The sequence below is a fragment of the Larimichthys crocea genome, chromosome XXI (genome assembly GCF_000972845.2).
Source record: "Larimichthys crocea isolate SSNF chromosome XXI, L_crocea_2.0, whole genome shotgun sequence".
Classification (NCBI taxonomy): domain Eukaryota; kingdom Metazoa; phylum Chordata; class Actinopteri; family Sciaenidae; genus Larimichthys; species Larimichthys crocea.
This window is the reverse complement of record NC_040031.1, coordinates 8,399,621-8,523,875: the sequence shown is the minus strand read 5'-3', so window position 1 is coordinate 8,523,875 and position 124,255 is coordinate 8,399,621. Positions and strand designations below refer to the sequence as shown.

Sequence of the window (124,255 nt, the reverse complement as noted above, 5' to 3'; positions counted from 1 at the left end):
TTTTGATTTTAAAAAAAGAAAAAAAACGAAAAAAGAAAATCGTTGAATGTTCTATATCAGTACTCAATGACCCACACATGTGTGATCAAACTCTTAGACTGGGGAAACATTACTCATATTTGCATTCTGGCTGGTGGAACTTAACCAGGTGTAAATGAGCTACAACATGCAAAAATAAGAAAAAACAGGAGCAACGAGACACGTTAGAAGATGGAAGAAAAGCTTTATTCTCTGAAGAAAAAACTTCATATGGATGGTCTGATGGTTCTCATGTTACTGCTGACAGGAGATCCTGGAGGAAGTTTCTACCATGGCCCAGTGAGGAGGCTCCATTCAGATCTTTTTTTTTTCGGGGTGCTTTTATTTCACTGTAAAAGGAGCTTCAGTTTGTCAGGGTTGTCAAAATTTGTGGCTGGGCTCTGTGGAGATGTTGCAGCAGGGCTCCTTCTTGACTAAGAACCCTGTCGTGCAGTGATTACTGGGTCTTCAACCGGACAATGCTCGCTTACAACACCGCCTGACAAAGGACTTCTGCCAGGCTTAGCTTAGGCTTTTTGGACCTTCCTGTTGTCCCCCTGATCTAAATCCCATGAGGACGTTTGGGAGGATGGCAGGGAAGTTACAAAAAACAGAGTCAGTGCCAGCCCTGGAGCCTTCCCGAAGCCCATCTTCACCACAGGGGCAATGTTTACCCAACCTCTGGAAAAAAACTCGCATCAAGCATGCCTAAATTAATTTTTGGAAATGATGAAGAATGGTGGGGCACTCTGGAGTATTATGAAGTCCATTTTTGACACTTTAGATCTCTTTGGTTATTTTGGGCTGTGCCTTTTGATCAGCCATGATAACAGCCTGTTGTTTAAATGCAGTTTTCAATAAAACTGATGATTCTTTTTTGTTTTGTTCTGAAGCGCAAAAGCAAATATTAGTATTTTTCAACCCGGTCTTAAGATTGATCAGATTTACACTGATTACGAAGAATAAATAAACTCATTCTTACTCTTAGAGTTGTTATCAGACAAATGGACTGAATGTGTGGTAACTGCAGGAACCTTGTCAGATGTTCGGTTTACACTTCTACAAAATTCACTAAACTTCAACAATCAAAATATAGTAGTTCCAAACATCTGGGAATCAGGACCCCAGCCTGAAACTATTAGAATAAGGACAATGATTGATTAGCTGAAGGTTTATGGATAGGATCAGTAAAAGCTGTCTGTCAGTGAGAGTAAAATGTAACCATTTTTCAGTCACTTTTGCATGTTGTATCCAGAAAAACTGAAACGAGGACCGAAAGTTTTACTTTGTGTAAGTTTATACCTGTGTTGGAAATAGTCCTGGTCTTGGTATTATACTTTAGATATGCTACATAATTCAAACACCACAATAAACGGACCAACGTTTTGAACACATGACGGACAATCTGCATGCTTGCTGAAGCAATAGATGCTCCTGTAACCTGACAGAGTGACTTTAGTAATGAAAAAAAAAGGATCAAAGCTGATATACTATGCATAAATGTAGGAAGACACTGACCAAGGCATTCATTCCTTACATGAAAAACTACAAGCACAAAATCAACTTGGCAGTGAATTCCTTAAAGTAAGCAGAGTTTCAGAATATCCCGTAATAATGAGATGAAATGCCTACAATTTAGATTTTATTTCAGTTTGTTCTCATTCATGACTTTTAAACTGAAGACTGCCTGCGTTCATAGCGCCGATCCTGTTCCAGCAAACATGGAGCGTCTCAGTCTTCTTGAGCAGACTGCAGCGTGAGGTTTAAACGCCGGCTCATCCAGATGAAGCAGAGACGAGAGATTTCAAAATAGTTTATTAGACAAAAACACAATTTAAAAAAAATGTTTGAGCTCATTGACAAAGCCCTCTTTAGTGCATGCAATGACTTGTTTCAGTCTTTCAGTGATGGCCTGTATTCTTCCTCTGTGGTTTGCTTTAAAGCCCCCCTGTATTCGTCCGGCCATAAAATCAATGCACCATTTGAAATGCTAAGCCTGTCCGTCACAACATTCATGCCACCGGTCTATTCCTCCAAGTGGTGTTTAATCAATGCAATGTCTGGTGCTGTTGATTATAGATGATCAACATTATTCTCATTTTATCACAACTGTGAAGTGCAGGCTGGTAATTCATGCAGTTGTAAACGCTTAAAAGAGAGTCAAACGGAGTCATGAGAAATTTGTGACGTCATTAAAATACACTGGGCTGATTTAACCCCCCAAATTTTTCATCTGAAGTGGAGTCTTCAGAACGACTGTCATCTCCATCTATCACATTGATTCACTTACAAAGAAGTGCGACCCCTCATGCGTCATACTCTGCCTGACCTTGGACCCTGTGTCTCTCCTGCAATCCCTCCTTTACTGTCACCAACCACACGATTTCCCAAATGCTCCTCCTCGACCAAAGCCTGATAGCTTAATGGCCTTGTTACTCTCATTGTAAAGAATAATAACAAATATAACTCCATAAAAAAATATTCCTGATTAGCCTTTCTGCTGTTTCCACCAATCCCCAACTCTGGTTTGGTCATATTAATCAGCATCAGTTCAGCTTGGTTCAGTGTGGAGAATATTCTGATTGATTTCATGACGGCAAAGGTAAAGCAGAGAAAATATTGTAAATATGTTTCAGCGGTAAAAAGATATGTTGTTGGCTCTCCCAGTAGGAGTACTTGCTTTCACTTCTGTGTCGGCCCTCCTGAGGGAGCGTTCCTGTCAAAACACGCCTACACATCTACACAGCAATGAGCTGTTTTGAACCACGTTTCTGGAATAGTTTTACAAATGAATTCTTTTTCACTCAGATCTTTGTGGATACTCAACTTTAATATTCAATACCTGCATTTGTACTACTTGAAGCACCATTGCGGAAACTTTAACTCACTCATCTGTCAGACACTGTTTAGAAGATGCTTTGGTAACACTTTATTTGAAGGGGTGTTCATCAGAGACTGACAATGACATTGTCATAACTATGACATGACACTTGAATGAAACATTAATGAATGTCAATGATGCTGTCATTAAGTGTCATGCTGGTTTCTTATGTCATCATTTACTGTCAACTTGACATTGTTGGGGGTCTTTGTTCATGACAACTTGACATTTACCTAAGATGGACATAGGCTGACCATGTCTTTGTCATGACAACTTGACATTAACCAAGAGCACTTAGTCAGTAAATATCTTTGTGATGACAACTTGACATTAAAGCAAAACCACATAGCTGAGAAGTGTCTTTGTCATGACAACTTGACATTAACAGCATGACTGCAGGTGCAATGTATCCCTAACCCTGTAATGTATCCCTGCTAAAGCTGCTGCTGCGACCCAAATCCGGATAAGCGGGAGAAGACGAAGTGTTGCACTTTAATGTCAAAATGAGAAATAATAAGCTCCAAACAACTTCAGAATGAGTTTGAGTGATTTTATTGACACCACCCAACAAGAGGTCCAACAGGACATTAACATAAAAACGTGGTGAAATAAAATAAACTAATAAATAATAATAATAAAATAATAATAATAATAAAACAACAAATAAAAAATTTGCCTGGCCTCTTCCTTCTTGATTTTCATTCCTCCCTCCACTCCTCCAGTTTTCCCGCCGACAGTGGCACAGTACGAGATTCCTTTGATGCGGTGTGGCAGTCTCCAGTCTTTTTAGTTGGCCACACCTGCTGCAGGTGTACTGCGCCGACTGCCGACGGGCCTTTGACTTAGGTTCCCCTGCCGCTACAGCCTCGGCCGCCTTTCTCTTCCTGAAGGCTGTTGTTCTGGGCAGGGGCGAGTGGAGGAGGAAGCAGAGGAGAGCTGAGGTCCCGGGCTGGTCCACAGTGTGGCCTGGAGGAGGGGGCGGCAGTCCTTGCCCTGAGGGCCCAGGCTGCTCCTCTGGGACCTGGAAATTAAAGGACCCTTGTCCCACCTGAACACAGGACAGCCCTTTTGCCGGAGGCAGAGGGTGCGCAGACACGGCTGGAGCAGAGATGAGGCCTGTCCCCTGCTCCAGCACAGCCCTCCACGTCTCCTTCTGCCTCCGGCAGAACCTGAAGGACAAACACAGACAGTTTTTAGTCTCTTGAATTCAGATTACACAACAAACTGAATGTGTTTGCGTGAAACTCACCACTGGGACAGGGTCCTTTGGTTTAGCTCAAAGAGCTGGATGTCCGTCTGAGCCATCAACCTCGGGCTGGCCAGCACTGCCTCTCTAATAGCCACGTTCCGAGAGATGAGGGACCACCGAGTCCTTGTGGTCCCCCGAACCGCCTGGCCACGAGTGGAGATGACAGAGCTGTGCAGATGGCCTCCACAGGCGGCTGGTGCTGCGGCCAGCTTGCCGGCCAAAGGTCAGTCCGAGCGGCAGCTGACAGACAGACGGGGAAGAGGACGGCGTTAATGCAGGGGAGATATTTGCTGGAGGAAATAACGAGATCTGAGAGGAGTTCTACCGTTGGAGACTCTCGTTTCCAGGACAGGAGGTGTTCTTCTCCTTTGCTGCTTTGAACTGCCCCCTGTGCCAGCCTCCCCTGGAGCAGGATGAGTCCGGAGGGCGGGGATGCCGGACCGGATGCGCTCAGGCATGGGTGCGTCAGCTGGATCACCTGACGGGCTGCGCTGTGTTGTTGGCGATGGGGCGTCAGGCTCTAAGATGGTGGGGTCCTCCTCATCCAGCCCCCTCGATGACATGCGAACCTCGTCGTAGAGGAACTCCCCCGATGAGTTCCCCTCTAACCCCACCACACACACACACACACACACCAAAAACAGGAAGCAAAGATCTTGCTCCAACATCCAAACTGTGAGAAAATTGGTTTTGACAAAGTGAAAAGTGTTTTCACCTCACGTACCCGTGTACTCTGAAGGCCAAGCACCCGTCGGCTCTTCTGGTTAAGGACGTGCTTGTGGTGGCGTCTCTGTCCCTCAGCTGCCGCCGCGTGGTCCTCGTTCCACTTCACCAGTCCATTGACCAGGAATTACTGGAAGTACTTCCTGAGGACGCAGGAAGCAGTGTGGGATGAAAAAGTTCAATTGACATCAAGTGGGAATATGAAGCTTAAGAATATACTACAATATATGCCTCTGGGATGGAGAGTGAGGCAAACTAAAGGAAACTACAGATTAGACCTGTTTACAGGTGCATATTATTATTCATATCATCCACTACCTTAGCAATATTTGACTTTTGTACTTGTTTTGTACACTTGCCCGTTTGTTTGTTTTGTCTATTGTATAGTTGGAATGACTCTGTCTGTTCGTGCTATTGGTAACATTTCTGCTGCTGTGAATTCCCTGGGGTGAATAAAGTACTTATCTCCTACAACCACAAGTGTAACTTGATTACTTTTTTATTTAGGCTGGACTGACCTAGAAATCAGGCTTAGGGCCACCAACTTCTTGACCTTTTCAAATTTGAAGTCCCCAAAGCCAACAACGCCGTCCCTCCTGACCGGCTGGAGGGCCTCACCCGCGACTCCTCGAAGGCACGGTGGAACCCGCCGCCTCCGCAAAGTCGGGTACGCTGAGGAGTAGCGGGGTGAAGGGTCTGTAAGTTCACACAAAGAGAGGTTAAAACTTTCACACGAATTGGATTGAAGTGGATGAATCAGACTCAAGTACTCCACCTGTTGGCCACCAGTGGGGACTGAGACCCCGTCCTCTCTCGCTCCTTCTGGTGGGAGGGACCAGATGACGCTGTAGCCCACGTCGTTCTCCAGGAGCCAGTGGAAGGTCTTCCCTAGGTCGCGCCTGAACTGGACCTTCCACCGGCTCAGGATGAGGGTAGCGTTACTGGTGTCGCATGTATGTAGGGATGACATCACCACTGACTGTTGGTAGTTTATTTCTACTCACTTTTTGTTAGTTGATAGTAGTTTTCAATCTATAAAGTAACAGAGGAGACAGCCATAATTAGAGAACAGTGAATCATCAAACTTCATCGTCATGTTATTGCAGATTTCTAACATACATGACAACTTCATAAGGTCACATGAAGTCGTATGAACCACAGAGTTCAATAAACATTAAAAATCAACGTTATCACAACGCAGTGATAAATAGTTTATATCATCAAATCCACACAGTCAGTTTACAGGTTAGTTCATTTTAAGACCTTCTTTCAGTGGACAGGTGAGTTTGTTTTGTGTTTCCTGTTTTATTTTGTAGTCCTGCCTCTGTTTTCCCGCCTGTTCTTGATGATGACGCTGATTTGTTTCCTGATTCTTGTTTAGTTTCTTTGTCTGAAGGTGTCCGTTTCCCGCCTTACAACAGGGGTCACCAGTTAACACGGTCACACCTTAAACCGAAACACCGGGACGTACTCGTCACGTTATTAGTCCTGATATCAGCCTCCCGGAGCTCAATAAAACACTTTAAACAGCATAAAGTGAATATAATAAGCAGCTGTGAGGGATGGCGTGGGAGAGGAGCAACACGGTTCTCTGCTAGCGGGGGGAGGGAGTCTTTGCTGCCGGGATGAAGACAGGTAGCCAGGGGGGTTCGTGGTTGCCTCCTGGAGCTGGAGCAGGGTTCGAGGGGCGCACAGCGCCCTCCTGACCGCCAGCCAGCTCCTGTCCCGGCGTCCAGCGAAGCCGTTGCCCCGTTGGGAGTTGTTCAGGAACTTGCCAATTATTATAAAATTGTTCTCTTTGTGTACATCCTCTCTGTCCGTGTGTTTGCCAGAGGTTCTGACACATGATGCTTCATAGCCGAGTGTACAATCTTTCACAAATGCCGTGAAAACACACCGTGAACTCCCCTGACTGTGCCAGACATAAATTAGTTTTAAAACGTGTTTTCCACAATATTTAATCATATTTAATTAATATTTTGACTCCCAGACCGCTCGGTAAATTCAACTTCGCATCAACGAACTGCGGAGAGGAGGACGGAAATTGGAACAATCCGCTCTCTATTGGCTGAAAAAACGGCCCAAAAGTTGGATTCTCGAATTGGAACAATGGAGCCTTCTCATTGGCTGAAAGTTGGAACAATGGAGCCTTTCATTGGCTGAAGTTGGAACATTTGAACAAACTGCCGGACCATGTTGTCCATTCTCTCTGACGAGGGGGGGGGGGGGGATTCTGCGGTGCAAAATCCGCGGTTCGATCCCCGGTCGCGACAAAACCAGAGACGGTTAGAACATGATGTGAGTTATGTCACATGTGCGTAATATGAACATAACATGTACACATGTTTAGAAAAGACGACAATCAGACTGAACAAAGAGAGTTGTTACGGTCCCTCGGCATTTATGACAAATAGGCTGGAGCTCGACTGGTGCACAAACTTTTATTTCAACTAAACTAAACCACCGAAAAATTCAATTACATAACTGACAATATTAAAACATACACAACATAACTTGATACACACTCCCGCTCCTTGTCCTTATTCATACAGTTTACATTTCATTCATAAAAACAATTAATTGTGGCCATCAACACAAACAAACATTTACTCACTTTGTCCAAGGGCGTAAACTCTGATCCCACAACACGTATCAGTCCACAAACATCTCTTCTGCCAGTGGCATGTCCTTTATTTATCTCCCAACCCTGGCAGCTACTCTGGTAAAGTTTGAATGCGTGTGACGACACTCATAACCCCTATACCGCTTCCGGAGCGCCAGGTAAACAGCATCGAATCACACCAGATACAAGAACCCCCTCTGGTCACTAACAAGGTGATGTCTGAAGATGATTTCAGCCTGCAGCTTCTTCTGACTGTGTGTTCATCATAGAAGAGGAAGTTTCACCTGTCAGGGAGTCTGGGCTGCTCACAGGTTCTGGTCCCCGACAACCGTCGGAACTTATTTGATTTATTTTCAGATGAAAAATGAGAAGAAAAAACAACAACTTTGATTCAACTTCTATAATGAACCAACCCCCCAAAACAACGTTTAGAGAACGTCCCTCAACGAATAGGACCCCGAACCACTACAGAACCTCCTCGGTGTAGTTCACCACGTCCTGATGAATGGGGGGTACAGTTGGAGCTGGATCGGCTGGGCTCAGCAATCCGAATTGGGCTTTTACTTTGAAGGATCTTAAAAGGAACTCTCGCTTGTCTTAATGTTATCGCTTTACTTTGAAGGCCAAGTCTCGGCCCGATCGTGTTCCGACTTTCTACCCGCACTGCCTGTATTTCAAAATAGAGCGTGAAGCGCCGTTGGACTTAACTCAAACAGAATCTGACGAAACGTTTTATTACGTGGATACAATATTCACGAGCGCAGCTTCATGAAGATGACATGATTTTAGATATAAACAGAAAAGACGAATTTGAAGGCTAAACTATTAAATATAATGCGTCTGTCAGTAAAGCACAGCACAGGGCAAAGAGATGGATGAATGTGCTGCATTGAATATCTGCTCTTGTGCTTATGTTGTGGCGTTAATATGTATCTTTGTGTGAGGCTTTTGTGCAGACTGCAGCAACACATTTCCTCGCAAGGACAATAAATAATTAGAATAACGAAGTATCTGAATCTTTTATGTATTATTTCACCGTCACACAACAACACGAGTCTTCCGATCCGCACTGGACGACAGTAAAAAGCCTAAAAAGTCTCGATGTGACACACATGAGATCCAGCTGTGACTCTGACACTGCTGCTGGCGCCGCCGGGCTGCAGTAGCGCGCTGGGCCTGAGGTGTCGCTGTTGGGTGGAAATATGAAAATAATCATAACAAATCATATTTTTATGGAAAAAACTTAAAGATAAAAAGATAAAGAAGGAACGCTTCACGAATTTGCGTGTCATCCTTGCGCGGGGCATGTAATCTTCTTCGATCGTTCCAATTTTATATATGTGCTACCGGAGTAACACAACAGAGCAATATTTCTGAATTCTATATATAGGTGATGGTACCGGGGACAATCCTCAGTCAGGGTGATGGCAGAAATCAGCCACTTCTGAGGGCTCTAGAGTGGGCTGTGTGACTTGTCCTGCTATCTTGAGTGGCTGCTATGTGGAGGGCTTGAGCTATGAGCCTAGACTGAGCCATAATAACCAGAAATGACATATTTGATGGTTATTTTACTCGCAGAGGGCGAGCACAGAGGGCTTCTGGGTAATCACATTACGTCACACACACAGTCAGGATTGGTGGGTGGAAGGCGGAAGAACAATAGGTTCAGTCACAGCTCCTCCTCCTGCATTCCTACCCCCACTGCTGCCGGAAAGAGAGAAGGGTGGGGGTAGGAAAGCAGAGAGAGAGAAGGGTGGGGGTAGGAAGGCAGAGAGAGAGAAGGGTGGGGGTAGGAAGGCAGAGAGAGAGAAGGGTGGGGGTAGGAAGGCAGACAGAGAGCTCCGCGGCTCTGCACGGAAACCTGTGAACACACACAACATACAACAACGTACGTGTGTTTAGGAGAGGGAACACTGTGTGTTGTGTGTGTGTGTGAATTTCTCACTGCTGTCACCGTCCTGTCCTGACGTGGACACCAACAACAGGACCTCCAAAGCCAAACAGGGATTTCACCTCCACAGTGTCAGGACACGAGAGACAGAAAGGAGGTGCTCTTATTGCTTAAAAACAGGATTTCAGGGTGAAGATATGTGCATATATTCTATAACATAACACAGACAGGATTGTTTTTCATTCAAATCATTCAGCTCTTCCTTATTTCCACGTTTCTTTTGGCTCTGGTTGTTTCCTCTTTGCTCTCTACTTCCTGCTGTTGGTTGGGAAATCATCACCTGCAGGTCATGCTGGTTAATGTCAAGTTGTCATGACAAAGACACTTCTCAGCTATGTGGTTTTGCTTAATGTCAAGTTGTCATGACAAAGATATTTACTGACTAAGTGCTCTTGGTTAATGTCAAGTTGTCATGACAAAGACATGGTCAGCCTATGTCATCTTGGTAAATGTCAAGTTGTCATAACAAAGACACCCCAAACAATGTCAAGTTGACAGTAAAAGATGACATAAGAAACCGCATGACACTTAATGACAGCAGTCATTGACATTCATTAATGTTCATGACAAGTGTCATGTCATAGTTATGACAATGTCATGTCAGTCTTATGAACACCCCTTCAAATAAAGTGTTACCAAAGCATCTTCTAAACAGTGTCTGACAGATGAGTGATTTAAAGTTTCCGCTAATGTGGCTTCAAGTAGTACAAATGCAGGTATGATATTAAAGTTGAGTATCCACAAAGATCTGAGTGAAAAGAATCATTTGTAACTATCCGAGAACCTGGTTCAAAAACAGCTCATTGCTGTGTAGATGTGTAGGCGTGGTTTTGACAGACAGCTCCCTCAGGAGGGCCGACACAGAAGTGAAGCAATGTACTCCTACTGGGAGAGCACAACATATCTTTTACCGACTGAAAAACATATTTACAATATTTTCTCTGCTTTACTTTGCCGTCATAAATCAATCAGAATATTCTCACACCTGAACCAAGCTGAACTGATGATTAATATTGACCAAACCAGAGTTGGGGATTGGTGGAACAGCAGAAAGGCTAATCAGGATATTTTTTATGAGTTATATTTTGTTATTATTCTTTACAATGAGTAAACAAGGCCATTAAGCTATCAGGCTTTGGTCGAGGAGGAGCATTTGGGAATCGTGTGATGGTGACAGTAAAGAGGGATTGCAGGAGAGACACAGGGGTCAAAGGTCAGGAGGAGTATGACTCAGTGAGGGGTCGCACTTCTTGTAAGTGAATCAATGCTATAGATTGGAATGATGCAGTCGTTCTGAAGACTCCCACTCAGATGAAATTTGGGGGGTTAAATATGCAGTGTATTTTAATGACGTCACAAATTTCTCATGACTCCGTTTGACTCTCTTGTTAATCAGTTCACACTGGATGAATTACAGCCTGCACTTCACTAGTTGTGATAAATGAGAATAATGTTGATGAATCATATATCACAGCACCAGACATTGCATTGATTTAACACCACTTGGAGGAAATTAGGACAGGTGCATGAATGTGTGACAGACAGGCATTAGCATTTCAAATGGAGCATTGATTTTTCTGGCCGGACGAATACAGGGTGGCTTTTAAAGCAAACCACAGAGGAAGAATACAGGCCATCACTGAAAGACTGAAACAATGTCATTGCATCTTTCACTAAGAGGGTGTTTGTAACTGAGCTCAAACATATTTTTTTACATTGTGTTTTCGTCTAATACTATTTTGAAATCTCTCGTCTCTGCTTCCATCTGGATGAGCCGTCGTTTAAACCTCACGCTGACAGTCTGCTCAAGAGACTTGAGACGCTCCATTTTTGCTGGAAAAGGATCGTAGCTATGGAAACGCAGTCAGTCTTCAGTTTAAAATTCATGAATGAGACAAACTGAAATAAAATCTAAAATTGTAAATTCATCTCATTATTACGGGATATTCTGAAACTCTGCTTCTTTACACAGGATTCACTGCAGTTGATTTTTGCTTGTAGTTTTATATTAGGATGAATGCCTTGGTCAGTTCTTCCTACATTTATGCATATTATATCAGCTTTGATCACTTTTTTTTTCATTTACTAAAGTCACTCTGTCAGGTTACAGAGCAGTTCTATTGTCTTCAGCAAGCATGCAGATTGTCTTCATGTGTTCAAAACGTTGTCCGTTATTGTTTGTGTTGAATTATGTAGCATATCTAAAGTATAATACCAAGACCAGGACTTATTTCCAACACATGTATAAACTTACACAAAGTAAAAACTTTCTGTCTCTTTTCAGTTTTCTGGATACAAACATGCAAAAGTGACTGAAAATGTTACATTTTACTCTCACTGACAGACATGCTTTTACTGATCCTATCCATAAACCTTCATCTTAATCAATCATTTCTGCTTCATTCTAATAGTTCAGGCTGGTGTCTCTTTTTGGAACCTACTATATTTTGATGTTGACAGTTTATTGAATTTTGTAGAAAGTGTAAACCTAACATCTGACAAGGTTCCTGCAGTTACCACACATTCAGTCATTTGTCTGAATAACAACTCTAAGAGTATGAATGAGTTTTATTCTTCATAATCAGTGTACACTCCTGATCAAAATCTTAAGACCGGGTGAAAAATAACTAATATTTGCATTTTGCGCTTCAGAACAAAAAACAAAAAAGAATCATCAGTTTATTGAAAACTGCATTTAAACTCAAACAGGCTGTTTATCAGCTGATCAAAAGGCCACAGCCCAAAATAACCAAAAATAGATCTAAAAGTGTCAAAAATGGACTCAGTAATACTCAGATGCCCCACCATTCTTCATCATTTCAAAAATTAATTTAGGCATGCTTGATGCGAGTTTTTCCAGAAGGTTGGTGAGAACATTGCCCCATGTGGTGAAGATGGCTTCGGGAAGGGCATCCATGGTCTGGAACTGACGTCTGTTTTTGTAAACTTCCCTTGCCATCCCTCCCCAAACGTCCTCAGTGGGATTTAGATCAGGGGGACAAGCAGGATGGTCCAAAAGAGCCTAACGCTAAGCCTGGGAGAAGTCCTTTGTCAGGCGGGTGTTGTAAGCTGAAGCATTGTCCTGTTGAAAGACCAGTAATCACTGCACAGACAAGGGTTCTTAGTCAAGAAGGATCCCTGCTGCAACATCTCCACAGAGCCAGCCACATTTTGACACCCCTGCACAAACTGAAGCTCCATTTTTACATTGAAAGAAAAAGCACCCCAGATCATGATGGAGCCTCCTCCACTGTGCCATGTAGAAAACTTCTCCAGTGGGATCTCCTGGTCATGCCAGTAACATTGGAGACCATCAGGACCATCCAGATGAAGTTTTTTTTCTTCAGAGAATAAAGCTTTCTTCCATCTTCTACTTGTCTCTTGCTCTTGTTTCTTATTTTTGCATTTTGTAGCTCTATTTACAACCTGGTTAAGTTCCACCAGCCAGAATGCGAATATTAGTAATTTTTCACCCAGTCTTAAGATTTTGATCACACATGTGTGGGTCATTGAGTACTGATAATAGAACATTCAACAGATTTCTTTTTTCTTTTTTTTTTTCTTTTTTTAAAATCAGAAATGTATTATCATCATTACTGTATGTGGAGGACGTCACCTTCAGGTTCTTTAAATCATTTCATACATCAGGTTACCCAGGTTACACTGCTGCAGAGGTCAGCAACATTCATGAGTGTGTTCAGCACACCTTAGTTTTTACTTTTCAGTTACCAACCAGCTGGAATTATGAACATCAACATTTCAAAGTCAATCAAAAAAAAAAAGTTTCATTTTGATCACTCTGGGACTGTTATACAGAGGTCAAAGGATTTACAGGTAACAAAGAAACCTAAAAAACAGTTCAGTGACTGTTGAGTCGGAAGTGTTTCACTCACACACGTCTGTTTGCACTGCTGCACCAGAGTCTGTATGGAGCCCCACTCAGTTCCCCTCTGCTATGAGCAAACCATGAAAATCAAACACATAAAAAAGTGGGCCCTAACAGAGCAGTTACTGTTACTGCTCCTCTAAACATTTTAGGACTTGAACTCTCCACATGACACAGCTGCACATGAAGTCTCAATGTAACAGTTCTGACAATGTTACAAACCTCTTAAAACCACAAACCAACAATCTTATGGCAGTCATATGAGGTAAAAAGAAAATTAATAAATAATATAACAAGTGAAGGGTTTTAGGGCTAGAAACAAGAACATGTCAACAGCAAGTAAAGTGAGCAAAGTAGTGAAACCTGGTTCTGTGGAGGCAGCATGTTGAGGGGCTACGGCTGCAGGATATGTCGTGCATGTTGTTGTATGTTGTAGTATGTAGTATGTTGGTCCTCCTAAAATGTTGAAAGTTGTGTTGTAATGTTTGCTAGCTAACTGTATGTGAAAATGAGGAAAAATACCTTGTATCATTGTTCAAATATAGGACATCATTCTGCAGTCAGCAGAGCACCATAGAGACCAGAGCACGTCATTCACCTACTGCAAAGAGAATCGCCTAATCACAATCAAACAAACAGTATCTTTCTTTAGCTTCTAATTCAGAAGTTCAACATCTACTGAGTACTGAGCTGGATCAGATTTGACAGGTCGCTGTTTGCATATGAGGCCCGCCCAACCACAGGCCTGAAGTGTAGATGCAAATATGTTCTCAGCTAAGGAACACTGTGCACAACAGCAGCAGCATCGTTGTGAATTCACACAAAAAATTAGGTGGATTTAAATTCTGTTTAAACATTGTTTTGTAAATGTGACACTGTGAGCCAACAGAGGACAGCTGTATTACAGTTTGGTATATGTCATGAGAGAGCTGATGTTTCTGTGTTCTTGTGATCGCAGTGCAAGGTGTCAGATGTCAGTGAAGCTCCATGCAGATATACATGATGCAGCCAACCACCACAGACTGGGGGCTGCTGCTCGCACAGGGAGCAGAAGAAATCATCAACAAGTGAAACGGACAGACGTCCACTCAAATCACAGCTGATATTATGCTCTGTGACAAAGATTCTGTCACACTCTGTCTGTAATGAACTCCTGAAAGCAGAAATTCAAAGTGTTTCAAAGTCACAGCAAACACGAGGAGAGAGGAGAGTTATGAGCTCCAGGGTTTACGTGGAATGTCCTCGAGGAGAAACTCATAGTCCGGAAGCGGCATCAAGGGTGCTTAAGACTTCTTACGTGATGTCCTTTTGTCTGGGTGGCCTGTGAATGTTTCTCACCACACACTTCACCATCCACTCAATGCCCTCGTTCACTCCATCCCTGCATCAGAGCAAAGAAGGGAGTCATTCAGAAGCATCTGAAATTCATTCAGACAAAGTACATGAAAAGGATCATGGTTCAAGATCGCAGAGCATTTTAACAGTAAAGTCTCTAGTCTCACCACAGCGTGGTGCAGTGGTGGAATTTTATTTTTGTTTTATTTATTATTTTTTAAATGGCGCTAACTTGATGAGCATATACTTCATCTATGTTTATCTTAGTTTGAATTTATGGAATATGCAAACATTCTGTTGTCTACAGGGCCTCCTGATAGTTGAGAAGAATAGAGAAGATTCCTAACATTCTGGCGACACCTGAAGTTGCTCAACATCCATCCATTTTCATTACAAAGGTTTATGATGTATCTTTAATTTTGTCAGCCTGACTGTCCATCTTGTAATTTTATTTTTTTAGCTTCTACTTTTGAAATCAAACACTGTAAGCTTGGCAAGTGTTCCTCAGAGAGTTATTGTAGTGGATTATATTTGACAGGGCGCTGTGCGCGCTCAGTGTACCACAGCAGCAGTCTTACCCTGTGAGCGCAGTACAAGGCTGGACTAAACAGTCTCTCTTGCCGATCTTCGGGGCAGAGTCACTGAAAGCTGTTTTAATGTCCGGCACAGACAAACAGTTCTGAGAAGAAAGAAGACACAAAAGATGAGTGAAGGCTGCGACAGCAGAGACAAACACTGTCCAAACCACAAGACAGAAGACTCAGGCCAAGCCCTGAAGTGATGCTAGAGCGATTCAATCCACTGCTGAATCAATCAAAGTTGAAAAGGTCATACAGTACCGGTACATCCTGCTTGTTGGCCAGCACGAGGAGAGGGACGCCTTCTAACGCCTCACTGCTGATCATTTTCTCTGGAGGACACAAGTTCAGTTATTGACTCAACAACAAGCAAACAAGTTTTTTTCTATTGACTCAAACACTTCTGATGAAGGCTATTCACCGTCACTGCATTCTGTGTTACTGACATTTTTCTGATAACACACAATAAAACCTCTCATGTTAAGAGGATCTGTCTCAAAAACATAACAACAGACAGGTTTTTGTGTCTCCTTAATACTGAACATTGTGAATTCCCATCTTATTCTTCTGATGATGGAAGTAATAGTTGAAGATCCACAGTCCTTGTTTTTGTGAAGTCTATCTGAAGCTAAAATAAGTTGATCAAATCATTTTAAACACACACACACACACACACACACACACACACACACACACACGGAGTATGTCACTTACCAAAGGCCTCCTTCGATTCTGACAGCCGCTCTTCATCAGTTGAATCTATCACATAGATGACTCCATGGGACTCAGCATAGTACTAAATAGAAACATGAAGAGTACAAACAGACATGAGAGCAGACTGGACTGCAGCACAGCTCACTGACTACAAGTTTATTTGGAGAATAAAGTTCAACAACAAAGATGTGATAGCATGAACAAAAAAAAAGTCAGAATATTGGGAGAAAAAGGTTCTATTAAGAACCAAGAGACATATATTATGACTGGACAGGGTCTATTCAGTTATAATATCCAGACAACAAACATCCAGAGACCAGAAGAGGCCCTGTGCTGTTGTCTGTGTGTGATATTGGGAAGAAACCATATGAGGATTCATGTTCATGAAACGCTCAGCATGCCAAGGCCACTTCACAGGGAGTATTTTTGACATCTGACACCCGGCTGTCTCGGGATTGTGCGTCATTATTAAGATGCACCAATCGTGTACACACACACACAAAGAATGGGGTGGGGGGGCATTGTGTCTGTGTTTACGCCTGTGTTACACATCACATCTATTTTGCCATGGAATTTAACTGGACATTCTATTTTGTGTGTATGCGCGGTCTTCTTCATGGCAGTGAGGCAGAGCTCTTAACAAAGCAAATCATGATGCTCACAGACTGCTGTTTACATCACACAAAGCTGCTGTTGATAGATTCTGAAATGAGAGCCTGCTTCAGTCACTCTGCAGAAACAGTGCAGTGCAGTTATGTCCTCATATTATGGCTCTTTCTATTTTAATCTCTATTTCATGAAGTGTGTGTGAGTATGAAGAAGACGTTTGCTGATGTTTGACTCACTTTGTCCCACAGAGACTGGAGCTCCTCCTGACCTCCCAGATCCCAGAACATGAGACGAGCTTTGCCCACGTCGATCGTACCAACTGTGAAGAAAAGTGAGAGACCAAGAAGAAATATTAGAGGGAAGCGGGATAATCAAGCTTTTACAACAAGTATTTCAGATGAAGCAATCTAATCCATGCTCAATTAGACATTTACAATGTGTTCACATCAGCATGACACCCAGCACAGTCACTGTTTGGAGTGACGAGCCCAGCAATCTTCATAACAAACTAGAGAGAAGACACACTGGAACATCCACTTACTGTTCAGGCCAACTGTGGTTGTGATTTTTGATAAATTCATTCCCTTATAGTTCTTACTGAACTTTGTTTTGGTTTGTTCCAGAAAGGTCTGCAGAGAAAGACGACAGTGAAATTAACAGACAAGTCAACACTGGACACACATGTCACTGATTCATGACATGACATGGCACGCACACACACACACACACACACACTAACACACAAACACACAGTCAAAAACAAAACACTGACAACTCTGAACTGGATTATTAAGTTTCACTCAGTGCTGGAGGACATGTCAGTTTTACTCATCTAATGTACAGAGTACAGTTCTAGTTTTTTGTGTAATAACAATGAGATATGGTAATAAAAAATAGAATCAGTTGCTTCAGCTTCAGATATTCAAACTGAATAAGTTAGTTACTGCAGCTTCATCATTAAGACACTGCTTTCATGTGTTACTCCATCCACAAGGCACACATGTTGTCTGACTACATGTTACTGCTTACTATTATCACTCACAGGACTGTATGTCTTGTAGTGGGAGTGAATGTGTGCCACAGCACACTGACGTCACACTGCGCTCAGGTGAGCCGCATGTGTTCAAGCAATTACGTGACAGGTGCTGGGAGCGGCCAATTTGATGGTATACGGAGATGGAGGCAGCCAACAAACGTTGTCTGCCGGTTTTATGGAGTGTTAATGAGTCAGTTACACTTCCAGGGTACGCTCCGGGCACCGCGAACTTCACGTTCCGCGGAAAGACGAGCAACTACACCCAAACGGTGACTGCTCAGACCGGACTTTGTGACCGGCGGCTCACCGGCCTGCAGCACTTCAACTCATGAGATACCGAGAACGAGCCAATCAACAACACCGTCCACCGAGTTAACCCGGGTGTGATCAATTCTGGTTAATGACGTTGTAGGACTTCATTTACCGTTTTCCCAGCGTTGTCCAGTCCCAGGATGAGTACGCAGTACTCGTCCTTCTGGAACATGTACTTATATAATCCAGATAATAAAGTATACATGTTGGAGAGAATGTAAACAACACGAGTATCTGCTAACTAGTCTGTCCACAATTAGCTCGATAACATAGCTTAGCCCACATATGTGGTCAAATTGAGCGACACGCGCCTCTGTGGCTTCATTATAATCAACATAAACAAGTATTTAGTGAACACGCGTGAAACATCGACAGAAACACGAGAACAGATGAGAAACGTCGTCGTTTGTAGCTTTATTCTTCCTCCGACTGCAGCTCGACAACACAGCGGTGACGCTACGTGGAGCCTACACAGGAAGTGCATTTGTAGGAATTGTGGGAAATTAAGTCTACAGTGTCTTGGAGACCTTTCTGTCAACAGGGTCATACGTTGAAATAAAACTCAATTGCCCAGAAAGCATTTCGGCGTTCCTGTTCGAGTCACAGCGCAGTCACGTTAAAGGAAAAATCCACCCTGAAACAGACAGACTTTAAAGTGACGTCATGAGCTGATCATTACATTCCACGATTCTCTCCTCTGAACCAAATGTATGGATTTGTGTCTTTGTGTAAGTAAGTCAGCAGTTTGTTTTAACTGTATATGCACACCCTGTGTTTAAACATGTTTATTTTATTTTAATCATATCTTTGTACATGTCACTGGGGATTTGACATGACTATAAACTGAAGGTACTACAGGCAAACCATCCATCCATCCGTCCATTATCTAAACTGCTTATCTTCATCAGGGCCAGTCAAAGTGTGTATATTGATAATTTATTTGTGTTTTTCAAATCATCATCATAAATATCGGCTGGTAGCTGCACTACATTGGTGAACACTGATCAAGCTGGTAAAGATTGTTATGGGAAAGTAATATGTCAGCCAAGTGGAACCATTACCAGCAAAAGACATAGCTAAATAGCATAAAAAAGCTATTCCAGTGAATCAAGTGAAAACAGTATAAACAACACATGATAATATTTGAGAGGAAATTATTTTATTTCACTATTTCAAGTGTGAGAAAAGTGGAACAAAAAAAGCAGGTGCACAGCCACTACCACATCCCAGGTTCAAAATGTTCATATGGCAAACATATTAGTAACAAGTTACCTATTTCCACATCCAGCAGAGGTGAAGCAACATTAGCACTCACTAAAGGCTCCATGATAAGTCCAGCATTCACTCTCTTTTTAGTGTCCTCCAACTCCTGACAAACATCCATTATGCCAACCATCATGCTAACTCGGCCATTTGGTGCTGCACAATATTGTACAGTGTTTATCAGAACTTTTTAGCTGAAGCTGCAGTGGTTAAGAAGAGCGATGAGACTGAGCCACCCAGGCAGCGTACTGTAAAATCAAAATAATGAGCTAAAAGAGGCAAAAAGTGCAGCAGAGCTGCAGAATCATGTGATCCTGCATGGTTCACAAGGCCAGCTCTCACATTATACATAAGCATTTGATTCAATGTTACTAACGAGTATATCGATCAATGAAGGTTTAATGATCCACTTTATTGCTAATGTCTCTTTAACCTCCTGACTGTCATACACTTTGGTTGATATCATCCCACAAGTGATGTGCACAGCTCCACTGTTCAACGTCACAGCTAATTATGAAAAAATACAACCTGACATTTAGACCTTAAAAAGTTAAAGTGAACAGAAAGCACTGATACTACGTCATGTAGTTTTGTTGTTTTTATTTTCTTAATTTAGTTTTTTATAGAAATGAAGTGCCTTGTGTTTAAACAGTGTTACCTAATTATGATTTACTGAGTGACAGACATATTTAACTTTAAAGATTATCAGCTTAGAGTCTGACACAAATTCTGACAATGCATAGCAGCTACAATAAACATGAGTCTAAACTCTGGGTTATATATGAAAATACATACTTGACTCACTCAAAATGCATCTTATTTGTCTCAGAGGACCTGCTTGACAGCTTTATAAGGTCTTTCGTAGTAAACCAGGAGCTTACTAACTGTAAACTTAATGCATAAAAAGCAAAATCACCTGTTACTCCACACACTTGCTATGGCAAAGCTGACTATAATCAAATTCTTTGATGATATAGCTGTTGCTGCACTGCTGTGGCCTGCTCCCAGAGTGTGGCACTTTGTGATGTATGTCTTCCTCTGTGAGCATCTGTAGAATGTCATTGGATTGTCTGATTTTACATACAACCCATCAACTCTGTGCATGCAGAATCTACTGTCAGGATACACAACGGTGATGTTCTGCAAGCAGCCGTTGTCTGTCTTTGTTGTGGCGGGGGTGCTGTCTGTGGTGACTTGCTCCTGTGTGGGTTGTGTGTTTTCAGAAGGAGAGGTTGTGGGGAATACAGCAGGAGTTGTTTCCTGTGTTGGCCAGTCTGTAAAAAAAAAAAAAATAAATAAACAGCACAGAAATAAATCTAATGTTTAACACAGACGAATATATTTTAACAATTTACAGTTTATGTATTATGGGATAACTCTGATGACATCATCAGAGGTACCATAACTCAGTGTGAACTTTAACAGAAGGCCTGCTTTACAACCAAGGAGGAAAAGTCTAAGTTTTTTTTTTTTTTTTTTAGCTTGGCCTACAGTATAGTATTGACTCCAAGTCTGAATATCTGCATTTCTCCGCTCTCTTGTCAGACCCGGAGCTTTTAAATTATTAAAATAAACAATTTTTATGAGGAAAATCAATCACTTTTTCTGGCTTTCAGTCACAGATGTATCAAACCACGTGACAATGCACAGACAATGATTTTCTACAGTGACACATTTAAAATGTATATGAATAACGTCAGAAATCAACATATTTCTGTGTATCTGTGAACTGAATGAATGTCCCTGGAGCACAGACAGTGTGTGGTACAGCAGCTTTACCTTCACTGAGTTTACGTTTTAGATGTGATATCAGCGGATATTTGCCCTGTGCACAGAACTGTCCAGAGAAGTCATCCATATCCAGTGTCCACACAGCAGCTCCTCCCAGCTGCCTGCTCTTCAGATAGTCCACCTGGAAGACAATTACAGTAAAAATTACAGAGAGAGAGACTTGAAATATCTGTGTTTTCCATAATAAAGCCATATACTGTACCTTAGCATCAAAGCTCCTCTGGTTATCAAAGCCGGCCCACTGATTGCTCTTGACTGCGAAGGGAACTTTCTGATCCTCGAGCCACTGAACTGTGGTGCCTTTCAAGAAGGAGCAGGTCTGTTAAAGAAACACTTGTTATGTTCCTGCTGATGGAGCCAGAGTAGTACTAGTAGCACTTGCAGGAGCAGTCATAGGGCCCATCAAGATGTTAAAAGATAGAGATAGAGTCAAGTCATGCTGTCATTTTCAGAATAGGTGCTTTAAAAAAGTTCATGTCAGAAGTGGTCTCACATAATACCTTCTTGAAACCCAGAAGTAAGTATAGGTATACTCATACACTTATGTCACTTAATTTCTGTTGCTAGACTTCAGGGAGTAAAAATCTTTATGAAATCAACACAGAAGAGGTGCATATTTTGTAATAATACTGACCTACAGACTACAGGGTGAAACAGCTATAGAATTATTCATTTTCAGCGAAGTATTATTTCTCTTTACTCCATCAATTAATACAAAATTTGACAACTTTGGTTTGCTGAACACTAATTAATGAGTCACATCAGAGGGGATTTAGATGGTGCACTCCATTGTGAACTACTCCACTGGATGTGAAACTGGATATAAAGATATAAAATCCAAATTTGTGCAGTGAGTAGGAAGTCTGATTAGAGCTAACCAGACCAAGCAGGCAGCACTCTCTTCTCCTTAATAATAACAATACTTTTTAAAAAATATATAAAATGAATACTAGTCACTGAGATCATCACACAATGTAGCAATTTCTATATCAAACACTTTAAACTCATTTAGCTAGCTCATATAGCTAGGTATTCTAGGTACGCCTTGTTACCTCATAGTAAGACCAGACACCAATCTGCTGGGTGTAGGGCCCAGGAACGGCAGGGCCACTGATTGGGGCCCCTAGGCCTGTCGCCGGGGTGGAGAGCGTAAAGGAACGAGCATTAATGGGACAACCAAGCAACAACTTCCCTGCTGGGGCTCCACGCTCCATCCAGTACCGCATTACATAATCCTGACAGGACAGAGAGGGAGGAGTTGTTAATCAAGTGAACAACTTCTATCAATACCATAATAATGCCATTGACAGGCGACCAAAGGAAACACACCATTAACTGAATAAAATGATGATTTTTCTGGGTTTGAACATGGTTGGGAACATTTGGGATAATGTAAGTATACAACTCGACAAAATAAATGAGACTGGCAGTGGTGGATTCACTCATTATGTTCTACCAGAAAAACAGTGCATGTAGAGTATTATGCAGCCTGTATGCACACACCTGGGTGCACTGGCACACACACACACAGACAACATTTACCATAGACAGCAATGTTACAGCAATGTCCCCTGAAAGCTGGTAACAGCTCTTAGTTTTCTAAACTAACATGCAACATGCAAGCAGTACTACTGAGACAAAATCCCAACAAATCAAACCGCTGGGCAATACTTGACCAAATTAAGCCATACAAATACAATAAACACAACAGCAGCACATGGCAGCAATAATGCAACCAGAGCACAATCATAATTATATTAAGTATTATTTTGAAAACCAAAAAAAAAATACTAAAAGGCTGTTCATTAACAGTTCAGATCAAGATATGATTACTCATAGAAATGTGGTCCATGTTCAAAAATTTCATTATGATATGAAAAGTGACACTTGTAATGAAAAATCTATTGATTCATCAACCAGCCCCTCAGCTCTACATAGCTGTCATCCATCCATCCATTCATTATCTGTAACCACTTATCCTCATCAGGGTCACCGTGGGGCTGGAGCCTATCCCAGCTGACTGAAGTCCCCAGTTCATTATCCAAAAATAAATAAACATATGACTTGTACATGAAAAGTACCACTTAGAAATGGGTATTTACTATGTTTGCTTTGTTGTCAGTGTAGAGTGAACTGTGGTGGGCTGTCACTTGACCACCATGGAGGTCAAAAGTCTTCACACTGATGAAGTCCAGGTACCTAAACACACACAATTCACACCCATAGAACACAGAAAAGGGTGTCATTTAATCATGTGACCATGTAATGTTAAAAGTATTTAAACTGGAGCTGACATAAATGCAAAGTCTTACTCTGATATTTTAGAGATTTCATATCCTGTATCAATAATATCTGCTTGTGCAGCCACGGCTGCAGAGATCATCAGTTGTGTGTTACTTCCTCCTTCACTCTCTGCTTCATAGGCCTCTGAAAGCTCCTGGAAATCAATAGAAAGCCATTTAAACTTTAGTCAGTGGTCCAAAATGTACCTCGGAATAACAAATCACATTAGACCTTTTATTCCTGCAAACAAGTTTCGATTTTCTCCCATTTCCAGGCAGCCATTGGTATCCAGTTCAGCCCAATACTCAACTTGCAGGGACTTGTAACTTCTAATAACTCATCACACTGAACATCTTATCTGATGTACAGTAACTGTTAAATGTGTTATAACTTCAAGTGACTGAAATGTTTGCACTGTATTAACATACAACAGTAATGTGTGTGTGTGTGTGTGTGTGTGTGTGTGTGCGCCTGTGTCTCAATACTAATAGCAGAAATTATGCTCATTGTTACTCAGCAAGTTTCAGGTTTCTGCAAATTAATTTTCATATTTCACTGATATGAATAGAAGCCATGGTTGCCAGAATAAATAAATGAAAGAGAGAAAAAAGAAGCATGGTTTACATCTAGAGAGGTCATATAAGTGATTCAGCATAAATGTAATTAAAAAAAGCTTCAACACTGGTAAGTACAATAACATTAAATGTTTAGGTCTGTCCGATGTAAAGTGAAAATAATAAAGCACCACCTCTCCCCATCCAGAATATTACCTTCTCAGTGCATCACTTTAGAAGCCTAATTATGAGATTGGATTGACAGAATGAAAGGAAGACACCAAACATAATGTGTGTTGCTGTTTGATGGTGTCACACAGATAAGGCTGCTCTAACAGTCTAACTTTTCCAGTCACAAAGGAGGGAGGGTTTCATACTGTCAATGGCTACTAGCTGAAATATTTGAAGTGTTCCATTTTAGATTTAGTTACAGTGTCCCACAGCTACAGTGCATTGTGAGGATGTAAACAAGCTACAAACATGCAACAGTGAAGATTATGAACAGATTTCTGGTCACAGACTCCAGACCAAATGTTGGGCCTGTTTCAAGTGAACAATATGTTTTAATCTCATGAATATAACATTTGATAGATTAATGTAGACAAGACAAAACCCTCACCCTGGACAGGTATGTATAGAAACAGACACGATGCTCACATTCGCAATTTAGAGTCACCAGTAATCCTGCACGTCTTTGCATGCAAACTCCACACAGAAAGGTCCTACGGCAGGTTAGAGCCCAGAACCTTCTTGCTGTGGTGACAGCATTACAGCACCGTCTTGCCCTGCACCACTGTGCCAGCAATTTAACACAATGCCCATAATTCTTATTCTCATGTATCCTACAAGCTACTGAATATCCCCTATGGTGTATTCCTATTCTTCCTATTCTTTGATGATATATTGACATCAGTTTGTGCAGCTACCAAGTTTTGCTTGCTTCAGTTACTGGAAATACATCCTGTAAACAAACAACTACATTTTTAATTTAGTATTTTTAAAGATTACAAAAATAATTAACAAAAAAAGCCTCTCATTATTGTAATTCTACAGGCATACAGGCTGCCCTACACTGTAAAAGATTAGTTGACCTCCATGTGCCTCGAAATGGTTACTAGTGTCCTGTGTTTTCATTACAGAGGTGTAGTAATTCAACTTTAAACCTCACTAAATAAAATAAAACAATTCATCTTAACCAGGTTTTTGGATCTGTTTCACCTTAAATCTACCATGATTTCTGCTGGAGCCCCACCCCACAGTCTGCCACTGGTCTCCAGTCAGTTTACCTTGCAGAGAAGAGTGAACCTCTGCTTGTCCTCTGCAGGACTTCCAGCAGCTCCAGGGTACTCCCAGTCCAAATCCAGACCATCAAATCCATGAGTCCTCAGGAACCTGATTGAAGACTTGATGAATGTCTGACGGTTAGCTGGAGTGGACACCATGACGGAGAACCTGTAGGAGGGTGATGAGAAAGTTGTGTGTTCTCTAAAATGGCTGTTTAACTCTATAATGAACTAAAGTATTCTGAAAGCCTGAAATGTTATATTTATTTATGTTATATTTAACCTCTGTAGGGCAGCAGCTAACAATAATAAAAATGACTGAATATTCTTTTGTTGCTGTTTTTTTTTCAATTGAATGATGATTTATCCTGCACAGTATCTAAAGAATGGTAAATGCACAGCAGATCCAACACACACATTGCATGTTCACTAAAAAAATCTAAGCTATAAGAGACCTTCATTTTACAGTGACAAGACTATAAAGCAAATCCTGACACAAAGGTTGGAAACTGAAAAAAACTTTTATTTTGTTGATCAATTAAATCTGCATTTATTTTTGGCCACATGGGAGTGGTGGACAGTTGTGACTATAACAATGACATATCAACCTTTTGTTATTCATTCAAATCGTGTTTGTGTCCACCTGATGCACGTTAATATTCACTCTACTTTAGCTGTGTTTTTGGTCAAAATATCTGTCTCTTTAGCAGCTAAATAATCTTTATATTCACTAACTCTGTCTGCTAATTTTAGAGCTTTTTACTGGAAACCTGCCACTCACAACGTTGCATTTACTACAAATACTCCACCCCTACTATTACTACTAGTAGTGCTGTAGTTCAGCTTAATGTTTATTTGAAAAAACTCTACTATAATGTCTGATTTGATTCAGTTTTTATTTCAGTTACCTGCACTGACTTAAGAAAGCAATAGTCTGTCAAACAGCCAAACTTGAGAAAAGAGTCAGAAAAAATTTGTTTGCTGCCGTTCTTGCTTTCTGTCAGCAGATGGAAGAGTTCCATAAGTTAACAAATGGGAATCTACTCACTGAGATCCTTCGTTCTCCTCTCTGACCGACAGTAAAGTCTTCAATCTGGGGTTTCTGTTAAAGGAAACACATAAAGAAAATGAAAATGTATATTGCAGGCATACATAATTTCAATAAATCAATTCCTACCTGTTCTTGAGCTCAGTGAAAGATTTGTAGAGGTTTTTCTCATTCCACTCATATTCAGTTATCTCGTTGGCATGGTTGATGATGGCGAAGGCATAAACCAGGTGGGAACAGAGGAAGGGGTCTATGTTTTCTGGCAGGTATTTCCCCTGACCAGTTCTGTACTGTGACCAGTTGGTAAAATAACATACCAGCTTGGCTGTGGTTGCTGGATCAAGGAACAACACACCAAAACATTATTAGCTTTGCACACTGTGCTGAGCTATAATTAAAACATAATCCCCCATTCCTGTTCTTAAAACATACTGCTTACCAATCTGAATGAAGAACTGCAAAGCCACTGCAAGGGACACAGTTCACATATTATTACAGTTGAATAATAATAATACCTAATTAACTAAAATACTAACTAAGTAAAATGGTAGAAAGGAACAACGTGGAATTTCTCACCAATTCTGCTTGTTATACCTTCGTTCATCTTAGCTGTTTGTGCTCTCTTCCCACTGGGACTCTCCCATTGTATGACACCTCACACTGTGGGACAAAGACAGCAAGGTGAAAATGCATACACAGTGTAACATCATTCCAGTCCTTCATCTCATATTACTATGAGTGACACGCAGCAGAGGAATAAGTATTTCATTTATTTAGGTATTTTTTAGTTAAGTAGAAATACCACAATAGAAGAATACTCTATTGCAAGTCCTGCAAATCCTACATACTAATATAGAAGTATTATGAAAAAATAAATAAAATAGATCAAAACTAAATGTACTGGCTCTACAGAAGAATTCTGCAAACCATGGATTCACATATTATTATACATGACATTATGGTGGATAATGATACATCAGTGTGTAAACAGTATTTTAAGTGTTGAGTTGGGTTCCTCAGATTGAGCTAATTTGATTTATTTGAACCGCACCCATTTCTGGATATAAAAATCTTCCACCATTTCACCATTCACCATTTACCTTTTTTTTTTTTGTCCCACAGTTCAAAGACATGCGATTAACAGGTTAAATGGTGACTAAATTGCTCATAGGTGTGAATGTGAGTGTGAATGATTGTTTGTCTCATGTCCTGTGATGAACTGGCTACCTGTCCAGGCTGTACCCCACCTGATATAGGCTCCAGCATCCACGCAACCCAGGTAACGATGTGTGGTTACAGAAAATTGATGAGTGGATGCTTCATTTGGAAACGTAACTTAAATGTATGTGAGGGGACTACTACTATACTGGTCACATGATACTGTATGCAAGCACTAAATACCTTTAACTAGCACACCTTAAAGGATGACTACTACATGACAGGTGTAATGTTTAATGAATCAGACAGTGTGAAATATTATAGTTAAGTATATGTATATGAAGTGTATCATTTTACTTGGATTTTCTTAGACAGAAAATTACAGATTAAATATAAATTTAATCATAGCTGATGTTTTTGTCCCTCAGCAGAAGGACTGAATCAGGACACCCATATTCATTCTACAATTCAGAGTGACCCACTTCAAGATTTTCACCTAAAGCATTTTAAACATAAAACTCAGATTTGAATGTCATGCAAACCGTCCCTGCATCTTTTAATATCCATCAGTGTAATGATGATATGTTGTTGCTGACAGTGCCTGACAGGCACAGGCTGGCAGGACAAAAGACATGTCATGCTGAAATGTTATGCTATACCTCAAGGCTAAAGAGGCATGGATATATGGTTGCGCAGAAAGAGTTGTTGCTGTGGATTTGTTTTAAAATAGAAAGTTTCTTTTTAATTTTGATTGAAATTTCTGCAATAGCAGACTTTGTCTCTGCATGCTCTGACAGAAGGCCAAAGGACAATTCAGATCTTCTGTAATGGTGTCATCTGAGGTGACTACAAGACACCTGAGCATCTGCAGTCTGGGATTCAGCTTTCACTTACTTACAGTGTCTGTTGTGTGAAGATATTTTGTAAATCCCCTCATGTTGTTCAGTGGGCGGTAACACTGCTCACACTGCTGGAGTTAAGTAATTATGTTAGATGTCTCTACTGTACTCCTTAGATTCATCAGATCTGACCTTATGTTAGTTGACTATTTAAACCATTTATGTAACTTTTTAATCCATGCTTTAGATCTTTAGATTTTTTTGGATGTATTTTTCATTCATTTCTGGCGACCATTGGTTTCCATTCCTTTACATATGGTGTGAAACACAGTCAGCTTATTAGCTGACACTGTAATATTGAAAAGCCAAGCTTATCATGTGGAAAGCAATAAAAAACAATTGATGCCTTTAATCATACAAAAACTCCCCACAGAAGCCTCCAGTATCTGGACCTTGAACCTTGATTGGGATCAGATGAAAAAGAACTGACTGACAAAAGAATTAATGAGCTCCCATTGGTTTGGCATAATATTACAAGGTCACCATAATTTACTGAAGTATTGAAATAGCAAGCCAGTAGACAGCCAGTACAACCACATACAGATAGCCAGTCAATTAGACTTCGTAGAATTGGAGTTTTAAACAGACAAAGATGTGATCACCATGTGGCTGGTTTTTAAGCATTTTCATGTTTTCATAGCTCAACTATCCACATATACATTTGTACAGTGGATTGTACTCTGCATATGTTTAGGCATGTATTTCATGTAATCTTCATCAAAATCAGTACACACCATATTTAGATGTACCTGAACAAGTCGTATGAGTTTGTCTGTAATTGGTTATCCATCTTTTGGAGGCATGGCTCAATGAACTCTTCAGTGCTAAATTGAACTGCAACCAAAGTGCGTAACAATTCATACATTTCTACCCACAGGGTGTGCTACAGTAACAATATACATATCTGTTGTCTTACCAAGTAAGACATAGCTTCTGTATGAGCATGTGTGCGACATATCGAAACATGACACCAACCTACTACTAGCTCTACTTTCTTAGTATTAAAAAATATCACCGTAGCTTTTGAATGCATTATTTAGTTACCACTGATTTTAGGTGGTATCTGCAGACATGAATCACCAGCAGTCTTTACTGGGATTCTTGTCGAAGCTGGCCCAGTGAGCAGCGGATGCAGCAATCACACTCATATTCTTCAAGAAATGAAAACATTATAGTCAGGGCCGGTCTTAGCTATGGGCAATGTGGGCGAAAAAGAAAAAAACGTCGCAAATTTTCGATACCGCTAATTACGGTAGGGGAGCGGGTGCCCCGGGAGCGGGGTGTTGACAAGGCAGAGGGGACCGACGGACAGACATATGGGGGCACACGGCGCCAGGACCGGCGCTGATTATAGTTAATGTCATATAGCAGCACAGTAATGTTTACTCAGAGTAATTTTTTTTATTGCAATGCAGTTTTACTAGTTTTACCAATATTTTCATACATGTAACTTCAAGTCAAATGCATTCAAAGTAATACTTATTTTTCTTTAATACAATATTCTAGCACTCCTTCCTGAAAGGAACACCAAAGTAATTTGGTGGTGATATCTGATAGAGATGAAACCAAAACCTACACTGTAGGGATCTACAACAAGACTTGCATCATATATATCCAAGAGGCAAATGATCTGTCACCACTTTCTAAAATTGGTGTGGGTGTCATTGGTAGGTCTTTCTTTCTTTCCAGGCAAAGCTAAAAGAATAACCCCCTGAAGAGCTATCTTTTAAGTACTGACCCCCCTGTAGGCTTGAGTGGCTTGAAAGAAGTTGAATGTTTTGATTGTTGAACCCAGATAGCCATGGGACTCCTGGAAATCCTTCATATTGACTACATCTGCTGTATTCTGTAAAGGACCATTCACATTTTGAGCATTGGTGGTGGGGCATTACTTTAAATGTCTCTCTCTCTCTCTCTCTCTCTCTCTCTCTCTCTCTCTCTCTGGTTTCAGGAACCAGCTGGAGCGTAGGTCCGTGCCATGCAGATAAACACGTTTCAAACTCAAGCTGGCACAGAAAGTATGTAGCAATCAAGTGATGCAATGACCCTTGTCAAAATTAATAATACATAATTAATATGTAATAAAAGAATTAACTATTATTGATACCAAAGGTAATGCTTATCAATAATAGTGTCATTATTTCTGTGAAGTTTCACTGGGCAAACTCTGAATCACTTTCATATTGTAAATGAAGCAGGTTCCCTCACTGCATGACTCTCCAAATTCTCTCTACTCTGGACTGAACTCAAAAGAAGTGCAAGAAAGGTAATACTGAGCCCTGCCCCATCTCACCTGTCTTATCTTTCAGTTTTCTGATGACACTGATATGCTCTGTGTTATATTTGTTATGTTATATGTCAAGTTGTACCCTGCTTGCCTTAAGTGATTCCTTCCCCACATGCATCAGTTTGGCAATTTGTATTATTATGCTTTGAAGGGTAGAAATACAGGAGGAAACAGAAGTTTCAGAATCGAGATTTGTGTTCCACTAAAAATTTATTTGAAAAGTTTATTTTGATTAATTAATCAAGATGTGTTTATACTCAGCAAAGTAAAATCTAAAAAATGTATTTTTTTGACAGCAGTGCTGAAAAAGCTCGACAGTTCAAGTGTATGGTAATGTTTAGGTTTGTGGAGCAAAATATGGAGAAAAAAATTTAAAATAATAAGCAGATTGAAATGATGAGACAGCAGTCATCGATGTTGGCCAATTTGTTTGCAATCTTTAATGTTACATTTTTAACATAAAAATGCATTGTATGTATACAATAGTAATGATATGACTCATTTGGTTAGATGATTATATACAGAGTGGATACAAGAGAACTTTTACAGTCTGGTTAATACCTGACATTTGCATCAGCTGAAATACACATTGTCTCCACCTATGGCTCAGGGCCAAACGCAGCACTTGCAGCTATCATCGAAGACTGATCCATTTCCACAGGACCTCACGTGGGTGATGCCACCAGCGCACATGTAGAAGCTGGCCCTGTCATCTGGATGGGGATACAGGCCGTCAGGTTTTCCGTTGCAGAAGCCGGATCCTGGAGCGTGGGTGGTAGTAGTGGTGGTGGTGGTTCTGGTAGTGGTGCTTGCACCGGGTTTGGGTGTAGTGGTAGGGGGAAGTGGGGGCAGCTCTGAATGGACGGAGGAGAAGAAAGTTGGTCGGTGATTCTCAAAATGGTAAATGGTAAAGTAGTTTATATGACCAATCATGTCATCTTCACCTTATAGACCCTTATAACAGAGATAATGGGTGTCCAAAAAAATAGCTGGAACTGGAAGTTTAAACTAAAAAGTGTGAATGTTTAATGTGTTAGCCAAAAAGAATGAGTCCTGACAGAATGATAAGGTACTAGAGGTAATAGTTAGCAATCACACTCAGACATTACTATCTGTCTTGACCACAGTCCAAAACATTTACATAAAAATGCCTTGGACATACCAATAGCAAGAAGTTTGCGGAGATGAGATAGCAGAGGGTGGCTGCCCATTCCACAGAATCGTCCAGCAAAGTCATCCAAATCGAGGGCCCACACAAAGGCACCACCAAACTTCTGCTCCTGCATGTAGCGCACCTGTTGGCACAAAATTTGAGAGAAATTGGTGTCAATAATTTGGATATGCTGTGAATGTGACAAAATATGAAGCTGATTTGACACCTACCTTGATTTCATAGCTCTCCTGGTTGTCAAATCCCACCCACTCGTTGTTCTTGAAGGCATAGGGAACTTTTTGGTCCTCAATCCAATGAAGAGAGGTGCCCTTCAGGAAGGTGCAGATCTACACCACAGACAATATCATAAGGTTTGAAGCTTTACTATTTGTACATTGTCTTTTTACAAGGACTATTTAATGCTAATTTAATGTAATTAATGTCTACTGTGCATCATATCATATTTTGGTTTACTCAAGCCTTATTTAAACTGCACCTCATAGTAGGACCAGAAGCCACCTTCACGTGTGTATGGACCAGCTGATGCAGGACCGCTGGCAGGGGCTCCAACGCCAGTGTCTGATGATGTCAGACGGAAGGTACGACCATATGAAGCAAATCCCATATGCAGCTTCTCCACCGGTGTGCCTTGGTCTCTCCAGTACTTCATGGCAAAGTCCTACAAAAGTTGATGGAGGAGGTGAAGTAAAACCCTTTAAAAGGTACCCCTCAAGTATTTTTTCGCTAGTCCCCAAAATCTACTTACGGTGTTAAAGTAGATGAGATCACCAAAGTCCTCAGATCCACGGAACAGTGGGCTGTTGTGTCCAGTGAACTGCTCCCAAGTTCCATGGAAGTCATAGGTCATCACATTAATGAAGTCCAGTTCTCTGGAAAAGCAGAAATAGTCAAAAACTTTGCCAAACTTTGCATTTTTTTCTCTTCAAGAGATAATATTCATGGAAGTGCCCTCACTTGGCAATTTCAGCAATTTCATATCCAGCATCAATGGTTCCCTTTCCAGCAGCCACTGCAGCAGTCAGCATGAGCTGAGAATTGCCGGTGGTTTTGGCCTCAGCTGCGTAGGCAGCAACAAGTTCCTGCAAATATATAACAAAGAGGAAGTAAGAATAAAGTGAACATGACATAAATCATAGAATAGTAGCTGTGAAATTTAACTGGAAAATGTTTACCCACCCTGCAGAGCAGAGTGAACCTCTGCTTGTCCTCTGGAGGACTTCCACGACCTCCAGGGTACTCCCAATCCAGATCCAGACCATCAAATCCATGAGTCCTCAGGAATTTGATAGAAGACTGGATGAACGTCTGACGGTTGGCTGGAGTGGACACCATGATGGAGAACCTGAGGAAGTAACAGACAGTTCATACTTGGAGTGGTCTAAAAACACTTTGCTTTTAGGAAACAACTGATCGCAGTGAAAGGCATGCATGGACAATATTTAGGATGGTTATGACTTGAATATGTAAATAACTTCAGATTATGTGATATATTGTGTTTATGGTTTGAAATGTTACTCACTGTCTTGAACCAAAGTTCCATCCACCAACAGCCAGCAGCGTCTTCAGATGAGGATTTCTGGAAAAGAAGCACAGAAGGTTGTTAAGACTACATATTTCCACCACACCTTGTTCAAGTTTGTAATTGCTTGAAACACTAGCACAGTGTATAATTTAGTGTCAAGTAATGCATTTCCATTTTACGTTGGGGAACTCCATTTCATCAAGCATTAACCTGCTAAAGGTTGCTTGTGCTCGACTTCTACAAGCACCAGAGGTACTGGCGCTTAACCTGACCTCTGACCTTAACTGCATGTGATACATGGGTATCTCAACCCTGGCCACCTACTTGGTTTTCAGGGCATTGAAAGACTTGTAGAGGACATCGTCATTCCACTCATAGGTCACCAGCTCGTTGTTATGGTTGATGATGGAGAAGGCATAGATCAGGGTTGTGCACAGGAAGGGGTCCACATCCTGTGGCATGTACTTCCCTTCGCCAGGTCTGTACTGGGACCAGTTGGTGAAGTAACACACCATCTGGGTGGCAGATCCTGTGTGGTAGTAAAGGAACATTAAAGAAGCATGGACTCCAGGAATTTTATTGATTTTATTTTTAAGGGAAAATCCAAATGCTAGTTCATAAAAAAGTATCATGACTTACCCAGCTGGCATATCACCAGGCATAAGCCTAATGAATATAGAAACGAAAGGGTTAGAGAAATAAAACTACACATTCTAAAATATAAAAAAATATATTAGTAAGGAATAATAGAACTGCATATATACAGCACAAAACTGAGACCAGTACCTGCTAGAATTGTGAGCCTAGTCATCTTGAATTCACTTCTTACACTTTACTGGAAGACAAAAAGTAAATTAGGGTCAGTGATTAAAGCAAAGAGGAAAAGCTACCATCTAAATAAAATCATTAATTTAATTAAAAACTGATGTAGACGATTGTTTTCTCCTGTAGACTTACCATGCACAAGATGGGAGACTGACACAACAGTGGCACAGGTTTATCTTTTATACAGTTGACTGTGTGCTGAGAAAGGGGGAGTGTAGCAGTCTTTGATAAATTAGGGCAATAAATTGAATGATTATTAGGACCTATTTTGATAAGATTCTGCAAAGTCTGAAACACATGTGACAGTAATTTAGTCAGTGCACCACTCTGTTCAGGGCTTGCACGCGACACATGAACCAGTTGTAATTTATGTCAGTGGACATATAACTCGTTATCATATCATTAATCAGTCAAATGACAGAGCACTGTGGCTAGTCCTGATTTTTTACCTTCAGTAGTGTCTTTGTATCACTGTTATCATGATAACTTAACTAAAGGTTACTTTTAAATGTATAAATCAGTTACATTCAGTCAGCTGAAAGGTAATACTTACAAAAATGAATGCCAGCAGGGATCAGCAACAGAAATAATAATAATAATAATAATAATAATAATAATAATAAGAAGAAGAAGAAGAAGAAGAAGAAGAAGAAGAAGAAGAAGAAAGAATTCTGAAATTCAATAACACTGAATAAATCAGTTTTTATTTATTTTATTTATAGTCTTATAAGCAGCCATAACCTTGTGAAATTAAACTGAATGAGAGCGCTGAAGTAAAATAAAAGAAAATTACCAGGCGACAACTAATATATTTTGACTGACTACACAATCATGTTCTAAAACAGGCCTACATTATGCATTATAAAATAACATGCTTGAGAATCCCCTGTTCCCATTCCTAGATTAACAGCTTTGATTACTTTATCTCTTTCCTTTGTTGAACACCGCCCATGACCATTGACCATCAAGATGTTCCACTGCATTCTTGGCACTCTTTGTTTTTCCACTCCTCAGTAGTGAGCTGGATACACAGGGTGGTGTGTCATAAATCAAAAATCAGACACAGCAATGTGAAGACCTGCACAATCTACAAACCCCAAAGATGTTAAGTTTACAATAGTATGATATGAGTAAGAGCATCAGGTAGCAACAAAACAGTAAAACATGTAATATAGTAATAATCAAAGCAGATTAATAAATTATGTGTAGTTGTGTCTGATGTAGGGCCACCATTTGTCATTGATTAATCTACACACTGATAATTCATTTGAACCATACATCATTAATAATTTACTCTATGACTTTATTACATTAAATAATTATTTTATTTCATTATGACATAGGTTATGCCAAATTGCAGTCTAAAGTTACGAGAACCAGTAGTGATGACGTGCCTTGCTTTGTCTAACCAGATGTCAAGGTGTGAAATGAACAAAAATACATGACATAATCATCCATGGGCCAGACTGAATGTTAATGTGAGTAAAACTATCATAATCAATAACATGATGGTAAAACCCAATACATATATATATATTTACACAATGTTGTAAGAACATACTAATGACATATCAGCAACACTAAAGGAACATAGGAAACATGACTGCAAAAGTGGTAACTCACATCCTTCAAAATAAATGTCTGTGCTTCAATCCATATACAATGAATCCAAAATATTTTCCCTGTCTCTGTGCAGCAACATCACACTAAGGTACTACATGTGTAATTGAGCTGTGCAATTATCTGGACAACATACACTTATCTGCATAATTTCTAGATATTGGTCAAAATAATAAATTAGGAGAGAGAGATGAAGATAAACACGTTAACCATCTTAGCTAAAGCAACACGTGTTCTGCAAACCACAAAAGTTTCCAGGTTCAGGTTTTTCTACAAGAAACTCAAGGATATTATATTGACTAGATCTGACCTCATATATGAATTAAAACTGGCATGACTGCAGAAGCAGTTATTACAGTGCAGTCATGATATGACGAAACCAGAGCTATGTTTCATCATACATTCATCATTCCCAACACAAAATTGCCAGTTATAGTTCTGGCATTTGTGAAGTACTATACTTCTGTACTGTACTGTTCATAGTCAGTAAGTCAGTCAGAAAAGCACAAGCATGCACCATATTCTTTAAAAATGTGAAGTTGGATTTTAATCTAAACACATGACTTTCTGACCCAAACAGCTGATTTGTGGTGCAATATACTGCAGGGTGTGTCATAGCTCTGTTTCTGTGCCTCTGTTCTGTATGACTGTTGTGATTACTTCAAATGAACTCACTTAAGAATTTGTCACACCATTTTTCAACTGTTATCTCCACCCACCATAGAGTCCTACTAATGATGTCACAGTTTTCCACTGACCAACATGCAGTGGTAACAAACTATGATAACCTGCAAAAACAATAAAGAAGAACACATTATGGTAAATGGACTGCACTTATACATCTCCTCTATAGTCTTCCGGTCACTCAACATGCTTTTACACTACATATCTCTTTCACACATATTCATACACTGAGGGGAAATTTGAGGTTCAGTATCTTGCCCAAGGACACTTCGACCTGCATGGGGATCGAACTGCCGATCATCTGATTAGTGGACATATGCACAATGCATTATGGTCTGTAAGAGTGAATGTGAACATAAACAAACTACAGGAGCACATAAAGTTTACAAAGTATAGTCTGGCACATACAGAATAATCTGGTGAAGACCTGGCTTATAGCAGGAGTGATTACTGGATGAGACACAGGTGTGCCTTGGTGCTGAGACCAGCCATGCTCTGTGCCAGGCACACAATGTCACACACACTCATGCACACACTGCACGGGAAAAACAGAAAAACGTGGCAGAAAAGCACAAAGACAAAACCCAACAAGAAAACAAGCATAAGCATGACAACAAAAGCAACAAATACTTTGACTAGCAAATATTGTGTTTGTCAACCATAACCCCTAGAAGACCAGCTAAGTTATTTTTTTTGCAAAGGATGGTGAATAGACAGATGCATGTAATGACCTAACCCACTGAAGACTAAGATCATAATTCTTTTCTTTTGGATGCAGCATATGCAGTAAACTGGATATTATAACCGCATTACTCTGTATTGTTTTTAGGCACTGAATTTAAAACCAGAGGACTTTGTCATTAACAAACTGACTAACTTCCAATCATGGAGCAGAACAGCAGTACAGAATGAGGTCGAGTGCAGCTGCATGGTAATAGGCTGTGTTTTGAGATGATACAGCTGCACTCGGGCCTCCTTCTGTGCTGCAGAATACTGCAATTTGAGAGTTCTTCTTCTACCTTCTATGTTGGTATGCAGTTGTTGTTAGCAATTATTTTTTGCACTCTCCATCCGTACATTTAGCTACAGTACCAGCAGTTTCCAATTATTCTCACAAAGAAAATTGCAAGCAAACATCTTTTATAGAGAATTTTAACTGATTGCAATGCCCAGAAACAAAATGTGTCTCCATGATGTGCTTTCCTACTTGCATACCTTATAAAGAGAATATTAATGTCAAACTGTCTTATAGTGGTACCAAAGGTGCATTTGCATTCCCCACTATCTTAAATCTCAATAGATTATTAGTTGAAATAAATTAGTGAATTGGTAAAGTGGTTCTTTGCAGCCAAAATCTCTTCACAACAATAACACTGATCATCTCAGTTTTTAGTTCCAAGTTGCTTATAAAGGGCTAAAGGACACGTGTGATATGGTGACGGGGAATGCCGAATATGAGGTAACACATTCTGGCAGGCGATCATCAGATCTAGTATCACACAGATACTGAGGTGTTGGCACTGACACACCCCTATCACTTGCCTGAATATAAATACAAAGGTCTTCAGGCAGAAATACAGACACAAACAATTCCAATTGTGACTGATATTGCTCTATTATATAAATGTGCTACACTTTAGCCTCAGCCTAATGGCACTATACAATTGTTGTAGAAATAAATAATTAAATACACAAATAAATGAAAAATAGATCAGAAGCTATTTATGTATTTTTACATGTATTTATGCATTTATTTATGTATGCCTATCATCAATTTTGTCCTTCATAATATAGGACACTAGGGTGGTCCTGAAAAATGCAAAAAGCCAGTGTTTGGTTTGTCCATTCTGCACCCAGAGGACCTGCTCCTCCTGTAGATATAAAAGGCTCATTCTAAGGTAATGGAAACACAATTTTTAGATTATACACTAATGAATAAATTACATTTCTGCCATATTTTGTCAATTATTTGTTTAGTTTGTGACCACAAATTTGGTTTGAGTTCTGTTGTTGCTAGAACTACTGGTACTGTTTTGTTTCCCATTCATCACACAATGCAAGAGACAACGCATAACTGCTTCACATGCCGTCCACCAAAACAAGGGACATGTGATAGACCAGCCTAGTTGCATCCTCAGTTGTCGACTAAAGACTACAACAAAATAGAAATCTTTCCTCTAGGTAGACTATGCCCATTTAGGTCTTCAGCGCTTCAAAAATTTCATCACATCATGACATCACCAAACAAGGAGGAGTCAACTTTGTTGCAAAGGTTACAGTTTCTATCTACATTACCTCCAAAAGAATCACAATAAGTCTCAAAGGCAATTCAGTTAGTCTATACAATATATAATATCATATGTTTCTATCCTTCACCTTAATTGTTCAGTCTTGAGGTTGGGGGTGGAGCACAGCTTGGGGGGTAGTCACATCCATTCCAAATTCATCATAAATAATGCTTGGTCTTGCCTTTGCACGGGAGATTTTTAGTGGGTGGGGCAAGGGGGATCTTGCTAATACTATATTGTTGCTTTGAATCATCGTCAAACATTTTTTAAATTTGTTATAATTCTTTTATTGTTGCTGGATATACACTTTTTGAATTTCTTGTCAATTCTAATTTATAATAAAAAGCTGTTTTCTAAACATCACAATGTTACAACTTTTTAAAATAAAAAAGCATACACACAGAGACATTATGCTTGTAGACAGTACTGAGTCCTCAACTAGTTAACACTTAGGGCCACACACAGCACTTGCAGCTGTCTTCGAAGACAGTGCCGGCTCCACACACATTATCATAGGTTCGTCCACCTGCACACACATAGAATTTGGTCCTGTCATCTGGATTGGCGTAGATGCCATCAGCCTTGTCTTTGCAGAAGCCGCGTCCTGGGACAGGGAGAGTGGTCTTGGTAGATGGCGCAGTTGTGGTACCACTGGGTTTGAGGGTGGTTGTGAAGACTGGTGCACCGGTGGTAACTGGTGATGCTGTGGAAGTAACGCTAGGTTTCTTGGTTGTGGTCGATGGAAGTGGAGGCAACTCTGTAAGAGGTAGAAACAGGATTATGTCATACTACAAGGCCAGATTTGAAAACATATAGCTAGTATAAAGTGCCACACAGGTTCCCAAAAACCTGCCGAGAACTTTGTGCATGATAACTTCATTATTTTAGTCTTACTTTGACAAGCTGGAATATATTGGCACGAAAAAAAGTATGACAAGTAAGAGTTACCACTATTGATGAGTCTGCGCAGATGGGACAGAAGAGGATGGCTTCCTGCTCCACAGAACTCTCCTTTGAAGTCATCTAGATCCAAGGCCCACACAAAGGCACCGCCGTACTTCATGTCCTTCATGTACTGGACCTGTCGATTGAACAAGAAGATGAGTCAACCACAAACTAAAGAGTATTGAACCCTGTCTCTTAAACTCCACACTGATGACCAGTGCTCAATCTGTAACCTCTGTGTATTGAGGTCCACATACCTTGATCTCATAGCTCTCCCTGGTGTCAAACCCCACCCACTCATTGTTCTTGCTGGCATAGGGAACTTTCTGGTCCTCAATCCACTGAATAGAGGTGCCCTTCAGGAAGGTGCAGATCTGAAAGACCGGATTAAAGAAAGGCCATTTGTTTTTGTCCATCCCTTATATTAGTATCAGTATGTATTTCATGTTGTTTAGACTTTACCTCATAGTACGACCAGAAGCCAGCTTCACGCGTGTATGGACCAGCTGATGCAGCACCGCTAGCTGGGGCTCCAACGCCAGTGTTGGATGATGTCAGACGGAAGGTACGACCATAAGCAGCAAATCCCATCATCAGCTTCTCCAATGGGGTGCCCTTATCTCTCCAGTATTTCATGGCATAGTCCTGGAAGAGAAATTGAGGGATGAAGCATACAAAACAGAGAAATGGATTTCTTTATGCATACAGTAGCAACTGAATGATTTCAGTCTGAGCACATGCTAACACAGGTTTTCTGTAAACCAGCAAATAATTATTTGTTAATTATTAGGTGTTGCTCACACTTGATAAAGTGTATCTAATGTCACAGAGGGCCTATACGCACATAGTTGTAGTATGTTCCATAATTGTGATCTGGATATAACTAGATATATGTATTCCTGTGTCATTTGTGCTGTAATAAGTCACCCATCAGTGTTTAAGGCTCCATAGCACCACTACGTCTCTTACAGTGTTGAAGTATATGAGGTCACCACTGTCATGTGAGCCACGGTAGAGTGGGCTGTTGTGTCCAGTGAATCGCTCCCAAGCTCCGTGGAAGTCATAGGTCATCACATTGATGAAGTCCAGATGCCTTAAAATCCATATAAAATACTGATTAAGATGAGTTACTGAGCCAACTCAAAAACAAAGACTAATTTAAAAAATCTGCAATACTTGGCAATTTCAGCAATTTCATATCCAGCATCAATGGTTCCCTTTCCAGCAGACACTGCAGCAGTCAGCATGAGCTGAGGATTGCCGGTGGTTTTGGCTTCAGCTGCGTAGGCTTCAACAAGTTCCTGAAAAAGAAGAATACTGATCAGGCACTTTCTAAAATATGGTGTTATCAATAGAATAGGTTTACTCCCTATGGCCCTAGTGTTTATAACCCACCTTGCAGAGGAGAGAGAACCTCTTCTTGTCCTCTGGAGGACTTCCACGAGATCCAGGGTACTCCCAGTCAAGATCCAGACCATCAAATCCATGAGTCCTCAGGAATTTGATAGAAGACTGGATGAACTTCTGACGGTTGGCTGGAGTGGACACCATGATGGAGAACCTGAAGAATTGTGATTAAAATTAAACTCAGACTAAGACCCTGAAATGCATGAGAGCTGTTGATCATGAGTGTTATGTTTTTACTTTAGTCTAAATGGATGGCAGATTACCCTTTTTTGATTTAAATAAATGTCATTCCATATTCAATACATGGGGTGAAACATAATTATCACATCTACCAAGACAAAGATCTCCAATACTCACTGAGTTGAGCCAAAGTTCCATCCTCCAACAGCCAGTAAGGTCTTCAGACTGGGGTTTCTTTAAAACATAAATGTGGTTTGATATGATTTGCATGTAGCAGAATATTTGAATTGAAAGAGTTTGTTGGTTGGTTTGTCACACAGAGTCTGTATATATAGATAAACTTCACATTTCAATTGGTCATGTAAACACACAGGAGATTTCATACTGTGAACAGACAAGTTCTTACTTGCTCTTCAGGCCATTGAAAGTCTTGTACAAGGTCTCATCATTCCATTCATAGGTAACCAACTCGTTTTTGTTGTTGATGATGGAGAAAGCATAAATCAGATGGGTGCACAGGAAGGGATCCACATTTTGAGGCATGTATTTCCCAGTCCCAGGTCTGTATTGGGACCAGTTGGTGAAGTAGCATGCCATCTTGGAAGCAGTTGCTGGAGATCAGTGAAAGCAAATCTGTGGTTAGCATTATCTGTTTGTCTATTATTTTCATACATTATACATATAACTGTGAAGTGTAACTTACCCAGCTGGCACATCACCAGGCACAAGCCTAAAGGATGACAAAATTAGCGATGAATGTTTTGCATGTGTAATAGATAACATAAACATACAACCTTTAATGTATCATGCTGCAGAGACATCGTGGTGACATAAAGCACTGAGGCCTGATGAGCATTTACCTGCTAGAACAGTGAACTTGGTCATCTCGATTTCACAACTTCAACTTCTTTTTTTCTGGAATGAATAAACAGATTTGTCAGGGAAAAAAAGCAAAGACCAAGAAAATGAACATTATGATTACATATTACATATATACATAACTTAACTATAACTATTGTGAACTCAAAGAATATGACAAATAGAACAATTTGAAGTTGCTGATGCAACAATAACTGTTTCAACTAATTTGAACCATCATATTTTTGTTCTTATTTAAATCAAACATTGTTTTAAGTTAAATTAGTTACCGTATAGATTTGTTTCAGCGAGTCATAATAGCAGAAATAACATTACACATGTACCATGTTCTTAAAAACTTAATTTTACAAAACAAATGCCTTAATAATTCGTATCCTCAGTGCCCTTTCCCTGTAAGCACAGCCTATGTTGTAAATGTGACCACATCTGGATGATGTGAGAGTTTAACTTTCACATTTCCAATCCAGCCCTTATCACAGCGGCAGCATTTTCCCAGCTTACGGGAAGCACAGTATATACATTAGTCTATCTTAATGATTTAATGAAATAAGTCTATAAAAAACTCAGGATCCTAGATCACACTAGACTATTAGTCTGTCCTGGTATAGCTCTTGGAAACACAATGTAAAAAGAAGTGAAAGTGCTGAATTCCCTGTGCAGACTTACCTTGGGATCTCAGATGGAGTCAATGTGCATGAGTTTTTCCGGCTTTTTATACACACTCCATAGAATATCAGTTCACCTCATATACCGTTAAAAGGGAGTTGGTCAATAATGACATGTTCAGTCTATTGTAAAGATAAGTACATCTAAGCTGTACTGACAGATGGTGATAAGCTATAGTATATGGTATAAAAACAACATATGTATATGTGATATATGGCTCAATTTAGGTCATGACAAGACTCAAGCTGCTCACAACTGTTCAGTACAGAAAATGTGCACTGTCTGCAGGAATTCAACATAATGCATTACTAATATGTTACTGTCATCTCCTTAACAGTGTTAGTAAACCACCAATCAAACTGTATTTTGGTGTCATTTATTAGCAGGTAGAATTGTTTCCAAGGTAACACAGCTCAACAATGCCCTTGGACTTTGTTGCCTCACATTGCTTTGTTTCAAATGAACCAAGAGCATGTCCTGCTGCACCTGCAAGACAGCAACTAGAACATACAGCATATATTTATTTATTAATAAGATGTGTGTAAAAAGCTTGTAAACCACAAATATATATTCATGTGGACTGGTTAATGCAGCAGTTTAGTTTTTACATCACACACGGGTAGAAAAAATATATATTAAATAAAATACAATCACATTTTGTAATGACTTGTAAAGATTCTTGGGCTGGTATTGGGATTTCTAGCCCATTGGGATTTCTAGTAGAACAAGGTACTAGGTTAACCATGCAACAGTTTATTTATTAGAGTTATGTTTCTCTCTACCTGATGAATGCAAGTTTAATATTTTCTTTTACTTCTGTTCTTCACTAACTTCTCTAGGAAGTTTTTTTTGTGTGTGCATCAAATGCTCCATTATGTTCGCTGTGTCTAGCTGTAGTTTGGTGCCATGCAAGTAGCTTGCAGCTGGTTTATTGGAGTTTTTTGGTGAAAACAGATCCATGTTGCTCCTGCAAATAATGGTGCAGATGAGAGAGTGACTGGAAAACAGTGAAATTGTGGGCTAAAACACAAAAGCAATAAGCTAAAAGAAGCACTCTGCATAAGTAATTCCTCAACATCAGCTGTTAAGAACCAGGCTGTCATGGCTAAATTGCTGCCTAGAGACCAAGTTGTGATTCAGTTCAAAAAGTGAACCCAAATGGAGACGAGTGGGTAGAATGAACAAAAGATAAGTTTAATAACTTACGGAATAGGCATGTTAACACAAAATAACAAAAGGTGACTGGGGAGAAAATCAACAATCCAAGATATTACCAAAGAACAGAACTCCAATGATGAAAATACAGAATTGAGATTCACTATGAGCAGGAGCAGAAACACAGGGAGAAGCATTAAGACAAAATAACTCAGTACTGGGGAAAAGACACAGATGACCTGGCAAGTGGAAGAGGCCTAATAGAGGGCTACATCATTAATTAACACAAATGACACAATACACAGGCAGGGAAAACAAAGAGACAGAACGTAAAGTAACACAAGACACCCGAAGAAAGACTCTTTTAACATAAAACAGGAAATGCTAAAACAGAAATCCAAACCATGATAAACTACTACTGACGGGGGGAGCAAGAAGAAGAAGAGAACTGCTTGGGCCAAGAAACACAATGAACGGACATCAGACCAGTAGAATTCTAGACTTCAGTCTGATGAGTCTAAATATGAGATGAGACGTTAAAGAAGGTGAACAAATGGTATGTGCATGTGTGGTTCTCACCATGGAGCATGGAGGAGGGGTGTGTGATGATGTGTGATGGTAAGGGGGAGATTTGCTGGTGACACTGTTGGCGATTCTTTCAAAACTGAAGGCACACTTAATCAGCATGGCTACCATAGCAGCGACGTGTTATCCCATCTGGTTTGACCTTAGTGTTTGTTTTTCATCAAGGACAGTGACCCAAAACACACCCGGCTATGCAACGGTTATTTGACCAAGAAGGAGAGTATCTGAGTGATGCATCAGATGATCACAATCACTTGTCAACTGAAACCCAACTGAGATGGTTTGGACTGCAGAGTGAAGGGAAGATTTCCAGGTGATGTCCTCACCTGACTGAGAGAATGCTAAGAATGCCAAAAGTGTCATTAAAGCACAATAATCTAAATATAAAACACATAATTCAATTAGGCAGACCAAAAGTGACCAACCCATCAAAAAATCAACACTTCAAGCTTTGTTCCCTAAGAGATAGAAAAGCAAACTCATCACAGATACAGATATTTCCCAAGACTCCAGTCAGCAAAGGTCCTGTCCAAAGAAGGCCATCTCAGAGGACGACTCATGGACTTTCCTCCACAGTCAGCTGACTTCAACTCCACTGAACATTTATGGGGGTCATTTAGTAGAAAGTCAAACATTCTGTTACATCACAAGAGGCCAACTCGAGTTCACACAGTCGTTAAAGCAGAAAGGGACAAACCAGAAACTACTACTACACATATTGTGAAATGCATGCATTTTGCAAAGATTCAGCTTTGTATTCATATCATATTATATTATGGATAGCTAGACAGAGCTAAGCTAAGCTAACCACATCATGTGTCTATGTCTCTAGCTTCATACTTTTCTGAAAGATTTTCTGATTAAGATTAATCTTCTCATATCTCTCTTATAAAAGACAGTGAGTAAGCACATTTCCAAACACGTTAGATATTCTTTTAATGCAGCCCCCCACTGGCAAATCTCCTCTTCTCTCCTTAACAGAAGCTGAACTGTCCAAGGACGTACAGATAATTTCATTAATAATCTCTTCTATCTCCTCAAATGCTCTTAACCCATTGTACATAAAGTTGCTTAACCCAGATTACTTTATCTCTCTTGTTAATGGTAGAAATTGCTGTGATAACATATTGGAGCACAAATGAATGATTCATATTTCTATTGATAACATAGTTAACATAGTTATATAACTCATTTGTGTATGCTGGTGTGACAATGTAGCCTATTTGTAGTTTTGTGTTTGTCAGAAGTGTTTCATAATGTACAGCCACCAGAGTCTCAGTAGTCCATTCATCTAAAAGAGAAGAGAGGATCTTGTCTTATCGCTGCTGCTGCAGAAGCACGCCTCGTAAACACTTATCTAAGTAATAAACATAAATCTACAGTGGTGTAAAATGGCGCAACTGCTCGCTGTTCATGTTTTCCTTTTCGACTTTTGAAGGCTGAGCTGAAATCTGTCCAGGGGTCGACAAAACTTATAACAATATAAATTTGAACAATGTACATCCAATGAAAATTTTGTTTAATTAGTTGTCTCCCTGCTCCTTTTTAATCTCTGGATGTGTATATTACATTAATGGTTCATAAATTCATTTAAAAAAATCTTTCTGAGAGTCCTCTCAGTTGGGCAGTTTGATTAAAAATAGTGTAGAAGGATAGAAAGAATAGATTGATTTACCTACGGCACACTAACTCAATAAAAAGCACTGGCTCATCAAACAAATTGTACAGTAGGGGCTCACAGAACTACATTTCATCATGCATGTTGAATATGCACTGGCATAAATAAGCACACAGCTTATTGAGACATTACTTACTGCTTTAGCTGCGTTAGCTGACTCGTGCACTGAAAGCAGATGAGTGAATCACCTGCACGCCTGCATAGAAATAATCAGAGAATATTTAGAGCTCACACCACTAAAACTGATGAGCAGTTGGCACCTTGCATGGCAGCCAATGCCATCAGTGTATGAATGTGTGTGAATGGGTGAATGAGATATGCAGTGTAAAAGCATCTTCAGTGCATTCCATTTACCATACACACAGATTGTTCCTCCTACATCTCAGGTGTTTTTTCATGCTGCAGTAAGAGTTATTGTAAACATAGTTATTGGGTTTATGTCCAGTCCGGTATTACAACTGTTGTTCTACACTGTGATAATCCTGATAAGAGAGGACTTTGAACAAAGAGTTGGACAACATTACAGTAATAAGGTCATTCGGCTGATAGCCAGTATGGTACTTATGGTTTTGCAATACTACTTTCACTTCCACTGGCTGAATACTGTAAATATTAGGGTGAATGTGCAAAAACAGACTAAGGGAACATGAAGTGTTCTTCCAAGAGCAAAGTTCTATTCTCACTGTGTGTCATGACCTGGCTGGATGATTGATTTACACTGGTATATTGTATAGTGAGGTAGGGTTTGGGGTAAGTGTCATCCACGGCCACCGTGAATGGCCAAAGGTCAAAGTACAGCCCAACATTCCAGATGATGTGGAATAAAAAACTCAAGGTATGTTGGATTAATTCATAAAAGCACATCAGTTACAGTGTGTGTACTGTACATAATAATCCCAGACCATTATAAACCACAGGTCAGCAAAAGGACATTTCCATCATAAAATAGTGAAATAGTCTTCGATTTAGGGAGGGTCTGGATAATATCTGAGAGTAAGGTTGAGTCGAATAACATTAAAGGGTACAAAATCATAAAAGGAAACAATTCATTAAAATGTATATATAATAACAGTTCATAAAAGATACTATCATTGAGTTTTTGAGAGGTTTAATTTGTCAGATAATAAAGAACCTGTCTCTCTGCTAACAGCACTATTAGTGCTCAAACATAACACATGAATGAAACATATTAAACATGTCATATGAACATGGCAATATAAAATAAAATAAATAAATCAGATTATCACTTAATTTAGACCATTGTAATCCAATGCATTAGTGAATTATTAAATGATTTATTGTTTTGTTTTTTTTTACCAGTAAATCATTTAATAATACACTATTTTTTTTACCAGTAAATCATTTAATAATACACTATTTTTTACCAGTAAATCATTTAATAATTCACTAATGCACTGGATTACAATGGTCTAAATTAAATGATAATCTAATTTATTTTTATTTTTTTTATATTGCCATGTTTATATCTGTGTGTGAAACATGGACTTTTTGTGTGGCAAAACATAATTTTCTTTTATTAAGAAACATAGTTTTGTGCATTAAGGCTCATATAAAAACCTTTAAGACAAATATGATTTCAAATATAAGTTGAGTCAGAGACACATACATCATAGACACTGTTTATAGCAAACTGTTTGACAGTTTGATTTGTTGGACAAGAACTAACACCCATTAATAAGAAAACACATCAGGATGAACTGTGAAAGTATCTGACAGTGTCGAGTGATAAACTGAAATAATACTTAAATTTTGTCTGCTGCTTGAGACTTCTATACACACTGTACAATCATACACTCAAAAATGTTTTAGGCCACTAATGCATTTCAATTACATAGACAATGTCCATCCATTTGAATTACATTACAAAAACTAAGCTTAATGTGAAACAAGTAATAAGATTTATGTAATAATACTAATAAACTCAAAATGACTGCATTCGTTTTCTCTGTTGGGTTTGAGCAAACACATTGGCTTTATTAATACTGAATGCATAAACCTGGCTACTACTACACTACTGTGTAGTGGAAGCACATTGAGTTTATTACTACTATTACGTAAATCATATTGCTTGCTTCACATTAAGTTTGTTAGTTAATTTATATTAAACCTATGTTATTCAAATGAGTGGAAATTTTCTATGCAATTGAAATGCCTAAGTCCTGAATTTTGGCCAAAACATTTTTTTGGCCAAAAATGATCCCTGATCAGTTAACCTCTGATTATTCAATGTGTGCGAGAAAATATTGCTGTGTATGGGTCTGAATGAGAGCTGAAAAGAAAATTCAGTAGTTCATAAATAGGCTAAAATTCATCTACATGTTTGTACTAGTTTATGGAGAGTTTATAGCTTGCTACTGTAGCTGTTATTGTTGTAACTAAACTGCTGAAGGGAAGAGGGCACTCTTTTCAGGGTTACCAAACATCTTCATGTCCAGTCTGACTCCTTTCTGGATTACCATTGCCCCTCTCTTATTATTGTAACTCTTATTTTCATGTAAATAATAACTGGACACTTGAAATGACAAGGGTGGGACCATAATGAGAAGTGTCATCTGCATGAATATGATTGGATGTTACTGGTCAGCTGATGTCCATGCAGCTGTTATTGAAGTGGTGACTTTGATGCATGAATGACGCAGCTGATGCCAGTCTGCATGAATATGATGCTCTTTTCACAGTGATGGATTTTGGATTTCAAACCCAGATTTAATCCCAGCCCACTCACTTTATTCATAGTTCACCCACTGTCAGGGCGTCTATAGAAAGACATACATGAGAATACAATAGTGTGTGTGCGTAACTGAATTAAGAATTAATGTAGGAAAACAGAGTATTAAATGTATTTAATCGTGCAATGAAAAGTTCAGAATTTGTATTAAATGTTAATAATGTTCACTTCTCTCATACAAAAACAAGAATGAAATGTAAATCAGTCATATGATTCATCAGGTCATGTCATGATGAGGTTTTCTTTCATTTGTTTTGATAAGCAGTGAGCCAGCTTTAAAGCAATTTCTCCATGATTTACCTTCACTTCCAGTTGTAACCTATGAGGTTAATCAGTGCAAGCAGACACGATGTGAAAGGATTTTACTCAAATATAATTCACTGTCTTATACATTCATAGACTCAGTGTGTGTTTGTAGTGCATTTGGCTCATGGCCAGTTGCAGCACTTGCAGGAGTCCCAGTAGATGAGGCCAGGCTGGCAGCGGTGCAGATAGGTGTTTCCTTGGAAGCACTGGAAGTAAGTGGTCTTATCAGCTATGTTTTCATACAGGCCATCGGGGCGGCCGCGGCAGAAGTCTGCAATGGGGTCCCTGGTGGTGGTGGGGGCTGGTGTTGTGGTGGGCTTTGGGGGGAAGCCTGCACAATCAGACACAGACAAAGAAATGTTATAGAGAGAGGCAATACAAACTAATGGGACAATTTACTTCAAAACTGAAACTGCAACTTAATTGTGATTAAAAATTGTTTTAGGTTTCTAAGGAAAAGACGAACGTCAGAATTTACCCATTGACATTCTGAGGTGGTTGATGAGAGGATAAGCTCCGGCTGAGCAGGAGGATCCACTAAAGTCATCCATGTCCAGAGTCCACACATGAGCACCTCCCAGGTTGTTGGCAGTCATCCACTGGACCTATCAGTAACAAAGACAAATAAATAGCAGCATCAGCTACAGGTCTATGAAATAGACCCATAGAAATAGTAACTAAAAATACTATAAAGTCAAACTGTTTACACACCACAACAACTTTCTTGTGGTGTTTTTGGACTTATGATTACAAAACTTGTGTTGAATTTGCAGGTAGTAATGGCGATGTTACCTTGGAAGAATAGCTTCGCATGTCATCATAGCCCAGCCAGCTACTGCCAAAGGTGGCATAAGGAACCTCCTGTTCAGAGATCCACTCTAAAGAAGCACTGGAGGTGAAGTCACAGATCTGGTAACACAAAAACATAAACAGTCAGATCGGACAACACACGGCTCGGGATGGAGACATTCTAAGTTAACTGATACAATTACTGTGATTTAAAATTTTTATTTTATAAATTTTAGTTATTCTTATTTAGATGACCACATGTTGATGCTGAGTCATGTTGTTAGGCACTGTGGATTATGTATAAAGAAACAGGCAGTCATTTTATAGGCAGAGGAGAGCCACAGATAAATACAATACTTCTTGTGTTCTTCCAGTACAAATTTGACATAATCAGTGAGGACAGATGCAACAGCCATTATTGGGAAAATACTGATATTAAACACAAACGGAATTAGGCATTATACAAATGTTGTGTACCTCATAATAGGCCCAGAATCCAGCAGTGCGAGTGTAGGGTCCAGCATCTGCGGGGCCGTTAGCTGGTGCTCCGAGGCCAGTGGCACCAGTGCTAAGGCGGTAGGTTCGTCCGTAGGTGGGGAAACCCAGCAGCAGCTTCTCAGCAGGTGCTCCCAGAGCCATCCAATGGGATATAGAAGAGTTCTAACAAAAAGGACAAAGGAGACAAATGTCATAATGAATCAGATGTTTCTCAGAGGAGTGAATATTTGACTTACATTCAAATGCTGGACAGACACGTCGATGTTAATGCCACTCTGTGGCTGCTGGATATGTAATTGTAGATTGTAGATATGTAGATATGTAGATTTGCGGACAAAAACTTGATATCTACAGGTTCAGTATATATATATATATATATATATTTAAGTTTTTGTGAGACCCTCTGTCTCCTAGTCACAAAGCAGCCATTGTAGCTTTAAGTGGAAACCATATTTAATGTATCAGCTCTAAATATTGCTGTCATTAGTGAGATGAAGCCTCTTAAACTGTGTTTTGTCCAACATGACAAACATGACAATAAAAATACAGTCAAACTAACAATAAACTGAAGTGTGTGTAATTTACAGGTGTGTGTCTTTGTTTGCATCTTACGATATTGTGATGAATGTGTGAGCCATAGTCCACAGAGCTTTGGTACAGTGGGCTGTTGTGTCCGGTAGCGTCTTCCCAGTGTCCGTGGTAATCATAGGTCATGACATTGATGAAGTCAAGGTGACTGTTGAATTGAAAAGGATTTCCTTTTAGTTTTCACCATGGTGGAGGACACAGTATCTGGCACAGTACATATTCTGACTATCAGTGAACACTGATCTAAGGTTCAGTTCTTGCCATCAGCTGTCCTTGAGCAAGATACTTAGAGACTACATTTTTTGGATACCTCACCTCAACATGAACATACACTGACTCCAGTGAAAACAAACTTACGGGGCAATCTTCTCGACCTCATAGGCTCTGTTAATGGTGGAAGGGATAACACCAACGTTGGCTGACAGCAGCAGCTGAGTCTTCCTGTTGTCTTTGGCATCATCCTCGAAGGCTTTGGACAGCTCCTGTAGGCAGAAAAAACACCTCAGATCCTCCATGTTGTTTCTGTCTATCTCCTACTGCAGAACTGCCATTAGAATCATTTTTGAAACACTATGATCAAGGTTTAACACTGACAGCTTTTAGGGAGCACATCTATTCAATGGCAGAGGCAACACTGGCATTCACCAGTAAGTTACAACTGTAATTGAAAAATGAGGTCCATGCTGACCATGACCAGTTGAGTGAACCTCTCCCTGTCTGCTGATGGGCTGCCATTGTGTGCAGGATATTCCCAGGCCAGGTTCAGACCATCAAAGTTATGGGTGCGCAGGTAGCTGATGGCAGACCTGATGAAGACCGCACGACTCTCAGGTTTGGCTACCATGGCGATGAATCTGGTGGGATGAATGATAAAAACAAAACAAAACTCTGACCTCCATTCTGGTAATACAACAGCAGCACAGCAAGGTTTACAGACTTCTGAGTTGAATACACGTCAAGGATATTGAGGACTTGTGTGTCATTGTGTGTAGAGGAAGATCTGAACTCACGGGCTTATTCCATTGACTGTGCCTCCGACAGACAGAAGAGTCTTCAGTGCAGGGTTGCTAAAAGCAAAGACAAAGAGAGACAATCGTAAGCTTAAATGTAATCAGATCAGAATCACTGCCAACTCTATACTCTCTTATTTACCATTTAACTCACTGAAGAGTGATTTTGACAGCTCCACAGACAGTATTATTATTCAGTAATGATCTGTGCACTGTACATATTACATAATTGCTTGTTATTTATACCGTAGATGACAAACCTAGACTTATTCTACTGTACTTACTATTTAAGTTCTATCCATATTGTGCACACCAAAGTTACATTACTGACTTGTTATAGCTGCATTTACTCATACTGTATATTTTGTGTATTAGTTTATTGTGCATATCATAGTTACATCACTATATTTCCTCATTGCTTTTTTGTGTATTCAGTTCATTCATCTTTATACAGTGTTTGTTATCTGCTATTCACCTTTATGACCAACTGATGAGATTACACATTCTGCCAAACAACCAAAAGAAGATTGCAGGGCTCATATCTGATATGTTTGTTAGCTGTGGGCCTGTTAGACTACAGACCATGCCTGCTGACACCTGGAACAAGTCAGACCTGCGCAACTTAAAACCAGCAACAAGTGGAGGTTTCGAATCAAATATTTTAGCATTTTATGTAGCTGAAGAACTTCAGCTCATAAAGCAACAACACACTTTTATTTACTGTGCTGTGCCATATGCTCAATATTGACTTTTACTGAGTTGTTATTGGCCTTTTAGTCATCATGACGCACAGCTGATATGGTTCTTCTGAGAACATTCTTATACAGACAGATATAAAAAGAAAACCTTTGATTCATGAAATTGTCTGATATTTGTTAATGTTCATTTAATTGTTTCCCCACCACTTAACAGATAGAGTTAACTGAAGCATTAAAAAAAAAAAAAACTTGGTGTCACATGAGGTTTTTCTTTGATATACTCTTGTTTTAAAAATATATATGTATATCATTTTATAATCATATGTACATGAAAATATTAGGACTTAAAAAGAGGATTCCATTTTCAACAGCATTCCTCAAAGATAAGAGCACTTTAGTTGAGTACTGGCACTAAACATTAGGTGCTGGCTGACTGCGTACACTCACACATTCCTTAAGTTGCTCAGCGTCCTGTAATGCTCCTCATCATTCCACTCGATAGCGCTGATCTGGTTGAAGCTGTTGATGGTGGCCAGAGCGTAGATGACGTGTGTGCACAGGAACGGATCAATGTTGCCTGGGGTAAATTTTGCAATACTGGGCCTGTACTGGGCCCAGTTGGTCATGTGACACACCAGTTTACTGGATGAGGCTGAGGGAAGAGCATAGGATTTTAGCAATAGGACTAGTGATTGCACAGTTTGTTCTGTACTGTGATACTTTGGTCATATTAGTGTGATGAAGAGTCGGTGCTTACCAATGTGCAGAATGAGCAGAACGCCCAGAGCTGAGAGAAAAACAGGATGAGAGGAGATGTGAGTTTTACGTGTGATTTATAGAGTAAATACATACATGTCCAAGAAAAGAAGAAATAGAATGGACAGGGTCTCATGTGCAAAATAAAAAGACATTTTAAAGATTTAAATTGCTGCAAAAACTCATTATGGTCATTTGCATGAGATGATTGTGCCTCAGTTCAGCTTGCAAAGCATTAACGTGTTTTAACAGTGTAATTCCAACATCAAACATCATGTACATTTGAAAAAGTGTAATCGATGTCCCCACAGTGTTGCATGACAGTCACTATTACTGTTGTAACCATTTCCCAGAAAATTATTATGATTTTGAATTTGTCCATTTGTTTTAGTCTAGAAAAATACCAGAGTAGTAACCAGATCTCATTATTGAGTAACAAAATCGAAACGGGTTCTCTAAATAATTTGGGAATCTGTTTTTCCTTTCAGAAGTTTTAAGAATATCTTCAGATTGTTATAGACATTATTGTGAACTTGACTCTGAATCAGGAACCTGTTCCTCTCTACATCTGCATGCATTTCTGAATGTATTAGAGGGTTTTACCTGTGAAAAGTCGTGCCATTGTTCTCCTCAATCAATTTTCTTGCTGCAGTGGTGAAAAACAGAAGCAGTTATTTTGAAACACTTTTTAAAAATTATTTTTTAAAAATGTAAAAAATTTACATAACATTTCCTGATAATAAATGACAGCCAGTATAAGTTACAATATCAATATAAAATAAAGTATAAGTATAAGTAAAAACTAAGATAAATGAAGAAATAGAATAAAAATATTATTTATAATAATAAGAAGAACAACAGGCAGAGGAGCCGATATCCATAAATGGTGGCTAAGTAAGATTATCCAAAGAGGCATTTCTACCCAGCAGTTGTTCATTGGTTCCTCAAAAACAATAATCCATAACCAGTATGGTTAGCTGTAGGTCTATACACAGCTACTGATAATAGCAGTACAGTGTAACCATTACTTCCTACATTATATTTCATGTTAGCACAGGAAGCAACGTGCAGCTAAATGTTATTGTATTTGATCTCATTACCTTTCTTGAAGAAGAACAGAAGCCCAGTTCAGAGCTCAGCGGAGCTGGGTCACATTTATATTAGTCTTATTAATGACTAATAGCTGGTTGCAAAGTGCAGCTGATAAGGGCGGGTGGTGGCAGTAAGTGACAATAACATCACTTCCCGCTACGAGTGGGTGAAGCCAGGAAAGAATTTGACTTGCTGGGAAATTTCTGCAGTATAATGTGCATCTGCATGATTTAATGATTAATAATGATAAATCAGTAAAGATGGTGAAGAGGTATCATGCAGACAGCCTAAATGTACCTGACACTGAGGTGCTGAATCTGCTTTTCATTTTCATGGATGTGTTTGTTTGTTTGCACACACAGACTGGACACAGGGAGACCCTGCCAAAGCAACATTTTATTTTACTGTGGATTTTATTAGTTTCAGGATTAGTTTATTTGTCAGGGGCAATATTTGAGAAGATTTCAGAAAAGGCATTCAAACACCACACTCTGACTCAGTCATGTCCCTGTCTCAATAAACATAGGGGCGAATCCCTCCGCATGCTTGTGTCCAATTTGACCAAATTGATAAAAACTAGACCTAAAGATTGTCTGTAACCTCTCGTTCTCATTGTGGTCACGGTGGGGCTGAAGCCTATCCCAGCTGACTTAGGGTGAGAGACAGGGTACACCCTGGACAAGTTGCCAGTTTATTGCAGGGCACACCTTTTTTTTATTATTTTGTTTCAGATAGCCTTGTTTTTTCCTAAAGTCTATTTTTTTTAATTTTTATTTCTGCTAACTAAAAAGTTTTAAACTTGGTCACAAGTCAACAATTTCAGCACAATATGTAAAACAAAAACTTTTCTGACTGCAACAAAGTGGACCAAAACTTCCAACCTGACAAAAATCTAATTATTGGAGAGCCACATCATTCAAAAGACAACCTACTCTAAACTTTGTTGCGGGCCACAAATTTGCAGCTGAAATCCATCCATTAAAGTGGTGCATGATCTTTCCTCTTGTAAAACCATCACAGCAAAAAGTCAATGTGACCTACTGCGACATACAGTTGGACAGTTAATCAATAAATACAAATGGACACAGTAGCGAAATACAATCCCATGGTGTTTATTTTAAATCATATTTACAAGTAGCACCCCTCCCACCCCTCCCTCACATTTTCATTGAAATCACAATTTTGAAAAGGCCCAAAGGCAACATTATCCAGAGCATCCAGCCGAGCCACATGACACAGACTCACTGTTACCACCTTGAGTGATAAAACCAGTCTGCCAGTCCGTCAGTCAGAACATTCAGTAACTGGGCACCCGGAAACAACCGGTGAAATGACTTTATGGCTCTTCAATGAATACTAAAGGCAATGAGAAACACTTTGTACAGAATAAAGGACAAAAAACACAAAAACTGCTTCTGAGAGTTTCCAACTTCTGGACAAGTGCAGAGGCAAAGCAGCTGAGTGAAGCTCAACATTTGAGATTTAAATTTAGGGTTGGACCAATTCTGTTTTTTAGGGGTGACACCAATAAGTCAGCACAGAAGCTGAAAGCAAACACAGAATCAGGATTTAGACCATTAAAAGGAGTCTTGTCCTGGACCTCGCTCCCCTACACCAGAGCTGAGCTTTGTGATGCCGTATATTAGTTTAACTTAAATATTTTTGTTCTAACCGAGATTTGAATCTCGGTTTCTACAACTCAAGAACATGAACATGTGTGTAACATGTGAGCAATAACAATAATATCTGTCTACAGCTAATAAAGTGAAACATGTACATTCTGACATTTGTGATTTCCAGTGTTCACATAAATAATGTTTTCTGTCTAACATGTTGAGTTTGGCTACACTCAAAGTAACAGGAGGTAAATAATGAAGGATGGGCAACATTTCTGTGTAGCACTATGTAAAGCGTGTGAGGAAAAGTTACAACCTCCTGACAAAATAAATCAATCAAGCGGTCTATCATTCAACCACTTGTAAAGTATAAAATGTAATACTGACGTAACACAAAGCACATTGGTTGTCCAGACCATCAAATATTTCAACACAACAACAGAAAACAACTTTCAAATATAAACAGAAGAACAGTTCATTTGGATCTAATTAACAGAGAACACACATCACAAGCTCTCTGCAGACACACACATTGATTTTGGCATTTATAAACATATGAAAAGAGACCAAAAAACAAATAAATATAAAAATAAATCCTGGACTTTTTCACTGGCGTGTTTCACCAACTTGTGATGCTTTGTCTTTGGACGAGTCCAAGAAGCAGGTGAACTGAATTACATGACACAATGTCTCAGACAATCATCTGAGTGTAACTTCATCACACTGGCTGGAGCAATAACGTTCAACTTGCCTGGAAGGATTTATAATGTTGGGATGTTTCACATAATCCCACACGTAGAGCTGAGCAAATGACATGTGCTGAGTAAAACTATGAGATGCATCTGAAAGGTAGTAAGTGGACCATGAGTCAATTTTTTCAAAATTTCCAACATGCTGCTTCCAGGATCAAGAATGAACTTTCATGCTGTCCTCTGTTAATTTTGGGACAGACTGAGATACTGGCAACTGAAATGTGGTAATTATATAACATAAAGTAATAACTGAAGGAAGTTTTTGTTTTCGTTGGCAAACCAAAAGCGTCTGTTCTACTTGTTACTGACTCTTGGAGCCGAAGCATCAGTCATGCTTTAACACTTTAAGTATTAAACTGTTGACAACAAACAGTTCTGAGTAAATCAACCGAAAACAAAAGACACTAATTATGACCTCTTGATGTTGATCTCTGACCGCACCTGACATGGACAAAAGAATACTAGTGGAATGAGGTCACCTCCTTCCTGTGAACTGCAGCCAGTCCGCTGCGTTACATAAGAGCTGATAGATGCTGATAGGGTTACGATGAGGATGATATATGACACTGTTTACTGTACCGTCTCGTAACTTTGGTGACCAGCTCTTTCATCTCTAGCAGTAATTCATCCTCGATGCCCCGGGTATTTCATAGCAACCTACCAGCATAAAAGCAGCTGCAATAAACTGATGAACACTTAATAGAAGCTTTTTTACATCTTTGCAGGAATTATTGAAACAATGCAGGCACACATATAGAAAAAGAATGAAATACTCTTTCATTCGTCCAATCTGACCTCCCCCAAAATAAAAAAGGAAAAAATAGAAAATGTAAACATTCATTTGGACCAGTGACATAGTTCTGTAGTTTGCTATCATTTCAGCAGAGACAAGAACACAAACAAGCATAAAGACATTAGCAGGAGCTAAAAATCAACAATAAAAGTTCTTCAGCGCTTTAACGAGTGACTCTTATTCTGTGTTCACACTGTGAGCAACAAGTCCTGACAGGGTCCGATGGACAGATGATGCAGAGAAAGGAAACAAAGAAGTAGAATGTATATAATGTGTGTATACTGTATGTAATGTTTTAGTATATTCAAAATGTGGCTTCCCGAGCTGTTCAATGCAGAAAATAAATTGTTGATGCAACTTTTGGATTTGAAGCAAGTTGAGATATTTTGCATGTACACATTTTGTAACATTCTCTAGGCTAAAGAATCCTCACTGTGTTTTACTAAAGACATCTGTTCGATTGCTAATGTGGAATACACAGCGGCTGTGTCACATCATATCATTTGAAGCCAGAAATCCAAGACATCCAGTCTTAATTTAAAACTTTCAGATCATTCTCCAGGACAATGTGAATCACTTTTTACATTGAAAATATTAATAATAATAATAATAATAATAATAATAATAATAATAATAATAATTAAAAAAAAGATTCAGGATGTTTTGATCAATGATGGTAGAATTATGACAGGAGATAACAGGCAGTGAAAAATAAATGATAAGCTGTTTTTGACCTTATAGATCTTTACAGCTTTCACACCACCCACAGACGGTCAGAGTGCAGACACTTATCAGTCCAGGTGCTCTCAGTGTGAACAGACAGCCATCACATATAACACCACACAGTATGTACACAAGTTATACACACCATTGATTCTTTTAATAATTTACACCTGAAGTGTGTCCTGCCAGCTACAGTTTGAAGGACGCAGTGTGAGGCACGTCAGCCACAGATGTGATGGCCCCATAAGGCATGGATTTACTGACACTGGCACACAAATACACAACCACACAGGACCGCCCTGATCCCCCCACACCTTTTAACCAATCCATACTAAAAAAAAAAGCCTCTTCGCTTTATTCAAAGAAGAAAAAAACGAAAGATAACTGAAACCCCTCCTTCCTCCCCCAACCCTCCAATCCCTGCAGTGCTACAACCTTCCCCGAATGCTGGTACCCCCCTCCCACCCCGACCCAAAACACAGACTGAGACACAAGAGAGCTTTAGTTTCAAGCCACTCAAAGTAAGTCCACAGACTGGCTGAGATCACAGGCCTGAAAATGACAGAAGAGTGAGCAGAAGCAAACCAGTGAGGAGGTGGAAAGGCGGACTGCACAGTGTGGAGGAAGCACCGTTCTGCACCATCATGCCAGTTCCTGTAAGAGAGAGAGAGATTCTGTAAATCAGTGCTGGACATGAACCTCAATACCTGTTTGTTACACCAATATGGATCTGTCAAAAACAAAAAGTGAGATGGCTGACTCCAGATTTAAATCAAATGTTTCCAGTTTTGTTATCTTTGATTCAGGGAAAGTTTTTCTGTAGTAAAATAATAATAATCATAATAATAATTTGCGTGAGATGACATGACAATATTTTGTAGTATTAGGCCCAACTCTTCTGATGACACTGTTCTGTCTCCTGACTTACAAGAAGCTTTAGTCGTCAGTGTTTGAAATGATTCATGGCCTCACAGTCTAAAAAACAGTACATCTTTACACTTCTTCAGCTCTGTGCGTGAGGAAAAGTACAGACACTAAAATTAGGCCCCAATGAGTACTGTGGAAGCAGCGGTGTTAGAAAAATGAAGATGATTATGATTAAAAATGTAATAATAATAATAATAATAATCATAATAACCTGAAATGTCTGATCATATAAAATCATACATTGCTCTCAGTCCATGTATGTTTTTGGCACTGCTGACATATTTATGATGACACTGGAAACATTTATGAAATCTGATTAACACTATGACCAGCAGTCAATACCACGCTGCAGTGATGCAGATAAAATCACTTTTTTATGACATCTTCAGATGAAATAAACAAAAATATGAAGATGTGCTTCATCACTAAAATTAATATTTTTATATATTTCCTATCCATGTATTAGACCATTGTCGGCTTTGTTACAAGTCATGACAAGTTCATGGTTTGTTGAAATTAAGGTATAGAATGTAAATCGATGTGAAAGTAACTTCATTAGTAACAACTAATTAATTTGCTTTAAAAAACAAGAACAGAGATTTTTTTTATTTTTTTTTATTTTGAAATCAATCAATCAATCAATGGCAGGAAAATAAAGGTAAAGAGTGATGGGGAACGTGCACAGGGTCACATGACTGGATGGCTCAGTCATCACAGGAACAGGTTTTTAGTTTATGGCCTGTATGAACCAGAACCAGAACCGCTGACAGTGAAAATGAACTCTGAGAATGAGTGCAGAGCTTCCAGGTCTGTGAAGTGAAGCCGGTGTGGAAGTTAAAACAGTTTTTTTTGTAATGACCAGCAGGGGGCAGCTCCATTGGCTCCATTGCACCGAGTCTTCAGGAGAAACGATCCAACTTCTCATTTACGGCCTCAGTAAACAGTTTCCTCAAGAGGTCATTGTCATTTTAAGTCTTCTTCCACACAGCATGATGTTCATTTAGTACAGTAAAAGACCTTAAAGCAGAGTAAACTGTCAAACAAGGCACTGCTGATCAGATCTGAATCTAGATTCTGTTACTGCACTGACTATTTCAGAGGAATGGAGTGCTGTTGGTGTGTTGGGTCAGAGGGTTCTGGGTGCGAACCTGTCAGTGTCTCTGTAATGCCTCATTTCACCTAAACTCGACCTGCTGCTGGAAACAGCTTTCCCTATCATCAGTGACTGATTCAATCTTATTGTTTATTACTCAAAAACATTGGAGAAAACTTTGGTGTGTGGATCTCACCTGAGTCCCGGGACACAATGATCTCATGTGCTGGCCCGTCTCCACCCTCTCCCCAGGACCGGATCTCCAACACAACATAACCGTTGTCTTTTGGCAGTGGCAGGCTCACTGATGACTTTGTCTTGTCCAGAACCTTCAGTGCTGTCTGGCCCTCGTGTTTGTACAGAACCTGACATACAGAACAAGCAGGTCTACAGTTTAGTTTGGTATTAACCCTACATTACAACATAAAAGGCATCGTTACTGCAATGTCACTCTTTGGTCATGATAAAATTCCGCGTTCATTCTTAATAATAGTCACATCATCATGTTTATATGTCCATACTTAACTACCAGACCAACCATGCAGCGGGTCTGGTCCTGACTTATTTGACCAGCTGAAATCTGTAAGACCTGAATATTTGTACCACGTCTCAGTCAGTCTCACAGCTGTCACTTAAGTATTCAATTTCAAACATGAATGCAGACTAAACCCAGAGTCATTTTCTTAAGACAACACATAAGACACACACATGCCTGAACACATATGCGTACACACATTTAGACACTCACTTTGTAGCCCAGTACAGCCGACTCATTGTGCATGGACTTCACATGATCCCACCTCACTGTTACCCATGAGCCATCAGTCTTCCATGACACATTTCCTGGACGGCGATTAGGAGCTGTAATAGAAAGACACGAATTAAAAAGGAAAAGAGTGAGGAAATGAAAAATAAATCAGAGTGTTGGTGTGAAAAAAGGCTGCTGAGTTAAAGCATGGATTTGACACATTTTTCCCATCAAGGTTATCTCAGCTTGGTCTTGGGAATGTGTACAAGGTTTGCATGAGTTATAAAGTAATAAATGACATTCTGTGTTAGCAAAGGTACATGTAGAATTTGTTTTATCAAAGCAGACCACGGGGTGTGTTCCTCACTTTACAGTTTTTTCCATTTGCTTAAACACAATTTTGCAAACTAGGCTGGTTTTATGAAAACACTAGCACAATTCACCAAACCACACACCCAAACTGTAAAACACCTCATATATCCCGCAAAATGAAGCACTGCAACCAAAATCAAATGTTTGCACCAGATGGCACACACTTCATTCGTATTCGTAGATTTCTGTCTAACCAGCTACACACTGTTGGGCATAATGAAAAGCACTCTCATCTTTAGTATGCTTTGCCATCTAACATAGCATACATAACATACTAACATAGTTCAAACTGTAGAGAATTCTTCAGATTGTTCACATGCACAGAAATATTTGCAGATACACACACGTGTTATTGAAATATTTCCTGATTGACGTGTTAACAGTTACTGTACATAACACCTGTTTGGCCAGGTGGCACATATAGTGGCCAATAAGCTCATGTAGTGTCATTTTAAATGGCGTGTTTTGAAATTGCAAACATGTGACTTTATGTCAGATTGTTGTGTCTTATGCAGAGAGCCACGTTCAGTACACTTAAAAAGACATTTCCAATTGCAAAATGTGTGTAAAGCAGAAAATGTGTTTAAAGTTTTGGAGATTTGAGATGAGGTTTGTCAGTTTAAATGTTTGTGCTATCCATGTCATTTCAGTGTGTTAGCAACTGGACAAAAGTGTAATAGGGAGCTGGAGCTGATCCCAGGCATTGGAGGAGAGGCGGGGTACACCCTGGGCAAGTTACCAGTTCATCACAGAGCTGACACATAGAGACGAACAATATTTTGACAGGTCTGTGTGTTCATGCTGACTCCAGGCAGTGGAGTGAATCCTCTGAAACAGAGATCGTGTCTAATCCTCCAGTTGAATATGTTTACAGCTGCAGGCCCAGGAAGTGTTAAGTACCTGCTCTCCTGGCTGCTACAGCTGAGAGGGATAATCCATTTCTGTCAGGAGGAGGGGTGGAGAAGGTGACTGCATGTATCATTTCACCTATAGTAGTATTACTCATAGAGACAGGACATGCCTGAGGAGATGAGTCCTGTGTATGTCTGTGTGTGTTTGTGCATCTGCTCACCAAGTATTTAGTGTGTGTGTGTGTGTGTGTGTGTGTGTGTGTGTGTGCCATACGTGGTTTCCTGGTGGTGACGGTGGTGCGTGGTGAAGGAGGCCCAGTGCCTGCACTGTTGTATGCCAAAACAGCGACGTGGTATCGAGTGCTGGGTCTAAGTCCAGAGACCCTGGCTGTCGTTTCCAGTCCAGCTGTCCGCACTCGGTCTGCTGCTGCTTCTCGTTCATGCTGCCGCCAGTACCGGATCTGAGGACACACATCATGTTGAAGAGACATTTACAAAGCTAGCCTGGAACTCTGCGCACATGCACTTTATCTGAGCAGCGGTGTGTAGAATTTTGCGCTATCTAGCAGTGAAGTTACAGATTGTACCCCCTCGCCCACACCGCTGTAGGAAGATGGCGGTTTAACATAGGGGACTCTGTGAGACAGGACATGGACATATATTCTGATTTTATTTAATAGGACTTGGGTTGAGTTTTCTCATGATAATCATTGTCATTATGTCTGTTTGTAGACAAGCAATCATTCTGCGCCCTCTATGGGATATGTTATGTATATTATCATGGTATATTATCTGGACTGATCAGCTGTTGACAGGATGAAGAATGATTGGGTCAAATCAAAGGTGCTAAAATGACTAGAAATGAATATACCTTACAAAGTACAGAGAAAGTAAGAATTTACATAACGTGTGTGCAGATGTCCTCCAGCTGCTCCTGTCTTTGTTTGATCTGAGCTGCCAAAAAAACCTCAAACTTTGGTCTCACAGACGAGCTTCAACTGGTAAACAGGTTCATAAGTTCATTTGTTCACAGTCCTCTGACCTCCTCTAGAAGTTGTAATCATTTTATTAGATGTTATTAATTTCACAAGCTGACGTAGTTTCAGCTCTCTTTATCAACTTTGATTGTTTCGATCCACAAGATCACAAGACATGTATCGCTTTATCAGTGCTGTTATGACTGATATCAGCATGCTCAGCACATTCCCTGCCTGCTGTGGACAGGGTCTGCAGTAAAATGTGTGTAAATACAAAGTGTACACTATAGTGAACATATCAAGTGGTGCTACAGTGTCTCAGCCCTAGAACCTATGTGAGTACAGTGGTCAGAACATGCTCACTATAGTGTACAACATAAACAGATATTGACAGAATAATATGAAGTTGTTTTTTTGTGCTTTGCTGGACTTCTGTCTGCTTCTGGGTGTGCACTGACTGTTGTCTACTGTAACACTGACTCTTCATGAGTACCTCATACAGCTTTACTCAAAACCTGAACGAGCAGGAGTTCCTGCATTTATGTGAAGACGTGCCTGTCAGATCCATGCAGCACTAACCTCTTACTCTGTCTGTTTTGTCTGTCTCAAATTGATTATCTCTGCCTTAACAAAAGGCAGTAAATGTGCTGAGCATGCTGATATCAGCCATAACTAATAAAACAATACATTTCTTGTGATCTTGGGGATCAATCAGAGTTGATAAAGAGAGCTTAAACTACGTCAGCTTGTGGGATTAATAACAACAATAAACTGATTAGAACCTTTAGGGGAGGTCAGAGGACCGTGAACAAATGAACTTGACAGTTTATTTGGCAGCTCAAATAAAATCAAAGACAGAAGCAGCTGAAGGACATTTGTAACACACTATGTTCACATTTGAATTTTACAATCACTTTTTTTCTGTCCTGCTGTGTGACAGTCAGTTCCAGTCAGCTGTGTGTGTTAGACAAACGGCCAGATGCGTATCCATGCATCCCCCCACCTCGTATCCTCTGAGGATGCCATTGGCACTGAGCTGCTGGACAGGTTCCCATGAGACCTGGATCTCAAAGGCGGTCAGTGCCGTGGCGTTGAGGCTCGATGGTCCCACTGTAGGCTCTGTGAGGAGTAGATGAGCCGCCAGGAAGTCAGAACATATGTGAAGATGCATGAAGTGTCTTGAGATTTCACACACAGGGGTGAAAAACTAGAAGTTCATTTCACTATCGGTGAATTCATCAGTGAGCTGACTGTGGTCAGTCTACACAGAGTTGCGGTTGCCCTCTAGTGGTGACAGCAAATACTGCAGCTGAAGACTAAAACTCACTCCTAGACTCTGTATTCTTAATGATGATTCTCTCGTCTGAAGTTAAAACAACATGATGTTATAGTTTGTCTTAAATCCTGGATTGATATCTCAACTCTGAGGAAATAATCTGCTGAAAATACTGTATATATACTAAAACTGCTGTCAGGGACTTATGGACCTTTATGCATCACTTCATTCACAGTATATTTCTGTTAAATAAAATACTTCTGATCACAAAAGAGTTAAGTGCAGGACATTTATGAGTAACTACAAATCATTTGGTCAGCTCACCGTCAGAGATTGACTTTGACTCACCTTCCTCTGCAGAGTGGACCACAGCGATCTGGCTGAAAGGACCTTCTCCTCTGCGGTTGTAGGCTTTGATTTTCACCTCGAAGGGGCTGTACGGCATCAGGCTGTCGTTGTAGTAAACATATCGGGACGACTCCACGTGAGGAATACGCACCACTGCCCAAGATGTCGTGTCTTTCCTCCTAAATGCTAGAATGTAGCCAAAGCCGTCACCATTCTGGTATTCTCTGGCCATGGGCTGCAGGGTTCAGCAGAAAATGAAGATGTGAGCCACTACAAAGACTCTAACAGACAGAACACCACAGTGTGTGTCGGTGTGTGTGTGTCAGCGTTCAGGGCTGTAAACATTCCTGTACATGCAGAGAACCCTACTATAAAGTGACTGCAAAAATGCATTGGAGCAGTGTGACAGAAGAATCAAGAAGATATCTTTCAAGGTTTGTCCTTTGAGTTATAGTAAGAAAACACATGATGAGACTCATTTAGACTCTGTGGATTGTGTCCTCCTTCACTGGCAGTGCATCAGGAGGGGATCGCTTCACAGCATGAATGATTACAACAGGGAAAATATATGTACGGTTCATGTGAACATGAGAGTGCTGTGTTTTGGAACAAATGTGACCCTAGGGACCTCTAGTGGAAGTACATAACACACAAAGCCTGGATTGACCACAAAATCCACCGAAATGTGAAGTTGGAACTAAAACTACAGTGAATTAAAGATCAGATGAAATAAATCAGATCAGGCAGTGTTATGCTGCAGCACTGTATGCAATACATGTGCATGTACATTATAATACACATACAAGGTGTTCACAGTTATCCACTCACCGTCCAGGTAACAATGAGTTCATTGTGGTCTCCTCCTCCTCCTCCAAGTCCACTGGGGGCCACTGTGGGAGCTGCAGGCCAAACATACAAACACAAAATGATGATCTGATCTTACACATTAAAGTTTGTCTCCAGCTGTTTGGTGGTATGAGTGCAGATGTGACAAACAGGAGTTCAAATGACGAAAATGAGATGTTTTAGTGGGGAATACACACGACCAAATAAACAGGAGTAAAGGAGTTCAAACTGAGACTTCATTTCATTTTATTTTAATTTGTTTGATCAACTGGTTGGTGGTAAGAGCAAAGAAATTAAAAGCTTTTTTACCATCTGATCAGAGTGCAAAGGAAAAGCTTTTTTTTATTGTGATAAATGATTTGTCTGATCAATAATGTAAACACCCAATACTAGTACTGAATTTCAGATAAAAGCAAACAAATAATCACATTCTCCCTCCACCATGGTCCATATGGTTACACCAGATTTTAGCCCCTTTCTACCCCCTGTGTATTTTTAAATATTTGTGTCTCCAGAGTGAGCTGTGAGAAGTCTAATACACATCCTCACACATGTCACTTGAGTCAGCATCAGTAGGGTCTGTAGACTACTCTGGAGCAGACCTCTGCAGCCCACTCCTCATCTATGCTGCTCAAGGCTACATTAGACACCTCTAACATAACAAACCTGAATCAGGTGTTGTTGAGAATGAATGGAATAATATCCTTGTAAGTGGAGTGCCCATTTTATATCATAACAAACAAAAGAGCAAAGTCAATATTTTAGAGTTTTTATGATGGTGATGTTTCTACTTTGATGAACTTCAAAATAAACGCTTGTGATCACTAAAGGAAGCTGCTGTGCAGCTGCAGGCTGATTCAGATCGTTTTAAACATCGTGTTCATGGATCCAGATACAGCCATGAAGTCAAAAGCAAACTAAAATGTAAAATGACTGCCACTGCTTGGTTTTCAAGGAGTGTGTGCAGCCTCCTGTAAGTGGGCTGTGGCCCCTCACCTGCTTGCTGTGTACGGATGGTGTGTGAGGGCATACTGGGCTCTCCGCTGCCCAGGATGTTGCTAGCGATGACCTGGAATTCATAATCCATCCACGGCATCAGACCCATCACGCGGGCTGACTCTGCGTTCCCCTCAATGTTAACCGGGTCTGGTGTACGGTGACAGGATGTTTCATATGAAAAATAATGGAAAGAATAAAACTTAGGACAAAATGTCAAACTGCCACAGCCAGGAACAACTGTTCTGATGCACCTGCATGTAGTCAGACTCTCCTCACATCTGACAAGTTGAAACCAGAAAAACGCACACACCTGTCCTCATCTTCTTCCACTCCAATGACAGCGTTGATCGACCCATGATGACATATTTGCCGATGGGACTATGGTTATCGTAGCCACGGCTCCATCTGAGCTCCACCGATGTCTCGGCGACGTTCTTCACTAGTAAACCTCCAGGAGGTCCCGGGGGGCCTGGACACAACATATTAACGTCACTAAAGTCCCTAGAGTTTGATCTAACTCACTCATTAACTGTATTTATAGATATAAAGACATGAATGTCACAGATTTCTTTACAGGAGGTATCTTTGTACTGAAGTACTGATCATTGGTTGAAAGGTTCAGAGAGAGAAACTGGCCTCAGCACTGAACACAATAAGCAGTTTACCCAAGTCAAGAGGCCAGAAATCTAGTGACTAATCTCATCGACTGATGTTTGACTCTGACTTTAATGTTGAGGCTCATGTGTGACGGGTCACAAAAACATTATTCATTAAAGAACATAAGAGAAGTAAGAGACAGAAGCCAGAATGCTTTTACAACACTCTTTGTGTGGTCTACCTTAGGATACAATAAATCAGCTACACCTAATTCAAAATTCTGCTGCATGACATGAATTCTTCAAATTCTGTGACTTCTCAGACAAAGCGTCCCACACTGTGCGGCAAAGTTAAACACGTCTTTCTCTTTTCTGACCCAGCCTACTAGTACTAGTACTTACCAGTACAGTATAGTATGCTATCTGAATCTAGCTCAGTCATCAACCTTGCTAGTTATCACTGAACAAACTGCTGGTCCTGAAGAAGTACAGCTACTGTGAACCAATCACACACACTGACCGATGCATCACTTTTGGTGCCCGCCCCCCAAAATGCTGTACTGTGTACTGATGTGATGGAAAACAATGATAAAATGGGACACACATCAGACAAATCTGGAATCAACCACATGTTTTCACTCTTCTGTTCCAAATCGTTCTCCCTGTATTTTCTGGAACAGCTGATGACCTGAGAACAGAGCTCGGATGCATCTTACCTCGGACCACTAGTTTAGCTGAAGCTGAGGCGCTGTCCACCACAGTCTGAGCCGTGCACGTGTACATCCCCGCTTGGCTCAGCTGAGCGTTCACGATGAACAGGTCACCGATGCTTTCCTTCTGAAAGGACAAAGACAAAACGTTCTGTTAGTCAAGAACAGGGCAGGCTGCAGAAAATACACTGATGTTACAGCAGAATATTAGTGCTGACTACTGGTACTGCTGACTTGTGTTAAAAGTTGGGGGACAATAAATAAAGGTAGTCTGATGACCTCATATCGTGAGGAGATTATTTCACTCGGCCAGAAAAAGATCTGACCTGGTCGGGTCTGTCTGTCCAGATCGAATTTCTAGAAAATATAGGTTAGGGCGTTCCAAGTAAGTTATGAATAACTTACAGAAACACTGTGTGGAATAATCCACCTTCCACCTTTCCTCCCCTCTCTCTGTCACTCTCTCTCAAACACACAAACATGCTGCTTATGTTCCTATAGTCTAAGACTTTCCTTTTTGATAGAGCTTATATGCTGCTGTGGTCCTGCATGACGTCCACTACATATATTATTACTGTCATTATTGTTACCGTCGCCAAGTGCTTGCTTATGGTGGAACTGTTGGGTCTCTGTAGATAATATCATAAAGACCTGCTCTGTATGGAAAGTGTCATGAGACAACCTTTAAAGATTGAACTGAGTTGAATTAGTGCGGTGCTGTGCAGGAACAAGTCAGAACACAGACTGCTGTGCTACTGTGCTCAAGTCAATCCTCAAACCGTGGACCAAACGCAAGGCTGAAAAAGACAGATGAAGATACAGATGAAGGCTACTGTTCTGTTCAAATCATATGTGAAGGTGTGTGTGTGTGTGTGTGTGTGTGTGTGTGTGTGTGTGTAAAAGAAAGAAAGAGAGGCAGAGTTCATGTTTTTAATGAAGCTGTTTTAGGAAAATAGATTGATTAAAAAGTTCAGGTCACCTCAGATTTCCCAGATGCCAGAGGAGTTTATTAGGCTGTAACTGTTACCAGACAGTTTTACCAGCTTTGTATCTGAATTCACAACCCAAAGCCCCCCATAGATGGTGCCAGTGTTGCTGACCATAACTACAGGAGCTGAGGTGAAGATTATAGGAGCTACTTTTCAACTTGACTCACAGCCAGCTAGTAGCAGCATTCATTAAATATTGAGACATAAAGGAGCAGGAATGGATAGTTCATCTCATTTAGCAGCTCATCTCTCTGGCCTCATGCTCAGGGAGCATGAAATGTTCAACTGAATCTGAAATGAACTAATTATAGTTGGAGAGTCCCTGTCCCTCCAAACTGTGGTATCAGTGTAACAGCATTTACTTCTGGCACCACCCCTCCAGATAAATACAGGTGAAACCATATTAGCATATTAATGAACTAGTGAGACCAGTGGTGATAAGGTCAGCCTCTACCAGACTCTGCACTGTGCTGCATTTTATTTCAGACGTTGAGCTGTTCAGCACACGTAGAAACAACTCCCTGAAGAGCAAGAGCGAGAGGGTTATCTTGGTATATACAGGAGTGCTGGAAGAGGCACGACCGAGGCGCACGCCTCATTTCAGTTAACAGCAGATGCTCCAGCTGAACTCAGACATCGGTGTCACAGACCAAATCAGCAGTTTGTGCTCAGGCACAAACTATCATTAACTCAGGTTGTAGATTATTGTGGTTACTGAGCTATAAACTTTAGAAACAGTACTTACACAAGCCAGGATTTGCACTAAAGTGAATCAAACGGTTGAAGACTAATCTTAATTATAGAACACTAAATTCTGGTGTTCTATAATTTTCTATATACAAACTAATGTAACTTAACCCAAACTACCAAGACCTGTGTGTGTATTGTCCTCAATGAGACAAAAGAAAAAAGTATTTTCAGCTTTGTCTTTAGAGTGGAAGATGGGTGGGAACAAAAAGAAATACACACTGTGTTTATCCCTTCAGAAAAGCTCTGATCAAAGCCAGAGCAATGTGTTCAGTCTTTTCCTGAGAATGACTAACACTAACAACACCTCAGAGCTGCTAATGGTCAGTGTTTGAAGTTTTGAACTAATGAGAGTGCATCAGCTGCTACACTACCTCGCTAGGACACTAATACACCTGCCCATTATTTTAACAAACACACAAAGCATCAACCTATCCATCGTGTCTACAGCATGCATCGCAGGACTCACCCCCTCCACCCGGTGGTACGGCCCGGCAGGGTCCTCCAGGTCCAGCAGCACCCCGTTGAGGGCCCAGGTGAAGGTGAGATCCATGGTGGGGTCATGAGAGGCATGACACTGCAGTGTCACGTTCTCCCCCTGGTTGATGTCAGCGTTGGAAGGAGCCAGCGTGATCTTCGTGGCATCTGCATGGATCAGGCACAAAATGGACCAAACGTCTCAGAAAACCAAAGACAAAATGAGAAAAGTAGATGGTCCTGACAGGTCAGCCGTTTTCCTTCAGTCCATCAGACACATTTTGTCCTGTCAGGAGCAGCACAGCTAGTCAACATGTCAGCTACATGCTGCCATGACTCATGGTGTCATTGTGAAATTTGCTTCAGCTGTGCTTTCCTGCTGTAAGTGTCTGTTAGAGAATTACATGTAATTGGGATTACATAATCAGATTACGACTGATTATGACTTTAAAATATGAATATGTTTAAGTTATGAAACACACTTTTATGATACACAGTGCTCTATTGACTCATGATGAGTGTGTCTGGTCCTAGCAGGGGAAAAAAACATACAACATGAAACTGAAATTTTTGACTATGTTTATTTTTTAGTTATAATGTGAAATATTTTCACTGTTTGATTTGAAGTAATACAAAATATTCTGATTAAAATGTATGTTTGTAATCCAGTGGATTACTCATTCTTGTAATTAGTAAGTACATTTCATGGGACATGGTTGTTCTTTTTAGTCAATCTGCAGATTAAAACTTCTGACAGATGATGGAACACGTTAACGTGTTATACCTCCTTCCTCTTCAACAATTAATAGCATTTCTATTCTAAATTATATTACAGTTTTTTCTGATGGCTTAAACACTTACATGGATTCTTATAGCACAATTTCTAAAACTATTAATATTTATCACAAAACCCTTCACCGAGTTTGCAAAACTGAAAGCACAAACATTGCTTTGCACTTAGTTTGCAATTTCGTAACACACACTTTGTATATGTGTAAATACAATTCACTGCACAGGACTCCTTTTGCAAAACTGTAAACACAGCTCCACTGCTTTACACTCAATTTCCAGATGATCTACACACTCCTATCAAAACTATACATATTTATGGCTATTTTTTACACAATTCTGCCAACTGTCAGGCCACACTTTCACATGTGAAAACTATTATTTATAATTACTTCACTTTGCAATCAGCCTGAGCACTATAAATAAGCCACAGGTAAGCTTTTTGTGTGGAGAACAATGGAAGGAGACAGAAGAGTAAGAGGAGTGAGAGTAAGAGGAGGGCGAGGAAGAGGACTTGGAGGTGAAGAAGCAGGAGGACGAGGACGTGGACAAGGAAATGAATTCGGAGGAAGAGGAGGAGGAGGTGCAGAAGCAAGAGGGAGAGGAGGACAGCGAAGACAAGGAGGAGCACTTAGAGGAAGAGGACAACGAGGTGCACTTAGAGGAAGAGGACGAGGAGGTGCAGAAGCACAAGGAGAACGAGGAAGGGAAGAGGAACGGGAAGGAGTACGAGTAAGAAATAGAATCACTGATGTCATCAGAGCTACAATAGTGGACCATGTAATCAACCATGGCATGAGCCTAAGGGAAGCTGGCCAACGGGTTCAACCCAACCTGAGCCGCTACACTGTAGCAGGCATCATAAGAACATTTCGAAATGAGAATCGGTTAGTACAGTATCTTCTTCACACTAAGTTTTACATTATACTGTAATAGTGTCATATTCTTTTGAGAAACAATACTATACATTTACTGTAAAAATACTGAAATTGCTACTTTACAGAATTGTTAGACAACCTGTTGCTGGGGGCAGAAGAAGACTATTCACGGCTGAACAAGAGACCCACATAGTGAATATGGTGCTGGCAAACAACTCCATAAGGCTACGAGAAATACAGCAGCACATAATAGAGGATGACACAACATTCGAACACATAAATAATGTGAGCATCTCTGCATTATCTCGCATACTGGCACGAAACCGAATAAGGATGAAGCAGGTCTATAGGGTCCCATTTCAAAGAAACAGTGAACGTGTGAAACAACTGCGATATGAATTTGTGCAGGTAAGCTTACTGTATCATTGGTACTCAATCTGGAAGTGCATACTGTGTGCTGTGCATGGGCCTGCTGTGCTGCATTTGTTTTGTCTTTTCCAGAGAGTGATGGCCCTAGAGGCAGATGCCATGGGTCATGAGCTGGTCTTTGTGGATGAGGCAGGCTTTAACCTCAGCAAAACCAGAAGACGGGGAAGGAACATTATTGGACACCGTGCCATAATCAATGTCCCAGGACAGCGCGGTGGAAACATTACCATGTGTGCAGCCATCAGTCAAAACGGTGTTGTTCACCATCATGCAACTCTGGGCCCATACAACACTGCACACATTCTTACATTCCTGGACACCCTGCATGACATATTCACTCTCGTTCAGAGACCAGAGCCGACCAGATATGTCATCATATGGGACAATGTTAGTTTCCACCGCGCTGTTCTGGTCCGCAACTGGTTTACCGATCACCCGGAATTCATTGTGGTCTACCTCCCCCCTTACTCTCCATTCCTAAATCCCATTGAAGAGTTTTTCTCTGCTTGGCGCTGGAAGGTTTATGACCGTCACCCCCATCAGCGCATAGCCCTTCTACAGGCAATGGAGGAGGCATGCGGAGACATTGACCAGGTGTCATGTCAGGCCTGGATACGACACTCCAGGAGATATTTTCCCCGGTGCCTAGCAATGGAAGACATTGCATGTGATGTGGACGAGATTTTGTGGCCAGACCCAGTAAGAAGACAAGACTGATTTTTGTCATTTTATGTTTTTTTTTTTTTGTGCCTTGACCTGAAAAACACACTTTATGTTTACGTATTTGGATGTGTGTAAATAAATATCCATTCACTTTGACCCCTGTGTGTTACTGTAAAAGGTACTGAAAACCGATATGCCCTGCACACAGGATAAGCAAAAGCCAAATGAGTTTTTCATTGTTACTGTCAGTGTGCAGTGGCTGCTTTGTGTGCTTACTGATATTATGAGTTGTGTGCACCGTCGGATACAAAAATAACTATTTTTAAAAGAGTGAACAGTTTAGCAAAAAGTGCTTATGCAACAGTACAAAAACATGCTTTTGCAAGTGATCTACTGTGTTTTGCTATTTGGGTGAAAGGTTTTGCGATTTGTGTGTAGAGTTTTGCAAAAAAAGCCAAAAGTTTCAAAAATTGCGTCTTAGCTATCAGAAAAAACTGTAAACACATCTTTGACATTTCTGCACTGCAGTCTCTTTTTATTTAACCTGCATATACACCAATATGTCAGCTCTAAGCTAAAAAGCCAACACTATATATCAGCCCAGCTGCTTTATTGGTCTGACTCAGGTTTGTGATACACACGGTTTGGCATTTTAAAATGATTGATTTTAGCATCAACCACTTAACCCAGTACGCTACCAACCGCCCCCTGATTCAGATTTTAAACTCGTCTTCATTGTTGAGCTTACAGAGCAAACCCAAGCGCATCAGCCACAGCTGACTGATTTTCATGCTTTAGTTTGTTGCTTTGTTGTACTTTTCAGATCACAAGGCTGCTGCCCTTGTTTGTTTTGCTTCGGTGTGTGTGTGTGTATGTGTGTGTATGTGTGTGTGTGTGTGTGTGTGTGTGTGTGTGTGTGTGTGTGTGTGTGTGTGTGTACCTCTGACAGACAGGTGTCCGGTGCTGTTGGCTTTGCCTAGGTAGTTTTCAGCGAAGCAGGTGTATTTCCCCTCGTCTGCCCGGCTGATGTTGTGGATCCACAAGATTCCGTCCGGAGTTACCGTGACTCTGAGAGAGCACACAGAGGGTACCGAGCGATGACTACAGTGCTGCTATACACTCAGAGGAAGTCGCAGGTGGTCCAACACGACATCAGAACCCATGGCTTCAAACACATTGTCGTGCTACTACAGTGCTACTGTACTGTATTGGATTTGTTGTATTGTACAGACAGTCCTGTTATTTTGTGCACCTCCTGTGTGTCAGCTCTCACTTTATGCTGTGTATTGGTGATAAAGTGTTGTGAATTTCAAGGTAAACATCCCCTGCATGCTTTAACCTTCCTTTCCAGCTGCATATTCATTTGATTGTGCTCTCTGAAAGGTGAATGCTGCTCGTTCACTTTTACCACCCACATATTCTCAGCTGGTCTGCTGCTTTCAGCCTCGAGCCCACTGCTCTAACACGCTGTTCCGGTCACCGCTTTAGCTTTAATTATGTTTGAAGGATAATTCTGTTTGTTTACACCTTAGGTCTTAGTTTTGCTGTTTTCACCATTATTGCCATCTTTATACTCTCTAAGTAAAGTAAATCTGGGGATGTGGTGAAGCTTATAGACACATTTGTACAAAGAAAACATGAGTGATCAGGACTAATCTAAGGACTAATCTTAGTCTAACTCATTCTTTGGAAATCATAAAGGACGTCAAACAAACCTAAACTTATTCTTGTCTTTTCACAGCTACTCACTCAATAATCCTTGACCTGTACTCACATGTTATGCTACATTCAAGTGATGTTTGGTGTGAAGTCTCTGATCCTATCACTCCCTGCAGCATGCACAGACAGAGACTGGGGAGTAATGATGACAGAGCCGACCCGCAATTCACTAGACTAGAATCAGAGCCTACAGTTGATGCCTGAAGGGGAGGTGGGGCTGATTAAGAGCTATGTGAGCAGATGCAGTGTAATAATGGAAAGCTTCATGCAGTGAGAAGAGTAGCAGAAGCGTGGTCGTTGCATAACATCGAATGGAGTATGTTAAATGTACATATGCACACTGAAAGAGTGAATAAATGAGTGTAGAAACACACAGGTTTATGTTATTTGGGCTTATTTTTTGTAGCAGTACAACCTGTGTTGTCTACCTGAACTAGATTGCAGGCTTTGGTCCATCTGTGCACACATGTGGTTTCACGGTGCACTGATCAATTAGAGTGTAGCTTTGTGTGTTACTTTCAGCTTCACTGCCTCAGATGTGTGATGACTGCTTGTGTTTTGCCTGCTCTGTTGGATTCTGTTCTAAAACCGTTGTGTCCACATGCCAGCGATGACTTTGGTGAGTAAATTATCAGAGGAGCTGGGAATGACACTGGACTACAAGACCCAGGTTGGCTGAACACAGTTTTCTGTATTTGGTGGGTACAGCTGATGATGAAGACTATCTGACTCCTGAATGTCATGAAGCTCTGCCTGATAACATTCAACTTTAACCTGTGGAAACACAGGCTATCAACTTACTATATGTGAATGACTCAGACACTCATCGCAGCTCATCTCAGTGGTTTGACGGTTGACACCCACTCTGCTGCTTTAGCACTGAAACACTGTGACTGCTGTGTTTGGACATCAGGAGGATGGTGTTGTACATTAGTCCATTAGACGCTGTCACTCACACAGACTGATGAATTGAACTAAATGGGTAACTGCCTTGTAAAGCAACATCATGTTACTTTTCAACAGTTTCATTATCATATTGATGCTAGGCTGACTAATCTGTGATGTACAGAGGTAATCTGCTACAAAATGTAGCAGCTGTTAGCCATTTGGCTTAGACTGGCTTAGATTGGACTGCCTGTGGGTCCTCAGAGCACAGGCCTGGGGGTTACACCAAGACTAGAGCAGGCAATGAGCAGCCTATATTGACATGATGGCAAAGGTGAAGAGACCAAAAACAACGTTGAGAAATTGTTCCAAAAGCCTCCGGGCAAGAGTGAATCTGGGACAGACTTTTAGTGGTTGGTGAGAGCTTGGTGAAATAAAAGGCTGAAAGACAGACACTGAGCTGGGCTGACTGCTGCTGGACTAGTCAGTAATATTAGCTGCTGCTGGGTCTGCTGTTGATGTTTGGTTGTCCAAAGTTGTCGACTCGTTAGTTTTTGATCATAAGTAATGCAATCAGAACAAATACACACGTACACGGGATTATACACTGAAATGTACAATGCAACAAATAGCATCTTACACAGTGTTGCTTCAATTTGATGTTACATTTTGTACAAGAAATGTAATGCTGACTTATTTTGAGTGCTTTAACCCTTCAAGGATCAAACGACTGATGATTGGCTGAAGCTTTGAAGAGCACACAGACAGGGCTGAATTCACAGGACTGAAAAACTTTGAACCTGGAATGTGACACTCTCGTATCTAATTCATTCTCTCCCCTCCAACGTGTGTTTAGCCTAAACTTTGATGTTTTTCTTGGAGAATCAATATGATGTACACAAACACTCAGGTTTCTTGAATCTGATGAAATCATTAGCAATAAATCTTCAGATGCATACGCACAACGCCGTGAGAAGTCACTTTTGATCTCACCTCCAAGTAATAAGCGTCCTGCGTTTTTCTAAATCTTTCAGCAGATGACATGTTTTTTTAATGAGCTGCAGATGTTTTTATTGTTCTTATTGTTTGCATGGAGCAATAAATGACCTCTACTATGAAGACAATGTAAACCGCTGCTATATGAGTACGTTATAGACATTGTTCAGATACAGTAATCACTGACATCTAGTCAAACCACGTAATACATGCACATAATCCTACCGTATGGTAAGTGATCATCCATAATTTCATGTCTGAATATCTAATATATGAGTATGTTGTTCATTTTATACTGTATGTTACACAACATCTTTATAATTTGTCTAATTCACGTACATTCTATATTATGTGTTATTTGTTTTGTGAGGAGTATCACAGTGACCTTCACTTTATTAGCGACAGCTTCAGGGCTTCCTCAGGCAAACTTCAACGTTGAGGAAATGTGGGTAATAAATGACCTGTGGCTGTTTGTTTTCCATGGATTTAAAACGTGAAGAAAATGCATTAAGTGTGAAAACCAGTCAGTCTACCTGCTGCTGTTGGTGAGCAGCTCCGTCCCACGGCTCCAGAACAGGCTTGGCTTTGGGGCAGCTCGAGGGCGACACTCGATCATGACCTGCCCCCCTCTGGCTGCCGGGATCAGTTTCCTTACTGGATTCAGCCTGAAGTCTGGAGCCTGAACTGGAAGGAGAGAAGGGAAGGATGGAGTCAGAATATTAGCGCCAAAACAAGATGACTGACAGACGAGGTACAGGAGGGAAGACGGATAGAAGAGAGAATGGAGAAAGTCAAATTATGGGAGATGGAGGAATAGTTCTTAACAAGAGAGTGGTACAGTGCTAAATCATATTAAACTTCAAATTCATTTGTGTTCTCTCATGATAAAAGTCTGAATGTGTCATAACTGTATTAGGTATAACATGATACATCTAGTGCAAAATGTAACTCTGGATAGAAAAATGTATCTTTTGGAAAGTACCTTGTACTCTAAGCTCCGCAGTGGAGTAGATAGTGCCATGTTTATTCTCAGCCACGCACTGGTACATCCCAGAATCCTCCAGGGCCAGGTTACTGATCTTAAGGCGAGCCCCGTTCACCTCGACCCGGTCCTGGGATGGGTGGTAATATGAGAGGTAGGAAAAGACAGAGAGAAAAGGAAGTGAGGGAAGGGAGGTAAAAAGAGAAAGTGACAAAATGTGCGAGTGTATTAAAAGTGTATTGTGCATATTGCACGTGTGCAGTGGTGTATGAAATAAAATATGAACAAACTCTACTTCACCCAATAGACTCCTATTCACATATGCTGTACATGTTTCGTGTGGTACATCTGCTGAAACACAACAGCTAAAATGTAAAATGTCACTTCAAATATCATTCATGTCATTAAAGTTATTCTTCTTCCAGTTTCCTGTTCCCTAAATGTGTTCTTGCTCCTCAGAATGAGTCTCCATGCTGAGCAGCTAGATGAAGCCTCTGAAATTGTCCCTGTAATCAGAGTTCTCATTAACAAGAGGCTGATTCACATGGGATGAATAACTACAGATGATTCATCAATACTTGATGAAATTTTGTGTGTAATCCGTGGTAGAACCTCTCGCCTTCTCAGCAGCATATAAACATATGCCAAAACGAACTATCCAAACCCAAACAAGCTCAAAGGTTACCCAAAATGACAGACTTAACCCACAGATGATGAAAATCAAGCCCTTTTATTTAATCATAGTGAACGATTTCTCTCCAAGTTAGGATGAGAAAGGACAGAGTCAGAGTTTTATTTAATGTCTATTGATTTTGGATGAAGTGTGTGTGATGAGTTCAAAATGAAATCAAGTGTTTATTGAATTCATCACACCGTGCCGCTTTAATCAGAACGATTTTGTGTGTTTAAAAAGGTCTGGGCTTTTAAATTGCTCTACAGTATACCATCACACTACTGTTAATATACGAAGGGAATTGAGGTTAAAGTGCTACCACTACATGTAAATTTATGAATGGGCCTGTGCTCCAGAGAAGACCCATCATCATACAGCACCCACCACAGATCCACGCTCCGGCCGCCAATCAGACACTCAGATCAGTCAAACCTCCACAGACAGCCTGAAATGTCTCTGAAGCAGAGACTGTCCAGGTGGATTCATGGCCTGAACTCTGATCATCTACCTGTGAGTGTGATTTACTTTGTTTATTTCATGTACCAGCTTCTAATCTGAGTTCGACTCGCTATTTACACTGCAAAATAATGACACGAAGAAGTTTAATTTGATTTGTGTCTGATGATAGAGAGAGGATAGAGAGAGAGAGAGAGTGAGAGAGAGAGAGAGAGAGAGAGAGAGAGAGAGAGAGAGAGAGAGAGAGCGCTTTGGTAGAGAGACATAACAATAACAGAGAGCGCCCACAGCAACCCACTACCAGCCCCCCTAACCCCCCCACCACCGCACACCACCCACCGCCGGTTGCCGGTTTGCCTGTCCCTGTCTGAACGTGGCCTTACCTGTGTGCTGAGTGGCTGTCCATTGCGTAGCCAGCGTACAGAAGGTCGTGGTTTACCAGCAGCAACACAACTCCAGTGCAGCTCTGAACTGATCTCCACCTCTGAGTCACTCATCACCTGCAACCATTCTGGCTGACCTGATATAGAGAAGTGAAACAACGACGAATAAATAAATGATCAATATAAAATAAGTCAATGACTGAACAGTGGAAAGAGTATAACATTAATAGAAATGCCTTAAAGAAGTCAACCAAAGGTGCACTGACAGCCACCAGGATGTTTATTCAGTCATCACACTGACATGGTGAATACCACCAACCTGCGTCTAAAAACATCACTGACCTGATACGTGTGCTTTGCTGCAATATTTGCGCATATTTATTTTTTACCTTGCACATTGATGCGTCCCTGGTATGTGTCACTTCCTTCTGAGTTGTAGGCTTCACACTCATAAACACCCTCGTCATCGAAGGAGAGTTCAGGCAGGACGAGCATGGGACCCTCGATGGTGGAGCCCGCCTTGGACGGCATCAGACCATCCACCTTCCTCCATCGTAGTTTTGGGACTGGACTATGAAACCAAAAAAAGTTGGAGGTGAAGTAAAGAAAGAGGATGTAAGGTAACAGCTCAGGGTGCAGAGAGGGTTGGTCCCCTTTAAAGAAGTCTGAGAGGGAGATAAACATTTACACGTGGCACTAAAGCTAAACAGTGAACAGCCTCTTAAACCGAAATAGCTTGTAGACACATTATGCAAGGATTTCACTTGAGTTGGAGACAACGTACTTTCCATAGGCGAAGCACTCTAACTGAGCGGTGTGCCCCGCGAGGGCGTAGGTCTCTGCTGGGAAGCGCACTTTGATGTTCGGGGCCGACTTCCTGGGATTGGCTGGAATAAAATTGCTCTGATTAAATTCCATTCAGATTGTAAACTCTTTAATGTGGCATTTGTACTGCTATTGTAATGTTGCACACTATCTGCATACACAGTTCAGAGGAGAGATCTGCCCAGACAGTGATGTCAGACTGTTTCTTGTCCCAGTGTTGGAAAGATACTTGACACTTATCACAAGTCACTAGTGATTTTTAACACGACCTTCTCCAGATGTTGAACCCTGTCCACTTTGCACACTAAATAGTCAGTTCTTTTCTCTTCATTCCTCTCTTCAAGGATTCACATTAGGCCTGGACGTGTGTCAATCATCTGTAATCTAAGTGCTGTATATACACAACAATAAATATATTTTTATTAAATATATTGAGTTTTTTATTTTTAAAAGTGTTTTATTTTGAAGGATTTTATGCCTTTATTTTTTAGTGACAGCACAATAAAGGGTCGACACAATAAAGGGTCGCAGGTAAGAATCAAACCTGGACCACTGTGGTGAGGACTTATTCATGGGGTGCAGGTGATCTAACAGGGCACCAGTTGCACCATGTCTTAAGTTGTACTCAAAAACAATTGATAACCAGACCTAATTGATAACCTGTGGGCTGAGGAATAGCTCAGTCGCTCCATAGCTTCTACTCAGATACAAACAGATTATCACTTACATAGACATAGACAGCACACAGTCAGTCAGTCAGTCAGTCAGTCAGTCAGTCAGTCAGTCAGAGCCTTCATACCATCAGGCAGTACAGTGAGCTGGTTGGCCTTGCTGAATGTGCTCTTGGTGCTGATGTCCAAGTTGATGGTGGTGAAGCAGAAGTAGCTCCCGGTGTCATTTGGCTCCGCTTTGGCCACATACAAGTTCCCTGTTACCTGCGACACAAACCAGCGGCCGTCGTCCTTTTTGATGAAGTTGGGAAATTCGTTGATTAGCCAGCGGTAGGAGAGAGCTGGAGAGGAAAGATTGGTGCAAATCATGTTAATCAGCAATACTAAATGTCATCCTGCCAGTGCTCAGATTTCCTTTCCAAAAACAGGTTCATCATTCTACTCATTTTAAACAACTTATTGCATCTCCCAGCTGCTGGTTTTCTGACCAAAGAAAACAATAATGAAGTAAAAAATAATTCTTCTGGTCCCACAGCACATCATCTCCTATGACATTTAACCTTTCCTCTCATCTACCTGCTGGTTTAAACTACTAAATAACTAGACTGATATTTGTTTTTTTTTTATTTTTGTATTCCACAATCTGTAGGGAGCCTGGAGTACATTGGATACCTGGGTAATGTGGAGGGGGTTGGCAGGCCAAGAAAGCACCTATTCCTTCATATGCTGTCTGAGGACTCCTGCTGTCTGAAGGGAAGTCGTTGAGGTCTGCATAAACATGGAACAAGGAGAAAAAGAAAAGAAATACATAAAATATAAAAAGGTTACTGTGACATGCAGATCACAAGCAGCAATGGTACACATTTAGTGAGTAACCAAAGCACAACTGTGTAGAGTTAGTGTAAAGTAAATCCTCTGAATCCAACAGCTCAGAAGACTGAAAGGTTTTTTCTCACTCACAGCCAAATTTGAGGTTAGCTGCCCGGCTGATGATGGTGCCGCAGCGGTTGATAGCCAGACACTGATAGGAGCCCGTGTCTCGAATAGACTCAGGGCTGCTGATCACCAGGTTGCCAGCTACCAGGGTGTAACGCAGGTCCAAACCTAGCGGAACATCTGTGCCATTTACAAGCCATCTGAAAGACAAAGAGCAGGGCAAACTGATAAGATTTCAGCAAAAGGGAGAACATGAACATGACTAACAATCATAGGCTATGTCTGACGCTTAAAGAAAGATCCGCTTTGCTGAAATCCTGTGCTTATGTTGTAGAGAAGCTAGTTAATGGCTGAGCTACTGCAGCCAGGCATCAAGAGAAATTCAATGTCAATGTTCAACTGTCACATAAGATCAATGAATTAGTGCGTCTCTCCCATTCTTCACCAGAAAACAGTAAACCTCATTCATTGTGAGATCTTGACCAGCTGTTTTCTATTAGCATTCTTTAGTTGCCAACTTATTTATTTTGTTTATTTTTTTTGGAAACAGAACGCAGTTTCAATGTTTCATCAGCACATGTTGTTTCTATTTACATTTTACACAGCACGGCAGCTTTCTTGGAAACATTTGGTGACCCACAACCTCCACTGTCTGTTCATGTTAGCAGCCTGAGCATGTTGTTGATTTCAGTTATAGATTTTAGATCTTTTTTGGGGGCATTTTTATGCTTTATTTGACAATGAAAGCTGGGGAGGTAGACAGGAAATTCAGAGCGGAGAGAGAATGAATGACATGCAGCAAAGGACCCAGGCTGGTCACTGCTGTAAGGACTCTATCATTGGTACATGGGAGCATCGTTACCATTAAACTCATCAATATCTTGATGTACAATATCACAGCTTGTAATCTCTTTCTTGGTGATCACGTGACTTCCATGATGTTTCCACTATTCAATTAGTGCAGTCTAGGAGCAGTTCCTGAATGTGACTTTTGAATGTAGAACACACCTTCATGGACCAACTTCTTTGAAATATGTGGTGCCTAAAATCAGCGTGAGTGTGTGTGTGTTACCCACCTGTAGGAAGCAGCTGGACTGGCTCTGGCCTGACAGTTGAGGGTCACCTTGCCTTCAGTCAGGCCCTCTGGGTAAATTAAACTGCTTGGCTGTTCTTCAAACACTGGCCCGCTGTCATGACCCGATACACACACATCTCCACCTGGAAAGAACATTTTTAACAACACACTCATCACACACCAATCTTTGCACCAGAAATGTCCCAATGCTGAGGACAGACAGTGAATGGACAGATCTTCTGTCTCATACAGTACTGCTGTCACAGCTCAAGCAAGGTAACCAGGAAGACAAGGAATTGAACCCAAATTCAGACTACAGAGACTGAAGCGCTGCAGAACTTAAATGCACAGAAAGCTCACAGATTGTCACACAGGCTCAAATCCAGCCAAGATCATACTATAGTTACAGAGGGTTATATATTACAAAATAAAACAGGAACTATTAAGTTTTTTACTCCGTGACTTCTGACTTTGACAAGCTTACACACAACTTTTGACAATCTTCTACTGGTTTAAGCAGTTTCCTGTTACTCTCTGTAAAGTAAGTAAAGACAAATATAAATGTTTTTTTTCAGAATGATCTAGTAAATGAGTTATTGTTTATGTTCTAATTGCCGGTCTAATGGGAGACCTGCATGTTTAAGAGTACAGAGGATCTGCAGTCTCTGTTTTAAGAAGAACATTATTGTGCTGACCACAGACACAGGGGACAACCTAATCATTACACAATACTCCATGAACAGTGCACCAGCAGCAGAGGGCATGAAATGTGTAATGCACAACACAGAAGGTGTTTTCCTCATCTAAAATGGAAAAAGCAATAATCTGAAGTTATTAAGGGATCTTTTATATTCTTATAAAGGTTTAGATGTTAAGTCTAAAGTGATGACTGAAAGATGTCCCTATACTACGACGAGACATCACCACACTGTGATTTTAATCAGAATCATGTATGGACCTTCTATCATCACACTCTGATACCCCTCCCAAACCATTTTATCTGTCTCTGAGTGAACAATACAAACATGTAACCCTCAACTTGTTTCAAACTGAGTCACCCACTCTCCATTTTAACATCTAGTTCAATGCAAACATCTTGAGAGGAAGTATGAAGATGACAGACTCACTGTAAAACAGCAGCAAAGACTCAGAGACACTTCTACTCTATTATACTGTATATTCATTTTATTCTACTTTACTATATTTATACTTCACTACACCTCACAGTAAAATATTTACATGAATATATGTATATGATATAGACAGTAGTTACTTTACACATTGAGATTTTATATACAAAACATATGATCAGTTACAACATGCAATACAACAATACTGCTAAACACTGCTGCACCAGAATAATAATCCAATAATATGATGTGCAATAATATATTAGATATATCTATATTTCATATCTATATAAATATATACAGTTTATCTGTATTTCTACTTCAACATACTGCTAAACTAATGTGTAGTGTTTACACTAGTGTTACAGCTTTCTGTCATTCATTGCTGCTTCAAACCTGAGATGGGATTAAATGCCACAGGTGGATGGAAACCTTTAAACTTGCCTTCAGTCTTCTCAAAACTTTCCACACGTACGTTCTTCATTATGTGGACTTTCCTTGAGTTAAACTCAGCCTGCACAGCGTTCGCTATAATATAATCTCTATTGATTTTGACGCAGTGTGAAAGAAACTTTTTTTTCCTACCTTAAATATTTCATCTGACTTTTTGCCAGAGGGCAAAAAAATCATTTCCAAGACCTTGGACACGTGCTGCGAATGTGTGCAGAGTGGTGTTTTTTCCCAGTATGTGTATAATTCTCACACAGGCGCGCACACACACACACACACACACACACACACACACACACACACACTAAAATGCCTGTGATACAACAGTGGCAAACTGCTGTGCTGGCTTGTTTTTTATATCACCTCAACAGTGCATCTTAATGATGGCTGCAGCTGCTTCACTGTATTCATGTATCAGTTCATGTTGTGCAAATATTCAACTAAACAGTGCAGACAGCACATATTTCATCATCTGTGTGTGTGTGTGTTAGTATGCACAGATGTTCCTCAGCTCCCCACTGATGAGAATGAACAGCATTTCCTCTGCAGAGGGTGTTGTGAGCCCAGCAGGGACTGGACATGTGTGACTGCACATTTCACCTCACTGGCTGAGCCCTTTAATTCCTGAGCTGCACCACCCAACCATCATCCATCATTTATCACATCAGTAAATGTCAGCACCCGGGCAGAGAGAAGACTTCTTGAAGGAAACTGAATCCCCTCCACCTGCCTATCTAAAACAACAATCATGAAATTTGAATCAGGCCCCCAGATGAACCACACCCACACATTTAACTCACTCTCTGTCTCTTACACACAAAGACACACACACACACACACACACACACACACACACACACACACACACACACTTATGTGAGGTAACTATGATTTAATTACTCTTTCCAGGATGGTGCAGTGACTAAACTACTGTATGTCGTAGTGATAAATATATTCCAATAGTTCTGTGAAGATCAAAAATATCATTAAGCTTGGGGGAAATCTAGGGGCACTGTTGGGTGCTAAAGTAAAATTAGTATTTTTAGCTTTGGCTCAAAGCTATAACTAATTTATATATAAACTAATTTCATTTTACAGTCAAGTGATTTGATTTTGTATTATTTATAAAGACTAAAGAAAGAGAAACACACTAAATAACATCTGAACTGACTGTGACTGTCACTTTTTAGTTAGTCTGGCTCACAGGAAGTAGGCTGTGGGTTTAAGCCTGAAACTAAGTAACTTCTTCCACTTATTTTAATTATTGACTAATTATTTGGATTATTTGTACTAAAATAGAGCAAAACAGAAAGATGCATCATTTCAGAAGCTGAATCATGTTTATCACAGTCTAATATATAATACCAATTATTACAGCTTTTTTTAATTGATTAACAATCTTATAAATGAATGAATATGCTCCAGATCACAGATTACCGCTGACATAAAGTGGAGGTTTACTATTCAGTGTAATATCCAATTCATGACATCACTGATTTGTACTGATTTAATATCCTACGCATTAATTATTATTGATATCGACGCTGTTGGACAGAATCCTCTTATTTTTCATCCATGATTCTACTGGCCACCCTTCAGGTCTGTGCACATAATTAACAAATAAAAGTATTCAATGAGTGTCACCTGATCTGTAAATCTCCATTGCACCTCTTGTCTGATGACACGGGGAAGCATGAACTCACAACAACTGCAGTGCTTCACATGTTGTATTTTAATAAATCTGTTTTGGTTGCACACTAATGGATGAATATGTCTTTGTACCCATGTGGGTTTGATGTGCTTATAGGTTGGTCGGCTAATATAAAGACACACATTTATGGATTATATTTTAGTTGAAAATAAAAGCTCTACGTGTTCATGCATCACTGTAGTGCTGCCATGATATGACAGCTCAGCTTTACTTTTAACCCATCTTCTTCTGCTTCTTTTTCTATCGTGCTTGTAGTGGTGCTAATAAGATTTGCTCTGTGATTGGTTTATTGAAAACAAGCCAGTGTTCTTAACCCCTGTACCAGGATGATAATGAATTCAGACAGACCTCAGGCTAAGTGAGACTACTTTATAGTTGACATTTGAAATGCAGAGAAGACATGGACAGGTTGTGTGCTGTATTTCCTTAGCTATTGTTAACACTGGGCAAGAGGTGGGGTACACTTTGGACAGGTCGCTAACAGGGAGCTAACACATACAGACTGACAGTCATTCACACTTACATTTACACCTGTGGGTGAGTCAGCAATAAACCCGATGCTGCATGTGTTTGGACTGTGGGACGAGGTTCCTTATTTTGTCGAGACACGACTCCTGACTGTCTCACCGTTATTCAGTGACAGACACTAGTGAACGTTTCTTTTTCCACCCTGCCATGTACTCATCAGCTGATCACATCTATCCAAAAGCACGGTGACACACCTGTGTTGTTATCCTATCGTCTTGCCAATGTCTTTTTAAATATGATTCTCTCTCCATGTTACAGTTACGATTAAAGTAGTTTGGGAGTACACACTAAAATAATAGTGATATAAGAAATGACTTACTAGAAATGAGTAGTACTCAAGTACTCAAATAAAATATGTGGGAAACACTGCACTGGTCCTCAGTATGGGTTCAGTGACTTTTGACCAGCAGTGTGTGCTGGGGTGCAACAACCTGCTCTGTGTGCTGAGCAAATCTTTGTCTTGGTATCAAAAGAAGTATAGTTTTTCAATGCTGTTGTACCGAAGTATAAAATTCTGCTATTGTGGGAACCTTAAAGTGGAACTTACCAACAACCTCATTCAAGGTCACTGAGCTGAGGAGCAGCAGACACAGCATGAGCTCCATCATCTGGATCCAGCTGGATTCCCACAGGATCAGAAGCAGATGGGAAGAAGAGTGTCGGGGCCTGTGTTGGAGAAAGAAGAACAAATCACTCATATGAATTATGTAACTCTGTCAATCTGTAATGTGATCACACTTCCCAAAAACATTTTATCAGCATGATATATTGACCGTCACTGGTTGTACTGGTGTTTGTCCTCTCACAGCTGTTCAACTCTTGTCATTCTGGTGAGACAGCCTTAATAACAAGCGTATGTTGATAATAATGTACATACAAATACATAAAATATGAAAGTATGTTTAATATATATATGTTTACAGAGCTATGACAAAATAAAACCTCCACCTCACTTTAAAAGGCTCTGTTAATAGAGGTTTTTTGCTATGACTGTTCTCTTGTTGTCTATAATTACATTTGTAGGCAGAACTGTATGTAAAAACAGCTACAACAGGATTATAAGAAAGCAAACATTCAGTTTGGCTCCTGGTGTGACACAGCTACTGGGTACAAAAACACTTTTTCTTTTAAATCTTTCTCCCTTTCGCTGCAAACCACCTGCCCATCCATTTGGGATTCTCTGTGAAAAAAGGTATTACTGTACTGTAAGTGTCACAACCCAGAAAGGTTTTTTTATTTTTTATTGCAGTAGATCATTAGTAGAGCATAGCGTGCTATAGCCCTTTTGGAGATCATACCTTTGTCAAACTACAAAGCCAGAGTTACCAAATTCATTTATAACAACAACCTCAAAGTAAGTTAGACCACAGACCCCCTTCATGTGATTCCACCACACTGAGATCAAACCCCAGGGAACACTTGTAACACTGTGTTCAACGAATGCTGCTGCAGTTCAGAGACCTTTAGTAGTCTATGATCCTCGCTCATCAGGACTCTGAAGTAAACAAAGATGTTTTTGAACACCACAGTGAGCAGCACAGAATCCTTTTTGAATGCAGCACATAAAAAAACATGTGGACGGGACAGGACACTGGATGGAGAATTGAAGGTTTGAAAGGAAATAAAAACAGCAAACAAACATTTATTACTCTCAGGGCTGCAGCCACAAATCAATTTCTGTGGGAACTCTTTGCCTTGAGAAAGTCAGACCATTTTCTTTTTACAAGGAATCCAGTGTTTCCAAGGTTCACTGTCAATGCAAAGGTGTGTTCATAGTGCATTTGTATTTCACAGACAGTTTTGGACTGCTCACATCAAAAACACACTTTTTTTATTGTACGATGTATTTTCTTCTCACAGTGATTAATACAAGACCCCACTAATAGGGTTTAGGGTATATATATATATTGAAGTATTATTGTTATTGTATCAACATAAACTGTGCATGTACTTTGTGAAGTCAACAACTCAAATCAAACAAAGAAAGCTATGATTCAACAATGTGTATTGTGCTTCCTTTCTTATGTCCTTTAGCAGAAGATACACCCGACCATCCTTTACAAAAAGAACCAAGGTAACGCTGTCCCACAATTCCTTGTGGCGGCAACACAAATATCAACACACAGTTCGGTCATTTACAACCAGAAATTAAAACTTTATAAATAAACGCATTTATTCAAACAGAGTGAATAAATTCAGACTGCAACAGAGAGAGAGAGAGAGAGAGAGAGAGAGAACATGGAGAGATGTGATGTTCTGTGTTGTTGGCTGTGGAGCTGCTTTGACACACAGAGGTGTTCAAGTTTGTGTTTGTGTTTTAGTCTCAGTTTGGTTAGGCTTAGAAAAAGTTTATGGTTTGGATTAAAATAACAATGTTGACTTTTGGTTTCATACAGGACACGGTAGTTCTATGGTTGAAAGTGAGAAACACTTGCGTATAAATTTCGAGTTTTACTCATCTTGGGTAGACATAACCAATACAGATGTCTTCACAGGTCCATGAGTCAGCAGATCAGTGTGTCCTAATATCTTGGACCTTGAGTCTAGATAGCGACAAATCACAAAAAGTTTGGAATATTTGACTTTCCTGTGAAATTTATGTCAAATGTAAAATGTTATAGTGATATCATATCATGAAAGTAGAGCATTTATTTACATTAGAAGCATGCAGTCATAATTTCTTCATCTCAAACAATTTATTGAAATAAAAAATGACAACAGTGGTGTGTATACCACAACAGCAACAAATTTGAATGTCTCAGTAACTTGTCATGTGACCTTGAGCATCGATCACAGCTCGACTAGAAGTCTCATGCTGTTCACAAGTGGACTTATTCCAACCTGCTGATGACACTCGTGACACTGACCCCTAAAATACCACAGCGACGGAGCCGATACGTTTCAATTTTAGTCAGTGTGTCAGCTCACACAGTCTCACTGCGTCACGGCTCCGGAACAACTGCAGTGACCGGCAGCCCTCCGCAACACATGCGCAGAGCTTCTATTTTTCACAGACGTCATAAATTCAGCACAGAGCAGATTGTGCGGGGAAGGAAATCGGCTACAAAATACAAAATAAAACCCTGGTTTATTTTCAAAATAAACCCTCACCTGAAGTCAACAGGTGAGGGGTTTTCAGGCGTCTTTTCACCCCGTCAACACCATGGATGAGGAGAAGTTGATTCTGGAGGAAATATTGAACAGTTGGACATGTGCATTCAAAAGTTTAGAGAAGGTCAAATGAAGTTCACTTGCAAAGGTTATGGTGCTTTTTACGTGCTCTCTGAAATTTCATCTGAAAGCTGAATATTCCTAACTTTTACGTGATTATTAACGCGAGCAGTGTATATTCAGTCTAACCAGGTCCGGTGTCAATAAGTCTTTTATCATTACTATCTTTATTATTAGCTCTGATAATGTCATGTATCAGAATAATTAGGGAAACTTAAGTTTTTCAGGTGAGATGAATAGTCTACATTGATTGTCAAGATATTTGGTGCACATCTGTTAACTCCATTTTCTAACTGTTGCTGAAACTTTTTCATTTTTGATTTAAATTTGTCCATTAAATTTGTCCATTGGCTTTGTGTAGGTCTGTTTTCACATTCAGCATATTAAGATTTGAAGAAATTGCTGATGGACTGACATTGTGAGGGATTTGTCGTCCTTGAACCATTCGGACTCCATTGCGTGACTATTTAAACAGAAATCTTACAAATAACACTACTTTGTCTGTTGGTCCAATTTTAACCACCTTTTATAGTTTTGTTTAAAAATACACTTGGGCATACAAAGACTGTTGCTCTTTGTAAATGAACAATTGGCTGAATGAATCTGGAGACAAAAGGCTTCATTTTGGTCCTGACCTCTAAATTGCACTGCAGCTCTTAATGGCTCCTGACAAAGCCCCCAGCGTGCCCGTCCTCTCTGCAAAGAAAACATTCAAATGAAATAAACTAGGGTCACATTCTGCATAATAAAACGCTTTTTAAGTAGAAATTATGGATTTAATGGCCTTGCTGGAAAGTGTCGGCTACTATGACAGCAAGTACATGTAGGCAATTGAACACTGTCTCTACATGTGCTCTGTGTTGCCAATGTGGTGCATTTCTTGGTTTAGGTGCGGTCACACTTACAGAAAAACCACATGAATTTATTGTATGTAGGAAAGCAGTTACCACATATTACAACATGTGAATTTCATGCTTTTCTGTATGGGCAGACTGTGTCAAAAGAATAAGCTGCTGGAGCTAGCTTGACTGCTGAGCTATCAATAGTGTTTCAGGGTAAAGCTGCTCCATCTTTGATCAGACACTTTGTCTATCAGTGGTCAGACACAGTCAGACACAACTTTGTGTGAATTCTAATCACTGTGAGAAGAAAATACATCGTACAATAAAAAAAGTGTGTTTTTGATGTGAGCAGTCCGAAACTGTCTGTGAAATACAAAATTAACAATATAATCATTGTGAAGACTAAAAAATGTGACTGAAACCTCTGGAAAAAAGTTAGTAAGTGTTGAGTTTTTGTCAAACTAGTTCCAATGTGAAGAATGAAATTCAACACAACTTTAATATTATATTAATCATCTTTGTTAATATCCATGTATAAAGATTTCTCAGTGAAATGAACTGTTGGAGGGTCACCGTGGACGTTGATTTGGATTTTATTTGGATAATTCTCAGAAGGTGAGTCGCTGGTGATTTTTTTTCTAAACAAAGGATCTTTGAGAGCTTCTTCTTTATCTGTGTGTGTGTGTCACATGACCAAACCTGATCGTCCAACCCAGAAGACAACCTCAATTTACCGGTTTTGTTTCACTCAATATAAGGAAGGATTGTAATTCACCATGCACCACAAGGACTTCACTGAGTCAAACAAACAGAAAGGGGTAACAGAGGGAGCAAAAAAAACAAAAAAACAGGGAGTGGAAAATCTGATATAAAACCACAAGAATGGAAGAGACAAGCGCACCGGACAAATCAGGAGCTACAGATAAAGAGGGAGAGGCAGGGAGATAAAATAAAACAGAGAGGTTGACAGGCAGAGAGAGATAGGCCATGAAATAGGAAGAAGAAATCAGCATATCACGTAACTCCAAATGACCCCTCGCTGTCTGTGCATCGCAGAGAACGTTCAACCCAGCTTATCACAGGCAGAAAACACATCAGCTATGAACAAAAACAATGCAAAGAGACAGGAATGAAGATGTAAAGACAGTGATGGAATCGATTATGTCAAATAGAATCCATTCGGAGTGGCTTTCTAGCTGATCTCTGTCTCAAGATAGAGTATATACAGAACAGAAAATATCACACACAGGTGGATAAATGATATATGTGATGTAGTATAATAAATAATAATAATAAATAAATATTTGCTTAGATGATAAACATTTTTAAATCCACCATCTTCTAAATAAATAAATACTTAATAATGACATCATACATAGTAACATCAAGGACAGACAAGAGGGCTCTCTGTCAAAAAGGTTCCCCTCTAGATCATTTTCAAATCAAATCAAACAGAACCATTTCCCTTTCCCTGTCAAATTGTCGTTTCTCTGGCTCTGAACACAGTCCTGATAGCAGACTGAATGTCTGTGGCGTTTAATCCCTGTGGGAATAAATGTAAGCCTGAGACTGAGCCTGATCTGCTGTCTCCCCGATGCCCACATATCTGTTTCTGTGTCTAATAGGCAGCAGAAACACAGCCTGAGTAGCTCTCGCTTTCAAAGAAGACTGACCCCAGGCCTTCATCCTGTTTCACTGCCAAGTCAGTGAAGCCTGCCTGTGTGTGTGTGTGTGTGGAAAAATACGAAAATAGAAAAAATACAACTGTTTTTGTCATTTATTAAGACTGAGAGACTCAGCTAAACATGGATGTGGGTTTCTGTGTGTTGCTGTGCCATGACATGCCATGACATGATACTGTGCAGAAGTAGACAACAGCAGCTGCAGCCAATCAGAGAACAGCTTCAAAATGTCTGTCCAAAAATTTAAAGTATCCAGAGCTGATGACTATTGCAAAGTCAACAAAGATGATGAATATGTGTGACATGCATCTCCACAGCAACCACTTCAGGTATGACATGTCTGTTCCTCACCCAGGAGGCAGCTCAGGTTCTGGAACAGGATCTTGTCATCTAGTCCAATACATTTCATCTTACTGTCGACCCTGTGTTAACATACACATGACAAATGACCACCACATGTATACAGAGGTATACAGAGGTATACGCAGTATACCTACTTACTTTCCAGTCATCATCAAGTATAGTCACTTCAGCCCATGGGTGAATCATTTAACTTTCCTTCTTCTAAAGCTCAGGTATTCAAATTCAAAGAGAGAGGTCCAGTTGGAGAACTCTTCGCTAGGAAAGCTCAAGTACAGTATAATGTCTAACTTGTGTTATGGTATAGTGACATATGCTATGTATTGCCAGAGTCTTACATCCATGTATATTTTCCAGCAGTCTTCGGCACTGCCTTTGCTGGCACTCTGCAGCATATTGTGTTATCACCACCTCGATTGGTCGATTAGTGGAATACTGTGTAACCTGTAGATGGAATGTGTATCATATAAACAACTCAAAGAAAAGCAGCCTCACAGCACATCACTATCAGTGAACTCTTTTAAATGTCCATCTGAAGCACCACAACATCCTGACCCCTACAGACAGCCATTCCATTTTCTGCTCTGAAGTTGAAGACAGCAGCAGAAAACATCAAAATGGCTCTTCACATCCACGATTAAACTGTGGGACACAGTCCACAATGCATCTCTCCCTCTTTCACCTTCATGCTCCATAAAGAGTAAAAACGCCCAAGGCCATGGAGCTTTTAGGGCTGTCTGGACATTATGGAACACACAGTCCCCTGAGGACCACACACATATTAGGGCAGTACAATATCATTTAAATGAAGGTAAAAGAGATGTCAGGGCTGGGTGGTAGAGAGGTGTGTGAACAGAGCTGAAGGACAACCTTTAAGGGGCCGTGATTATTTGTGTCCAGAAAAAAAGCTGTGTGAGGAAGACTGGGTACATGTGTGTGTAAACCCGGTTATTTGAAAAGTTCATTTAGGCAGGAAATTACAAAGCTATTTTGGACCCATGGCTTACTTATTTTAAGTGCAGTTTAGTGATTTTATCTTTTTTTCCAGCAGATTTGGACTGAGCACGCTGGGGACAGTACTGTGAAGGCAGAGATGATCACTTTTTTCTTAAATGTGTCTCAGCTGTATAAAGTCACTTATAGATGATAGTTGGTGTCAGAGTTTGACTTTGGATTGGATTTATTTTGCATAAAAGGATGCATTGCTGTATGCCGGCTGGCACTGGCTCTAAGATAACAATTATCTTACAATAGAAATAGAAATGTATACTTGTTGCATATAGAAACTTGATGTATAGTAAACATTATACAACTTGTAGCTCTTTATGATGATAATTTCTGTTACTAAGTGGAAGTGAGTGTAACTGCAATCCTTGTGGTGTAGTGATACTATCAGACGTACAAGCAACAGAACACAACCATGAATTGTCATGAATTGAATTGAAATATTTAAGTAATACTGTGAGTTCATGAATAATAACACTGAGCAGGAAAATCGACATAACAGAATGTCACGAACACAAAGAATAGCCCTTTATTGTGAGGCCACAGTGTCTCTCAATACTTACCTCTTGGTTTGGCAGCACCATGGCCTGTCAGATAACGCTCACTGTGTAGCGTTCTCACTTGCCTATAAATGATTCTGCAGGTGTCACCTCCAATTACTTGCCTCCAGTTACTGGATCACAGCCCTCCATCTGAGGCAAAGCTGTCCTCCAGTACGTTTCACATGTATCTGTATGCTGTAGGCTCTGATACAGTGTTGTCAGTATGGCACAGAATATTGTACAGGGCAGCTGGAGAACTGCTTGTCTGGCAGCAGTCGATTGCTCTGCTGAACCAAAACCTCGAGGCCAGGCTATACGCTCCGAGTCAGTAATGGGACACTGTTGGGTATACTGGTGTGTGCAGATCATCAAATTTACCTTCATTGTATTTATCGTTTCAGCAGAAGGCATGGGTTGATGCCATGATGCTACAGTTTGTTTACTACTGTGATCACAGAAAGTTAGATTAGCTCTATATCACCTCATTGAAGACTAATGTTTGTTACCTCACCTGTGTTGTCATTTGCGTTCACATATGTGTGGACAATGTTTGTGCTATCAGTCTTTAAGATGCACTATATTAGGTAGGTCATGATGCATTAAGAGAAAGAAGGTCCAGGTTTATTTTTCTTGGAGCAGTTTGTGTCTCTGAAGTTCCCTTGTGAATGTCTATAATTTCCTATATTCATTCACAGTTGACCTAAAGTATAAACAATAAGGATGCAGTTCACTTGTTCCTGTCTTTGCCTTCACACATGTACAATAACAAACAGCTCCCAAAGAGAGACGCGCGGTGAAAGGGACAAAGACTGACTCAGCTTATTAAAATTCATTTCTGCTCTCTGGAAACTGAATTCTGTTTTTAAGCAGCCAAATTCATGCATAATATGCTCTGTTATGTTTCTGCTGTCAGACAACAAAACCAGAAAAGTATGAAAATGGGATCGTTGCTCAAAAATATTACCTGCTGGCCGTGCAGTCATTACCAAGCTGCTGCAATCAAATCAATATTTTATGATGTGGTGGGGTAATGACGGCAGCCGTGCTGTGCAATATACAGTATATGCATACTATACTGACATTTAAAATAAGCAGTCACAGAGAAAATGAAAAAAGCACAGCCACAAAGAATCTATGATCACACTGAAATGAGCTGTAAACATCTATTCATGCTTGTAAAATGTTTCAGTGACTGAGCTGTAGCCCGACTGGAACATGTCCAGTGGACAGGATAGTGGACTGAGTATACATGCCAGCTCCCTACTAATCCAAAAATGGGCAAAAAGGTGGATCGTGGGCGGTTGCTCAAACAAGCCACCTGTGAGGGCCACCTGTCAATCAAAGTGGGCATGCTATTAATTCTGCATGACTTTAAGTTAAAGTAAGCTGTCATGAACAGGGAAATTATCTACAGAGACTAGGCTGTAAACATGTTTATTTCTGCTGTGAAGCCATTTTTAACATGGGGACTTATAGACTCCCTTCTGTAGCCAGCCTCAAGTGGACGTTTGAGGAAGTGCAGATTTTGGCACCTCCATGCTGACCTCACCTCAGACATGGAGGAGATCACATAAACACATAATCCTTTCCTACTTTTTTGATGTTTGTTATGTTGCACTGGAAAATCAACTACTCCATTGATTGTATGTATGTGTATGTACATTGTATTTAGGGCTGTGCAATTAATCGAATTTTAATCACGATTTCGATTTTGTTGTTAAACAATCTCAAAAATCATATAATCGAGTTTAAACAATTTATTTTCCCCTTTAATTACACAATTTCTGAGAAACGCGCATGCGCAATACATTCCATTTCTCACGGCCCTGCTGACTAACAGGATAGCCCATACTCCCTCACGCAGCTGAAGACTGAGGAGTTGTGTTGTTTGGTGTTCAAAAACAGTGAGTGAGATTGAAAGGGAATGAGAAGAATCCGACGAGAAGCAGCAGCACATAAGATTTGCTACAAGGTCATAGCTGCTCCTCTTGGTAGAGGCAAGACAAGACGCAAACTCAGTCATCGATCACAGACACATTGTTTAATGCGACTCCTTATCCGACAAGGTCAGAGAGGCACAAGACATTAGGGTTTTGTTTACACATCGTTTACATCAACCCGCATAAATACGCCATCGAGCTCCATCATAACTACACCAAGCCTATGAGCGGCTGCTTCCATGATGATCGTCATAGAGAAAGGTAAACATTGGTCGCACTTTTGGCGCATCAGCTGCCTAAAACTCAAAGGGACAAACGAAGGGAGATGTCTCCGTTTTTTAAAATACCTGTGTACGTGTAAACGGGGCCTAACAGCTGCCATTGGATATTTCTTAGCTAAAGATATGCAACCCATTAATACAGTCGAGGGTGAGGGTTTCAAGAATATGCTTATTGCTTATTGATGCTTATGCTTATTGTTATATTTATTTTGTTCTATAAATATAGAGAATTTATTTATGTTTGTTATGAAAAAACATTTATGTTTTTCTATGCCTTATTTAATGCTCCATAAAGTATATTTATTTTATTGATTTAATACTTTATACATTGCAAAACAGCTGTAAAGTACATATTTGTAGCCAAAATTTATTTTCATAATGAATATTTTGCATAAAGAATCAATAACAGTGTTCTTTGAGAGAGAGAAATGCTGAATAAATGCATTGTGAAACTCAAAATTAATTTTTTGAATAATCGTGATTTCAATATTGACCAAAATAATCGTGATATTGATTTTTTCCATAAACCAGCAGCCCTAATTGTATTGTATGTTACTGAAACATTTGTTTATGCCTGTTTATGTTTTATACAAAAGTGTGACACACACACACACACACACGCACACACACACACACACACACCCACACACATGCACGGTGGCACATATAGTGGCCAATGAGCTCATGAAGTGTCATTTTAAATGGCATGTTTTGAAATAGCAAACATGTGACTTTATGTCAGATTGTTGTGTCTTATGCAGAGAGCCATGTTCAGTACACTTAAAAAGAGCTATTCCAAATTGCAAAATGTGTGTAAAGCAGAAAATGTGTTTAAAGTTTTGGAGATTTGAGATGAGGTTTTGCTCCCTGTGTCAGTTTAAATATCTGTGCTATGCATGTCATTTCAGTGTGTTAGCATCTGGACAAAAGTGTAACACTTCAATCAGGAAGTAAGCAATAAAAGACCATACGTGAGCATCTTTGGAAGACATTGTTGAGAGAGGAAGAGGAAGAGGGAGGGGAGAATGAGAGGGGGAGGAAGAGTGAGAGGTCGGGGTAGAGCAGTGTTGTCAAATTATTTTGCTTTCCTCTTTATTTTTTTATGTATTTATTTTTTCTGACATTTTTTCTGCAATTGTATTTTTCAGCTTACTGTTTTGTGAGCATATTTTAGTTTACTCCAATGTAAATATATCTGCTGTGTATACGTTGCACTGACTTGTGGTGAAAAATAAATAAAATAAATATTTCAATAGCACGTGTGTGTATCTGCAAATATTTCTGTGCATGTGAACAATCTGAAGAATTCTCTACAGTTTGAACTATGTTAGTATGATGGCAAAGCATACTAAAGATGAGAGTGCTTTTCATTATGCCCAACAGTGTGTAGCTGGTTAGACAGAAATCTACGAATATGAATGAAGTGTGTGCCATCTGGTGCAAAAGTTTGATTTTGGTTGCAGTGCTTCATTTTGTGTGATATATGAGGTGTTTTACAGTTTGAGTGTGTGGTTTGGTGAATTGTGTTAGTGTTTTCATAAAACCAGCCTAGTTTGCAAAATTGTGTTTAAGCAAATGGAAAAAACTGTAATGCATGTTACTTAAACTTCTTCCCTGGAGTTTTTGTGCTCTCTCGTCCAGCAGGTTCTCATGGATCGTGGCTGCTGCTGTGGTCCTGCATGACGTCCACTACATATATTATTACTGTCATTATTGTTACCATATCTCCATTACAGTTTATAGTTAGATAATGATTTGCTGCTGCTGTGCATCTGTGTCTCTCTATCTCTATCACAGGTTCCACTGCTACTGTAATCATTTTATCATTCATTGTAATTCATTGTCATTTTATCAGTCATTGTAATTCATTGTCATTTTATCATTCATTGTAATTGTACAATATGTTTGTGTTGATTTGTTCTGTACACGTGACATCTATTCCACGTCTGTCCGTCCTGGGAGAGGGATCCCTCCTCTGTGGCTCTTCCTGAGGTTTCTTCCACATTTTTTCCCTGTTAAAGGGTTTTTTGTGTCACTCGAACCGAGGCTATACAAATAAAATTTAATTTGATTTGACTTTAAATACTATCAAATTATAATATTCATTTTAAACACGTGGTATCAAAAACTTTTGACAACATGACTCTCAACCCATCTCTACCAGCATCAGAAACCAGCAACCAAAGATGACCAACCACCATTCTTGCAGAGATAAATCTGCAATGTCATCAGTTTTTACACTTTTTACAATTTGTAACACTGAGTTCAAGTCAGAGCAACAGAATGAGACATCTTTCAAAATCCATCATGTCCATCTGTTTTCTCGCTTAAACTCGACCAGCATTGACACTTTCAAAACTGTTAGCTCTCCTCTACATGTACTGTATGTTTACATGTAAATGTATATTTAATGTGCATTGATTTGTATTTTATGAATGGAATTACTCTGTAACAGTAGAAAAAAAACCCTGAAGCGTATTGCAGCATGTGTTCTGTGATGCACTGTAAGGCAGTACAATTCATCTGATGATTCGTGCCAGATAAATAAATGCATCAATGAAAGATAAATAAGTCAATAAAAGATCATAAAATACATGCTGGGACTGTTTTAGGTCAGTGTGTCATGAGGAGTGTTTGGAAAAGAACGAGTTGTAAGTTATGTGTGAAGTGTTTGTGTTATCAAGAGCTTATAAAAGTTGCTTATTTATGTATCCGGCAGACACAGAGCATCATTATCATTCATTTAGAGTCATGTTCATGTTCACCTAATGAATGGAAGTCTAACACTCACTGTCTTTTAGCTCCATCTTTGGTCTCTACCAGCTCCTGAAGGGAATATATGCTCCACTATGATCACCAGCTAGTGTGTTTGGAGTGGAGCAGGCAGTGTTTTTAAAGCTTTTTCTCTGAAAGCAGCTGAGGCAGAAAATGATGTGAGAGCTATGAGAGTTAAAGTTGTGGGCCCGACAGCCAAACAATGATATGAAAGTTATTAGAAAGCTTTATGAGGCTGAGGGGGCCTGCAGATTCAGGTCACCACTACCAGAGACCTTATGTTCTCACATTGTCATCTGATGCATTATTATAAGTATATCATCTGCTTTTAGCTGCTTTGATGTAAAACTTTTACCTCGATTTTCATACACAAATGTGTTTATACTTTTTTGTGTTTATAACTATTTTCCTGCTCACTGATGATGATGATGATGATGATGATGATGATGATGATGATGATGATGGGGGTGGTAGTGGTTATCAGCTCACTGCAGATCTCATTAATGGAGCCCCATTAAGGAGCCCATGTGGTAAGCGGCATGTGATGAGGCTGAGTGATATTGCAACTTTCAGATACAGTAACTATTAAAAGGGCTACTTCTGATTCATTTAATTCCAATTCAAAATGAATTCATAGTCATGTGGTGTGTTGTTTTGCCCAGCATCCTTGGCATCAAGCAGTATTGGGCTCTCCTGAAGAGTCTGGAAACACTGGTATGGCTACACGATGGACCAGCTGCCCTGCTCTGCTTTGTCTGGCAGTCATGCGTGAAATAGCTGAGCAGCCAGCAGACCTCGACCCTACAGCCCCTCCATCTCTCATGCCATGCAGATGGTTAGCAAGATGCTCAGTTCTGTTTGTCTGAGCCATACTGACCCGATGCATGCTTTGAGGACAGTGTGCAGAGTTACATGTGTGTTTAACGAAGAGTAAAAATGAGGAACCAATCTCCACCATCACTGTTGTGCGAAGTCGCCTTTTTGAAAAGCAAAAAAGAAATAGTTGACATTTGAAAAGGACGACTCGAGAGATTCTTTTGCATTCAGACAAAATGTCTGTGAGGTCAGCTGTGAGTCTGACGCACCTTAGGCTTTCTGTCTTTGTGAAATTCTCCAAACAGCAAGTGGGGACTCCTTAACCTATTTCCAGAATCAAAATGTCACTGTGCTCAGTGTAAGATCTGTAAGTGTGTGTGTGTATTTCAACTCTCTCTTCAGACCTTTCTTTATGTATATACCTATCTGTTTGTTCTGAGGCTGACCTTCACAGGAGGCTCCTCCATGGACTCCCAGAAAGCAGCCCTCTAAACCTGTGCCTGTTGAAAGCACAGTATTTGCATCCAGCAGCTCACACCGTGTTATTTCCAGGAGAGAGCAGAGAGATTCTTTCTATTTTGTTTTTCTTTGACCTGCGATCAAAAAAAATCAAGGTTCTTTCGGTTTCATAAATATCATAGTTGGTAAGCTGCCTGTGGCATGGAGCTGATTTCACAATTAAAGATTCAAAAATGGCTCCAGACCAGAACCCAGAGCACTGTCAGTCCCATCGGAGTCCTTTGGAGCCTTTATCTTTCTGCAGACTTTGGCCAAGAGACTTCTTCTTGGTTTTATGCTTCAGAGAATAAGAGGGTTGTGACTACAGTCACACACCGCTCAGTGACATACTGATGCTCTATCGACCATGTGTCCATGTGTTTTATGAATGAGATTCATCACACTGGGGCTAACATCACTCTCCATGTTTAGATGTGGACCTTCACTCATTTTTTGTTTGACTGCTTTTACAGAAGCTGTTTTGCATTCAGTGCCTCCTAAAATCACCTGACTGTTATCTCCCAGTCTGCTTTGTGCAGCTTCATGGCACTAAGCCATCTGTCTATTATACTAATGTAATATTGATGGCTGCTGAGTCAAGAGAGTGCTGTGTATCAGAACAGAGCTTCTTGACCTCAGTCTGCCTTTTACCGTGACTGACCATGCCTTTCTGATCAATACATTTCAAACAGAGGGATGCTTCTATGTTTCTTTTATTTGTCAAATAGAAAGTTTCAATTTATCTCACAAGTGTCAGAGATCCTTTAGAATACTTTACTATTGTCCCCAGTGTATATGATTATACCCAGGGCATGGTATGAATGACACTGGATGCATCCAAAAGGTTCAGACAAACTATGCTAGTGTTTTCACTTGTTCAGAATAGCTACACTCGACCATAGAGACACACTGAATCGTACAAATGACATAATAATGGGAGAGAGAAGTTCCAAACCTGCCTCCAGTCCTCTGCAAACCGGACCAAACGCTACATGAAGTGGGCCTGCTTCATTGATTGTTTCAGAAAGTTACAAAAAATGTCGCAACAAGCACAGAAATCCTCATGTGCCCTGAACAGCTTTCTAACAGACACTGCTGTTATTCGGTCTCTTAACATCTCAGAATTTCAGCATAACTAGGAGCGATATAAAGACAGCATCTCAGAAACTCAAATCTGGCAAACCTCTAAAGTTGGAATTACTGCAGAGTTACACTTGAATGTCTGCAGGCCTACACAGACAAGGGGTTAAAATTAGGGATGCACAGAAAATTCGGCCACTGAAAATTTTCGGCCAGAAATGGCCCAAAAGGACATTTTCGGTGTTCGGTCGAAAGACCCACATCACCGAAACAACACGGCCGAAAAAGAATTCTGATGACGCAAGCAGGAAGTGCAGCCAGCACACGGTTATCTGGGTAGGAGTCAACATGTCTGCAGTGTGGATGTATTTCAATATCTCGTAGCAGACATTATTTCGTTAATTGCGGCACTAAAGCGTCTTCTAAGCAACAAGGTTGAACGGAGTGAAAACAATGAAAAGTGCACTCTTGGAGTCTGTGAACACATGTTTCACTGAGATCTATTCAGATCCTCTGCACTTCAGTGCGACTGTACTTGGTCGTGTTATAAGGATCATTACTTGGATGTGGGAATCAAGCAGCGCGCACGAGAAATCCAGGCCGCGATGGATGTGGACAAAACGCTCAGAGATGCACCGGAGGAGAGCGGAGCGCAGAAAAAAGGACGCATCTCTCTGCACCAGTTGTGGGGCGTGCACCTTCGCTGTCTGATATGTTCAATGAGATCCTGCAAGATCCTCTTAATGAGAGAACATATTTAATTTTAAAATCTTTTAGCAGACCAGTCAGTTATAGGTCAAGTTAAACATTTTGTTTTGTTTTGCTAAATAAATATTTTCATACTTTCATACTACATACTAATTGATTTATTTTTTTGAATTGCAATGCCTTGACTTTTGTGAGGTTAGTCTTCTAATAATTAACATAATCATTTCTTTCGGTGTTTCGGTTTACGGCCTTGGTTTCCTCATTTTTGGTTTTTGGTTTCGGCCAATAATTTTCATCTCGGTGCATCCCTAGTTAAGATTCTTCCTTTAGGTCACAGAGAAGTCAACGTGGATACCTGCCCAAGCTCAACAACAAGTCATCAACCAGTTGATCCAACTTCCTTTTGGGAGGCGAGTTTGAAGCAGACAGGAAAACAGAAAAAGAGAAACAGTGACTCAGAACAACACGTTTTAATTTCCTGTGCTCAGAGTCTTAATTATTTGATCATTATGCTGTAATTAATTGATTGTGAGCACCACAAAAGCAAATGTTACAATTAGTAATTTAAAAAAAATGAACATCTAAAGCCCTTAAAGCTGCAAGGAGAATCTAGTTAATCAAAAAGACGCCAATCTTCTACGCCTAAAAAAAAAAGTATCCTGTTCAGATCCTATTACATTGCATTTAGCAGACGCTTTTAGCCAAAGCGACTTACAGAGGAGGACATAAGCTGAGAAAGGTGTAAAGGAGCACAGAGTAGTTGTTAGTTTTGTTAGTTTTGTTAGGCAGGGAAGCATTCTCGAAACAGAAAGGTTTTTACAAGTTTACAAGTAAAGGTAGAAAGGGATGTTGCTGTTCTAGTAGCTGTTGGTAGGTCATTCCACCATTTGGGGACGACCACAGCGAAGAGTTTAGAGTGACGTGAGCCTTTAGTAAGACGCTGAGATAGGCAGGGGCAGATCCAGAGATGGTTTTGTAGGCTAGCGTCAGAGCTTTGTGGTGCAGGTCACTGAAGAGTGGGGTGACATGTGACCTTTTAGGTTGATTGAAAACCAGTCGCGCCGCGGCATTCTGGACCATTTGCAAAGGTTTGATCGCGCAAGCAGGTGGACCAGCCAAGAGCGAGTTGCAATAATCGAGGCGGGAGCTGACTCCAATGAGAATTACAAGAAAATGTGAAAAATATCAATTTAGATTAATAAGCAGATCAAGCAAGTTATAGCAAATTAGCACTTCAGGTTAAACAGCGAAACCTCAGCATACACCATGTACCTGCCACCACTTTAATTGACTGACCACATGCAGAGAAAAACATGATTACTGCAACAGAGTGGTGGTAGCGATCATACTGAGATATGCTGAACTGTTCACTAAGTACCTGCATAAAACTGGAGGCAGACATAACATAATAAGGAGTCCTGAGCCAGTACCCAGGCAGCCAGCCGGGGGAAAGATGAAAAATCTCCAGGCTGTCGGCTGCACATAGAACCAGCTATTAGTTTCCTGCCCACTAACAAGGGGACTGTGGTGCCTGAGAGCGGGATGACTTCATGCATACTGTGGCTGACTTCATCAGGACACAGAGAAACACATCTATTATCTGTGTGTGTGCGTCTGATCATTAGGGAACAATAGTGGGTCTATGAGTCCCCTTTGCCACTTCTGGCCGTGTTAAACAGAGCACCATTTACTGAAGTGCTGTCCACGCTTACAACACTGATACACACACATATGAAGAGCACTTGCACAGTGGCCGACCACAGTACCATCGCAGCAGCACTCACAGAACCCACTCAAATAACAGTCGCTTGACATGACGTGAGTGCAGATCTAGGTTGACAAATACTCACCAAAACAGGTTCTTTGTCCTCTTTACCTCAGCACATAAAGAGTCACACCCAGTCAGTAAAGATGAGTCTATAGCCTAGACAATATGTACGTTTTGGTGGTAATAAGTGGTCCAGATCTAGAACGAACTACCGGAGAAAACCTGCCTGAAACTGTTCACAAATTTTGCACTTTTAAGGGAAAAAAGTGACTCAAATGGAGATTTAAAAGGCATCCAAGGATAGATCCTAATCTGAGCAGACAGAAAGATAATTAGATTTAATCCAGAATGGGTCATCATGAGCAGACTCAGGTAGAGAGAGACCATCAACGCTGGCAGCAGCAGCATGATGAAGTTCACTGCTCACACACCACATGATCACAACTGAGACAGATTCCAGACAGACAGACCTGCAGAACTACTTACATGACCCAATTAAAGCCAATAGATTTTGGACCTGACTTCAGCTGAGACAAGTAGTCAATTAATCGATTATTAGATTTACATAAAATGAATTTTGATAACAGATGAAGCATTTCCAGACATTTTTTACGCAAGAGTCACACAAACCTTCAGTACACACAGACAAGCACACACCCTACTCCACATTCTCCTTTCGGCTTCACAACCTTGTTGTTCTACTTTTTCCCTGATTGAAGGACAGACTCCACAGCCTCAGTGTGTGTGTGTGTGTGTGTGTGTGTATGTGTGTGTGTGTTAACAGATGTGAAGTGTTGTGGCCTATAAACGGCGGATGTGTGACTTCTGACCTTAGACATAAGTGCAGCCTCTCAGTAGTCATTGCCATGTCTCCTCACTTCCTGTCCTGACTGCAGACAGGTCTGACTTATAGCTGACCTCAGGCCAGAGAAGGTTGATAGGTGGAATAAGGTCAGCGGTGCAGCCAGCAGGGCCATACATGGACAGCTTGGCCACTGAAGTTCTTTAGAGACCACAATGTTTGTTCTCTCCTTCTGGGCTTTTTTTACTTATCATATGTCCCAGAGCAGTAGAGTGGTCCAAACAGCGACCTAAAATTCTCAGTGTGACACACATTGGGTCTTACAATTACAGTAAGATGATGCTTTCTTAACAATAGAGTGTCATCCTTCAGGATTTAGGAAGCTCTGACATTTGTAGAATATTAAATCTGAACCTGACTCTGACTCCGTCAACCAAATTGGAGGATATTTGTTCAGAATTTGACTTTTCATTACTTTTATCCATTTTAGCACCACAATAACTCCTAAGACACATTTTAATGTGAACACATGTGAACACACATGGAGCTCATAGTTCAGTAACAACATCCGCACCATGAAGCATCTGGCTGCTGACAGCAGTAAAGGAGGTTGTACCACAGTCTAGAGAGCATCACTTAGCGACTCAGCTTGTAAAGTTTACAGCCTGCCTGCTGCTCCTGCATTCCTCTGTGTACAATGACGCAGCTGAAAAATAAAAGTGCAGAGATTCAACTGACAAAATGTGAGCTGACTCGATTTTTATCGATTTTTCAGGGTCGGCTCTAAATTAGGAAATCTAATTTAACAAATAGTCTTCAAATATACTGATTGAATATAAAGTCTTTAGGACTGATTTGGTACAGCATGTATTTTACATTTAACATTTACCCATATTGAATCTAATCCCGTCTGTTTGATGCTTTTTTAGGGGAGTGTTAAGAGTAGCATGTGGTGGTGTGTGTCTTTCCTTTAGATGATGTACTAAATCAGGAATAACCTTGGCGATCACAGTACGTCTACTGCCTCACCACAAGTCATTATAGGCAGTGACACTCTGGGTATGGACACTCTGGCCAGGATTTCTTCACTGAAATGATGCAAACTGGGTTTTATCATCTCAGTTCGTAGATCAGTGTCATTTATCTGAATATGGTATTTTCTACATTGCTATACAGGCACAATCTCGTGAACAAAACCACTTGGCAGAGACATCTATCTGTATACAATGCAGTACACAGAGGAACTAAACAGAACTAAACAAAAAGAACGAGTGATGAAACATTCAGCAGCAGTGAGGCAAACATTCAGACTACACAGGAAGAAACAAAAACAGGACAGAGTATATTCCCTCTAACTCTGAGTTGAAGCGCAGAACGTTTATATAGAAATGAACCCACACAGTCATAATTAGGCCCATCACCAACAGCTAAATCTCCCTCCACTGACGCACCAGTGTTAATGCATCATACCTCAACTAGCAATGATGGTATTTTAAACCAAAAGAGAATGTCTACTCACCAGAGAGAGAGGTCCAGTCCGTCCAGACAGAGATGCTCGATTAGCTTTTAGCAACACCTGGAAACAAGCCAAAGAAATGTGTGTTTCACAGTTTGTCCATTCAACAGAATCAGATCATTCTCTAATTCATCCTCAAACTAATTAGAGCCACAATCAGGACGTAATGAAAGCTGACAGTCAGAGAATTACTAAGCTTGTCAATCAGATGAAGAGACTTCACTTGTGTTTTCCTGTTTGTTGGTTGTACTGAGTACTTTGTTTATTGTTAGTAATAAGATAGAAGCTGCTGATGCTCGAGATGACCGTCAGCATCCATGACACTTTCTTCATTTTGAGATATACATATTTTATTGTTTTCTGTAGAGTGTAGCTGTATCTCAGTTCATCCTCACACTCCTAGGTTATTGTTGCACCAAAAGCGATGAACAGTGTGCAATCATTTTAAAGTCCTATTAGTATTCCATTGATACTGTACAATATTCAGACACAGGACCTATAATTCACAGTCCCAAATTGGATTTTCTCAACTACTTATCTGCAATACTGCCAGTGATGAGCCTACTTATCTCTGTGCCAGCATCACCCAGTAGAGAAGCAGCCAGCACTAAAATAGATAAGTTCCCTGATGCACCCTTTCCATCTGGAGGCACAGAGGCTCTCCTGAGACCCCGACCCAGACACCGTAACCTCTGGAGTCAGGCATCGGCGCCGTCGGAGTCCCTGTGGAGAACCCAGTCCTGGTAATGTTGTCCCTGCTCATCTGTCACACTGCACACAACCGGTACCAAGAGAGATGGAGCAAGAAGAAGACAGGCGGGGACAGAAAGGTGAGAGCTGGGTTACGCTCATGTATGAGGCACTTATTAGACTGTCACAACAACTCTGATCCTAAACCCAGTGAGATCATCCAAGCATGACGTACATGTCTGTGCTCTTTGCTCTGTTTTACAAAAATAGATGAATAATCAGTCCAGACTGTGGATATGTTAACAAAACAACGGCCTAAAATCATGTCGAATTTCCCCCTCAGCTTTGAGAATAAAATAAAGTAGCACAAAGTAAACTCTAGAGTTCATGCAGTATCATGTGTATCATGGAACGATTCAAGCAATAAACCAGATCCAGTCAAATGCCACCCTAAAAAACAGAGTGCGGTGGCTGCGGGTTAATGTTCATCTATCTGCTGTGTGGATGTGTGACGGACATCACTGAAGACTTCCACACACTCTTTGCTGTGCTGTTTTGCTTCAATCTAGCTCAGAGCCTGTGTGGCTCACTGGCTGGCTCCCAGAGTGTAGGCGGCTATATTTACATAAAGTGGAGTTATTAAAGGTTTCAGGTCAGACAGTATTGGCGCTCAGTGAGACAGTAATTCTGTGTGTGCGTGCGTGCGTGTGTGTTAATTTAAGTCATGAAAGTGTTCAAATGAATGAGGTTCCCCTGTGTGGGAAATACAAACATCACGAGAAAGGTATCTACGGGAAAACAGTAACCTGCTTATAAATGCATGCAAATTTGTGTGTGTGTGTGTGTGTGTGTGTGTAACAAGCACACAGCAGCTCTTTCTCACAGCACAAAGGTGTGTGAATTTAACAAAGAGTCAAATGTTCAGTGGTGAGAGGCGACTTCTTTAGACTTCTGGAGGAACGTCGTTACGTGTAATTACCTCTCCTCCCCTCTCCTCTCCTCTCCTCTCCTCTCCTCTCCTCTCCTCCTAGGCAGTGACGGAGAGTTTGCATCTACCTTGACAGTTGACATTTCTGATCTACAGCTGCTGAATGTTTGAAGTGCTTCATATCATCATCTTGAGTTTAGAAGCTTCAAAGCTCCACAGCAGGACCTGATTCAGGGCTGTGAGGCAGTTTGACAGTCTGTAAAGCTGATGAAGCTTAAGATCTATCTAATTATTAAGGTAAGCATTAGAGACCATAGACTGATAAAAACAATGTCACTGTTATTAATAAACATAACACTTTTGAATGTCATGCTTAATTCGAATAAACTTGTGACTTCTCCTTGCCTGCATAGTTGGAAAAAACAAAACAAATGTGAGAGCAGCACTGTACATTTTTACATATATTATTATATATAGTATTCCTCTCAACAGAAACATTCATGTGTTATTCTGAACACAGCATGTCTTAAAGGCTCAAAGTCGGAGATTTCACTGCAATGTTGTTCAAAATAACCGCAATTTGATATTTCTTCTCAAATCATTCAACTGTAACATGATGCTTATAAAAACGTAATCAATAACGACCCCGTATTTGGTGCCAACTTCCAGAGCTGTGCTGTTTCAGAGTCAGGCTGGCTGACACAGTTCAGGCCACTCTCAATAAATACTGAGGCTTTTGTCAGGTTTGTGGTCAAATGTGCCACTGGAGGAAGCTGAGCCACCCAAGCCTGTCACATCAATGTCATTACATTCTGCTAAGTAAAACTGCTGAGAAAATAGTGCTTCATAGAGCAGATACTATTATGCCAATAGAATATATAAAATAGTATGTAGTTCAGCTGGCTGATGTAAAGCCAAGAAAGAGTCAGAGGAAATGTTGCTTTGATTAACAGCAAAGGAAATAAAAGATAGGCTGCATGATGAAAAACAGATACAAAGTCCTAAAAAATCAATAAACAACTGTGAACTGCCTGTGAAAGAGACATACAGTGTTTTCTCCCAAAAACAAAGCATCACATGTCTGTCATGTGTGAGACAGACTCTGACTGTGTGCTGACAAGCTGCTGTTACTTCAGTGAAAAGACTGAAAAGGAGCAAAACGGACAGTGAAGGACTGAACTCGTTCCATACCTACACTCACATTACACTTACTCAGTGGTAAACTGAGACACAAGAGCAGATTTTCATGTGTCAGGATTTTTACACTGCAGTCAGAGAATGCATTGATTTCAGTGAATACATGATAACCTTGAATTTACAGTAAATTTCAACGATTAATAAAGACTTCTTTTGTTATGCGAGCAGAAAATGTGAAATATGACTCATTTGTATTTCTCTCATCTTCTACTTCTTCTTAGCTTATCTTTAACTCTGTAATCAAACTGGACTGATACAACAGTCTGGACAGTATCGACACTATCAGATGATTTCAGCTCATCACAGATATATGAAAAGATTTGTACGAGCTGATTTAAAAACAGAGTCACTATCAGTTTATCAAGTTTTAACTGTAAAACGTCCTATGTAATACTTCACTTAAAATACCTGAAACTAACCAATCAAAAGCAGATTTAAGTGAATTAAATGTATGAAAAGTTTCTTCATCTTTTGTTTGGTTTGATATTAGATATTTCATAAGCAGATTATACAGTTTTAAAGTTAACACAGCCCTTATTATTAAAGTTTCTCCTCACTCGGCCAGTTAGGAGCTATATTTAGCCTCAGGATGTTTTGTGCATACAGAATTGCTCGGCCACATCATTTGAGGTTTTCTGAAAATCCCTCAATATTTGCAAAATATAGAGGCACACAGTTCTGAAGGCAGATCACTCCTCGTTTCACAATGTGAAATTAGGTGTTAGCAAAGCGAGTGGGATTATGTGTTTACATTTCCATAAGTATAAGTCAGTATAAGTCAGGAACATGCTTCCACCTCCCCCAGGTTTCTCAGCCGCGTATGGTTATTATAAACATATGTTCACATCCACTTTCCACGTCACATTCAGCTTAAACCTTTAATACTGAAGTCCTCATTACAGGGACACAAGCACCCAAATATCTAAATATGCAGTCAGCATATGTGAGCAGATTTATGAATACAAAATGTAATCCAACATGACAACATTACTCTCTTCTCTCACAACTTTGATAGGAAAAATTTTGCTCATGTCCTTCAGATGTCCCACTTAATACAGCTTTTCTAACCAATCAGCAGACTGCTTCTTGATTCCTGACTATCTGATGGCTTGGTCCTGTCTAGGTGTATCAGTCGTTTAACAAGTCTGAACTCATTGAATCAGGAGGACTTGATCAGTTTCATGTATGTATAACCCTTGTGCTCATAGTATTAGCATATTTTGATAATACAAAAGTTCTGATATATCCAGCCAAATATAGCCAGCTCCTGGTTCTGGTTCTGGTTCTGGAGGCACGCACTACACATTCAAGAGTCGGCTTAAGATGTTTCCTTTTCCATAGAGCTTATAGTTAGTGCTGGCTCAGGTGAGTCCTGAACCACCTTTCTAGTGATGCTGCTCTAGGCCTGGATGCACTGAGCTCTTCTCTTCTTCTCTCCCTCTCCATTAATACATGTTACTCACTTAGCTTCTTCCACAGAGTTTTCTGCTTTCTCATCTAACTGTGTAAGTGTTGTAAAATGTTCCAAACAGGGTAAGGTTATCAAGACAGGATCAGGGCTGGAAGATGGAAGGGTCAATGACACTTGTTAACACAGAATGTACCCGTGTTTGATCAGTCAAGTCAAAGTTGTCACTTCTTTTGTGAGCATCAAGAATTCCACAACAGTCACAGATTAGCTGAGAACACTGACAGTATGTTTAACCTGCAGTGAGTGTATGGTGAGCAGCACGGTACAGCACACTAATATCAGCACTTGTAAATCTAGCCGTGTACTCTCAGTGGTTTGTCTATGCAGCGTCAGCTTACAGTACCTAACATTATCAGTGTGAGAGCTCCTCTGTGCTGTCCTGTCATTAGCAGTCTGCAGCATGTTCTCCTACACAGTGCTTCACTGACTTTTCATTTGGACTCGGGCTGTTGGAAGGCTTCTATCTACAGCCCCAACCCTGCACAGACACCAGACGTCTTCCAGCAAGTCGTCCTCAACACACACACACACACACACACACACACACACACACAGCGACACAACAGAGTCCATTTACTATTCCAAACTAAAACATTTAATATGCAAAAAAATAAACAAACCCACTGCCTGTGCGCGCACACACGCACACACACACACACATGCTTCAAGACGACAAAGTGCTGCTTCCCATCTGTAGACCTCACTCTGCTCCAATCAAATGATGATGGCAGTAGATTATATAGGCATGACCCCTGACTGGACAGTGTTGATTTGTGTATTTAAAGTCCAGTCTGAGTCTGTGTGTGTGTCTGTGAGACCCCCGTGCACTGTCACTCAGTGGTCATCAATGAATGTGAGTGAAGCAACAGGACATTTTTCATCCTTTCTGTGGACGTGACTATAATGACAAGATTCTTCTATTCTGCCAGAACTCACACTGGAATGAGTCACAACACTTTTTTTTTATCAAAGATGAAGATGCTTTGTACGAGCAGGATAAAGGAGTATTGAAGTGGACTGTTGGTGGTTTGTTATGACCTGCCACACAAACTTTTGCTTCTATGCTTTGTTAAAGAAAATACATTTCAGTGACATCCTCACATCTGTTTGTGTCTGACTGTGTGAGTTTATGCCAGTGAGTTATCGCTTGGTTTGTTTGTTAGTATGTGTGTGTGTGTGTGGGTTATATAAAGTCGGACAGGAAGGAGGCGAGTTGAGGAATGACCACACACCACACTCCATCTTGTCTAATGGCTGTTTTGGGGTTCTGTATCCCAGCAGGCTGTAGTTTCTGGCTGAAGCCCAGTCTGCAGCCCGTCACTGCAGATGTTAAGAGTTCAAACAGGCGGTAAATGTGGCACGGAAAGAGGCCAATAGATGTATGTAGAGACGGTGTGTGTGTGTGTGTGCGTGTGTCTGTGTGTGTGTGTGCGTGTGTGACACAGACAGACAGAGTGACGAAGCAGGAGATAAAGCTTTCAAGCCATCAGACAATCAAATATTCATCAAATCTAAAAGCTGAGAAGACACAGATGAGTATCTTACAATAATGCACCCCCCATGCTCACTGTGAGGTTTTAAATAGGTTATTTAAAGGTTGTTTTGTGATAAGACAGAGCTAACCTTTTGGATTTACTCAACTGAACTCTGAACGGAGCTGAGCTGATTGTCCTTTAGCTCCTGAAAACAGAATTTATTGAATTATTGACATTGTCTCTTGCCGATCGGGGCTCGACAACAAGGCCATTGGCAACCGTTTTTAGAGGTTTGCAAATAGTTCTTGGCCTTTGATTGCTACCTGTGGCAGCCATTTTTAACATAAAGAATAAAATGTGCACACTAAAATGAACACATGTTTAACATCTGCTGCATTAGTGATATTTAAATCTGTTACAGTTTAGAACCAGACAACACATCGGTGCATTTACTCGTGTTCAGTTCTGTTATTTTTGAAGAATCTGTGGGTAACATCACAACAGATTCACTACAGGGGTCGGGACAGTTTCCAGTTTTGCCTCATATATCATAATGAGACATTCTGTTAAATTCTGCAAAGTATCACATAAAAATTGCAACAATACTTTCAGTTCATTACACTTTAGAAATGCAGTGTTGAGCCCTACCCACCTAAATTTACTGATTAGAATAAATATAAATCTGAAATATGGATCTAAGAATAGCAGCAACAACCAATGACATGTAACATGATAATCACTCTAATGTATCTACATAAACACAGAAAGTACACACACTGCACAATTCCATTCATTTCCCCACAATGTCTTATCTCGGTGTGTATTAGGAAGTGATCGTTCTGCACCACATTACACATGCACAAGCTGTGGAGTCTGACAAGTTCCAGCAGATGCACACACTGCTTTCTGTGAGCTGAACAAAGAATTCTTCTTGGTGCCGGCTCTTTATCTCCACATCTATCTGACAGTGTGGAGGAGCACAGTGGTTCAGCAGTCATGGCAGGGTCCTGTTGCTCATATCTTTTTGAGATGGAGGGATTGACCTCTCTCTTCTCACCCCTTATTAGAGAACAAAGAGCCGTTGAGCAGGCCGGGCACACTGACTTGAATCTTCCCTGAGTGAGAAAGGTTTGAGTGAAGGCTTTACTGTTCCACTCCAGCTCAAAGCATGTCTTATGAATCATGGACGGAGTCTATAGCAGCTGAGTGCAGACAGTATAGATGTAAGGGTGAGGGACCTAAAGACAGATGAAGCAGATAGCACTCTTTCAGAAGCTGACAGACACTGTGGTGACTTATATTTCTGTTCATTGTCTCAGGATCATCACCTCATCATCTCAAAATCATAAAAAGCATTTATATCAAGATTCCAGAGCTCAGTGCCCTCAGATATGATGTATATTAAGACGATGAGTTGTTAGCTGCTGATATCATCCATATCAAAATAGTTGGTGATTCATTTGAGTCATTTCTTTAAGACAGTCTCAGATTTCTCTGATTTTTTTTTGATTTTTTTTATTTCGCCCTCTATGACAATAAAGTAAAAACAGACAACTAACTAGTTAATTGAAATTCATTTTATACTGACTGATACATTGACTTAGACACTATTATGAGCCAGCTTATTACAGGCATACTGCAGACACTGTGCTGCTATTACACTGTTTGTCCACCAGAGAGCACTGACAATTTTTCCACAGTAAAATGCCACAGTGGGTATATATCTTCACAAGTCTTTTAATAAATTCATATAAATAAGGATCTTCATCAAAATGCCATGTGGTGACATTAAAAAACTAAAATAAATAAATATTGTTATAAGAAGTTTAAAAAATCAATAAGACAGACTGGAGACAGGAGCACTCCTTGTGTCCCCCACAACCATAAACTCATGTTTTAGTCCACTCTGTGCATGGATGAAGGCATATTTTTACACTATCTATATCACATCAATATTATTATTGTTGACTGCAGAAATCCAATACTGGCCACAGTCTCATTATGTCTGGATTACGTTATAACAAGCTTATTATAGACTTTTCATTATCCATCTCAGTCAACAACTGGTCTGAAATACAATACAGTGGTCACAATACAATCTGACCGTAATCTGGAGACAATGGGCCGACACAATGATCGGCAATCACGGCGGCTTTCAACCTGTGCGCGGCAAAAATCACTAAACATCTGATTCCAGGTGTCTTTGTGCTCTTTCAAGTGATTTAGCTCCTCCGCTCTCCATACCAGTTAATTACATCATATGGAGAAATGACTCTATAAACACAAAAATACATTTTGTTCTCCTGTACACAAATAAACACCTGATGACTATCTGAAGGCAATAAAGGCCTTTATGTGCAGAGACACCTGCTGGGGTCATTCCCCCAACAAGCCAGCAAGGACCAGTCTGTCATAAAGCAAAATGTAGACTTCAACATGGAAATGCATTAAACATGCAAATAAGAAGCTGATGCTGTTCCCATACCCTATGACTTCCACATGTGCAGAGCCACGTGTTGTGTGAACATGTCATACACAACAGGTTCGTGGTATAATGTATAAAGCTCAGCTCAAGTTCCTCTTGCTTTGTGCTAAGCTTGGCTAAACACATAACTGACCCTGACTGCTCAGATGATGTTTTACTTGAAATACACCTGGACCCTGTCCTGTCACTTTCTGTGTTGTGACCATCTATCTTTAGTGCATGCTCACTGACGCAGCTCATTTCATTACTTTACAATGACAATCAACTACAAGTAGAGCAGATAACCCGCTACGTTACAAACACTGCTGGTGATCTTCTTTGATTTTTCTGCAGCGTTATGATTGTACCCTACAGTATATCATGTGACAGTATTAGTGTCAGCAATCACACTCAGAGCTCATCACACCTCTCTATGCACTCTTTTGTTTTTTAAAGCACTCATTCTTTTCTCTGGGATCTGCCAAAGTCTCTGACAAGTCAGCTGCTGCAAGATAAGTTTGTGATGCCTCACTTATCTGTTCACTGAAATCTGCTATGAATAATTCAATTCAGGAGAACTGTGTGTACACAGAGGGGGGGTAATAAGGGGACATGAACGTGACTGAATCAGTGTGTAAATGGTTTCTGTTGAGCAGCCTGTGACAGTTATTTCAGCAAACAGTCCACTGGTACTAGTTAAATGCAGCAGCATCTACATATTCTACATGCATGTTGATCCTGGGTTCTTGCAAACACCATTTGAAGCCTGACTGATTCAAAGAACACATAGCAGCTTCAGGCTTCACCGCCTGCGAGCAGCGCTGTAGACCTCTGTCTGCAGCACAGAGCCACAGTTACACATTTCAGCTTTAAAGGCTGCGATACTCACTACTGGCCGGCTCAGGTTCCTCTGTGGGAAGATATCAGAAGAGTTCAGGCCAGAGTATCACCTTCCATTTACAACGTCAGCACAGTAAGCCATCTGTGAGTGAGTAGGCAAACCTAATAATAAATGTTATTCATCGATCACGCTGATCTGATTCAAATACAAGAAAGATAACCTGACATTAAATCTTAAAATGTGTCACTGAAAGAGTTTTCATGAAGACAGAGTCAGCAGGCTGTAAATATGTATATAACGAGTATTATGTCACTGTTATTATATCATCACAGCATAGAGGTGTGTAGTTGAGTGTACTGTAAGTACAGTGCACAGCGTTAACAGCGACCTATGTGATCACTGAACAAGACGTGATGACCTGATGAGTCTTTAACACAGACCTGCTCATCTCTGATAACTCCAGGCAGACTCATTACAGACCAGGACCCTGAAGTGGTCATGCAATCCATGATGATTGCACTGAATATAGCTGCCCTCAGCACACAGAGAATAATAGATATGTATTCAGAATGACATTGGAAAAATAGTAACAGACCTAGTAATGACTCATCCTCTGATTCTCAGCCTCGATATTGAATTGAATTATAGTGAATTCATTCTTTGGGTCCAGGACCTCTACACCTCCCTGCGGGACCCCATGGGGCCCCATCTCTTGGCCCAAATTGGTTCAGCCTGAGCAGCACAAACCTTAATGATAAACCTGAACCACCACCACCACCACCACCCGCTGAGCCTCCACTGGCTGCAACACACGCTCCCAGCATGCAGCTCTGTCACAGAGGGCTGGTGAGAAAAGGCGAATTAGCCCCGACTATCAGAATACACACACACACACACACACACACACACACAAACACTGACAGCACTCCATATAATGTCAGCTCATTCAGTGCACACACACACGAAGAAATGAAATGCTTATTAAACGACAGGCTGGTACACCAGAGCTCCTAAGTCCACTGTAACGGGGTTAAATGACCCAATTCACCGTGAAGTTTGGTGGAACGGTCAGCACCGTACACGGTTTGTAACGTTAGCTGTCGGTACTCTGAGTATGTCCGAGCCACACTCACGTTACTGCGTCTCAACATGTATTAATATCCGGGATAATGCTTCACATAAACCTGTCTGCCGTTATGTTTTCAGCGTTCACCGCGCTGAAACACCGCGGGCAGCTGTAGATAATGAGACGGGGATCACGTTCAGGTGCTCGGGGAGAGCTGCGGGTTTGTTTACCTCGCTGTGATGCGGTAGTCTTCTCACCGGGCAGCAGCAACGACGCGGAGCCGCGGGTGATGCGCAGGAGGCGGGGTGATGCTGCTCGGTACGTCGGTGAAATCAACGCCGTGTTCGAGATGATAGAAGCGGCCGGATTCACGGAGCTTTGTTACTCCTCTCTCTTCCTTCCTCCTCCGGATAGCCTGCCCGCTCTCCTCCTCCTCTACGATATGAAATTTTAGTCGAGCCGCATTCAAGGACGAGCCAGCCCCTCTCTCTCTCTCTGTCTCTCTCTCTCTGTCTCTCTCTGTCTCTCTGTCTCTCTCTCTCTCTGTCTCTCTCTCTGTCTCTCTCTCTCTCTCTCTCTCTCTGTCTCTCTCTCTCTCTCTCTCTCTGTCTCTCTCTCTCTCTCTCTCTCTCTCTCTCTCTCTCTCTCTCTGTCTCTCTCTCTCTGTCTGTCTCTCTCTCTCTCTCTCTCTGTCTCTCTCTCTCCCCCCCCCTCCTCTCTCTGTGTTCTCCCTCTCCTCCCTCTCCTCCGCATCCCTGCTTTCTTTCCATCACCTTCTGCTCTCCTCTCAGCGCCACTGTCAAGTCTGCGAAAATACCGACAAACGGCTTCCGGTATCCATATTACACAGTAAAACTCTCCGTGATGATTTTAGACAACTGAAGAGAAGCGGCACTGTTCTTATTATCAGGCCTGTTTCCAGCAGCAGCTTGCTCTGAAAAACAACAGCACCAGATAGCAGAAAGATGAGAGCAGACCAACCCCATCAGGCATCTATCAGTGAGAGCTGTGACCAGGGGAGCCGTATAAGGGGGAAAAGTTATATAAAGGGCCCACGACTGACAGGGGCCCCAAAAAATAGGTAAACACCAATATAAAATTAGGGAGCCCAATTTGTTTTTTTCTGTCATGGGGCCCAAAATTCCTGGTGGCGCACTGGCTGTGACCAAACATGGATAACCCTGGTTACCCTGATCCGACTGTTCTGACATATTCTGACACAGTCTGGATTTTATTTTTATTGATTTATTTTTTTACTTTAATTTGTATCTTAAACTGTCTTCAAGTCCTGAAACACAAACTTGTAAAAGAGCAAGGCGTACTGACAGTTACCACAGCCTTTAAGGCCTGCTCCAGCACACAGAAAGTCAGTTTCTTTAGAGTTACCCATTGATGCTGGCTAGGAGGGAACATAGAGGACAACGCATGCAGTATGCATACAGGACCCATTGGTCAATAAAGATAACAATAACTTACCAATTTACTAGAGCCACAAACACATGGCTCAATTACTGCTCTACAGTAGGTCCACAGATCTTATATGTGAGTGGTACATTCCAGTACACTGTTGGTGATTCATAAAGGCTGGGAAAAGTGCTGTGATCATCATGTATGTTATGTATATTCATAGCAAGACGCTGCTGAATGTTTTCATTTCAAATTTATTGAGGCATTGTTGCATTCAAATTAAGACAAAATCTCCTCCAGTGCACTAATGACAGAGACTTTGTAAACAGGAACAGGTTTCCGTCACAACGTTCACCAGAGTGACCCATCTGACTCTGAATATTCAGGGAGTCAAATACATGTGGGGTCATGCGCACGTTTCATAAGTAATGGAGTGTGCAAAATATTCATTCATTTTAATGAGTAACTTTAGACAAGGCAAAGGAATTAAAATGACTTTTGTGCAACTGATGAAAAGCATTATACCTGACAGGACATCACATGTGTTTTTTCCAGTGTTGTTACTAAAGGAGCAATAGTTGGTCAAATGGAGCCTCTTTGCAGTAAGCCAAACAAGTATTATGATACGGGGCGTAAAACAAAAAACATTTTATTTTGAAAGCAAAATCAAATAACTTCCGGTCACTTTTCCCCTCTCCCCGGGGAACTTGACGCAGCAGCTCCGTTGTCAGATGGAGCGGCGGCGCGCGTCTCTTTTGTTGTGGGCGCTTTGCTGCCTGAAGAGAAGCACGGAGGCGGCAGGTGCTGCTCCACCCCCACCACCACCCCGCTCCCCGGGGACCAGCGACGAGAAATAGACCCCTCCAATTAAACACATGGATGATATCACATCTACATAGACTTCGGATATACTCCAAGTGTATTGTGCTGGCTTTTGTACTGTTTTGTACACATTTTTTTATTCTGAATGGACAAAAATAATAATAAAAATAGGTCTTCAGATTTACTTTGTGTGGTCTAAAGCTCTGAAGTCATTTTTATTTATGTTTCATTTCACATTCAGGGTCTGATGGTGCTACTGGAAGTCTGTATAAAAAGCTTGAAAAGCTGTGTGGATGTATGTAGTTTTGTGTATGTCATTTGAATCACATTTATACACGCAAAATCAATAATTAATTATAAAGCTTAAAAAAACGTTCATTCATGATTTTGTCTTTAATATTCTTTGGTGCATCAATAAATAAATCAAAAAACAAGGACGCTCGTGCTTTCAGTGTTTGTTTTGCAAATGGTAGTCAGAGGTAGTCAGAAAAAATCCAGGGAATTCAATGCAATGATTTATTTAGTATTGTTATATGTATTGTTGTTGTAATTTGACCATGAAATCATGTGAAAAGTTGTTTAATTTCAGACATCAGTGTAGTCCAAGTCCTCAAAGACATGCACCTAGCTGAACTCTTTAGAATATAATTCATTAGTGAAAGTCTAGCAGTACCCAGCACTGCTTCCTTTGTGAAGAATTGTGTAGTTTATTGTGGAATCGTGTCTGGGTGCCACACTGACACTGTTGTGTTGAACATTATCACTGCGACGAGTAAAAGAGAGACAGGAGAGAAAGCTTTAATGTAAACACAGTAAGACAAAGTGTTTCTGTGAGAGTGACAGCATGACAGGGGAATCTGTTGAGTAATGCATTATGTGTGAGAAATGAGCACTGATCCAGTTTCATCATTTCATATTTCACCCTCAGGGTTATTCGAGCAGAACAGGCGCCACCAATTAGACAGACGGGGTCATCTTTAGACAGCTCGCAACAACAGACAGCATGCAGAGCCAGCGTGATCAGGTCTGGGCTAATTGGTCATTAAGTGAAGTCACAGTGCCTCAAGTAGGAATGATATGTGCTTAATTAATCAGCAATAACTCACACTATGGTTTTACTTGCTGCACATTGAGCCTGCATGCTACTACCTGCATCCTGATGAGAAATTCACATAATGCAGCTCAAAATATAACAAGTCCTTTAAATGACACACACGACCTGTTCTCCAGGATACCACGCTGTATTCTCCAAACCTTCCAGGGTTATAGCTAAGATCATCCATTTCATCTTAACCCATCCATCAGTCATCCGGTGCATCTTCCACGCTTTCTTTATTTAAATACTCTTACGGTCACTCTGGCAGCAGACTTTGATACAGACTGTAAGAGCACAGCAAATGATGAATGTGCACAAAATTTGGTGCCAACATTCAGCCAACCACCGTCAGGCTCAAATTCTAATAGGTCTGATACTTTAAGCCTGGTGAGGATAAAAAGTTATTAAAAATGGATGTATGGATTTTAGTGTACAACAATAAACACAAAAGTCAATAATCCTGAATATAAAACAGAAATGTATTTTATTATGTAAACTGTAGTATAATAGGATTTCGGATACAATGTGTAAATACAGTATATCAAATATGTTAAACATAAAATATGTTAAGTATATATTTTTTATGAATTGGGAAACATATCTCTAAAACTGATGACGTTCCCATCAGCCTCAGCTGTGCTTTATGTTAATAATTGCTAATAAGCAAAAGTAAACTGTGAAATGATAAATATTAAACCTGTTAAACACTGTTAGGATCGTCATTGTGAGCATGTTAGTGTGCAGACGTTAGCATTTAGCTCTAAGGCCCATTGTGTCCACACACAGCCTCAGTTTATCCAAATCTAAAAAATATTTTTATCACTAAAACTGCAAAAATATTTCAGAGACATACTCAGGATAACTTTATATATTGTATTTTTACAGTTTAGTAAGGTAAATGACTGAGCACAGGAAAGAGCATCACACACAGACACAGAAACATTCCATGCTGTAATGGTTAGATTTGAATATATGCAGTACATGTTGATGGGCAGAAGGTTTCTGCTCAGTGCACTGTAAAGATGTTGCTGTGTGTCTCAGAGTCACCAAATGTTCTCTGTCCGTGCAGGCTTCTTATCAAGTCGCACACAATTGAGTTAGAGGAGGCACAAGATGACATCAAATATCTGAGTGTTTGCCATGAAAGGTTTCAAATTCATTTCTCTGGCCATGTTCCAGGAACTTTCATCTGCCCACTTCTGCCTTTACACTCAGACTGGTTGTTTTTCTCTGAACCAACGCCCTCTGAGGCTCTTAGCTTTTAGATGCACTGATTGTTCTGGTCTCAGCTTCCAAAACACCTTGAGAATCTGAAGCCATGATGTCATCACTGACCTCCATTCATCTGCTCTGCTGCCTTTTTATCAAAATCCATCCTTTCCAGAGGCTTTCACTGGAAAAGTCACCGAAAGAGATTAGATTATAAGAATAAGAATAAAAATATTTATCAAGCACCTTTTTATACATGCAGCTCCAAGAGCTTCATAAAAATGAAATAAAGATCCATCAGATAAATAAAATCACTGACACAAAGACACAAATCATGCAAAGTGATTATAAGAGTAATAAATTGAGATAAAAAATCGATCATCACTTACAAAAACTGTCCACTAAATTACTCTGTTCTCTGATTGCCAATTAAAACTCTTGCTCTCATTGGTGGTTCACCTTCATTTCATTTTATGTCCACCTTCAATCAAACCTCCTTTAATTACCTTTTTATAAATCAAATTTCAGTATTAGAGTAACTTGTTGAGCTCATTCATGCCATAACCTACATTTGGAGCATCTTTTACTTACTGAATATCCTCTTTGGATTTGTTGTTCTCCCTCCACAAACAGAAGAAAGTCCCAGCTCTGAAAACTGAACACAAGTCTGCAAAAAACTTTAAATGAATCAGATCTGCATGAAAAATAGTAGCTGGCCCAGATTTCATTTTTTGAGATGTTGCTGAAAGGAAGTGACAAAAATCTGAACTCTCTGGGTACAGACTGGGAATGCTGGGAAAGTTTACAGTATTATGCAACTCATTTATGTCGAGGTAAAATCATTTTGAAAGAAATGTGATGCCACTTAGATTATGATTGTGATGCAATATGAAGATTAACATGGAAATATTTTCATTGAACAGATCTGACTTTTTTAATATTCAGCCAAAGCCACCATCTTTTCTTCACTTTCACTAACAGTGTTAGTCGTTAGTCGTCTAAGCCTGCATCACTCACAGAGATGTTTCCTCTCCATACTGTGGTTTGTTCACGACCTCTTCAAAACCTACATGCACACATTTACATGTAAATATAATTAGTTAATAAAAGGTAAAACAAAAATACATTCTGTCCCTTTCCCGTGCCCTCTTTCGGGCATTTGGTTACCGCAGACAGGCTCTCCAGCTCCCATCACCCCCCCTCCCCTCTCCACTGTCTGCCCTCTGTGCTCCCTGACATCCTATTCATTTTCATTTGGGGTCTGCATGCACACAAATCATCCACCAACTGTCACATGTCATCTTTACCGTCCCCGGGCTGGTTGAAGAGTGTGTGTGTGTGTGTGTGTGTGTGTGTGTGTGTGTGCGTGCGTGCGTGCGTACGTGCGTGTGTGTGTGTGTGTGCGTGTGTGCATCTGTTGGCAGTGTCAGATTTATCAAATGAGGTTTACAAAGAGTGATGTGCAGCGAGAGCAAATGAATTGAATATGTCGCTTAATGAAACAGCACAGTGACAAATGTATCAAGTGGCCGTGATGAAGTTTGAAGACGTTTCCTGTGTGTCAGTGTACAGAAATATGATTCACCTTATGCGTCTTTTACTTCACATACAGACAAAGACAGAGAGCAGGGACTGGCTGACATTCGTCCAGCCAGGGAGATAAATTTCATTTACTGGCACCACAAATGTATACATTTTTTAAAATGCAATCAGAGTTTCTAAAGTTGAATTTTGGAAAATATATTTCTTTTTTATAATTATTATTTTTCCAAATGTAGGTTAAAGTTACTGTAAAAAAAACTTAATCACAGGTCCAGTCCACATGTTTTGTTTTGCTCCTTGTGGTGTGTGAGCGACATGAATCAGCCTGAGACTGATCTCATTCAGGCTGGACAGCGGATGATTGACAGCTCTCTCCTTCACTCAGACATCCAGATGATTTCCTGCAGATTCCTGAATACCTGTTCTATTTCAGAGCTGTCAAATCTTTCTGAACTATCTGTCAATAAAATTGAAGTGGAAAAACGAGCAATTCATTTCCTGAATCATGCCTCATTCTATTACCCGCCATGCTTTTAATAATGAGGTTTGGGTGTTTGGAAATGGAGGTCATCATTTAAATGTTGGTTGATTTGGTTTGGTACATATCGGACCACACTGGTTCAATTATCTGTGTCTACCCGGTCTGCGGTGAAAACTGAGCCCACTGTCTTTGCTACAGTAGATATAATGAGTACTGTCTAACATGTTTCATGTGCAGACATGTTCAAATTCATTTGAACGTAAAAAAAAAAACAACAACAATGCAATGGACTGTATCTATGGTGCTTTTATTGACAGTGCTTCATAATTTTCCTCTGATCATTGGATCATCATGGGCTGATCATGCTGATGTCATGTTCATCTAGTAAAACACTTCAAATGTAGCATAAACCCTGAGGATGTTTTAAAACTGCATTCATAATGCTTTAACATGTTTGATGAATGACTGCTGCACGTCTTGAAGTAATGTACAGGACAATTCAGTCTCTACGCATGATGAATTAAAATGTGCTTTTCATCTGATGTTTACTTCATGAACAGCGGAGACCTTCACAATGTGTGCTCTACGTCTATGATTCATTTTCACTGAGCTATCATCATTTCATATGACAGAACAACAGCAAAACAACAGGCAACACCGTAGGTGCCTAAACACAATTTATTGATGTTTGACTAATTAGCACATATTACTTAAGTTCATATAACAATAGTAATTTACACGGTTCATTGTTTGTTGAGGAATAATTACAGGTTGATGTATTAACAGTTCATATTTACAGCAATGCAATACGTTAACTGTGATCTATTGCACTTAAAATGTGAGTAGATCATTTAAAGTGTGTACATTTGTAATATTTTGGAATAGATATATGTATTTGTTGCTTCAGAGTAGCTAAGTCTTTGCCTTTTGATAATTCCACATGAAAGCAATTTGAAAACATGATAGTTCATTGTTAATTTAGCAAATAAATGAGTAATGTCAATCCAGTTAGAGGAAGCAGGATTAGCCTGGTGTTCACCCAGTTAGAAGATGTAAAGGTAGGTAGAGCTACCCAAATTCCAACTCTGTTCACAGTAATTAACGATGGCTCTGTGTTTTGGCTGTT

The 124,255-nt window shown here is 40.3% G+C and overlaps 8 protein-coding genes and 1 pseudogene across 8 annotated transcripts; 1 reads left to right on the top strand and 8 right to left on the bottom strand.

Moving 5' to 3' along the window:
• Positions 1-2,650: 2,650 nt before the first annotated feature.
• On the bottom strand, positions 2,651-4,711 carry LOC113744207 (uncharacterized). The gene is made up of 4 exons (XM_027272979.1): positions 4,474-4,711; positions 4,149-4,347; positions 3,648-4,068; positions 2,651-2,734 (listed from the first exon to the last, which is right to left on the bottom strand). Exons 1-4 carry the CDS (start codon positions 4,709-4,711, stop codon positions 2,651-2,653), a joined length of 942 nt encoding a protein of 313 aa, XP_027128780.1.
• A 4,040-nt stretch (positions 4,712-8,751) lies between these two features.
• On the bottom strand, positions 8,752-8,851 carry LOC113744278 (uncharacterized; annotated as a pseudogene).
• A 2,806-nt stretch (positions 8,852-11,657) lies between these two features.
• On the bottom strand, positions 11,658-18,380 carry arfrp1 (ADP-ribosylation factor related protein 1). The gene is made up of 7 exons (XM_010749448.3): positions 18,028-18,380; positions 17,109-17,196; positions 16,804-16,886; positions 15,959-16,040; positions 15,506-15,576; positions 15,245-15,345; positions 11,658-14,712 (listed from the first exon to the last, which is right to left on the bottom strand). The coding sequence occupies exons 1-7, from the start codon at positions 18,118-18,120 to the stop codon at positions 14,625-14,627; spliced, it is 606 nt and encodes a 201-aa protein (XP_010747750.1). The 5' UTR covers positions 18,121-18,380; the 3' UTR covers positions 11,658-14,624.
• Positions 18,381-19,819: 1,439 nt separating this feature from the next.
• LOC104933904 (chitinase-3-like protein 1) lies at positions 19,820-26,773 on the bottom strand. Its single transcript, XM_019263566.2, has 11 exons — positions 26,714-26,773; positions 26,577-26,603; positions 26,267-26,471; positions 26,138-26,191; positions 25,093-25,258; positions 23,282-23,406; positions 23,072-23,168; positions 22,022-22,204; positions 21,172-21,288; positions 20,958-21,090; positions 19,820-20,452 (listed from the first exon to the last, which is right to left on the bottom strand). Exons 1-11 carry the CDS (start codon positions 26,739-26,741, stop codon positions 20,091-20,093), a joined length of 1,497 nt encoding a protein of 498 aa, XP_019119111.1. The 5' UTR covers positions 26,742-26,773; the 3' UTR covers positions 19,820-20,090.
• Positions 26,774-30,905: 4,132 nt separating this feature from the next.
• LOC104933902 (acidic mammalian chitinase-like) lies at positions 30,906-34,369 on the bottom strand. Its single transcript, XM_010749447.3, has 12 exons — positions 34,135-34,369; positions 33,964-34,012; positions 33,817-33,843; positions 33,502-33,706; positions 33,175-33,231; positions 32,832-32,997; positions 32,610-32,734; positions 32,401-32,524; positions 32,131-32,313; positions 31,865-31,981; positions 31,644-31,776; positions 30,906-31,335 (listed from the first exon to the last, which is right to left on the bottom strand). Exons 2-12 carry the CDS (start codon positions 33,986-33,988, stop codon positions 31,088-31,090), a joined length of 1,410 nt encoding a protein of 469 aa, XP_010747749.1. The 5' UTR covers positions 33,989-34,012; positions 34,135-34,369; the 3' UTR covers positions 30,906-31,087.
• A 4,480-nt stretch (positions 34,370-38,849) lies between these two features.
• On the bottom strand, positions 38,850-42,707 carry LOC104933901 (acidic mammalian chitinase). The gene is made up of 12 exons (XM_010749445.3): positions 42,672-42,707; positions 41,987-42,041; positions 41,830-41,856; positions 41,533-41,737; positions 41,304-41,360; positions 40,935-41,100; positions 40,716-40,840; positions 40,509-40,632; positions 40,002-40,184; positions 39,797-39,913; positions 39,543-39,675; positions 38,850-39,351 (listed from the first exon to the last, which is right to left on the bottom strand). The coding sequence occupies exons 2-12, from the start codon at positions 42,009-42,011 to the stop codon at positions 39,044-39,046; spliced, it is 1,470 nt and encodes a 489-aa protein (XP_010747747.1). The 5' UTR covers positions 42,012-42,041; positions 42,672-42,707; the 3' UTR covers positions 38,850-39,043.
• Positions 42,708-48,936: 6,229 nt separating this feature from the next.
• chia.1 (chitinase, acidic.1) lies at positions 48,937-54,618 on the bottom strand. Its single transcript, XM_010749444.3, has 12 exons — positions 54,584-54,618; positions 54,087-54,129; positions 53,485-53,514; positions 53,175-53,379; positions 52,030-52,086; positions 51,708-51,873; positions 51,377-51,501; positions 51,044-51,167; positions 50,411-50,593; positions 49,937-50,053; positions 49,623-49,749; positions 48,937-49,475 (listed from the first exon to the last, which is right to left on the bottom strand). Exons 2-12 carry the CDS (start codon positions 54,103-54,105, stop codon positions 49,267-49,269), a joined length of 1,362 nt encoding a protein of 453 aa, XP_010747746.1. The 5' UTR covers positions 54,106-54,129; positions 54,584-54,618; the 3' UTR covers positions 48,937-49,266.
• A 4,089-nt stretch (positions 54,619-58,707) lies between these two features.
• cntn2 (contactin 2) lies at positions 58,708-117,086 on the bottom strand. Its single transcript, XM_019263554.2, has 24 exons — positions 116,803-117,086; positions 106,444-106,500; positions 87,142-87,260; positions 82,777-82,918; positions 81,725-81,900; positions 81,437-81,532; positions 80,893-81,105; positions 80,053-80,155; positions 79,658-79,839; positions 79,269-79,405; positions 77,757-77,886; positions 77,308-77,458; positions 74,115-74,242; positions 70,408-70,583; positions 68,209-68,329; positions 67,207-67,365; positions 66,894-67,043; positions 65,880-65,950; positions 65,052-65,286; positions 64,431-64,546; positions 62,725-62,911; positions 61,228-61,340; positions 60,676-60,844; positions 58,708-59,113 (listed from the first exon to the last, which is right to left on the bottom strand). The coding sequence occupies exons 3-24, from the start codon at positions 87,200-87,202 to the stop codon at positions 59,004-59,006; spliced, it is 3,126 nt and encodes a 1,041-aa protein (XP_019119099.1). The 5' UTR covers positions 87,203-87,260; positions 106,444-106,500; positions 116,803-117,086; the 3' UTR covers positions 58,708-59,003.
• LOC113744234 (uncharacterized) lies at positions 71,355-73,681 on the top strand. Its single transcript, XM_027273101.1, has 2 exons — positions 71,355-72,091; positions 72,208-73,681. Exons 1-2 carry the CDS (start codon positions 71,661-71,663, stop codon positions 73,226-73,228), a joined length of 1,452 nt encoding a protein of 483 aa, XP_027128902.1. The 5' UTR covers positions 71,355-71,660; the 3' UTR covers positions 73,229-73,681.
• Positions 117,087-124,255: the final 7,169 nt, after the last annotated feature.

Bases quoted from the DNA above. Each gene is read 5' to 3' on its own strand.
- LOC113744207 (XM_027272979.1), bottom strand. From the start codon at position 4,711: ATGTCATCGAGGGGGCTGGATGAGGAGGACCCCACCATCTTAGAGCCT. The intron at 4,348-4,473 runs GTAGAACTCCTC...AGCTGGCCGCAG, and splicing joins GGAAACGAGAGTCTCCAACG to CACCAGCCGCCTGTGGAGGC. The intron at 2,735-3,647 runs GTACTGTGCCAC...GTGTTTTGACAG, and splicing joins CACCGCATCAAAGGAATCTC to GAACGCTCCCTCAGGAGGGC.
- arfrp1 (XM_010749448.3), bottom strand. From the start codon at position 18,120: ATGTATACTTTATTATCTGGATTATATAAGTACATGTTCCAGAAGGAC. The intron at 17,197-18,027 runs GTAAATGAAGTC...CTTTCTCTGCAG, and splicing joins TGGACAACGCTGGGAAAACG to ACCTTTCTGGAACAAACCAA. The intron at 15,346-15,505 runs GTACTGTATGAC...CTTTCTTCTCAG, and splicing joins CCAACAAGCAGGATGTACCG to AACTGTTTGTCTGTGCCGGA.
- LOC104933904 (XM_019263566.2), bottom strand. From the start codon at position 26,741: ATGAACGAAGGTATAACAAGCAGAATTG. The intron at 26,604-26,713 runs GTGAGAAATTCC...TGTCCCTTGCAG, and splicing joins AGGTATAACAAGCAGAATTG to TGGCTTTGCAGTTCTTCATT. The intron at 26,192-26,266 runs GTAGGAATTGAT...TTCCTTTAACAG, and splicing joins TTCACTGAGCTCAAGAACAG to AAACCCCAGATTGAAGACTT.
- LOC104933902 (XM_010749447.3), bottom strand. From the start codon at position 33,988: ATGACTAGGCTCACAATTCTAGCAG. The intron at 32,314-32,400 runs GTAAGTAGATTT...CAACTTTTGTAG, and splicing joins ATCTCATCTACTTTAACACC to GACTTTGCCATGAAGTACTG. The intron at 31,777-31,864 runs GTAGGTGTCAAA...TTGTGCCAACAG, and splicing joins AGGAGAGCTATGAAATCAAG to GTGCGCTACATGCAGGAGCA.
- LOC104933901 (XM_010749445.3), bottom strand. From the start codon at position 42,011: ATGACCAAGTTCACTGTTCTAGCAG. The intron at 41,857-41,986 runs GTAAATGCTCAT...GTCATCCTTTAG, and splicing joins CAAGTTCACTGTTCTAGCAG to GCTTGTGCCTGGTGATGTGC. The intron at 40,841-40,934 runs GTGGGTTATAAA...CTTCTTTTTCAG, and splicing joins GGTTCTCTCTCCTCTGCAAG to GAACTTGTTGAAGCCTACGC.
- chia.1 (XM_010749444.3), bottom strand. The intron at 53,380-53,484 runs GTAAGCACCGAC...CTCTTCCCTCAG, and splicing joins TCTGCTCATTCTGCACATTG to CCTCATCCAGTAAACTGGTG. The intron at 49,750-49,936 runs GTAACATCGCCA...TGTTACTGATAG, and splicing joins TGCGAAGCTATTCTTCCAAG to GTCCAGTGGATGACTGCCAA.
- LOC113744234 (XM_027273101.1), top strand. From the start codon at position 71,661: ATGGAAGGAGACAGAAGAGTAAGAGGAGTGAGAGTAAGAGGAGGGCGA. The intron at 72,092-72,207 runs GTTAGTACAGTA...GCTACTTTACAG, and splicing joins ACATTTCGAAATGAGAATCG to AATTGTTAGACAACCTGTTG.
- cntn2 (XM_019263554.2), bottom strand. From the start codon at position 87,202: ATGATGGAGCTCATGCTGTGTCTGCTGCTCCTCAGCTCAGTGACCTTG. The intron at 67,044-67,206 runs GTGTGTGCGTTT...ACCGTACACCAG, and splicing joins GTGGAAGAAGATGAGGACAG to ACCCGGTTAACATTGAGGGG. The intron at 65,951-66,893 runs GTGAGGGGCCAC...TTTGGCCTGCAG, and splicing joins CATCCGTACACAGCAAGCAG to CTCCCACAGTGGCCCCCAGT.